The sequence below is a fragment of the Acanthochromis polyacanthus genome, chromosome 4 (assembly GCF_021347895.1).
Source record: "Acanthochromis polyacanthus isolate Apoly-LR-REF ecotype Palm Island chromosome 4, KAUST_Apoly_ChrSc, whole genome shotgun sequence".
In the NCBI taxonomy this organism is placed as follows: Eukaryota; Metazoa; Chordata; class Actinopteri; family Pomacentridae; genus Acanthochromis; species Acanthochromis polyacanthus.
The window spans coordinates 32,842,564-32,976,953 of NC_067116.1; the positions used below are offsets into that span (position 1 = coordinate 32,842,564).

The following is a 134,390-nucleotide window of genomic DNA, read 5'->3' on the forward strand; positions in this document are numbered from 1 at the left end:
TGCTGTTGGCTTTCCCTCTTTAGTAACTGTGATCTAAACAATGTCCCACCCACAGCATGATTTTATTGGTTTCATGTCGTGAGTATTCCTGGTTCGTGTCTTTCTATGTGGAGTTTGCATGTTCTCCTTGTGCATGTGTGGGCTTTCACACAGTTTTCACACACACTTCCTCCCACAGTTCAAAAACATCCATCCATTATCTATACACTGCTTTATCCTCATTAGGGTCGCGGAGGGGCTGGAGTCTATTCCAGCCAACTTGAGGCAAAGGCAGAGGACACCCTGGACAGTCTGTCGCAGGGCTACACATAGAGACAAACAATCACACTCACATTCACACCTACGGACAATTTGGAATAATCAATGAACCTGAGTGTGTTTTTGGACTGAGGGAGGAAACTGGAGTACCCAGAGAGAACCCACGCATGCACAGGGAGAACATGCAAACTCCAAGCAGAAAGATTCCAAGAAAGCCGGGATGCGACCCGGGGATCTTCTAGCTGCAAGGTCACAGTGCTAACCACTGTGCAGCAGCCCAAAACATGCTGAGGTTAATTAGTAATTCTAAATTGTAGGTGTGAATGTGGGTGTGCTTAGTTGCCTCTGTGTGTAGCCCTGTGATAGACTGGTGACCTGTCCAGAGTGTCACCTGCCTTCACCTTAAGTCAGCTGGGATAGACTCCAGCCCCCTGCAACCCTAATGAGGATAAGTAATAATAATAATAAACTTTAAAAGTAGTGTATAGATAATGTATGGATGTCACGATTAACAACCAATCCACACTGAAAGCTATTGTTTACACATAGGACTAGATGAGCACATGTACAAAACGTAGAAGTGCTTCAAAGGTGAGATTGCAGATGTTGCCAGAGTTGTAAGAATCACCACAATCTTCCACAAGAATTCCCAGCTTCGTCATCACACTGTGTCAGTGTAATTCACTTGCTGGTGTCACTGCAGGTGGAACTTATTGTGCTGACGGTGCCAGGCTAAGGCTATCAGTAAGAGGCTTGTTGTGCCCCTTAACCTATGGCTAATGCTGCCTGGAGTACTGTAACATCTTCTTTAGCAACGATTAACAATCTGCTCAAACTGACAGACACGCTTCTCTTGCAGAGCAACAACTCCTTAATACTGAACAGGAAGCACATCCATCTTCACAAATCAGGACACTACCTACTTTCTCAGAGACTAAATCTAAGCTAATGACTTGAAGCTAAGTCAGGAAGCAGTCAGAAATTACCCCGAAACAATGTCTGGACAACAATAGCAAATAGTACTTTACAATATGGGCCTTAGTGGGCAATAAAAGTGACAGAACAGTGAAAGACTAACAAAACAGAGAAGAACAGCAGGTATGGGGTCTCGGCTTGCTTTCAAATGAACTCTGGTGTACAAAAAAGGACTTCTTTTGTGTCATAAGAGCCCTCTTCTTGCAGCATAACGTAGTTTGTGTGCAGCAGTGAACAAGCTTCTTTTGCCATTTTGACTCCCTTATGCATTTTGTAAGCTCTTCTTGCATTCTCAGTAGGAAAGAATACAACCATGTAAAAATGTACACTAATCCAACGAGCGCATTTAGCCTAGCACAATGTTGTTTTTGACATTTGGTAAGTGCTGTTGCAAAATAGACATCATAAAATCTGCAGAATCAAGCTGTAATCTTACCCAGTGCGTTTTGTTTTGTTTTCTAAGTTTGATGTGAAAATTGTACCACAAACACAAAGCAAACCAGAGCTAAAATGTATAATTTCTGCTTTTGTCTAGATGAAGAGAACTAAAGTACATTTTCACACCAGGTTTGTCCATTAACAACCCTTCCTTAGCGAGCTAACTGTAATTGGAGTGGCCCTCGAAATAAAGAGAAGCACCCCAGAGAAAATATTGCTAAATAGCATTCAGCATAACATGATTTAAATTTTTTTTACAGCAAGACAACTGTAAAAAATTTTTAAAAGATGAAATAACAAAAATGAAATGTTTACTTCAGTAAAATACACAGTTGTGTTAGTTTTTCACCCTTTCAGTCCTGTAGTAGCTAACATTAGCTAACAATATCGACAAGTTAGTTTCCTATTTATAAGGCAAACACTTTGACTTTTCATAATAGGGAAAGCAGGTGAAACAAATTCTGCTAACAATAGCTTAGTTTAATTATTTATTGGACATGGTATGGAGCCAAGGAGAACAATGTAGTTGTTTTCAATGTTATAAATACACTTGTGCTTTTCCTACCATTACAAGCCAAAATGTCAATGCTATGCTATGAAAAGAGGTCAGTTATTCTTGTTTACTTCACAACAACATGTTAATGTTACACTATGCACATGTAATTACTTATATACCATAGGTGTCATGTTTAACCACAGTGCAAGCTGTAAAATGTAATGCAGTATAATGAATTTGATGTTTTCTCTGGTCCAGGCATAGAAATTTTTAATGTTGTAGGTTTAGGAAATAGGATGAAAATGTGTTGGTGGGTGTACATCTTTAAACTGTAGATTTATGTGTATAAAAATATAGTAGCTGTTCCTGTGAAGATTTCATGAGATTTGCTCTCTGAGCTCTTTTTTCTGTTTGCTACAGTGTTTGTAGGAGAGGAGAAGTTCAATACTGCTGCAGGGAATCAGAGTGAGCTGAAGCTGGACTCTTCCCAGCAAATTCCTCCTCCTTAATTTAAGACATCTACACCAGTTTTCTTCCACATTTCAAAATGAACACGCTGCAGCTTTTCATATAAAGTCACCCTTTATTCCGGCGCTGTGTTTATGCAGTGACTCTTACCTTGTATCATAGATGGCATACAGCTTTTTGTTCCCATCGACAGCATTCCTGTAAACACAGAAAAGCGAAGCGTTACTTTGTGTGTCAGTGCAGTGCTGACTCTGACTTGCTGCAGGAGATTTGTTTCTGAGTCCAGTTTTATTGCACACTGTCAGAATACAGCGGCACCAGAAGGATTTCACCTCCAGTCTGAATTCATAAAGGTGCTGCAGTTTCACGAAACAACTTCTTCTACTTGTACTTATGAAATTTGAAAGTGAGCTGGAATATCTTGACCCTAATTGCTGTAGGTAAATGCAGAGTGATGAAGTACAGAGTTGTGCTTGTGCTGCAGGAGGACACGTTTGACATATTGTCTCCTGCTGCAATCTGGACCAGTAACCACAAAATCAGGTTTTCAGGTTTGTGTCCCACTTTAGTCAGGGACACAATAGGAGGGAAATGGAAGACGCGGATATAAAGCAGAGTTTAAAAAACAACACATCCAACACAAGCTAGTAAGGATACACCCATCCTGTGGTTTTAGTCTATATTACTCTGCTGTAGCTCAGTGTATGGAACTAAAAAAAGGCCTTCATCGGTATGAAAAGCTCTAGATTTTATTTCTAAAAGTCTTAAACATGTTTTGTAACCTTCTGGAAGCAGTCGTAAAATGTTACCATGTGTGATTTTTATCAAGATCATGCTGGAAAATCCTCAAGGCAACCTCTGACCTCATATAAAATTCATCTATATACTTTAAATTAATTAGCTATGAGTGATCCATCCATCCATTCTGCAGCCAGGCCACATCCAGGTCATGTTTAAAATGCAAATGTCATTAATAGGAACTGGTGTCATTAAGGCTGCAGTTTATGATTACATTCATTATGGACTGATCATCAAATACTGCAGAACAGTGGAAAAAACTATACCCATTAGAACGTCACACCAAAAGATGATGACACCAATGTCTTGCTTTTGGTCTGATCAAGGCCAGTGTTTTGAATTTTTCTGCATCTGTAAGTATGCAAGGGTCCGCTAATGTACTTTCTTCTTGTTTTATACAATGAGGAAACACAGACAAAAATGTAAAGTACTATATGTACATCAGATGTCAATACATTTGTGCATAATTCATAACAAACAGGCCTTATTGTCACAGGTTTTCATGGATACACTGTAAAAAAAAATTTTTTAAATCTGTAAAAAAAAAATAATAAAAATGCTGAAACCCTGCAGTAAGGGTGCCAGAAGAAATACGTGGAAAGTAGAGGAAAACTTGTGAAAATAACAGCAGAAACTAGTACAGTTTTGGGCAGGTTTTTTTAATTTGATGTTTTTTGTTTTTTACAGTCAACACATAATTTTCTTTTGTTCTGGTATTTGCAGTCAGCATACTAATAATATTACTCATTTTTTACAGTCATTTGTCTTACTTATTATATTAGTAATTTTAAAAAAAATCTGTCCTAATTATAGTAAATTTCCTTTCAAGCAATGGCAAACATTTGTGATTTAACTTTTAAATGTTGTAAAAAAATACCATTTTTTGATTTTACATCATGTAGTTTTTGCCTTTTTTGGAAAGTCTTTGTAAAGTAACATGCAAATTAATAATTTTTTTAATTTTAAGAGTTTGTATCTGTAATTTAACAAAAACAGGGAAACTTTGTAAAGTTAAAAAAAATAGATTTGATTTTTCAGTCCTAAACATACGTTTTTTTTCATTTAAATAATAAAACAACAATAAAATAAACAGTAAATATATTTATTATTATAATAATTTTTTGCTGATTTAAATACAGTAAAATATGTGCAATTACATGGTCAAACATAAGAAAAAAATTCCCTTTATTTGCACAAAAATACACTTTTTAGATATGGTTAGTTTAGAGTTAACATGCTAATCAAAACTGTTTTCTGAGATTTCACTGGTTGTTATCTGTAATTTAACAAAGCAGGACAAAATCTGTCAAATAGCAATAAATTAAAATAAAAATAAAAATGAATTTAGAACTTTAAAACACTAACTTTTAACAGTGTACACTATTGGTCACATCTTACTTTGGACAATTTGAACACAAACATATCCTGGTAAATTTTGCGTACAGTTTAATTATTGCAATACATGTAATCTAGTAATATTATATCTGCACATTATCATTACATTATATTGACTTTATACAGAGACTCTTCGGGTCATTTAAACCATTAAAACAGTTGAACTGGAGTGGACCCTGACTGTAGTGAGGTTTTGTGTGTTCCTAGTTTTTGATCCAGAACCATCAGAGGCTTATGGAGAGGTTTGTGCGGTGGTGGAGACCTCTCATGGCTCCATCCTGTGATCGTCTCCCTCTCTGAGCCGTCCCCCTTCCTCCCCTCCTCCTCACTCCCCCTCCAGCATCTCTCTCCTCACATCCTCTTGCACGCCTCGTCTGCTCAATTCGCACCAAACTCCACATTTTTTCTTTTCTTTTTTCCTTTTTTTCTTTTTTTTGCATCGCGCTCCGCCTTTTGGACACAGGATTGGATTTAGTGCAGAGCTGGCGGCTCCTCGGAGACCAAACTAAAGGATGGTCAGTCAGCAGAAGTGCTGGGAAGCCTTTCTTTTCTCTCGCTGCCAACCTTTTAATCGCTCTGGGGAGAAATAAACCTCGCTGACGGTGAAATTATCTCTCTTTTCCTCTCCTAATATGCAATTATCGCGCTCGGAAGGTGAAGGCGGCGTTGAGAGGAATTGATGCCAAATACTGAACGGAGCGATCTGCGTGGCGGAGAAGAAGTTTGACTGCGCATCGTCTTGTGTGGTAAGATTTGGCAACTGCGGCTCGGAGCCTGTGCAGCACATCGTTTGCTTTAGGCCGGTTGTAGGAGGGTGGTGGGACCGGGGAGAGCTTCGGAGGGGAATGGTGAGGAAAAGCCGAGGTCTGCTGCTGCTGCTGTAGATGCTGCTGCAGGAGAGGAAGGTGCCCACACTTTCCCCGCTCTGCTCGAGTGAGTCGTGAACGGAGGAGATGCGGTGCAGGGCGCAGCAACACAAAGGCTTCCACAGAGTCCAGCTGTGGTGCAGATAAGCGCTGCGGGATAGTTGTGTTGGTGTGGATTGTAGATACACAAGCAGAGCAGGTAGAGCTTCAGTCTGGATCCACACACGGCAGCCTCAACTTCAATAGAGAAATAACGACATGCTGTTGGGTGCAGAGAGATGCAGGAAGGGATCCAACAAAGAGGGGAAGCACTGTCTGATGGGAGAAAGAGGAACTTGGCACTTTGCGTTATCAGCTTTTTTTCACCCAACATCTGCAGATCTTCCAGATGTTGCAGGATGCAGAATGGATTTGTTGTAGCAATGCACCTGATAGAAATCAATGAAACCCTCTCCTCTGTGCATGCAGCCAGTTTCTACATGGAGTCTTTGTCTGGTTTAGTGTTTGTTTTGTAGTTTGCACAGTGAAACAGGCAGAAGAGGGGCAGTTGTGCGTTCAAATAGTAATGAAATCCTTCAGCTGTGCAGGTAAAAAGACTTCTTTTAAACAGGTGAGTGTGTGTGTGTGTTTTCAGGAATGGGCGATGGGATGTGCAGCTTTGCGATGACACGTCTGTGGTTCTGTGTCTTGCTTGTGAGCATCACCTGCCGTCTGAGGTAAGGAACTGACCCAGGCACATTTTCAGTAATTCTCCACTTAATAAATCTCACTGCCTTCTGTAATATTTGCTTGAATGATTGAAATGTATTTTAGTTTGCATCCTGTTGTGGTTTTCTTTGCTCTAAAAATGCCCCTTTCATGCAGCCTCTCCCAGGATGTGACTGGAACTCCCAAAGAGGCAGAATTAAACGACAACATCACCATCTTCACACGCATCCTGGACGGACTGCTGGATGGATACGACAACAGACTCCGCCCCGGACTGGGAGGTATGAACCTCCACACCTCTGTCATGTTGGTAATTAATACAGTCAGTCATACTGATTAAGCCACATCAGGGGTCTCTTGTCTAATCAACAACTGATACAGAAAACTCCAGATGAAAGAAAAATGTGTCCAAACAGAGAGGAAGTGCAACATCAGAAGAAGAAAAAGGGAAATGTGCATTCATGAGACAAAGACACAGGATCAGATGTTTAGACGTCCTCTAAGTATGATTTAATGGCACCGTAAAGATAGGGTGAGGCGTGTCGGTGTGACCTTGACAGAGTCATTATGTCGCTGGTTTAAATGGCAGCTTCATTGTTCTGCAGCGACGGAGAAGTTCCCGTCATAAAGGAGGCTTTAATTAAAGGATGGACACTATGCTGATTTCTTGGAATTGGAGTGCAGCCTCACCTCGGGCCACAAATTTACAGCTCCAAGTGTCCTTTTTTTATGAAAAGCTTCACCAGAAGAGATTGTTTCTTTTGTAGTAAAGGATATTTTTGTTCTCCAGCTGGAAGAAATCTATACATTGATGTGGGAATTTAGAATTTCTGACTTTTCAGCATCGATTTATGGTCCTTATTTGTGTAAAGGAAGAAACAAAATTCAGGAATCAACTAAAAATATAATTGAATATCCTGCAGTGAGTCTCTTGGGTTTTCTGTAGTGATTTCAAATATTTATTCTCCTGTCGATCAACTTTTCTAATTAAATATCATCCCTGCTGAATCAGCACACGATTTACTCTTCTGCCTTCTTTGACGTCTGTTGGAAACATGCATGCGGCTCCATCAGTGATAAATTCATTCATTTTAATTCATTTATAACACCTGGGCTTCAACAATTAACAATCAGAACTTCCTGCACCTTCAGGACATATCACACAAAGACAGACACTCTGCCCCCGTCAGACGCATCGTTTCATCTATGAATAAACGTTAGAACAAAATTAAAATCCTTTGCTTCTCTCATGTTCATGTTTCATGGTGTATCCCATGAGTCCACCCTGAAATCTACGCCTCCGTATCCGTGCGTCTCTATCAAAGGTGGGAGCTGCCTCTTGTGCATTTCGCTGTCTTTCAGCATCCAAACTGGCAGAGAGCTCCTTCCCTTCTTGGCTCAGCTTCAGCTGTGTGTCATACAATCGCTGTGAAGCCATACTAAAAGCACTGAAACCTGGAAACCCCAATCGCCTTGTAGTTAGAGCGAATATGGGCACATTCTCCCCTAGCAGCAGATCCCAGATTAAATTCCCAGCTCATTTGGACAGTTTGCTGCATGTCATTCCCAGAGTCTCTCTCAGCGTTGTGTTACACAGAGCAGAGTTCAGTCTTAAAGCAGGGATATTCAGGATTCTTTTGGCTTCATTAGAACTAAAAAAACATTTTAACTTTTCAGAATGTTGTAATTCAAGCGGTCTGAGAGGAAACGAGCACCTACTCCTGCCGTTGTTTTCAGGATTGACAATAAATCCATCCGGTGAAGGGATATTTTATCCAATCACAAGACTTTCTACCGATCAGATGGGGTAGCATGACTATAGGAACAGTCAGAGTAGGATTGGTGACACTGGGAGAGACGGATGACGAGATTTAAAGAACAATCGTGTATATTAAGGATCGAAAAGTGGTTAAAAAATATAACTGTCAAAAAATCTGTAAACAAAGCCCACATAAAAAATACATTTTTGAATTATTCATTCTTTTCCTGAATATAAATCTGCCTTGAAAAATAATAATCTAGCTTTTACAGACATTTGCCTTTATTTTTACATTTTTTGTTACAATTTTAATGTTAAGGAATTCTGCAGTTTTTTATAATATACTGTCACTATCTGAAGAAATTTCTGCTTATAACTCAGCTGTTTTTTAAAGGAAGGGGTGTCATCATTTTATACAATAATCCAAAGTTTGACAACTTTTGCATCAACTTGACTTTAGCAAGTCACAGACCCAGATCTCAGGACAGAATGTAAGGAAATATGCTTGTTTGGTGCAGAATGCAGCAAAAGTCACACAAAAAAGTATATTTAAAAGAAGTATTTTCACATTGTCTGTCAAAATAATCACATTACGATGTTTTGTATCAGTAATGTAGATGTCCTGTCATGACTCACAGCGGTCTATCTACTCTTACAGAGAAGGTGACTGAGATCAAAACCAACATCTTTGTCACAAGCTTTGGTCCCGTCTCTGACACTGAAATGGTAAGAAACTCTTCAGATATACTCAAACTAGTTTGATTTTGGTTTTATTTTCACATAATCTAACATGCTTTACATATATTCATATCTGAACGTTCTAAAAATCACATTCTAATATAGTCAACAGATCAAAATTGTCTTTTATAGGCCAGAAAATTAGAATTTGTAACAAACAGCAATGCAAAATTTGTTAAATAACTGATAGAAACTGGCTGTATGATCAAAAGTCACAACCACATAAAATGCTCCTAATTAACACCTTGACCTTGAAAGAAATCTGTTTGGCTGGATAAACGGCACAATGTGTTCATATACTTCTGTTCTCGTCTCCCTGTGTACAAACAGCTGAATTTTTAACCTCCACCACATTATTTCCCTCACATTTACGTATTTCTACAGGAATACACTATCGACGTATTCTTTCGTCAGAGCTGGAAAGACGAGCGACTTTGCTTCAAAGGCCCCATGGAGATGCTTCCCCTGAACAACCTCCTGGCCAGTAACATCTGGACCCCCGACACCTTCTTCCTCAACGGGAAAAAGTCCATCGCACACAACATGACGACACCGAACAAGCTGCTGCGGCTGAAAGACGACGGGACTCTTCTCTACACCATGAGGTTAGCAGCTCCCCCGACCCTTCACCCAGCTTTAAACGGCTGCAGGATAAACATCTTATTTCCAATCAGCCCCACATTTAAAACACCGACTCATCAGAGCGGACTAGCGCCGGTTAGAGATATTGTGTAATCCAATTAGAGTTGAAGAGATGACTAAAACCTCCATCAGCCCTGATACTTCTTTGGTAATGGTTTTTAAGACCCCTGCTGCACTAGCACAGCCCACACGCTCGTACTACACGTCTCAGTGGTGCATCGATGCGTCATCGTGTTTTCTAGTACCGTACACTGGAGGTCAGGGAACTTCAAATGTTTGCTTTGACCCGGTGCTCCGTGTCCTCTTCACGCTGTGATCCTCTACTATTAACTCTGCATCACAGAAACCTTCACTTTGACAGGCAACAGCATGATCTCCACTGCTTATTACTGCTTTTAACACTCAGTCTCGGTCCAGATTTCACATTGCGTAGCCTTTTCAAAGGACGTATAAATATATCAGCTGCCACAGACAGGGATAGAACACATTCTCTGTGCAGTTTCTGTTAAAAATGACTTTGTTTTTCCTAGTTAATGCATACTGATCCACTCATTATCAGTGTCCAGAATGACTTGTAGATGCATAAAACATTAGAGTCTGCTCTGCAGAAAGAGAAATATCCTAGATAGAACCATCTCATTTACATTCACTTTCATTTCAGTGCTGTGTCATCATCTTATCAGGACAATAAATCCTCCAAATCAAATATTAACAAAGGAAGTTTGAGGAAATGGACATGGCTGCATGTCAAAAATCATTATTGATCCACTCACTTTAAAATTGCTACAAATCTACAGCACATTTGCCAATTCTGCAGACCATTAGAAACAGGATCACAATGGGCCATTAATGCCTTTTTGTGTACTGGGAACAAGGTTATTAGAGAAACGTTTTATGAATGCATTACTCTCCTCTGCTGCACTACAGAGCAAGTACTGTTGTGTGAAGGAAAAGATCTCTGAGAAGAAACAGATCCAGTGCAAGCAGGATGATGCATTTCATGATCATCACAGTAGTATCCTGTTCATCTAAAACATACCATGTACCTGCAGGAAATAACACAGAAAAGCAGAGATTGGGCTTTTTTTTAACCAGGTGATAATTTACCAGCTAGTCTCCACTGTCCATTTTGGTCATTATGATTTATTAGGAGCCACCACTGTATATTACATATAATTGATTAATTAAAGCCAGTCGGTGCTGCCATTTGCTCCAGAGTCCCACAGTGGATATTAGTCATCCTCATAAAAACGTCAGAGCTAGGCAAAGCGAGACGTACACCCTGACGACCTGGATATCAGTTTATTGTTTTGCATATTTTTAATAAGACGCCTTTTTATGACTAATTCATCTCAAATGAAGACACAATTAAAAACAGCTTTTGTACAAATACTGCAGCTACTGATGCAGCAATGAGCAGGAACAGTGAGGAAGTAATGACGGTGGTGTTGTCATTATCAGTGGCGGTCTGTGAGAGCAGCTATGAATTAACTTTCATCGTTTTATCGATTAAGAATCAATTCACCTTTTTGTCAATAAAATGTGGCCAAAGGTAACATTTTTGAATTGCTTGTTTTATTGAACCAAACTCCAATTACATTTAGTTTATGGTCATTTAGTTTTGAAAGCTGGATTCTAAGGATCTTTTGCGTTTTGCTTGAAACAATGAATCCAAATGCCAATTAATTAACAGTCAAATGAGATATTCGCAGATGCTTTCTGATTGAGGCATGCTGTTAAAAATATGTAATCACACATACAATCACAGAGACACTCGGTTCTTCGTCCACTAGGTGGTGATGTGCAGCATAACAGAACTCTGGCCCCCAGAATAAGGTTATTACTGATTATTATTCAGGATAATATTGCGCCACACCCAGTGGATTTCAGGCTCATCAGTATTTATATTCTCATTCTCACATACCGAGGCAACACGATGATGTGGAGCGTAAAACAGCTGAGACAGCAGATGTTTGTAATATAACAAAATCCCTCCTCTGAGGTTATTTTAAATCTTATTTTGCATCGTGTTAGTACAGCACAGCGTCAGGTATTAGTGGCAGAGGACAGATACTTTACTTAAATACAGGTAGCAGCTTCGCTAAAAATATCTCATTACAGGCAAAAGCCTCGTACTTAAAATGTCATTAAAAGTAACGCTCGCAAAATACAGCAGACAAATGATCAAAAGTGAAAGCAAAAGGGCCACACTCATTGTTCTGTTAGAATATTAGAACTGATATTACAAGTTTGATCTAACCCACTGAACCCCTAACAGTCTGAGAATCTCTACAATCTCAGAAAGAAAGAAAAAAACACCAAATCCCTCCATTTATCATAACAACAAACTTTAAAAACACACTACTCATCAGTGAGGCTGTTGTATTGGGAAAAGCAACTAAATTTAATCATCAGTCACTTTATTTACATTTCTACTCTTTTACTATACATGTTGTTCTACAAAATAAACTGTTTGCACCAGATTCTATGACAAACTAAATAACAAACTCCTTCATAAGCTCACCAGCAGTCATGTGACAAAAATTCAGTGATTGAGGGATGGAAATAAATTAGTAAAGAAGTGAAATATCTATAGTATGTAGCTCCACTATTTCTCCCCGTACTGGTAACACTTGTAAAATGTGGTACGTGTTGATTCCAGGTTCAGAGAGCAATGCACTGTATTTTTCAAGTAGATCATATGGTTTGTATGTTGAAGTAGACATGTAACTGTTAGATAAATGTAGTGGATTTAAAAGTGCAATATTTCCTTCTGAGCTCAAGATCCAGTTGCATCGTCATTATATAACCTGGATGTGTGGGAATGAAATTATTGGTTTAAAATTACTTTATACAAATTTTCAAAAAATATATCTTTATTATTATATAGAAAAAAAGCTATTTTTGTTGTGAACGTTTGTGGTGGAATTGAAGTAAAGTAGCAACAAATTTAAAAACTTCAGTAAAATATTAAGTTATCCTTGTGTAAAATATGATTATGGTGCAATATCATAGAGAAGTCAAATAACAGAATAGAATAGACTGATTTGAACAAACTGGAATTAACAGAATAGATACACTACCGTTTAAAAGTTGGGGTCAGTTAGAAATATCCTTATTTTGAAAGAAAAGCAGTTATTTTCAATGAAGATAACATTAAATGCAACAGAAATACAGTCTAGACATTGTTAATGTGGGTAAATGACTATTCTAGCTGGAAACAGCTGATTTTTTAATGGAATATCTCCATAGGAGTACAGAGGAACATTTCCAGCAACCATCTCCCCTGTGTTCTAATGCTACATTGTGTTACTAATGGTGTTGAAAGACTAATTGATGATTAGAAACCCTTGGCAGTTATGTTAGCACATGAATAAAGTGTGAGTTTTCATGGAAACATGAAATTTCCTGAGTGACCCCAAACTTTGAACAGTCTATATAAATATTAAATGGCTGACACTGAGTAGGTAGAAGTATACTCTGACACTGACTTATGGCTTTTAATAATAGACAACAATTACCTAGGGTTACAACCACAGAATATTTCACTATTGACTAATTGATTATTTTCTGACTTTTCCACAATCCAAAGATATTCAGTTTACTAGCACATAGGAGTAAACGTAGGAAGTTTGGTATTAGACAAGACTTCCTTTTTCTTTAAAAAATTACTCAAACTAATTCAGTTATCAAAATAATCACCGATCTGTTGACACAAAATTCAGTTAATTGCTGCATTGCTATAATTGGTTTACAGCTTATTACAGTTACACATATATTACCAACATGCAGGTCTTAATCCAACAACAACAACAAGGCCCAATGTTCATCACCGACACCAATCTCTGTGTAAATCTTTCTGAACTGATTCTATTAGTGTTTGCTTGAGTTTACCATCCGAAGCACTCCACAAATCTGACTGCTGTCTGTTCCCAGTGTGGCCAGCAGGGGGCAGCGCCACATCAGGGCTGCTCTGACTGAAATAGTTGCAGTCACAGTCAGAGCCACTGCATGAACTCAGCTTTTCCTCCTTTGTTTCCACTTACAAGCTTTTTTTGTGTGTTTTATTGCCGTTCCACAGACAGGGTGGCATCCTTCCTCCATGAAATAACACACTGAAAGCTCATCGGCACACACAAGCTGCATCATTTTTCTCTGATAAATAACATCACGAGTCCCTCTGGTGGTTCAGCAGCTTATTGCCCTGTGCTGAGAAAACTGCTTCCTTACTCTGCTGTTAATTACCTGAGACGTACTAATGAAGACAAACTAGGATTTTTTTGTTTGTTAGATGGCCGTTTACGAAACTAAATGCAACCAAAGCGAAAACCAAATAATAAAGGGGATGTGTTTGTGAAAGAGGCGATGATGTCGTGTATTGTAGTGACTTTGGTATGTTTGACTTGTTCTTTCAGGCTCACTATCTCAGCAGAATGTCCCATGCAGCTGGAGGATTTTCCGATGGACGCTCACGCTTGTCCCCTTAAATTTGGAAGCTGTGAGTAAACACACCTCTCAGCGTAAATGTTTCATGTCAGCAGCAGCACAAGCACATTTTTAAGCGTGCAAGTGAGAGAATCCGCCTGTAGTTTTGATACGACACCAATTTTCAGTGACTTTCCCCACCGCAGAGGACGCAGGACGGATGTAGCTGGGTGTGTTGACAGGCCGTGTGCCTCAGGTGTAAAGCTATTGTTGTTGTGGCGTACAGGAGATGGTCATGTAGACACCGACACACTACTCCTGATTAAGCCATTAATCAACATGTCAGGGCTGCTCTCCTGCATCCTCAGCGCCTCGGCTACGTTTAATGGGAAATGACTTGAATCAGATGCAGACACAGTGGAAGCAGACGCTCGACTGATGCACAGTATACCGTTTCAGCATCGACATGTGCATTCACTAACCATGCTGCAACTTTTTTGCTGCTTGATAGAAGAAACTCAAACTTCTGAATTTCTGTGACTAATCTGCCAACAGATGTTTTTCTTCCACGCTGCACATGTGCACAGCAAAATGAGTGAGAAAGAGTAGGGAAAAAAAGATGTGGCTGCATAAAAGTCAACTTCTACTGTAAAGGATGATGTTGTCCAATAAGAGGCACTCTGTCGGCTGTGTCTTGCTCGTGTCGTCCTGTGGGTTAAATACGAACCGTTTTAAAATTTGAAAAAGTGTAGAAAAAATATTTTCACAGCGAAACTTCTGATGTCCAACATTTTGAACATTTTTTTGGTGGAAAAGAAGAAGTGTTAAAAAATATTTCTTAAGAACATTCACAAAAAAAATCAACCAAAATCCAGCGAAACTCGCTGGATTTTGGTTGATTTTTTTGTGAATGTTCTTAAAGAAAATATTAGAAGTTTTACTTATACACATGTAATCACTTTAGATATTGTAAAAAAAAAATTTGAAGGATTTTTACTCATTTTTTTGAAAATATTTACACTTTTTTTTGCCAAATGTGGGGTTTTTTATTTTTATAATATAAACTTTTAAGGAAAACTTTAAGAAATTATTGGAATTTTCTTCATGAAGGTTTTACAAATTTTCTGAAATTTGGGGAAATTTTTTGATGAATTTTTGGACATTTTTTCAGACAAGCAAACAATATTTTTTGGTACCCGTAAATGAAGACAACAGGAGGGTTAAATCCAAACAATAAAGCTCTGTATGATGAGATCTGAATGTGCTCTAAAGCCGAAAACTATTTCCCAGTGTAACACCATCAAGATCCACATGATCTTTTTGAGCATTTTCTCTGCAGATGCACTCCTCGACATAATCAAACAAATCATGATTAATTATTTCCAAACAGCATTCTTCATTTTTTCATATCGAAGAAACACAAAATATTGAAATATTCTCAGCATGTTGCAGACATAACACACACCAAACCTACGTTTAGCACCAAGGTAACCTTTTAAAAGCCGGTCACACCTCGTACATGAGCAGCTGAACACTTGCGGCTCAGCCTTCTTTATGACTTCTAAGCTAGTCAGGTTGCCTTACTCAGCTACAAAAATATCTGGGGAGCTCCTGTCATGTAAGCTTAAGATTAGCATTTCTGGTCTTCCCTGCTGCTGACGTTCGGAGGGTTATCTCGGGCTGCAGCGCACTCTGGGCTCAGAGGCAGAGCTACGCTTACCGTGCTGACACTTATCCACTCCCACGCTTGCTGTGGTCACCTCAAACCCCAGCTGAGACCGGGGACGGGATAATCACAGACGCTAGCCGAGGCCACGTTGGCTTGGGTTCCTGTCGCCGAGCTATCTGTGGTCCATTAACTTATCAGGGAGGCGAGAAAGTCAACATCCCCCTGAATTAATTCTGTTAAGTTTAAATACAGAAGCTTGTACCTGGTGTCCTGCAGATACACTGTAACTAAAATGACACGCCTTAAATTTAATTTACTTTAATTCAATTTTACTTTATATATCCCAGCAAGGGCAACTGAATGCAGCAGCTCAGCACCAGCTCAACAAAACACGCTTATGATTAATAGGAGAGGGAAAGGACACACCAACTGTGTTTGCATTTTAGTAGAAACGGTGAAATTTAAAAAAAAAAAAAAAAAAGGTGTATATAGTGCAAAAAAGTGTTTAGGTTGGCTTCAGAATTATGCACCTAATCAGTCATAAATACACTAATAGATCAATGCTGATATCCAAAAAACACACACATAAATAAGCTGACCAAAAGCACTGATGTGGTATAATAATACTGTCCTGTCTGTGGGGTCTTCATGCTGCCATAATGTATTTCTGTTTGATTTAAGCAGCTTTGATAAACTGCGTACGATTACAATGGAGGTGAAGCAGCCACAAAAGGTTGACAAATTCGGAATACAAAGCACTCCGTTGACCATAAAATGATTTTAAGACCCTAATGTGACGGTAAATATGCAGCCCATGTGAGGGTGTAAGCTGTAAAAGTTGCTGTGCAGTATATCCTGTTTTCTCCGGCTCCATTAGCCCCGGTTAATCCTTTGACCTAATGGACAGCACTCACTCGTGAGCTCCAGGCTTTTAGAGCTACAGTAGACCTGTGTTAATCACCTCTCATGGACTCAACTGTACTACCATCAGCCTCTGCCTACTGTAGATCCCGTCTGTGACGCTGCACAGTGGAATCCGTGGCACAATTTAAAGTGTGTCAACAGTAGAAAGTATGTGAATGATTTAAATGCACTACAGAGATACGAAAAACGTTCTTTGGTGCTGTTTGTCGTGTTGGTGTCGAATTAGCCACATTTAATCAATACAATTTTGAAGTACTTGTACTTTAGTATTTCCATTTTTGCCCCCTTGTACTTCCACTCCACTACATTCCAAAGATAAATATTGTAAATACAACACATTGTACCGGTGGTTTTCAATCTTTTTTGGCTTCTTACAGTAAGAAGTGTGTAGTTAGGCTCACACTTGATGTCTATGAGTTGTTAATAGCTCCACCAAATAGTGATTTTTTTTTAGATAAAACCTCTCACATTCCAATAAATGTTGAAATGATCCAAAACCTCACCAAAAATCTAAGATTAGAGAAAAACTCAGAGCAGTTTTGTGTATCAGAACTTTATGTTTTCGTCTTTCATCTCAAATTATTCGTGTGATGAACTCTCAGATTAATCTGTTGTTCCTGCGCAGAAAACTGGATATAAAGTAGTTCAAACTGCAGCAGCTACTTTTGCTTTAACACTTCGCTGCTTATACTTGTGTACATTGAATGAGGTAGCATTTTCATGCAGCACTATTACTTGTCATGTAGTTTTATCACTGCAAAAAGGAGACATCAGCTTAACCGAGAAAACATAAAATAAGGGGGAAACAGTTTATCTCGGTTTGTCTGAAGATAATTTACAAAATCTGGCTACCAGCACTTCAAAAGCTCACAAATTAACATGCTATATATAATTATTTTAATCAAATACAAAAAAGTAAATGTAAAAACGACTTGTGGTTTTATATCTTACATTTCTCGGGTAATCGGCTAATTCCTCTTGCTTTCAAAGCATCATGCAAACAGACAGTCATGGTAGTAGCTTCTGATTTGGCATTCAGGCAAGGCAGTAGTATTTATCTTTTTATCCGACTCAACAAGAAAGCAAATAAACAAGATTTACACAATGACTAACTAACTGTTTAAAGCAGCTGGCAATGTTAGTGAAGTTATCAGCTACTGTAAACAAACCACAGTGCTGAATTATTTATCTTAATTGCTCTCTTCTTGAATTTTTGTACTGGTTTTGTAGCTCATGAAGAGACATATTTAGATGTTTAGGTTGACTTATGTGGAAGTTATTGGTTAAAAAACACACTAAACCTTAGATATGATTTGCTCTGTTGTAAACTCGCATTAATTCATTTGTACTTCCCTTAAAAACATCTTAATGCAACACAAGGCCCAACGTGACCCATCGGCACACGTGCATGACTTTTCAGGTTGTCTGCGACTGTTCTGGTCTTATTGTATGTGGGTGATATTATGGAAATAAACTCTGCTGATGATTCTGCTCTGTAGTGTGAAGGGGGTTTAAAGGGTCTCAGAGACTCCACCTTCTGGATTTACTTCCTGATTTCACAGCGAGACACTTGAACCTTCACGGATTACTGCTGCAATTACGCTTTTGTTTTGCAGCGGGGTGTTTTGGGTTACTGTATCCATTGTGCTCCGGCAGCTCTGTCATTCATAGCTGAAATAATAGCTTCCATCTCACAAATGAAAAGATGAATCCGGCTCACCCACCTGCAAGTAACCCGAAATGACCTGCAATGCAAATAGAAATGAGACAGAATTGTCTTGTTTCCAGAGTCTGGTGACTCAATCAGCTGAATAGCTCGTCTTATTCTTTTTACTGCACACCCTGCTGCATATTAAAGCGTGTCCTGAGCTCAACATTATGCAGATGAACCCATGTTTAGGAGGTGTTTTCTCACTTCTACATCAGACCTTGCGTCTCTTAGCACCGAATGATGGACAGATTGTTAGACGGGATGAAGGGGAGCAGAGACACTAATAAAATATAGAAACAGGACATGGACCTCCACAATTACTTTGGCTTGTAAACTGATTTGTTCGTCCACCTTTCTCAGTGTAGATCCAAGATTGGAGATCTATCCTCCATTACTGTGGCGACATCTCACTACAATGTAAGCACAAGGATTTCAACAGCCACGTCTCCATGCAATTGTCAAATAAATGCAACGTGAACTTTTCAAATGTCATCAAAATAATAAGAAAATGGAAATTAGGCTTATTTCCATTAGCTGCTTTAGAGGGAATAAACTAGGCGATGCAGTGTCCTTGTCATTGGAAGGTGGTGGTTTGTGTAATGTCAAGCTTTTCTGTCATTAACAGAGCAGGAGAAACCACAAAGAGATGAGAGAAAAATGGAAAGAAACCTTCAGGAGCTGTTTTTAATCAAGAAAGTTGTAGTTATTCTTTCATGTCAGCTTTTATGCTGTCCAGAGGTGAAGACAAATAAGGGAGCAGAAACAGCAGGTTAGTCGAGATTAGTTGAGTTAAATGTTCACTAACTCAAGACTTGTTCGGAGAAGTTGTCTCCATTATGCACATTAACTAATTTTCCTAAAAGTCACAATAAACCTTAAGCAAGCATCATTTTTGGTCTCCGTTAAATTTTCAAATGCAATCATAAGATATGTTCGTATGTTACAGAAACATGTCTTTTGTTTTGGACAGGAAGTCTTCAGCTGTGTGTTCAAAATAGTCACAATTTGCCTTTCAGAGCTTTTTCCTGATGTTTTTTGTGCAGTACTACTATCAGCTGCTCCAGAAGGAAAACTTAAGCTGCACAGACACCAAGGTAGTTTAATATATTGTAATTTTAGGTGCATAAGGATTTTCTTCAGAAACACTGTTGAAATATTTGAGGAAACTGATGATATTCCCAAAAGCCTCATCTTTTTATCACACCTGTATACTGTATTTCCTGTTACATTACCAGCTTGTTAGCTTGCTAAATGGTTAGCCTCAGCGCCTTCACAACACCTACAGTCATGTTGTCATGATTTACAGCTGATTTTACTATTTGTGTGTCAAGCATTTTGTGCGCTTGACTTCCCATGTCATGACCACAAGCTGAGGAGTATATGCATGTACTGGCCAAAAATTCCACTTCTACACCATCATCATCATACATTTCCAATTGTTTTTAAATTGTATTTAATGACAACTAACTCATTAGTAATTCCTCCTGGGTTCAGCAAACACTAATTCTAAAGTTTGTGCAGTTACATACTTATACTTTCACCAAATAATGTCACAACAAATATGAGACAATTGTACGTGGTTGAGTAGGTGAACTAAACTGGGGCTGGAAGTCTCCATTGCAGTGACCATGCATCGACTGCACCCCATTGCATGATTTGCTGCATGTCGTTCATCCTCCCTGTCGCCACCCTTCCACATTCATACAGACGAGTTTCACCTGCTACCATTAGCCTGAGTGTTTCTGCTTTAATCGTCACTGTGAATCTCTTCAGCTCTACTCTGATTCATACAGAAAAATCCAACATAACACACAAGACACATTCTGATGTAACCTTAGCATCGACACCTCTTCATAGAAATTATGTAGTCGTCACTTCCTTTTAGGATGATTGATAGTAATCAATATGCTAACTGCTAATGCTAGGTTTGCCTACTAAAGAGCCCATGTAATGGTAGACTAGTAGATTCAACTACTGAGAACTACTGAGAACTACTGAGAACGAGTTGTTTTTTTGCAGGAACCTGTGGACACTTGTATAGCCCATGTGTTTTTTGACAACTAGAACTGCTCTCGTAGAGCCTCTTTCAGGACTGTTTACGAGGGAGGAAAAAAAAGTATTTATTTCAGAGTAGTTGCTTCTGAGTGGTCTTGAGAAAAGCTGTTGTGCAGAACTCGACCCTGGACAGTTAAAGAAGACAATAAGCATCTGTTTTTACCCTCTTGATGACGAGCAGTCTTCACTTTTCTAACATCACCATAACAACTTAGAATTTGCCAAATAGCAAACCTCCAATGTCCTGTTCAAAAACACGCTCATAGAACTAGAGCTGTGTGCTGTAACTGCTAATTTCTTTTGTTGCACTCAGAGTTATGCTGCATTGTCAGCTGTAGGATTCTACCCTGCAGTGGAAACACAAAGGTTGAAACAGGCTGATCAGGGGATCATTTCATTGAAACTCTTGCCTGCTCCAAGTTCCTGCAGCAGAAAGCAACCTAGTATAAGAAACGCAAAATTGCTCCACTCGTCTCTCTTCACCTGAGGCAAACAGCTGTTTTCCCCACTGGTGTCTTGGCGCGAGCTATCGCGCAATTTTGGAACGAGATTTGCTTTCTAGCGTCCCGAGATTTGGATACAGACCACAACAAATAGCGATCGCCAAGTAATGTGGAGGTTTTCGTTCACTTCTCATCTCTAGTATGTTGTGGGACACTCGTTGAGACTATCCGAGCCGGTCAGTGTGGGAAAAAAAATCACGTTAGGGCGGACTTTGATGCGGGGGGGCCAGTTGCCCCATACTTTTCGCTAGCTGAGCTGCGAAGCTGCCTGCCTGGCTAAATACTGGAGCTATGTCGAAAATTCATTTCTCCATAACTCACATGTATGAAATGACATGTGAAAACAGACCCCAGGTTGAAAAAAAAACGAAGTTCCCCTTTAAGAGTGCTACTGATTGGTGCATTAAGACACAAAAACAAAGCAATCTAAAAAAAACACAAAAATGATTAATAAATACAATATGAACATTCAAACTCAAACTGTCCTTACTCCTCCTGTGATCCTTTTCTGTCCTAATAATACGCTTTCAGTGTAAGTGATAGGTAACAACCCCAGCTCTTTGTATTTCTAACAATATTCATATTATTCTTTCATACATGCTTGCTTGGTCTGAGGCCTGTGGGTTTGGTCCATCACTTCATTTGGCAGCGTATCAGGAGGAGGTCTTTTAATGGAAACTGGAGTGATTACAGCAAACAAGAACAGTTTCAGTGTGATATGGGCATGAGGACTGTGTTTTTTCATGTGAAACTAGGAAGACAACTATTAAGGCCTGATTTCATTGTTTACCCCTCTGAACAACATGAAACATGGTTGAAAACAGCTGAGCAATAGAATAATAATTACAACTTTTCAGACTAAAAAGAGTTCTCAAAGACTTTTTTCTCTAGTAGATGGACAAAGTTTTGTCTGGTTCTTCCTCTGGTTTCTCTCTTTTTCTACTCTTTCTACTGCAAACATTCAGAGCCTATAGCACCACCTTTAGATGACTAAGCAGCCTACCATAGTTTATCTGGTTCACGGAAACCAAAATTCACATTTTCTTTTTTAAAATTGACTGCAACCTTTCAACCTTGCAACCTATATAAAAACATGATGACCAACAATTTAAGTTTTTTATTTTGATGGACAGAATTTCAGGAAACTCTCTTTTGAATCATCTTTAAATTTAGGTCATTGCAGTTCTGTTAATGAATGCTTTAATGTTTTAAAGAATAAAGTGTTTGATTGATTGATCAATAATCACAAAACTCTGTCAGCTCGATTAGACTGCAGTAGCAACACATTTTTTAACTGCACTGGCTTAAACTTCATTTTTTATATGTTACTTTTAAAGCAATGAATGGCTTAGCTATTACATAATGGGTCTTTTATCAAAGTGTCGCCTTGTTCCACACACTAAGCTCTCAGGACTGTTGAGTTGTGGAAAAATCCTACAGAGCATAAAGAAATGACCCGTCAGTGATATATGTTCATCATATTTTGAACACAAAGCTGGCAGTAATGTTCTGTAGCTTTGTTCTACAAAGACGTGTTTGAGACAATGCAGAACATCTTTGAGACATTAATCCACAGACCGGCTGACTGAGGTCAATCTAAATTGCAGTGAAGTCTTCTAACACCACAGTTGCTGGATTAGTGCAATACCGTTAGATTGGACGCTGCACTGCAGTGCGATTGAGAGAGAGAGAGACACAGATTTGGTGCATCTACAGCAGAGTGTGTGTGCGGTGTTTGTTCAACAGTGCGAGCGAGGGAAAGTGATTTTGCATTTTGCAGAGTTTGCTTGTTTCCAGAATGAACCTGTGAATGAAAGGCCGAGTCTGAAACGCATCAGCATAAAGAGCCAGCAGCAAATCGAGACTTACTATCAACTGTGCTGCTTTCATGGCAGTCTGTCACAGCATGCCAACTTTCACACATAACATCAGACCATTAGTAACATCTGCATATTGTGATACACTCAAACTGATGACAGCAGATCCAAACACCAGCTCTTAACGGGGACATCCACCAAGTTAATCTCTGCGTAATGAAGCGAAGTGGGTGAAATGTCAAGTGTTGTATCACAGCCAATACCTGGGACTCCCCAGCAGGCTGTTACGACTGAGCTGAGATGCCTTCAAGAACCAATAGAATCCTTTGACTTAAGCACTGAGGATTACCATGACATGGATGACTCAGAATGTGCACTGACACAGCCACGCCACAGTTCTGAGCTGCTAATGCCTCAGAAGCTAACAAATAGAATGACAGCTACAAGATCCAAAGAAAAATACTGCTACTACTGGACAGTATTTAAACAATATTCTGCACAATATACCAAGAAGAGGGCACACATTTCTGTGGCTCTCATTTTGCCTTAACTCCCTCTCTGGTGGTTAATTTAACTTTTGCAATTCATATTTGTGCATGAAATGGCACAGATGGAACTCTACATTGTAGCTTCCTGTAGAATAAACAGATCTATGTAGTCCAAAACTTCTTTCTTCACTCACCTCACCCTCAAGCACACCAGCTCACCAGTGACTGCTCAAACACTGTAAAAGTACTCCACATGACATACAGGCAAGTTGCAATATGGGAGCAATTAAGCCACACATCTTTGAGCCAGAAACTGATTCTGAAGAGGAAAAATGGTACAAAATGTCCCACTCTAAAGTCAGAGGTGTGGATTTCAGGAGCTGTTTCCCCTCAGTCATGGCAGTAACTGCTTATTTTAGTCAAAATGTGCTGCTACTACATAAAAAACACGATACTAATATGTTAAGAATGTAAAAAAGCTTAACTCGATCCTTCTTGCCTGTGTCCCCAGCAAGCAGGGAACGTTTCCACATCACTGGCTAGTATTACATGGAGGTTCTAATAATGTTACAACACTAACATTTTAGTATTTGCCATTTTAAATAATGTTCCTATAATGTTAAAAGTGAACTGAGACACAACGTTTTAGCAAACAAAGGATGTTTGGAAGATGCTGTTGCACTATGTTCAATGACAACAAACAGAAAACATTAAACCAACATTCAAAATATCTTCTAAAGGCCTCAGAAGACAAAATGTGTGCATATAAAAGTTTCCTGTAATTGGACATATTAACAAACAGTTTCATGTAAGCCGTTCCAATGATGTTACATGACAACAAAGGAAGGACATTCTCATTGCAACATTTGGAAAATGTTTTTAAAACATTTTCAGAATGTCTTTAGGAAACTTGGTTCCTGCCTTTAACAAAAACGTTCTGGCAACTAAAAGAAAACTTTCCACTAAAAACATTGCTAGAACTTTGCAGAACTTTAAACACAATTTAAAAACGAAAAAACGAATGATTTAGGTAAAACCTGATACGATCTCAGAGGAATAAAGTGTCTTTGTAGTGTTTTTCCAACAATAAATTGTGGCAGAACAGTGGAACTATGCGAGTCTGTCTGTTGAACGCTGAGGCTTTTTCTGACAGAGCACCTGCACCTGAAAACTACTTCAAACACAACTCTTACATAATTGCATTCACAGAACATGTCATTTATCAAACTCATTTCTGTACGGCAGGAAGCAACAATAAAAGCTCACAGGAAACATGAAAATAATATAAAATAACATGCACTGTGGGTGGAGGGCTGATGAGGACATTAGGTTTTTGGTTTGCTTTTTTGGTTGAAGCTGTGTGTGTGCATTCAGTTTGATCCATGACATCACATTCATTTAGCAGACAGGTTTGTGTAAAATGAATTAGATTTTTTTTTCTCTCTCTTAGCGTCAGGAGCAGTTGAGGTTCAGTGTTTTTCTCAAGGACACTTTGACCGGCAGGAAAGGAGGCAGATAACCTCTGCAGTTAATAATCAATGTACTCCGACACCACGTTTATTTTCTGAGTTTTTTCTCAACTAGTACTAGTCAAGGATTTTCTGCATGAGTCTACATGATTATAAAAGGAACTTGCATTTAAACTGCTTATCACAGAGCTACAGTACCTTCCATTCAAACATATTAGAACTATGTTCTTAATCTGCACAAAGCTAGAGAAGATTGATGTAAGAAAATCCGCATATAGAAGTCATTTGTAACCTCATGATACCCGAGCTCCAGGACAATAAGTTCAGTGACGTGTATACATTCGAAACAGAGACACTGAAAGCACACGCTCTAATGATTGTTTTCTCCTTTATATAAAACTAATATTATAAGAGAGATGAAATAGGTTTTTCACAATTATTTCCCAACTGATCTTGAAATATGAAATCTCATAAATATGAGACAGATTCTCCTGCTCTTAATTACCTCCGCCAAGGAGGTTATACGATCGGGTCCGTTTATTTATTTGTCTGTCTGTGTGCGTGTCTGTGGACAGGATTTCTCGGAAACTACTTGTCGGATCTTCATGAAATTTTCACCAGAGGTGGATCTTGGCTCAGGGAAGACTCCATTCAAATTTTGTGTTGATCCGGATAAGGATCTGGATTCTGGATCCGGATTTAGATTTTCCCACTTCGTATCATTTCTTCCCTTGGCGGAGGTCAGAAATCTCGGATTGCTCTTGTTATGAGAATGTTTCTCATAAATCTGAGGCACAATTTTTGTAACAGAGAGATAATTTCATGCATTGATTTTTTTTAAAAAAAAGGAATCTCAGATTGTGAGACATTTTAGGCGTCCTGATCTTGTATTCTTGTAGAAGAAAAAACTAATTATACGACTCCATAAATCTGAGCTCCAGATCTCATAACTTCGAGGTTATCTACTGTACTGATCTTGCAAAACAACTGATCTTGAATAATGAAATCTAGATCATAATAGTTAGATATGTTCTAATAATGATTACAAAAGATCTGGAGCTCATCCAGATTTTGCAATAATAAGTTTTGTTTCCTTTATTGATCATTTTAAAAAACTTTTTAAGAGATGTGAGATGTTTTCATATGAATATCATTCAGATCTCATAATTACGAGTGTTTTTTCTGCTTGTCACACAAAAAATTATATTATTATTAAAAGTTCTGTCATGGTTATGACATTGTTTCTCAGGAAAACAAGGTCTGAATTGCATAAATGTGAGATTATACTCTACATTGATGTCATAAAAAACAATAATTATAAGATGTTTTCTTGTAATTGTGAAATTTCTGCTAGAGTTAAGTTAAAATTGAATCAAAGCTGCATTTTTGTAGTTTTACACTAAAGTAAAAAATCTGTAAATTTCTTTCTTAGATGCGTATCCGGTCTCGGAGGTTGTCTACACGTGGACTCAGGGAGCTTCCAAGTCGGTGGTGGTGGCAGAAGAAGGCTCCCGGCTCAACCAGTATCACCTGATTGGTCAGACAGCAGGAACAGAGGACATCTACACCAGTCGAGGTACAGTGAAGCGACAGTAAACGGGCTCCCACATCGTCTTCTATCACTCGGTTATTTCCTCTCTGACAGCAGCAGTCGTACAGCAGCTTCAGGGACGTTAAGCCGCTGCCTCCACCCTATTATTCAGCTCTGTGTTATTACTGTGTGCCATCCAAAGATGTTGTGAGAAGAAAATGTTTTCAAATCAAGCTGGATAGAGACAATGAATGAATCACAAGGATTTGCCTCCCACACATGGCCAGCTGTCTCTGGGGCAGCCGAGGGAAGAGAGAAGGTGGGGCAGAGAGAGGGGGGCAAAAAAAAAATCACTTATCCTTGGTCTGAGCCATTGGGTCTGTAGGGTTAATCCGTATGCCGGCCCATCAGTTGTACTTTTACTGAGTGACGTCACAGCTCAGCGATTGGCTGCTGCGGGGGAGACACTAGCGGGGGGCTAACGGCATCTGCTTAATTCTGTTATGTAAAGAAGTACGATAATACAGTTCTACTGGCTGCAGAGGAAGCGCTCCTATAGCTGTAATGTATATAGAGATAGTTAGACAGCTTGATCCTGTATCTGCTGGGGGAAGGTGGTGTTTACACTGGATAATGTATGAGATCTTAACATTTACCGCCAGAGTGCTTTTTACGCGGCAGGAGGAAATCCGCCCATGCTGGTGAAGAAGACCCAGACTGAGAACAGGTTAGGATCAACCCACAGGCTGCTAAACTGTCACAGTGTCAGTCTTCGTCTCCGCTGCTAAGCTCAAACTAGCTAAAGAGGGAAGATGCATGGCAGCATGGCCTTAATTAGCACAGCTAATCTGAGGTGCAAACCCTCTTTAACCAACCAAGAATAGGGTATGGTGGGTGGATGGGACCTTTGACCCCACAGATTAAGCCAAAGAGGATGAAAATATGGACGCACACATTGAACTGCCAATCGGCAAACCTTGTAATTTCTTCACATTACACACATTGGTGCCTCCAGATCATAACAGAAAGGGGCAAAGCTCAACAGATGGTTCTGCTCTGTACTTACCAGTTGACCAACATAGCCGCGTTGTTCTCCGCTATGAATGGCAGTTCCCCGCAGACACTCCAAAAACCAAACAGTAAAATCCACCACAACCGCATTTTTTCACACCTCGCAGATTTCCATCCACTTCCAAGCCCAGCAGGCGGTCAGATCAGAGCGGGGTGAGCCCGGCGGTGCCACCACAGAGCAGGGCTGCTGGCTGCTGGTCTCCGGAGCGAAGGCGGCACAGGTGCCCTTTTCATTAAGGACATGATGCTCATCGTTGCATCGCTCAGAACCATCCAAACTTTCCCCCGGTCCCTCTCAGCCCCCCTCCGTCTCAGTCATCTGTGCACCTGCTTGTAATCACCGCTGATCCAGGTCTGTTTCAGTGTTCTCGCTCAGGCAGGGCAAGGATGTATGTTCCCAATGAAGGGTGGCCTGGCCTGACAGAATGGGATGGACCGACTGTTACACACACAACCACACGCACACACACACACACACACACACACACACACACACACACACACACACACACTCAGACACTCATGCACATAGAAAGAGAGAGAGAGAGAGACACCGCGAGGCGAGGCAGAGCAAGGGAGATATACAGGATGCAGATTGTGACAAGGGATTAGTGAGACAGAAAAATCCGATTTTGCCAGGAGAAAGCAGCAGTCATCTGTGGATTTTCTATAGTTTATCAGAGTCCATGGCTCGACAGGATTTTTGAAAGAAAAAAAAATCCTTCCAATGCAATCTTCAGTTGGTTAACAGGATATGATGAGTTCCCCACCAACCTGATTTTTCAATAATTTAGCTCACGCATTCGAGGCAGCGCTCTGGCCGGGATGTAGTCGAGTAAAGTTCATTTGGAGAGAAGTTAATCACAGATGCAGCACGGGGAGACGACAGAACACCTGTTCACTGAAGGAAATTAAAACAGCACAATGACAAGCAGGCCTTTAATGACAGTATGGACAATCTATGTGATTAAAAAAAGATTCTGCAAAGTGTGTCAGGGTTGGTTGACTGAAATCCCCGACTTACTCGACTGCAGGAAAGAAGTATGTTGTCTTTAGATTAACTGAGTCAGTCACAGTGAACTCCACCTGCTAGCCTTATTAGCCTACATGAAATATGAATAAACACAAACAGCTGGTATTTGCAGCTTATTAAATCATTTTTGCCCAGTTATTTTAGACTGAAATAAGAGTCGGAGTGGACCTGTGTGCACATACTTATTGATATGATTCTTGAAAACAGATCCCAGCACAAGAACTACTGTAGCAAATAATGCAGACCAGTTAGCCTGCAGTTTTTACATGATTTTGATAGTCTAATTGTTGTAATTACATTACTGCAGATTTAATGCACTGTGGCTGCATTGTAGGATTTCTTCTAGACAAAATTGCATTTCAAATATAAATATTGTTGCGTTTCCCTGTTTATTTATATACCAAGTAAGATTAAAAAAACAAAACTGTAAAATCTTACCTTAAAATTTAAACTTGTCAGGTCAATCTGTAGCACCAATCAGCTGCTGGTTTATATACACTAAATAAATAACAGTGACTTGACTATTAAGGTTTTATTGCTTTAAACATTTTATTTGTATTTATGGATAATTATATCTTGAATTTTTGCACCTGCAGTCTTGAACTTTATCTTCATTGTTGTTCAGCTGTCTTGTGAGGATCCTGCTTTTGCACTGTCAGTCAAAGAACTTTTTAAACTGTTGTTTTCAAAGCATTTTATAAATATTTGGGATCAAATCATTAAGAATACTCCACTTTTTTCTGCTTCACAAGCTATTTTCTGTCGATTTATGGCATGTAATTTTCTTTAAAATGCACAGTGAGCTTTAGAATGAAAAAAACTGAAATGTCAACTCGCTATTCTGATGTTTTGTGCAGGTCAATACACTGTGATGATGGCTCACTTCTACCTGAAGAGGAAGATCGGCTACTTTGTCATCCAGACCTACATGCCTTGCTTCATGACTGTGATCCTGTCGCAGGTTTCCTTCTGGTTGAACAGGGAGTCTGTGCCAGCTCGGACCGTGTTTGGTGAGTTTGGAACACGCAGATGTGTTAGGGAGGGAGACAACTTCAATATCTTACACTATATTAAAATGGCAACATCACTGAGTGAATTTACCTGGAGCATGAATGAAGTGCTTTCAGGCTGAGGTGTTAGTTTTGCGCTTAATACACAAATATTTCCAAATGATATTTCTGTGATGCTCTGCATGATCTGCTGATAATGCTCTGATATGTGCCCTGTTTTTTCTATGACTTAATCTGCTGGAATAAAAACTGAATAGCAAGTGTATTGAGTAAAGCTGACCCAGTTTCCTCCACCACCAGGTGTGACCACCGTGCTAACCATGACCACTCTCAGCATCAGTGCTCGAAATTCGCTGCCCAAAGTGGCCTACGCTACGGCCATGGACTGGTTCATCGCAGTATGCTACGCTTTTGTCTTCTCCGCCCTCATTGAATTCGCCACGGTTAATTATTTCACCAAAAGGAGTTGGGCCTGGGATGGAAAAAAGGCGATGGAGGCCCAACAGCCCAAGGTTTGTACCGACAGTTTACTCATACTGAGGTTGTAATATTCTACACACTGAGAAGGTGCTATCCGTTTTATTTTGTTGCTTTGTTTTCTGTTCAACTTTAGTACCGGAGGTTAGAAAATGGAGAATATTATTTTCACAATTATTCAGTAGTGGCCTTCCAGAGTATCAGCGTGTAGCAGATGTAGATTGTTGTGTTTTTAGTCTTAGTAATTCATGGCTTGGTAGTAGTGAGTCTGTAGATGTTTGAATGTCTCAGAAAAAGGATGAACTTGAAAATATTCCACATATCATCCAAGATGTTTCCTCAGTTTTAACTGACAGGTGAGGGTTTCCGGGTATTTATTTTCACCCCAGAATCACATGGACAACGCAACCAAACACTGATGTGACTCGTGTTGTCAGTGGTGCTGAAACTGTCTGGGAATGGATCTCGGGATAAGTGCTGTCGTAGAGGCTCTCCTCTGCTTAGAGATGAATGTTTCAGTTTTGGTTTTTGAAAAAATTTCATATCTCATCAACAATTTACTCCATCCATTGCTAGAAAAAAAATAGAATAGAATAGAAACACTTTACTGATTCCCAAGGGGACATTTTGAAAAACAGCAGCAATAATCTGTTTTATTTTGTTTTTGGGGCTGCACAGTGGACTAGTGGTTAGCATTTTCACCTTGCAGCAAGAAGATCCCTGGTTTGAATCCCGGGGTGGGCCTGGGATCTTTCTGCATAGAGTTTGCATGTTCTCCCCGTGCATGCATGGGTTTCCTCCGGGCACTCTGGCTTCCTCCCACTGTCCAAAAATATGCTGAGGTTAATTAGTTACTCTAAATTGCCCGTAGGTGTGAATGCGAGTGTGATTGTCTGTCTGTATATGTAGCCCTGCGACAGACTGGCGACCTGTCCAGGGTGTCCCCTGCCTTCACCCGAGTCAGCTGGGATAGGCTCCAGCACCCCCCGCGACCCTAGTGAGGATAAAGCGGTGTATAGAGAATGGATGGGTGGATTTTGTTTTTGTCTTGTTTTGAGGGTTTTTTTTTTTTTTGCTACTTTGGTGAGAACTCAACATTAACCTTACACACACAATTGACATATTGTGGCTAAAAATAGCTTAAATGTTAGCAAATGTGTTTTCTACGCATCCAGCAGATGTGGAGCAACATTAGCTTTCACTTTCAGTTGCATCTCTTGTTTCACAAAAAAAATTCAATTTATCTTAGCTGATTTTTGGTCTTCACAAAGCCTAGAAAAAAAAATCTGTCTTCAGGTGCTGAATGCTTCACCGTGCTCACCAGCTAGTAATATGATAAAGTCTGCTACGATAGTCTGTTGGGCCTGGAAGCAGTTTGATTAGAGCGAACTCAGTCTACAGTTACAGCTACACACTGTGAAACTGAAACAGTGATCTGAGAAGGATTAAATTCTCTTTGGGGTTTTTCATAACTAAAAATGCCACCTTTCACATCACATAAAGCCAATGAAGTAGCTGCTTAAATTTTAAATATTACTCAGTGCAGCTTATACCAGTCGTCCAAACTGACTCCAGTTTCCTTCGCTGTTCGTTTTTCTCTCCTCTAGGTTTCAGTGGGGAAAGAGAATAACAGTAAAAACAAGTCCTACACGATAATAAAGTAAGAGATAAATAGGGAAGATGCAGAAGTTGAAAAAAGGTGAATCAATAAATTCCCCGTTCACTCTGCCAGTGTTGTGGCACAGTGCCAGTTCATTACTGCTCAAGGACATTGATCCCCACCGTCAGCTTTCACTGGACATCTTCTGTTGCTCTGCTTGTGTGTGCGAGTGCCTCCTTTATTAACTACCTGTTTGATTATGTCGAATGATGAATGTGCAGCAGCCTTTTTGTTGAATCAGTGCTTGTTTTTTTTTTCCTCCACAGAAAAAAGACCCATTAGCCCTGTCTAAGAAGCCAAACAACACCTGCTCAGCCGGTGTGAATTACACAACCAACCTTACGAAGGACGCGTCCATCTCGACCATTTCAAACAGCACGGCTGTTCAGCTCAAACCATCTGAAACCAAGGCCCCAGATCCCAAAAAGACTTACAACAGCGTGAGCAAGATTGACAAGATGTCCAGAATAGTGTTCCCAGTGCTGTTTGGGACCTTCAACCTGGTGTACTGGGCCACGTATCTCAATAGGGAACCAGTGATTAAAGGAGCTGATTAGGCTCTGCGATGAGGGTTGTTCATGCTCCTGACAACCGCTTCAGGATTTGATAACTGGAACGCAATCAAAAACAATGCCAAGCACTTAGTCCTTGTATCATAGATGTGTTTTTTTAGGTAACCAGATAACATTGCATGTGTGTCGCTTCAGGAAACTTTTGCCATGTTTGCCTTGAGTTTGTACATGTATGATCAACAACCCAAAAAGTTTCATTTATTAGTTTATCTGATTAGTTTCTGCCAAATTTTGATCTTTTAAAATGTTAGCATTTGGGATTCATATTTTCTCCTTGAGTCTACAGTGGATGATGGTACAGCACAACTCTGTCTCCCCAAATTTATGCTCCTATACGACTAGAGTGCATTTTCATTTGTGTTTTTAAAAAAAGAGATGTAGATTTGAAGCAAACGAAAAGTAAGACAGACATAAAAAGAAATTCTTCCAGCTCAAAAAGAGCCACAACATCCTTCTAAGGAGGTCAGTCACAGGACTTTCACCCAGGAAAGCAGAATTTGCATCCCATAAATGACCATTATTCTTATAGTTACATTGAACATGAAACATATGCGGACTGTTTTAGGTGGATATACCACAGAATGTATCTTGTTGGTGGCCACAACTGCGGTGCATGCACTTCAAAGGGCTGTGCAAAACAAAACAGTAAGCTTTAGTTTTGGGTTGGTCTGGGTATATCAGTTATGATATTTAGATTTTTAGTGAGTCTGTGTAAAATGAGTAAGTTAATGTCTACAGATCACTGTAGTATTTGTAGGGAAGAAAGTTATAAAGCAATCATTAGCTGGCACTGGAAAAATAAGTGTTGATAGGGTGATGGAGACCCCAAAGTAGAAGCTTTGTTTGATACAAAGCAGGTATTTCCTGTGTACCAGTAGTTTATTTTTCAAAAAATATATACATTTTATGACTTTTTATTTTGGCAAAAGGGCTGCGCACACCTTGTATAAAAATGTAAATAGAAGACTAGTCTATTTTTACGTTTGCAGCACAGATCTTCACAGTGCATTGCTCGCTGCTCAGACATCTGGTGGAGCCACTTTCATTGATTAGAATGGAGGTTTAGTGTTGCATCCAGTCTGCATACGTTATACATTCAATGTAACCAAAGTGTCAAGTTTTGTTTTCATTTACTGTTTACTTTTTATTTTCACTCCATGTTTGATTAGGTTTAGGCATCAAAACTACATGCTAGGTGAAGGAAAATGGTTTCTTCCAGTTACTGGGTTACCAAGGTTTCAAATCCTGCCTTATCGAGTAGGTGGTTGATCAATAAATGGTGAAAGCATGTTTATAATGTGTGAAGTATCATAACCACCTGGGGGATATTCAAAAGATAACTGAGAATACCGTTTTGCTGTATAGGAACTACATTTGTGGGCGACAGGGCTGTGCAACCAGGCCAAATGCTATGCAAAACAACTTTTTTTTTTTACTGTGTTATTACTCCAAACTGGCTTTTACCTTTCTAACTCTTACTTTGTCCAAATGGGCTGGAGGTCCAGGACGCTGGGCCCTGGCACATGGAACTTTGCTTCCTTGTTAAAAGCAGATGAATAGCCATGCTTAAATGTGTTGCCTTCAGAGTGTGAGAACTCATCATGAATGCACTGAAATCTCCTGCAGTTACTTTCTCCAGAAGCCAGGTTTACAACTTTGATTTAATATTTGACTCTTTTTGTTCTTTTTTTTTTTTTTTTTGTTACTTTTCATGAGGTATTGAGTTTCTGTTTGTGTAGAGATCAAACAGGGACAGATTTCAAGCTAAAGTGATAGTGGCAGCTTCTGTTTCCAAGCCACCATGTTGAGAATCCTGTCTGTATGTATGTAAGTATGGTAGTAGTTTAAGGAACTTGTAAATACGCCCTGCTTTTAGAACAGCACGACTAAGCCAGTAAGGTTAGCTTCTATGTAACGCATATGCAGTAACAGTGTTACTCTAGTCTAGCGCTTCATTGACTGGATATTGAGAAATGAACCGAGTAGCTTGAGCTTTAGCAGATTTTACAGAATATACAGTGCTTTTTAAAAACATCTTGTTTTGCTGTTTTTTTTAGATAGGTTTGCTGTTTCTATAAGCTTTGATGATAACTTGCAGATATTCTTGATATATATTTGGATGCTTTGAGCAAATATAGCACATTTTTTGTCATGTAGATTAGAGACTGATTTGAGCTTCGGTTATCGAAGACAGAAAGTCACAAGGTTACAGCATCATTTTCATTTTTAAATCATGTATTTATTATTTTTAGAGATCCATGCATACATCTGAATTTACATTGCAAAGCATAGTGATAATTTAAAGAAATAGCTAAATTATGGGTACTTTTTGGGAAATATGGTTAAAAAAGATTGATGCCGTTCTGCCTTTACAGTAAATGTAAAGCCAGATGACTTAGCTTAGCATAAAAACTACACACAGAGGAGGGCAGTTTATCTAGATGTGTTACCTCTGAGTTACTGCAGCTTAATTGGATGAAGGTAAAGTAGAATTTAGCATGGATGGGAATTGCAGTCAGCATTACGTACTTGCCTGAAGAGACTGTCATATGCTTTCTAGGTTAACCCTTTCCTTCCGTGTGTTGTACATTTTTTTTTGTGTATGTGAAAGGTCTAACTCACAAAGTCCAGAAGGAGTATTTCTCTCTCAGAGAAAGCCCTTAAACAACGTCAGACAACATTTCCACACTACAGCAGCGTTTGCTCACTGATCTGGTTGTACACAACTGGTGTTACTGCACTTTTATCAGATCAGATGAACAGTCAGAGCAGGCTGTCGTTTTTATAAGGGGGTCTTAAAGAGACAGGAGCCAAAATGGAGAAGAAATGCTGCAGAAATGTACAGCATGAGACAAATAATGTGCTGTAAAGACATGAAAACATATTCTAAGAACATGTCTAGTGCCAAACAATTCTAGATTTTGAACTCCATGAGACAAGCTACGTTCAAGGTTAGGTGTTTATTTGTCAGCTTTGACCCTCCTGTTGTCCTCATTTATGGTCACCAAAAAATGTTGTTTCCTTGTCTGACAAAAGTCCAAAAATTCAGCAATAAATTTCCCAAATTTCTGAAAATTTGCAAAAACTACAGGAAGAAAATTCCAATAATTCCTTCAAAGTTTCCCTCAAAAGTTTTTTTTTTTTAAAAATCCCCCAAAATTCTTGTAAATATTTTCAAAAAATGAGTAAAAATCTTCCAAAAAATCCTAAAAATATCTAAAGTGATATATATATATAACTTCTAATATTTTCTTAATATTTTCTTTAAAAATATTCACAACAAAAATCAATCAAAATCCAGTGAATTTTTTGGGATTTTGGTTTATTTTTTTTGTAAATGTTCTTAAGAAACATTTTTAGCATTTCTTTTTTCCACCAAAAAATGATTTCCCAAAAATGTTGAAAATGTGGACATCAGAAGCTTCACTGTGAAAATATTTTTTTCCCCCCACATCTTCAAACTTCAAAACGGGTCAATTTTGACCCGCAGGATGACACGAGGGTTAAAGGTATGGGCAGTCAGGTTAGCTTTCCCTTGCTATAAGTCGCTATGCTAAGCTAATTGGTTGCTAGCTCTATCTGAGAATGGTATCAATCTTCTCTTTACATTTAGGCAAGACAGCAAAGTACTATTCTTTTAATGAAATACCTTCCAACCAGAGCACGTTTAAGGTCATTGCATAACTTCAGTCTCCCTCCATGACGCCCACGACTACAGCTGCATGCACTACACTCACTTCAGCAGAGTTATGTTTGCAGTCTGAATGTGATCATGTGACTTTATGCCTGCGTGGCCTGCCACTATTTAATGAGTTGTCTTGTGTTACTACATTTAAGATTTGAATTTTAGATCAAGGCTGTTCTTTAAATGCAAATATCTGAAGCAATAAATAATGCTCATATAAATAATGACTTCTGTTTATGATAAAATGTCACCATTTGACCCACATTTTGTTGATTAAGCTAAACCCCTTCCCTCTTTGGAAGCACAGTACTCCCTCTTTACTGTATTTACTTTTCTGTAAAAGGCCCTTGCAGGTCACCAATGTAAAGGCCTGTACCACTATTAAAACTTTTTCTTAACTGTTATGTACCTGACTCCAATAAAGCTTCACTGACTTCATGTGACTACAGTTACTGGAGGAAAAGCTCAGCGATAATGAAACCGTAAAAGTCTTTATCATGTCAGCTGTAGCATGGCATGGGACAGAATTTATGGAACAGTGTCATGTTATAAATGTAAGACCATAGCTGACACAGATTGCCATGGTTCATCAGTTTTCTGTACAGATGAAAACACACAGAGATAAAGTATGATTCAGTAGATACTGTACACTCCTCCTGTACATATTTAGATGCATTTATGCGGTCGACGTGATAAAACGCCGACTTAATCTTGCTTGATGGAACAACGGGCTGTTTCTCCTTTGATTATATACATACAGTTGGTGGACGCCTAAATCCATCTTGGGGGTCTCTGCAGCAGTAACATCTGGCTCGCATCTGTTTGTCAAGGATTTAGGTCCGTTTAAGTTGCTTTTTCCATTCAGCGGGCCTATACTCCACGGCAAATTAAGCCGTCACTGATGGCACCGAATGACATCAATCATAGTATATGGCTTGAGAAGCAGAGATGGGTTACAGTATGCGGCGATGGAGAGGACCGTCCTCTCTTATCCACGTCCTCGATGCTATGAAACCATAATCCACACTATCAGGATATTCTACAGCCAGCTGACCTTTATACACACATTTTACATGACATAGTTACAGAAAATGTGTCAGCTGAGAGTGATAAAGATTGATGCAGATGATGCTGTAGAATGCTAAATCTATATATATATATATATATGTGGGGTTTTTTTTGTTTTGTTTTTGTCTTTTACTGCTGTGCAATTTTTGGGAGGGCATTTTTAAAAATTTTATTTCAAATCAGTTTTTTTGAATCGGAAGATTTATTGCTGAATTCTACTCTTTCAAAACAGGCTCATATTGCTTTTAACAGGATGCCTCAGTATCTTTTCATAACTAAAAAGTATCCCATTTTAGCAACAAAAAGAGTAATGGTTTTACAAGAAGAGCATCCTAGTTTATTGAGAATCAAAGTATCTTGTTCAGTATCTGTTCTGAACAAACAGGTTTGTCATTCAATGACAAAAGTCACACATATTGATGGGAAAAGTATTTTGCTTAACATCTTTGTTTATAATGAAAGTATCTCATTCAAACACAAAAGTATGTTGTTAAAATGTCAATGTCTCATTTGAATGAGAAAACATTTTGCTCAACAGGGAAAGGATCTAATTTTAGAGAGAAAGTAATGGTGATAGGATTTTAGAAAAGCATCTTGCTCGGAATTTTTTAAACAGCGTCACTGTAACAAGAAATGTCTCGGATATAATAAAAAAAATGTGTTTTTAGCAATAAATACACAAGTATATTGTTCAGCATCCCTTTTCATGAAGAAAGTATTTCATTCTAACAATGCTGATAAAACAAAAAAAGATCAAATTTTATGGGAAAATGTCTTGTTTCGTAGGAAAAGTGAAGTATCTTTCAGTATTTTGTTTTAACAAGAAGGTGTGTCATCATAAAAGACTGTTTCTCATTTTAACTAAATAGTATTTCTTGTTTTGACAAACACAAAAACAACAGAAAAGTACGTTTTGATTAGAAACAACAGAAACATCCTACTTAGTGTCTTGCTAAAACAAACGGGTATGTCACTCTGATAAGGTAGATGTCCCATATCAACACAAAAAGTTGAGAGAAACAACAAAAGTATCTTGCTTGGTGTTCAATTAATCATGAAAATATGTGAAAACAAGAAACCTCCACTGGCTTCCAGTCCAGTCGAGAATTCTTTTAAAACTTTTGTTTCTTTTTAAAGCTCTTAATGGTCTTGCTCCACTTTATTTACCAGAGCTTTTAACTTTACGGGACCAAAAAGAGCTCTGAGGTCATCCAGATCAGCGGCTGCTTGAAGTACTGATGTCTAAATACAAACATTGGGGTGACCGGTGTTCTCTGTAGCTGCATCCAGGCTCTGGACCAAGCTCCCTCCTGACATGTGCACCATCACCGATTTAGGTCTTTTTGAAACAAAACCTTTCTGTTTAAAATGGCTTTCAATACTTAGCGGCATCGTGACATTTTATGACTTGTATTTCTTTTAGATGCATATTGCTGTTTATTTTATTGTGTTATTGTATATTTTACAGGCTGCACAGAGGCGTGGTGGTTAGCATTTCTTGCCTTGCAGCTAGAAGATCCCTGGTTCGCGTCCCGGCTTTACTGAGGTCTTTCTGCATGGAGTTTGCATGTTCTCCCTGTGTGTGTGTGGGCTTCCTCCCACAGTCCAAAAAATATGCTGAGGTTAACTGATTATTCTAAATTTGCTCATAGGTGGGAGTGTGAGTATGCTTTAAAGTTTGAAAATGTGGGGGAAAAAATGTTTTCACAGTGAACTTCTGATGTCCACATTTTCAACATTTTTGGGAAATCTTTGAACATTTTTTGGTGGAAAAAAAGAAATGTTAAAATGTTTCTTAAGAATTTTAAATTTTGCTGGATTTTGGTTGATTTTTATGTGAATGTTCTTAAAGAAAATAGAAGTTTTATTGATATATATGTAATCACTTTAGATATTTTTAGGATATTTTGGAAGATTTTTACTTATTTTTTGAAAACATTTACAAGAGTTGTCTTGCCAAATTTGGGGAATTTCTATCTTAAATAAAACTTTTAAGGAAGTATTGGAATTTTCTTCCTGAAGGTTTTGCAAATTTTCAGAAATTTTGGGAATTTTTTGGCAGAATTTTTGGATTTTTTTTCAGACAAGGAAACATTATTTTTTGGTGCCCAAAAATGAGGCCAGGAGGGTTAAGTTACTGTATTGGTTTTAAGTTATTTTGTAGCTGTTTTGTTTTTTGAGAAACAACAAAAGCGTCTTGCTCAGTAAGTAGTTTTCAGCCACTGGTGGGAGCTTCGTAATAACATCAGAGGTATTGAAGCTGTGGCACAGGACCAATGGATGAACTGGGGAAGTGTGAACACCTTACTGGGTTGAGTTTTTTTTTTTTTTTAATGAAGCTCTAATATGAGGCTTTTCATTATGGCTGCTATCTGAGAAACGTCTTTAAAACTGCTTAGTCAGTAGGATGTAAGGACTCTGGCTGCACCTTATGCTCAGACACACTGCAGATACTTTATCAGCGTACAGAGCATCTACAGCCCATGCATGCGGCTCTCTGATGTAATTTAACGTGTAGACTGCTGAACAAGCACCTGGAGCAGCAGACTCCACAGTCAATCTATATCTGTATGTTTTCCTCTGCAAGGACAGAGCAGACTTTAACATCACACCAGGTAAAGTTATCCCATTTTTGTGCTCAAAAGACCTCAAACAAAAACGTTACATCCTGATATTGATCCCCTGTGGAGCAGTTAGTTTTTGAAGGAACATGAAATCACAGAGAGTCTAGAAAATATTGTGCCCTTACAGAAGTGAATTATACACTTTTGAAAATCATTAGCTGACCTTGGTTCCCAGCTTCCAGACTGCTTGTGTGTAGTAAAAGCATCAATAAAACACCTTTATATCAGAGTTGTAAAGTGACAGATAAAGGATGAGAACACAGATTTCACAGCGAACTAATGAAACAGAAAAGAAATATTGAAACGCACAATCAAAGCTTGTGTTGTTAGCGAGAGGTCGGGAAAAAGAACATCGCACAAAAACCAAGACTAGAAAAAGAGCGTAAAGATGTCATTTGAAAGCTGAAGCACATTATCAGCCTCGTGTTCTCCAGGATTTTGTTTGAATGTCACAACAACTGGAAGATGATCAAAAGCTGTGGCTCTGTTGATCGTTCGGTCGATCAAAGGTACGACTGAAAAGTGACGTGGAAGCAACCGTGTTTTAGCTCCTGAGCAACTTTGCAAATTCTGACATCATCTGAGTGATCTTTAATCAAATCAACTCAATAAGCAGCAGTGTTTAGATGAAGATACTGTTGTAACAACTTTTTAAAAATGTCACTGTAAATTACAGATCACATGCAGTGTATATAGAGTCAGCCAAAATAATGTATACACACATCAGGAAAAGAAAAACATGCATAAATATTTAATTCATATAAGTATTTCTATACATATAGATACTTCTTTTGAAGTTTGATCAAACTGTGATAGCACTGTGTACTGCTTTTCTCAACAGACTACATCACTCTCATGAATGCAGCACCAACAAGTGACGTCTACAACACAACAGAAATGTCTGGAAGCCAATGGCCATCACTTTGAGCACCTCTTGTAATTGTAGAAGCCAAAGGTGACTTGTATTAATCTCATGATGTCTGAATAAATTTGGTATTGAAATATTTATGCAAGTTTTTTCTTTTCCTGATGTGCGTGTACATTATTTTGGCCGACTGTATATGTCAATGTGCATGCTGTAGTTCATAAATGACCCTTTGAAAGGTCAGTGAAATTAGCTGCAACTTTCTATAAACTTTATAATGAGAATGATCCATGTTCCATTCATGTTTGTATAGTCAGCACAGATAGTGGTGGATTTCTCTTTTCAGCCACCAGAGGAGGACAGCAGTCAGCTACAACAGCAGCACTGCAGAAGCTCCATGTCAAAGCACCACACTGTCTGTTAAACCACATATCCAACAGAATGTAGCGGCCATCAGAGTCCCATGAGGCTGCTGTGGCTGAGCCTCGTCCTCCAGAAGGACAGGAAACTGTTTGTGCTGCTGCAGATACACAGCTGCTGCCATGAAAACTGAATGAATCGAGATTTGTGAAGCACAGTGGCAAGGAGGTGACAGTTGTCGCCCTTTGTGTTACTCATGCAGAAGTGCTTCAGTGCTGCTCAGCCAGATTAATCTGAAATCAAAGCTGCAGAGGGACCAAGGTTAGCCACATTATTCTCTGGAGAAAACTTCAGACATTCACAGTACATCCTCTAATTCAAGCAGCTGAAAGGAACCACATAACAATCCTTTGTGCTAATTCTTGCCATCGTCCCTATCCTTGTTGGTAGTTTTTATTTAAAGGGGCGCTCCATCAAGTTCAGTCTACTTGGGTTGAGGTGCACTTCTGAGCCCATTAAAACAGTTGTATTTGGTTTTCTAATGAAACAATATTAAAGTTATCATCACTAATTCACATACACATGGTTTAGTAGCGACCTCCTCCACCTTCTACAACATTCAGTAGGCCATTATCATCCATTCTGATAGCCAATAAACAGAAAGTAACCACAAAAACATCAGCAACCTCTAGTGGTCGTGTGAATATTTGCATGTAAATTCTAAACCCAAAACATGATTCTTCTTTAAACCCAGCCAACTTGTTTCAGTGCCTAAATTTAACCAACTCCAACTGAAAAATGCACGTAAACAGAGTGAATAACAGCAAGTAGAAGCCACCACAAGACTTAAATTTTAAAAAAGAAACTTTAAATACGATCCACAACAGGAATAAAATTCAAAGCCCCTGTGAGTCTGGTGACGAATGCCTTCAAAGGCAGACTTTTGTTTCTCTTTCTAAGTGCATAATTGCGGCTCCATCGTCATTAAACGAGGTGATAACAGCCTACTGAGCCTGCTAGAAGGTAGAGGAGGAACATATGTAAGGGAAGGATCCGAGATAATGAGGGACATTTAATGGCCTAAAAACATCCAAAACGCTGCTGATGTCATTTGGGTGATCTGGACAGAGACAGTAAGCCTGGGTGTGCTGCAAACTGGAGATGTAGGGTTGGAAAGAAGTGGACGTGAGAAGATACTTCTAAAAGATCTCAGCCTTACCAGAAACCATCAAAGAAGAATGGTTGTTTTCGCATTATTTTTCCCCACTGTCCCTTTGCAGAGGAAAGTCACATCTGGAGCCTCCAGATTCTCTTAAACAGGTGGAACTCTACCTCAATATTGGAGTCACATGCTTTGATTCTGGGTAAGGACAAGAACTTTTTGAAGTACCCTCATATAAAAGGCAAGGATGGTGTAAAAACATGTTAGGTTGAATTGTGGGAAATGTAGGATGAAATCTTTTTTAAGCTCAACCAACACTAGAGATTAAAAACGAGGATGTCTGAGCCTCTACTGCTTTGTTTTTTTTTGGCTACAGTCAGTGGAGTACCCTCTTAAATAAATCACATCATCACAGAATGAAGACAATAAAACGCAACATGACAAGGGCCCTCAATTACAATTACAAACACGGCCACAAAGGCGGCTTCATTCTGAATGAGGCTGCATGTCAATTAACAGCATTTGGTAGCTTTAAAGGGGCTCTGGCAGCACTTTGATATACGAGCTTTCAAATGAATATGTGGCGACTAACAAGAGCAGCAAAGAGGCTGTGCTCAAACTGCAGGTGCATCACACAAAAAAAGACAAAAAAGAGTTGCAACAATCAGTCAAAGGAAATATTAATTATTGATAACTATTTAGGTAATCAATCATTAATAACATTTTTATAATAAAAATCTCAAATATTCCTGAGTTCCTGTTCAGTATTTGTAAGGATTTTCTAGAATAAAGTGAGCATAAATTCAGCATACTGTACTGCATATTTAGAAATGTTTGGCAGCAAAACAAGCATTTTTCCCTCACAGTTTTATAGCATTTAATATGAATTAATTAATCACGAATAATTGATTTTAAACTGATAACTGCCCTTATAGGAAGCATATTTTTCATATATTTGCAACTGACTTGTAAATAATGTATGTATCATTTTTTTTCCGGAGTGTTCTAGATGTTTTTTTTTCCGTTTGGATTACAGGTAACAGGTGTCTTTATTTGGCACATTCCGCATATAATTGAGAGAGAGAGGGGGAAAAAAACAAGGCTCGACAAAAAGTATTTTTATTCAGGTGTATCAGCTCTTATGAGACCTGCAAGTGTTCCTTAAGAAAGTGGAGTGACGCAGACTTCGCCACGGAGGAGTTTCTGATGAATAAGGAGGCTTTCAGAGGAGGCTCTCTCAGTGCGCGCACCTGCGTAAAACACCGGCACCGTCCGAAACCGAGGAACCGCAAAGCTTTTACAGGAAGGCGACCAGCGGCTCAATGGTCTGAAATGAACCGGATCTATATGAAAAGCTGAGATTTTTTTTTTAAATCTTTTAAACAATGAGCTACAATTCTGTTGGATTACAAACTATGAAGCTCCACTCCGCCGCTTTCTCCTCTGAGCAGCTGTGACCGTCCAGACGCAGATACGCACCGACCTCTCTCAGCTCTACTTGTCCTCCTGCGAGAAACGATGACATCCAAATTACTGGCTTATGTCTTACTTCTGTCGCTCCTTCACACCTGGTGAGTGGCGCATTAAAGTTTAAACCTTCATAAAGATTTAATAAAATGCTAGATGCGTTTTGGCGACACTTGAAATGCGCACTAATGTTTTTTCCCTGTAGAAAACTTTATGCACGAAGTTTCTGCGACTTTCCCACACTACCATGGTGTTTTACATACATGCAAACTGTGTGCACAGCAGCCTTGTCTTAAGCCAGTCAGTGCCTCTGCTGTTTCCAATCACCTTCTTTCATTTTCACCTTTGCAGCTCTCTAACAATCGAGTACGAAGAGGACTACGAGGACGTCACTGTGAACCAGATGCTGGCTCCTAAATCCCAGCAAACCGACGCCACGGAAATACTCAATAATTTACTGAAAGAATATGATAAGAATCTGCGGCCGGACATCGGAGGTGAGGGTCACTGCTGCACAGTTTTTCACCAAACTAGTCGCAGACTGTAAATCTAAATCAAGTATCTCATTATCCTAATGAACCACCACAACTAATCATTTTCACTGTGGAATCTGCACATTGTGTTGGTTTTATAATCTGATAAATGTGCAGACAAGTGAAGTCTTTCAATCTTTCAGTTGAAGCAGCAGTAATAGATAATAATCAAATGGGTCACACTGGCCGAAAAAACTGATTCTAAAATGCAATGTCAGACACAACCTGCCTAATAATGCACTCAGAGAGTTCATTCAAGTCCTCATAAAGCACAGAGATGTTTTAATAATCAAAGGAAAAGAGACATCCCCAAAGAAATGCATTCAGAAATACAACCGATTAAGTTGAGGTTTTAAAAAAGAAAGAAAATAAAATTAGACACAGAGAATGAAAGTGTAACACAGATGGATAAGCATATAATTTGACCAGTAACACAGTTGTAGTCCCAGAATAAATGATGAGTTGCTTCAACTGCAAAAAAAAAAAAGAAAGAAAGAAAAATGAGAGATAAGAGAGCTGCAAAGACACTAACAGTAGAGTTTTTAGTTGAAAGTGGAGGCAATTTTTGAGAAGAATAGCAGGGTGGTTCCATCTGTGTGCAGCATATGAGGAAACAGTGCAGTAAAGCTAATGGCAGAAGAAAGCAACAAAATAAAGAGAACGTTTGAGACTTTTCTTTAAACCTACAGAAGGATCCAAAAGTAGCACAGCACCAATGAGCACAAAAAACAATTTAATCTCAAATGTTTCATTACAAACCTTAAAAATTTGAAAAATGCCTCAAAGTCAGTCTGCATTGTTTGCATGTCAAGTTTCATTGCACACCATGTAGTTGTGATTAAAGACCCTTTCCCCCGACCGTAACCTTAAACTTAACCCGCCTTGTTTCTTTAATGCTGCAAATGACACACAAAAAGCTTGAAATGCATAAATGTGACACAGGAAATAAAGTGGGGTGCTATTAATATGCATGTACATGATAGGGTAACACTTGAGTTGTATGAGCCTCACCATGTTGTTCGAACAAATCTTGAAATGTTGCAAAAATTTTACAAAGAAAATGAGGCATGTTTCCATTAAGTGCTGTGGAGCGAAAAACCTGGGCTGCATAGTGTCATCAGAAGGAGGCAGTGTAGACTACGTTATGCATGGCCGTAATAAAGAGAGTCGAAGAAGAACAAAAGACTTTGTAAACTAAAGATCATTTGCGAATCATTTAGAAACCTTGTAGAGGAAAAAAAATATATCATTGGCCTTGGACGAGACAAAAATGCAGAGAAGCATTCAGGAATCGTTTATAATCAGGCAAGTTGTTATGATTCTTTCATGTCAGCTGGTACTGAACATGTTTCATGCGGTCTGATGACAAAGACGATTAAAGAAGCAGCTCATGTTAGTTAAATGCTTGCTGTGTCAGACTTATTCAGAGTGTGTCCATCTCCTGGGAGGTGCAGCTCACTTTCGAAAGTCAGAAAACACGTAGGCGTAAAAACTGTTTTTCCATTAACTTTTTCTAATGTGATACTTAAAAATGTGCATAAAAATATGGCTAACGTTCCAAAGAGCTTCTTGTCTTTTGAGGAATGTTTAGTATTGTCAGTCTTCAAGTAGACCATACATGTCTGGTGGGGTTAAGGTCAGAGGGCTGTACTACGAAGTGAGATAAGTGTGTTGAGCCTAAAGTCAGTTTTCAGCATCATGAAGGCGGCTCTCTTTTTACCTGACTAGGTCTCCATGGTAACTGGGGAGCTAACCTGGTCCAGAGTTTCAGATTTAAGTTGGTTGGAAGAAGCATCTCCCTTTAACCAAACTGTTCCCTGATGTCTATTTATGAATGATCCTGATTCTCAGCTCAGGGAATATGTTGTATCTGCAAACATGTTGAGCTGTACGTTACTAAAACCACTGAGTGAAGCCGTTTAGTTACAGTATTTCACACTGTATGCATCACGTTGTCATGGGAACCCAACATGTATTTTGTTGGTGATGCAGAAATCACATTAATATGTTTTTATGTCGTCCTGATTTGCTGTCAAGTCCGTTTACACTGTTGGTTCTACAGCTGATAGAACACAGAATAGAACATTGATTAGTTTATTAGTACAGAGAGTTCTTGGTTTACGACGTTCTCGACCTACGATGTTTAGTCATTATATCAGAACTGGTTACATGGAACTAGTTGACAAGTGGAGTGGATGAATACGTCATCACACAACACTATAAGACGACTTATAAGACACCTGGGTGTAAGCCACCTTGGATTGTGCTACATTTGAAAACTTTTTGCCCTTCATTATGGCTCCCAAGCGTAAGTCAGACTCTTCTGATGGCAATGCTTCGAAGAAAATGGAAGTGAAGTCAGATATATTAAAAAAAAACAAAAGTCGTCTCAGAAGAGGACGAAACACCGTCGAACATCGGTCGAGTTGCAAAAATGGTGCAACATAATGTAGTGATGCTCTGTGATGAATGAGTGAGACTTCATCTCATTCTCTGGTCATTTATTGAACCTTCACACAGACTACCGTGGCCTGTAGCCAACGCAAAAATAACTACAAAAAATCTATAACTTAGCTCCAGCATTAGCAGACGTTCCCACCTCTCTCTCACTCGACACACACACTACTGCTGACTCTGAGCCAATCAGAGGTGAGCTAACTAAACATGGCACGTTCACTGACATTAGGTCAATCTCGAACCAAACAAACACTGAAAGCTCAACATCGACAGCAATATCGGTCCATTACAATATTCTGTTATCTTCTTGTAAAGCAGAAGAGAAGCAGCTGCGTTAATCAACAAAATAAATACATGACGCACGTCTAACAGTTTTCTACCAGCATTCCTGTCTTGCACCATTTGCAGTAGCAGTGCTTTTTACTGTCATACATTTTTATATTCCTCTTTGTTCTTCTTTAAAACAACTTGTTGAGTGAAGCAGCTGCACATGATCGGTTGATTTTGTGCAGAAGAAGAGATACATGACACGTTAAACGCCTCTTTCATGGGAACGTGCTCAGAGTTTGGAGCAGAAAGTCTGATTTAACAAAGCAAATTGATAATCACCTTTGTGATAACCGTTAACTCTGGCTGGAGCTTTACTTTTTGTTGAGTCGACTCACACAAAGAAAGCCTAGATATGTCAAACTTGCTTCGTAGTTGAGCCCTTGGGTGCTTTTGGAAAGTCCATGACACTCGGCTCTTCTCGATCATTTTTGGTTTTTGAGTTCTAAGCTTTGAGTTGTCTTTAGGCTCATTATTCTGCTGCAGTATGAATCCTTCTTCACAAAGATGCAAACCAGAGGGTGGCTCATGTCTCTGAAGAGCTGCTTCTCCTTGGTCACGGTGGAGTCGATTCTCTGCAGGTGTCCAACTTCACAGTAGCAAACTTCACCATACTTTAATATTCCCGACAGCATGTTTCACTGTGGGTTTTGATTCACTAGGATGTCATTTTCTGTCCAATTGTTCTCCTTCCATACACATTTCTGTTTCTACCACTAATCTCTAACGAGGATTCATCAGTAAACACCACGTTTTTTCCATCATCCACAATAAAATGCTTTTCTTTCTTAGCCCAACTCAAGCATTTGTCTCTTTGTTCCCCTGCTGAGAAATGGTTCGGAGACTCTCCTCATCCTTTGAGAAACTTCTAGACAGCTTTCTTTTGACAGAACTTTTGCTGATTAGAGTCTTGTGCTTTTTATTCATCAAATCTTGTATCTGAAATGAGGTTGCTTTTTGTCTCTCACTGAACTAACAAATGAGTTCCAACTGTGCATTCAGCCTGTTGAAGTAGCTCTGCTTGTTTTTTTAATGTAATATTTCCAACTTCTCTCAACTTTCTTTTTGCCACTCTTGGCTGGATTATTAATGGGGACTTTTTTGAGCTGTGCCATCGCTGGACGTGATGGTTGGAAGACTTCTGCTATGTTTTTTTTCATTATCTTGCAACCATTTTTATTCAGTGGTGCTCCTGTTGCATGGCGACCAGAACAACCACAATGGGCATCCATGTATAAATCAGAGGACATGCAGAGGAAGAAAAAAAGAATCCCGACACTGATGGATAAGAGCAGATATAAGATACATCTTCTGTCATCACCACTGATAGTGTGTGATTGTTGTACATTAAGATGGACCAGCCAGTGGTCCCAGTGAGGAAATGAGTGGACTTTAGTAAGAGTAGCGTTATGTGTCTCACAGAGACATATCTACAGGAGCCATATCCATGGCCGGCTTTCAGACAGTTTGGGCAAAAAGGAATGAGTCTAAGAGTGGCGGTGAAAGAGATGGTGGGCTTTTATTAACAACAAAGGGTGCCATGAAGGAGCGTTTTATCACACTACACAACCAGGGAGCTTTCACATGCCATCTTGTTGTTGTACATCTGCTAACCTGGCCACTATAGCGTTCACTTTGTAACTGTGAGACTCAAACTCTATATCTCAGTGCTTTCATGTGTTCCTTAGTAACAAAGTAACCTTTGTATTCTTGTAAACTGAACAACTGCCAAACATTTGTGCAGCTGTTTACAATGCAATTAATTCATTCTGATTGATGGTGATTTTACTGTAGGTCTCCCATTTGACGAAGAGAAAGACCATTTTTACTCAGAATAACAGTGTGAGACTTTTATTGAGTTCAGATGTCATGTCTTCCAACTTATTGAGCAATGTTCTGCTGGAAACATGAAGGACATACATACATACATACATACATATATATATATATATATATATATATACATATATCAGGTGAACAATGGCTTAAGGTTGATTTAGAAAAACAAACCTCTGATGAGTAAATCAAATTCAGCTGAGCATCATCTAAATGCTGTTTCAAGGAAAGCTAATACAATTAATAATAGTGCAGAATCTGAACTTCTTGTGTCTTTAAATCCTCAAACTGAAAGAATTTTTGGTGTGCTCTAAGACTTTTGGACTCCACAGCATAAACACACACTATTGTAAAACTAAGACCACTATGTAATCTACCAACCAATAAGTAGGGTTATTAAAAGTACGTCCATCTTCAGTGTTTCAAGTGGGCTAATATTACTGCAAGACTTTATTGAGGTATTTCTCAACTTCTGAGCCAAGTAACAAGTTATGTAGTTACAGGGATATTAGGTAGCTAATTAAGGGGGCTAATCAATCGATGATCGATATGGAATCAGAGTGTAAATGCTACGTTTATAAAGGAAATCAAAGAAATCTGCTTTTTTTAACCTGAAAAAATAAAGTGCAAACAAGAATTTTCTGTGTAAAATTGTTGTGGGGAAGTGTATAGCAATTTAGGCATATGAATTTGAAGGCAGGGTCTGCAGTTCTAATCCAGTCTAGTTTTTGTTAGTTTCAGTTAATAGCTCCTCCTGGTGTGCCAGCTGTCTGTTCTGTCATCTGACCCTTTGAATGGCTGTCATCATCGCTCATCATTCCTGTACACATGGAGGAGTAGGAACCTCCTCTATAGACTCAGTGAGCTGCTTTCACTATATAGAATTATTTAATGATGGTGGAGCTGTAATTTTGCACTAACAGGGCTATTATTATAGTAGCACTTTTTGATGTAAGCCTCATTTTCACTGACTGGTTTTCACTATATGTTCAAAAGCGTTTTCTGTTTCTGTCTGCGTCTGGTTAAATTTGGCAACTGGTTAACCTAACTACTAGTGGGGTTTAGGAAAAGATTATGATTTGGATTAAAATACAGTCTCTTGCTGTGCTTGCTATATGATAGAAAGCTTCATTGGTGTTTTCAGGGTGACAACTTTACCAGAGATTTTTACATTACTTAATACTTCTTCAGATGACTTCAAGAGGTCGCCTACGTTACACACCAGTCAAATTCCATGTGTGTGTCCACATACTTGGCCATTAAACCTGATTCAGTTTCTGATTCTAACATCATCGGGGCTATTTTCTGCTTTTTCAGTAATCAGAGTAAATGATAACAGTCTACAGAGCTACTAGAAAGTGCAAGTCCCTACTGGTCAATGTGTAATATGATGGCATCTGAATCAGGTATGCCTGTTCTGTGTGGGCTGAAAAAGGAAGAGAAGGGCAGATGTGGGGGAAATGGGGCAGTGGTAGTATGAGGAATGGCAAACCTCATATGCTCACTATGTAAAAATGCTAATAAGCTAAATATCAGTTGAATTACAGATTCCAGCTTAAGCAGGCAGACACTGTACAATATTTTTTGGGTTTTAAGGTTGTCATTGGTTGTTTTTTGTGTAAGTGAAGTATAAAATCATCACATTTTTGAATGGAGTGTCTCTTACTTGTGGACCTACAATAACAAAGGGTCAAGATGTAGCTGATTAGCATGTCCTCATGAATATAAATTACATTTGAAGGTTGAAACTTTAAGAGGAGGACAGAGACATGAGGAGTTGTGTAACTCACTGACTTGTTCGCTCATGTACACACTGAATGTGTTGTCTGTCTGTTCTGATGACCCCAAATTCTCAATCAGTTCCTCCACGGACGCTGTGCTTCTGTTACGCTGTTTCAGGGTTTGGAAACTGGCCTCTGGTGGCACGATGCTGCCACATGGTGATGTAGTTACAACTGATGCATAACAAAGAAATGCTTCTGTGAGTTGCTGCTTGTGAGATTTTAGTTTTAAGACAAATGCAGCTTTTATCTGAGTAAAACCATGAACTGGTTGCAGACCTCTGCTACCACAACTTAGAGTAGAGCTGGAGATCAGTTTTGATCCGTCTGAGAAACTCAAGTGTAACAGAACGTGAATCAGCAGGAGGCACCCAGCTGACGCTCAGGATGTCAACAGCTTGTCGTGTTTCATAAAGCAAACATTGGTATTTTTTGCACCATGTACAGCATTCTCTGCTTTTTGCACCGCATCATGCAAGTATCATTTGCACTATTGTATTTATATATTCCCTTCTAGCTGTAAATTTCTGTATATATTGAGTTATGTTTAATTTTATTACTACTATTTTTTTCCTCCCCGTTCCTCTTTCTATAATTTCTTTGTTGTTTAATATTCTGTTCCATATTCCTAGCGTGACACCAACAGCTGAAACCAAATTCCTTGTATGTTGTATACGTATTTGACCATTAAAGCTGATTCTGCCTCTGACATGGCTGTTACCTCAGGTTAAACGTGTGGTCACGACTTATTTATCACTGATGGAGCTTCTTTGTATTTGTAGTCATGACTTTCATTAGATCTGGCTAACAAACAGCTCTCTGACTGGTGCTGGTGCATTTGTTTTTAAGGGGTCAGATTGTAATCTAAAGCTGCTGTAGTTAATATTTACATATTAACAATGGATGAAATTACTATGTGTAGTCTGAAATGTGTTCATTTTAGTGTTGAACCAGGGATTTTTACCACTGGACTATTCCATCTCCTGTAGTTTAATGCACAGATCCAGACTAACTTTTTCACTGGTAGCACTGGTGTGACCAACCTTATCAGCTGGCTGCACCTTCGTACCTGCACCAGGGCAGTGTGGTATTGACCAATAGCATGCTAATAAATAGTGATCTTTGCATAGCCTGGTTTTACATTGATGTAAAGATTGGTAGTGATGTCAGACTTGATATTTAGGAAGTATTTTAAATAGACAGTATATTCATTTTGGCGCCAGTCTTTTCCTAGAGGTTGTTTGAGATCAGTCCTCTAAACTGGGCACAGGCCAAACATTTGCTTATTGACAGACACTACAATTTACCGTTGTTACCTAAATGCCTCTCATGTATGCTTGGTGAGATAGATACTGCTTGATGGCTGCAGTTTACTCAGACAGGTATGTGACCAAGAAGTACTTTGAAAAGAGTGAAATAAGGCATTGAAAGGAAGTGATTTTATTCACATGGACTGTGTTTTATGGGTGGAGTTTTCTATGAGCGGAAGCCAAAATCATGATTGCGATTACTTTTCATTAATTTTTACAGCCCCTTTGCTGTGTTCGCCATTGTGATTGAACATGGTACTTTTTTTTCCTTCACTGGATCAGTCGGTATCTCCCTGCCTGACTGCCAGCAACACTCGTTATCAGACGATGGATCTGAGTATGACCTGTCCCTCTTCACCAGCCTCCTCCTCTCTTTTCTTAGTTTGTTTTTTCACATAGTCAGCTACAGAGTGCTTCATCATTGGAACGTGCAACGACAAAATAGTTTGTTTCAAGTGTCAGGTAGGGAGAGACTGACAGTGCCAATGATGAAGAAAAAGCACAATTTCCACATCTATGACTAATGCAGCTGCTACCTGCATCGGTTAGAGGGACACCCAACTCAGCCTAGTGATCATCGTGTACTTACTTTAACTCGCACGCTCTCAAAAAATAGTTGCATTTCGGTTGCAGTCTGCAGCCCTGTCTGATGGATTGCTTTAGTTTTTTTGCCTTTAGATTGCTCTCATTGTCCCTGTCTTCAGTCTATATGCTAGGCTAAGCTAACCAGCTGCTGCTACCACCTTCATACTTTGTGTACAGACATTACAGTGGAGTTCAACTTCTCATTTAACTCTTGGCTGAAGAAAAGTTGACATTTACTTTTAGCGGTGTGCACTAAATCACCAAACAAGTGATGTGCAATGACATTGTTCAATACTGCGATGATGATATGACTTGTGAGGAATAAAAAAATACTTAAGTGTAATAGCTGTATAGTTCCTCTTACTTTCTGCCTTAATAGGTAAATGGCAAACATAGACTCCAAAAAATGAAAACCGTATCTCTATTAATTTGAAATAAATTATTTTAACCATGTTTTTAACAAACTACAGGTGAATATCTAGCCAGTTAACCAGAACATCCATTAAAATAACACATTTTAACAATGAGAAATTAAAGGTTTTTCTTTTTCTTTTCATTCTGAAGTGAACAAAAACATCTTTTTTCCTCACTCTTCTGCCCTTCATCAGTTGTCGTGCTCGGAGTCACCAAGAAACTGACACAAATTAATGTGAGGGTCAAACGTTTGAAAATGTAAACAAAATGATTTTTCTTATTCATCACATTTCAGTTAGTCTTTTGCATCGTACACATTTATATTCAGTGACCTTATCGGTCAGCACTACCACACAAGGACAGTAAATACAGCATGCACGCTGTAAAAGTTTTGAAAAAAAAAACCCTCAAGTTGGCAAGCTGTAACTGTCATGCAAATATCTGTTTGAACTGATCGTCAAAGTCACGCATACAGTGTCAGTAAACAGAGTCGCGTCACTTTGTGCTGTAGGGATTCATAGCGTTCAAGCAAACTTTATCTGTATAACTTGAATTCTGTATACTCCGTCTGTTACCACGGATACCGAGCCACATAAGCGTTGCTATTTTTGCCTGGCAGAGAGGGGACAGTAAAAAGCAAATAGGACTGGTACCCAGGATGCCACAGAGGGACAGGCAGACATGACCTCACACATCGGGCTCTGGAAAACACCTTTTGATGTGGTCTTAAGAGAACTGAACCCACTTTCACATCCCAGCTGCCACTTTCTCAGTGTCACTTTCTCTGTGTGTCACTTTGACTCCAATAAATAAGCCTAACCTCTCACTCGCCTCACTTATCTGCTGTTCTTCATATGTCCAGTCAGCCTGCGACCAATTTCAGGTGCTTTTATCAGCCTCACTCAGCGCTCTAAATCCTCTCCTGTCTCTGTGGCACAAACAAACATAAGTCACTATGATCAGTTATCTGGCACATTGGTGGCCTCAATATGACCACATCAGTAAGATTCATGTTGTAGAAATGTGCTTTTTCTCTTATGGACTTGATTCTTCATTATGCTACTCTATGTGTTTGAGACTGCCCATTAGGTGCTGCACTGACTAATCTGTCCTACAGCACAAAAAGAAATAACAGAGAGTAAAGCCTTTGAAATTTCTCTACAGCTTTGTAATGTCCACAATGCATCTTTGTCAAAACATAACTACATGTAACTGCAATGCAACTGTTAAAAGTCTTACGTCAAGGTCCATTTAGTACATAGGATTATAGAAGATCATCATGAGATTTTAGGTGTTTAAATTTTACTGATATATTAGCATTCTTTAGGTTCATATGGCAAACTGGATAGCAAACAGCAGCTCATTACAGCTGGAGCAGCTACGAAGCAACATTACCATTTATTTCCCCCTTTTTGGTCTCCACCAACAACTTCTGAATAAAATGTCTGGTTAATAGTTTCTCCTCGCTTCTCTATTGTTTGGTGCAGGGAAGGTTTTCAGAACATTTTCACCAAAAACAGCTGCCTGCATCTGCAAAAGTGCCACTATATACAGTAATCAAAACTGTAAACTCAAATCCACAACGGCTTTGCTAAAAGTTGCTACTAAACTTAGTAACAGAGAGTCTTGAGAGATTTGATTAAATATCACGATTTGAAGATTAGATTTGGTTGTTTTTACCAATGGAACTGCACGACACAGTGTTCAAGGGAAGTTAAACGGTTGAAAATCAAATGATTCTCTGTTTGTACAGTTTCTGGAGCTGATAAATGGCAGAATTTTGGCTTGTTAATAAAAATAAAAATAAAGATAACAGGCCTTTCAAACCAGCTGGCAGGTTCTAGGGTTGAGAGGTTGTCAAGAATGGAGTAATTAGCTACAGAGACCAAACCATTTTTGCACCTTTTGAATCAGGGTAGAAACCTCTCAAACTACTAAGAACTACAGCTGTCATACAGGTCAATAAGACAATCTCAAAAGTGCTAGCTGTCAAAGAAGATGAGTCTTAACATTTCAGGAGTCTGAAGATTAAGAAATGTGGGTCTGAAGTATTTGACATTATCTATACAATGGAAAAAGATATCAATGGTGTTCTTAGATTCATGATAGCTTAATACCTGGAAAACTATTATATACGTGTATGATCTAAGTTTCCCGTTCTGAAGAAAAGTGGTAGAATTAGTGTTGATCCTATTTGTGATGCCATGTTTGAAATGTCAGAGATGTGACACTGATCACTGACTAATCATTTTTAGATTGCATAAACTGGAACGTCTCAATTTTGCAGCTGCCTAATGTATTTAAAGTTGCACTCTAATTTTCTTAAATCTCTTGTTCCAGAATGTTCTTCTTTGGCAGAAATAAGTAGGAGTGATGGATGTAGTAATTCAGTCAACAATTCATGGATAGGACAGGACTTTCACATATTAAGGATGATGTGTGTGCGACGCTGTTCAGCTGTCATCCACTGGATGCAGCAACTACGTGTCTGAATAATAAACACAGTGACCTTTTCACTGAGCTACTTTAGGGACCCAACGAACAGATCCTCCTTTTCTGGTCTTTTTCTTGGCTTTTCCTCGTCCGCCTACACACAATGTCATTTTCACGGGAAATTATCATTCTGTAGTGTATCACAGATCTGTATTCCTCCCTGGCCGCTCAGCCAAAGCGGACTAAATTAACTTGTATGGACAATTTCAAAGAAGCTATGATAAATAGGATGTGGGCAATTAGCATTTCTCTTTTTTAATTCCCCTGACCACAGACCACAGATAAGTAAATTAGAAAGCCATTTGTTGTGATGCGGGTCCTTTGATGGCAGATGGCGCGTTAAAGTCAATTGACCTTGTCTTCTTGGCATTAGTGAATGTGACTTTTTCAACCCACGGTTAAAACAACACGGGGCATTTCTACTACATGACTCGAATGTAAAGCAGTAGTTGTGCAGGTGATGTTTGGAGATAGTCCACACTAAACTTTAAAGTCTAAATTGTGTCTTAGTTTTCTTATGTTTTTGCCTAGCCGTGGGCTGTTTATTGTTTAAGGCTTCAAAAGAGGACTATCAGTCAACTAAACTTACAGCAACTTCTTTATTAATCTAGTGTTGTACCTAAAAGCTTGACTATGTATGTTTCTCAATGTATGGCAAAAAGCTAACAACCTGCATTTTGTGCTACAGAATGGTCTGGTTATGCGAATTAAGAATTAACTGACTCCCAGCTGATGGTTTGTTTATAGTTTAAAGCTTACGGCCATTTATAAAGATCTTCACATCGCATTTCATCAAAATACTAACAATAGATTTAATTATTTGAGTCTGTGACAGATTATTATACGTTTCCACATAATAACAGATTTCTCTCATACTTGCAACAATAAACAGCAAAACAAAAGTGACAAATACTTTAGGGTGAAAGTGCAACGCCTTGGTGTGACTCAGCCGTACTGCAGTTATTTTCCCACATGAACATTAAAGGGTCCTCCTTAAACTAGCCGTGGTGTCTGCTTACTGGGTGACAGATGAACGGCCGGGGTACAGCTAGCCTGAGGGGGGTGATCTGTTCTGCTTTCTGAATATTTCAGAGCCGTTGGCATTTAATCTAGTAATGAGCCTGGAAAGCGAGAGGAGAAGTCAAAGTCTTTATGCCATCAGTCATCATGCTGCGGCTCAGAGTATGCCGACGCCAAACAAGAATAGGCTGCGGCTCTCCCATATGCAGTTATGTCATCGGGAGTTCCTGCAAGCTCATGTGATTAATGAGGAGACACGTGAAACAGTGGTGATACAAGCCGTGAGGCAGGATGAGAAGCAAGCAAACAATACTAAAACTTTTAAAGGTTTGAGTAGCTAATGGAGACAAAGCAGCATTTTATTATCTTAACTCTTACTATGGAAGCCTTTACTGCGAGAAAAATCCAACAAATAGAAAAAAGGCAGTAATGAATGGTTATTTACACTGTCGATCAATCTGTTGATTGTTTTCTTAATAAATCAGTTTGTTGTTTGTTCTGTAAAATGCCAGAAAAAGGTGAAAAATGCCAGTCAGGGTTTCCCAAAGGCCAAGATGACATCCTTAAATGTCTTTTGTTGTCCACACCCCAAAGATATTCTGTTTACTGTCCTAAAAAGGATAAAATATGAAATTTTAAGAAGCTGGAATCATAGGAATTAAATTTCCTCCTTTATTTATTTTACAAAAATATTGCTGAAATAATCGATGAACAAAATAATCGCAGGATAATTTAGGAATCTAAGTGTAATTGACTAATTGTTGCAGTTCTAATATAAAATTGATAAAAATACATGTAAAGTATGAAAAATTAGGCTGAAGATTATATGTTACAATTATGAGTCAAGTTAGCAAGCTATGAGTTTGTGTGAGTTTGTAAAAATGGACTTTACTACTTTCATAACTATTTCATAACTGTTTAATCTCACTCTACATAACACAGTAATGGTGAGAACTCTGGGAACCATGGTGCAAATTATAATAGCACAAAACAAAGAAAATAGAAGAAAAATCGGCCACAAGGATATTGGAAGTATGGAACAAACTGATGGCAGTGTTAACGTGGAGTCCAGTAGTCTCTGTGACAATATATGAGTTAAAGCCTTTTCTGTGATAACTTGTCAAGGAAGAGGCACACTATGCTTTACTGCAGAAACTTGGGTATCATGAGCTGCCGCTTACATTTACAGATATGGACTATTTAAATCAGCACCACTAAGCTCTGTATGATGACTGGAAAGCCTGGTCTGAAAGTCACCCCAAGCAAAAAATAATATTTTGGATGTCTTTATCAGCCTTACCATATAAGAATGTTGTTTTTGGTTTTCACCATAATCTTTCTAGAGTTATTCATTTATTCCAAATGGCTTAATTAAAGCCATCTGGCAAACATGACTGTATTTTCTCATATCGTAGAAAAACAAAACATCATCATTCAACCATAATATTTAGCAGACTTTCACTGATACTCTGTTGTCACAGTGATTTTGTGGAAAGTTTTAGCCCAGGTTGCAAATTGGTTGCAATAAAAGAGAACAATTTCTTGCATAACACATTATCAGTTGTGTTTTCATTCACAACAATATATGTATTACTATTTAATCAGAAATGTGGAACCACAATTCCAAATTATACCTACAAAACAAATAACACTTTTTTTGGATCAGCAGTGCTAGTAAGATCTTCTGAGTTTGACTTAATTACAACAATAACAAAGGTTCAAACCGTTAATGTCTATGGCCTCCACTTGCTTGCAAGATGGCTGCCAATCTAAGATGCATACTTTCCACTAATGTGTGTCACACTGCATTGGGGAGATTGGCCCATTCCTCCTGTAAATACTGGCCAAGTTCATTAAGATTAGAAGGCTGTGGGTTTCCAGCAGCAACTGCATGCCCAAGAGCATCTCACAGCTGCTCGATGTGATTGGTGTCAGACAAGGACACCGGTTGGTGCAAAACACCAATTCCCTCCTAGTCAATAAAATCCTGTTTGTGCTCTGTGCGCTGAGGCCCATGGCAACAGGTGATGTCTCAGTGCATCACGATATACAACTCCAGTGGCATTAGATCCAAAGATCAGCACATCTGATTTGTCATTGGAGTGAAAGCCCTGTACATTTGCAGAACCGCCTCCAATGGTGAGTAAGATGCTCTGACACGGCCATCAGTTCCGTACAGCAGAAAACGGGACTCATCTGCAAACAGGATGTGTTGCCGGTGATCTACAATAAGAGCTTAGTGCTGCTTGGACCACTGAAGGAGCTCCCACTTGTGTCTAGCTGTCAAATATAGCTTCCTGATTGGCCCTCTGGCATTCAGACCTCTCTCAACCCATCTCCTGTTGTTGGTGTTGGATATTTGCATCCTGTTGCCATTCTTGCCTCAGAGAGGCAGCAGCCCATTTGTATACCTCTAGTGCCCCATAACCATTCAACTGGAAACAAAAAACACCTATGATAAGCTTTATTTATACCTCAGATAATTACTCAATAATCTTATACTGCAGACTTCTGTGTGACACTCACAAAATGGCACTTTACAACAAATCTCTTATGTTTACAAGCTGTAACCAACATTTTGTCCAACAGTGTATATTTCACATAAATGTGCAATGACTAGACATCCACTAGTGAATCAGAGAAAACCATAACTAAAAATGACATGAAGAAATCTAGGTATTGTTACATTCTGTGACAGAACGTTTATTTTGCAATGCCGTTTGTTGATTTATATTTAAACCTATAGAGAATGTACGTACCGGTAATCTTTACGTAATATGGTGACATTGATTCAACCTGTTTGTTATTCAAAGAGCAAAGTTAATCCTCTTTATTCCAGCACTGGCCAGCCATCACTAATGTGCAGTGTAGGCAACACCCACTCGCTGCCCTGTACCTTTTTGTGATTGGTGATGAAGAATTACTGAAAATCAAAGATGGATTATCTTCTTTACTGAGGAGCCATTCAGGAGACGATGTGGTGGGAAGAGCCAGATTCTCTCACAATAACATGAAGGGCTGCAGAGGGCAGACGAATTGATCAGTTTGACTCTTCACATCAGTGGAAGTTTCACCAGCTCATTAAATATTTCAGTCCTTTGTAAACTGGGGAAAGTTACCCTTGGTGAGGGCACAGATAATGAAGCTGCATCTGCAATGATATGTTGTCAGTTGTTAGATTGGTCACACAGACAAAAGCAAGAGGAGATAAAGAAAAGAAGTGGCAAATAACACTGACTCAAATTCCACTGCATGTCAGCACAAATGTTGAGTACTTTCATTGCATCTTTTCATGCTTTCTTGTTCAAACTCAGTCTCTAGAATACGGATGACAGGACAACATGGCCTGACAAGGACATTTCTAATGTTATTAAACCACAAAAATGCAAATATCCATCTGCGGTCACCTGATCTTGTTTGCCATAAATATCAGCACCAGTGTGCCAGACATAGAGACAAGGCTGCAGTTTGTCTTCGCCAGCAGTTAATGTATACCCATTCATTAGACAGGGTCAGGCTCCAGCGCGAACCTGGAGAGAATTAGCTAATGTCTCTGTGGACCTGTTCGTCATCCTCTGCCCACCTTAATGACAAATAAATCTCACCAGAGGTTACGGCTTCCCTCTGCCTCTCACCAGATGATTTTATAAATGTATCCGAGAGCTCCTTCCCCATTGTGGAGCAGATTATATCCTCCCCAGGGACAGTTCAGGCTCTGGTATTCCCGTGTTGCTATTTAAGCTGCCATCATCAGACTTTTATTGTACTGGTATTTGAGAAGATAGCCCCCTAACCAGTGCAGTATATCTAGTATGACCATTCAGAATGTTTCACCGATGGCTGCACAGATAAATAACCCCCACACAACCGCTAATTCATTTCTAGTTCATGTTATCTATTTCCCTAAAGTTAATGAGCTGCTTCCATTTACTGAATGACTGGTCACAGCCTAACTGCTGCTAAGTGGCATTGTAGGCAGGTGCAGAATTATAGCCTGCAACACAATTAGCACTGTATAATGAAGAAATAATGTAATGCAGCTTCATTACCAAAGGTGTAAATCTTCAAAGAGACATAATTAACAACTGTAATACCTATTGTTGTTAGTCTTTTTACAGCCCACACCTTTGGCTGTGCATTTGTTGTAGCGCAGCATAATCAGAACTTCCAATTCTAGCATGACTTACAGCATTTACAGTGACTGGTGGCATGAATTTCACTGTCATTTTCAAAAAAATATTTCCCATTCAGACAGAAACAGCCAAAGTTTTGACTTTCTATCTCTGGTTCTTGGTAGCGCAATCACATCCAGATTTTATCAGCTCTCACTAAGACCTCCATAAGACAGTTAATTAGCCATTTCTGGGCAACTCGTGTATGAAATGTGGCCTTTAAACATGCACTTATGGTAACTAGGGATGCAAATTTCAACAATTTCCTTCACCGATAGTCGCTCACTGAAATATAGCAGACGTTTTTACATTGGCTAGCTTTTTTATGAACCACTGATACTGGCATTTGCCATAAAATCAGTGAACAACATGTATTTTAAAAAAAAAACATCAGTGTTTCCTGAAGCATAGAGATGACCTCCTCAATTGTCTTGTTTTGTGCACAAATCAAAAGTATTTAGTTTACTGATATAGAGAGGGGAAGAAGAAGAAAACCAAAAAAATCCAATAACCAAACTAAACAGCTCTATTGAACTACATTGATTAGATCACATCAAATCTTTTCATAACATCTCCCAAGTAAATTTACCAATTAGATAACACTGATCATAGTTATTTCCTTTTCTTACAGTGTACCTTTCTAAATAGTGCCTCCGTGCTGAAGGCGGTCATGCATTGCATTGTGCTGCAGTGGTTTGCCATCGAAACTGCAGTTTTTTGCTCTGACAATTTGGAATTCTCCCATATTCTTTGAAGCCTTGGGTCTTTGGTAACTTTTAGCCTGAAGTGAAACTTTATTGCACCCGACAAATGAATGGAGCCTAAAGCAACATGATGCTGCAGTTCCACGGTGATGGAAGGAAAACATTTATTACAATGATAAAATACTAATGTTGACGCATGTTTTGGTATGTCATCTGTTAAACGATCAGTTAAAATGTGTTTGATTCATTCAATTATTAGCAGCAATTATTCAATTAAGAGTTAATTATTAACATCTCTAGTGGCTACATGTATAATAACACTAACAAGAGTGAGGCTAAGGTTCATGACGGAGAGGACGCTGTGTGCTTTCCTCTGGCTAAAGCAGTAGATTAATCACCAAGGTCATAATAATCAAATTTGCATTTTTGTCAGCTTTGCAAGCCACTTTCCAAAGATTTGTTGGTTCTAGTTTCTCAAATGTAAGGATTTAACAGTTTTCTCTCTGTTATGCATCTTTTATTTGGGGGTTTTGACTGTTGGTCACCCAGGACTGTGTTGAATTGTCATTAGTTTGAGGTCATCTGGTGAATTTACTCCCGTTTTTCTTCTTTTTCAAGCATCGATTTGGGTCTCTTTGAACTCCTGATGGAAACATTTGACACTTTACCTGCTTAATATTCCATTACATTTACCTAAAACAGGCAATTTTTCATTGTCATCAGACAAAATGTTCAACTAAATAACTGAGAAAGTAATCATTGCATTAAGCAGTCCGGGAAAAAAGTTATGCTAATTGCAGCCACAACATGAAATATAAATATATATTACAATACTTCCCAAATGTAAATCCTACCCCACTAAGCTTCCTCTACATCATTATTTACATTATTTTCTACCTGGAGACGCTTTTTGTGAGTCATTTTTGTCATGTTGACGGGCAGAGTCATTTATCTGAGAAGATATCACATCCTTCAGTCTTCTGTGCATGACACACTGTGTATATGGATGAAAACAGCAGGGTGCTTTGCACAGGCTGTACAACCTGATGTGAATATCCCGCTGATCTTTGCTGGGTCGATTTTATATACATCTTGTGGATGTAAATATTCCTGCTGGTCACCACATTGTTAACTGTACAGCTGGACTAGACATCACAGTTCACCACAAAGAGGACATGTTTATGATTTTGAAGTTGGTACACAAGGTGTACCAATTCAAATACAATTCATTATAAATATCCCTGTGTGTCCACCCAAAACACTGATCTCCACCTGATTCACTTAATTCTACTGTATAAGCATCACATTGCCTGTTGACCAACAAAAGTTACAAATGTAGATAAGTTCTATAAGCAGAAGTTCCCAGCAGTGATCCTTTATATAATAAAGCATTTACTGTTCATTTTGTAACCTAATTTTGATTTCGCTTAAGTCTTTTGGTGAAAAAGTGTAATCCAATTTTAGTGAGTGGATTCTTAGTCTAGCTTTCGCATGTAACATTTTACTCTCATTTTCGTGTTTTAAATGTTTATATCATCCGAAGACTTTGAGGCCAGAGCTGTCTTTGCTTAAGGTTACACGTTATTCTGTGGCAGTGTCCTTGTCCCTCTGCTCTTATATACAACAGAAGGACTCTCTTTAGCAAATCTAGTTACTATTTACAAACTCTGAACTGCATTAGCATTAGTGCAACTATATGCTCACTGACAAGCAGCAGCTCATTTCATGCAGGATTTACATTCTAGTCCCCCTCACTGTCAGTGTTTGTCTTGAGAAAAGATGCTAAATGGCAGGAAAACGTAACACTTCTCCAACATTTTTTCTTTACTAAAAAATCTGGATCGCCACAATTAATCCTCTGACTGACCGAATTCTTCTCACAGCAACATGAATGATATCCAACTGAAAAAAATAATGTGAATGTTACATCTACATCACCTGTGGTACATCAGCGGCGCTAGATTATCGTTTGCTTACACTTTTAGAGCTGTCAGCTGCTACCTAGATGTTCGTAGTTGAGTTTACTTCTGAAGCCTACACTTTCAAAAACCACTAAATGACGTTACTTCTACTTATATACTTTACTTAATGTAAGAAGCTTCTCCAAAAAACAGCAATGCAACTGGTCAAACAGATCAATCTACAGAACAAGAAGAAATTTGGCTGTTTGGTTCCACAGATGCTGCAGCTCACTCATTGATTTGTTCATTTGTTCACCTTGAACCTTTGACTTGATGAAATCAGGGAAACATTCTGTCATTGTTCCCTTTTCAAAATCTTACTTTTTATTTCGTATTACTTTGTTTTCATTGCGACAAATAGTCCACAAATATATTTGTCATGCGGCTTATAGTCTGGATCCATGGATTTGTTAAAGATTTCCCATTGCGAGACATCGCTGCTGGCACGCCGTCTCTGTAACCGTGACGTGAACTGTGTCAGTTACCTGCTGATGATCACATGATTGCGATCCTACTATAAATTGACTGATTTATCAGTTGGAAATCATACAAGGAACAAATGATTAAACTGTGGGGTGTTTCTGAGTCCCATCAATTCCTGCTGCCCGCTACATATTTAGGTCACGCAACGATTTCCTGCAGCTGCTGACACAAAGAGAAGCTGGAGGAAGGGATGCTTCCCAGAGGCAGTTTCACAGCCACATCTGTGCTCACAGCCAGGCAATGGTGAAGCTCCTGATGTTTCACAAAGCCTTTATTTACGTTCAGCCGTCAGCCTTATTTTGAACATAAATTCACCTTTCTGTCCTTCACTCCTTTCTTCACTGTAAGAGCTTGTCCCCATTCCAGCTAGCTGGCTACATTTTCTTTCATCTTCATGTAAATTTTTGACAGTGTCTTCATCATGTCAAGAAGCCACTTGTTAGATATACATTTCCTGTGTCGCTGGAATGATGACAAAATAAAAGCCCGTAACATTAAAAATAAAAGCATGGAGGGGACGGTTATTTTAACATTAACAAAACACAGGTTTGCCAAAAGTGATGAACTGATCAACACACTTTTTTAAGATTAATTTACATGCAATTTGATGTCCATACATAACATGCACATGCATAACACATGCCTGTGGTCAGCACAAGGTCATTTTTTATTTAAGATTTTATCCGTCGGAAACTGAGCAGCCTTGGCAGAGTACTGAGCTCTCTGAGTGCTTTTCTTGTTATAATTTTTATTATACTGTGAACACAATGAGCTCACCTGTAGGAGTGTGTCTGAAGTACTTACATCCTCATCTATGGAGTGGTTATGTGCCATGAAATAAGAGCTGATAAATCCATGATGAGAAAAACACTGTCGGAATCATTTTATCAAATATTACATTTGGCTCTCTAAAGCTGTGTTTCTGACTTAACAATAGATCTATTCAGGTTGCACACCAGGTGTTGTGCGGTTATGAATATAGGCCTTTTGAAAAGCTGCCTCAGCAGGGACTCTGCAGAAGTGTTCTCCAGCGAGCCATCTGGTAGCACGTGAACCGAACGTTGGAACAGAGACTGGCAGGTGGAAAAATTCTCGCTGTGGATTTAATTGGCTGAGACATGAAGACTCTGCAGACAGGTAATGTACAATGATGGAGGAGCTCTTTGCTATGCAAATGTGAACGCTCATGGCAACAGCGTGTCACAGCTGTCACTTAGACCTTTTGAAGGTTTGAGCATTAAATGGCATTTCTACACCTGAGCATGAAATCCTCACGAGCAGCAGATTTGGGGAAAGCCAGGGGTGTTCCACTGCGATTGAAAGTGGCTGAACTGGCAGGAAGAGTTAGAGTGTAAATATAAAAAGGATGTTTTTTGGAGTATGTCGATGGGGCGCTGCAGGGAATGAAGCCTGTGAGGCAGACCTTCCTCTTTGGCTTGCCAGGACCTTTCTGATGAGGTAATTGTTGGCTGAATGTGACATACATGTAATTACACGACTTAATCAGTGGTCAGAGGGACACAGTATTGACACTGAAATTAGTGGAATTATTCATTTGAAATGAAACATCTGTGGTCAGCTCTAGTTTTTATCATTTTTCTTGACTTGTATTTACTGTTTTTAAGACGATTATTGTTCTAAATTGCCTAACCTTTTAAAGTAGTCCTACTACTTTGTGTTTTGTCACAAAAATGCAGTATGTTCATGTTTTTTCTCTAACTTGCAATAATCTATTTTTTCCATCAACACTGGAAAACGTGAAAACATTTAATGTGAAAACAGTAAAACAGTCCCTCATAGTCACAGTTATCGCCCCAATTAAGTCTTCCTTAGTTCTACAGATCTTCAGCATCTATTGGGACATTGTGTTAGTTTTAAGAAACACAACTTTAGTGTTTCGGATCTCTTTCATAGCCTGTTTTCAGACGTGAGCAGTTGATTTCATTACAACTCACTGATGAAGCCCATTATACATAGTTAGACACTAGCAAGTGAGCACAGTGACATTTTGTAGCTAAATAGTCAGATGTTCCCTTCAGGAGTTGGTGGAGACCAAAACAGAGGTATTAGGAGTGATCAAGAAACAGTACCCAATTTGAATTCAGAAACTTTATGCAACTTTGGTCTCATTCTGTGAAAAACGGACAAAATTACAAGGAGACAAGTAGAAGAAGAGCGAGTGAAGAGCAACAAGTGAGGTGAAGAAGGTGCAAGCCAAGAGGCGATAGTGTGCTTCGTTACTTCTTCAGTCCTTTGACATTTTAAACTCATCTTTAGTGCCTGTACCTGGATTTTTGTACCATTCTTGGTTATATTTCTTTCTCTTTTTTTTTCTAAAAAGATATGTCGTTGTGTTCACAGCTTGTGAAGTTGCCACCAAGTCCTCAAAAAGTCAGTTAAGGCCAATTTAACTGTTCATTTCAATTGTTCAAAACGGCCACAATCACAAGTAGTAGGTGAATATAATGGAGTATTAAGCAGCTAAAGTGTCAAATGTTTACATCAGGAGTTCAAAGAGACCCAAATCAGTGCTTGAAAGATGAACAAAAACTGGAGTTAATTCACCAGATGGCCTTAAGCTAATGATAATTGTGCTTCATAACTTCTAAATGTGTCTGCCCTTAGTTCACAAAAGCAAAACAAATAAATGTTGCTGCACGTTTTAATGCTTGAAAGTACAAACTAATAAGAAAAATAAACTCATTCCATCAAAATGACGAAAACTGTGAGGACTACTTCCAGGTAAAGCCTGTGTTAATGAAGACTGAAGGATCTCAACAAGGCTGTGGTGAAAAAATTATATTAGGCTGCGATTAAATCAGTAGCTTATAAAGTGAAAGAATCCACCACAGGTGACATTTCTATTCTGTAAGCTCCTCACCAGTTGCTCTCATTACTGCCACTGTGAATCAGATCTCTGCTGCTGATGAGCATTAGTCATCAGGTTCTGGCCTTTTTTAATTTGTAGCGTTATCTACTACCTGCAGGTGATGTGCTGCTTCATTCTGGTTCAGTTCCATGGTGGGAGCTCTGCTGATTTATCAGTAGTTAATTGTATTCATCTGTCATAACAGGTGTAATTCAGTTCATGATTAGTTGGTTTGGATAAAAAAAAAAACAGCAGGGATAAGTGGGACAAAGACCCAGTGGACAATCCCGAGCCCCCTCCGACATTCTACATTGAGTAATCACTACTCTGATTGGATGTCACATGTCATGAGTAACAGCAAATCAACAATGACTGCTGCTGTTTACAATCAGGGACAGATGAGCGCATTTGCAGAGCAGAACAGCTTCAGTGAATTAGCAGAGCTGCGTTTGGAGACACCACAATTTTACATAGTCATGCCCGGTTTCCCTTGAAAATGGCAGAATAATTCACTTGTTGGTGCCAGCGTAATTGGAACTTATTTTGCTGAAGGTACTAGGCTAAAGCTACTGATGAGGGGTTTGCTGTGCCTCTTGGCTTGTAACTAACAGTACCTGAAGTACTGACACATCTTCCTAAACTAAGAATAATCTTTAGCAATCTACTTTAACTGACGGACATTTCTTTTTTTAAGTCATTTTTTGACCTTTTGTTGGCTTTATAAGATAGGCTAGTAGAGAGGTACAGGAAGGTAGGGAGAAGAACGGGGGGAAGACCTGCAGCAAAGGGCCATGAGCTGGAATCGAACCCAGGCCGCTGCATTGGGGGACTATAGCCCCTGTTTATGGACATGTACAGACATGCTTCCTTTGCAGAGACACACCTAATAAAAACTGAACAGGATGCACAACAACCATCACTATAAATCACAAAATGGGCTTCTTTTACAGTAGCTGAAACAGCTTGACCCTAAAACAGAATCTGGAAAACAACAGCGAAAAATGCTTTAAGATTTGGGCTTTAATGTCCAATAGGAGTCATGGAACAGTAAAAAAATGAACAAAACTGAGAAGAATAGACAACATATCTGCAGAAGACAAATTGTTATTGAGCTCAATCAATCAACCTCACAGTAAACAGAGACACTTTAACATATAAGTAGTAGTAATCTCACTGTGTAAGCTTCGTCAAAATCTCTGGTGGCCCGTACAGGAAAATACGGGCCACCAACTCCTGCCAAATCTAAATTTCTGGTAGCCCATACAAAAAACTAGTGGCCCATACTTCGCGTTGTTTCCATAAAATAAAAAAAATAAATTTAACTTCTCAGGAAGTCAATTTCTTTTAATGAGCTCTTCTCTTACAACCTGTTTACCATTAGAATCGAAATAATCAGTCTCTCATTACAAAAAAAAAAAAAAATCAGTCTCTATTCATCTTTACAATCACAACTTAGTTGAACTAGATGTCCATCTACATCAACTCATCAACATCTTCAAATTGTGCCAGTCTCTTGAGCTCAGCAACGACATCTTCCTCAGTCATTTCTGGGTCGAAATCATCCAGAAACCCCTCATCAACATCATCCTCTATGCCTTCCTCTTACCATTGAACTTCCTCCTCCTCCTCCTTATCAATATCTTCCTGAGCAGCTGCCTGCTGCTGGTCTTCTGCTTCCAGCTGCTGGTCTGGTGCTTCCTGAGTCACAGTTGCACTGGGCTGACTATGGACCACCAACCTACGCTTTTTTCTCAGTCTCTCCATCAGAGCTGGTCCCCTGGGTGCTTTGGCACCACTCAGCCAGCTGTCTATAGCTTGACCTGGGTCAAACTCTCTGAGAATGTACACATCTGGATTGTCATAATGTTGTCCAGGGTGTCGTGAGCCATTCTGGTTCTCCTGTTAGTTTTTACCAGTTTCATCGTGCTGAAACCTCGTTCATTCTCAGAGCTAGTTTAGTTTGCATGTAATTGTAATCAACGTTGTAGGAGAGAGGAATAACGTTGTGGAAGAGACCAAAAAGTGAGTATAAAAAACCCAAAATATGTTTTTGTACTAGAGGCTAAATGCTGTGGCTTATTTTAGTATGACAGAGAAGAAACATTTTCGTTTATATCCCGCTCCGTAAGTCTGGATGTGATCTGTAGTGACTTTGCGCATGTGCGATTCATCTGCCGTCTGGCCACGGAGTGATGTGTCCTCTAATGATTAGAGGTGGTCCCCAACCCCCGGGCCGCGGACCGGTACCGGTCCGTGGGTCAATTGGTACCTCCACAATTGGTCTCCTCCACATCTGTCTGTGACTCATAGATGTACTTTTTTCGCATTTCATCAGTGAAATGACATTTGCATTTCGGCATTTTCTTTCTGGTCGAGTGTTCTCTCGCAGTGTGCCTACCTGCCTGTCAGCCTGCCAGTGAGTGAGTGTGGAGCGTGGAGTACCTCTGTACTGATTTGTGAATGAATGAATACATGTTCCGGGGTTCGGCTCAAACTCCACCTCTCAGAGCGTGTTTCCAAAGGAACCATTCAACGTGAATGATAAATACACTGGTCTGTGACACGCTCAAGCTAGGCAAGATCAAAAACCCGGACATTTGAAGGACTTTATAAACGCCGACCGGACAGCGTCTCAAAAGAGGACATGTCCGGGCAAAAGAGGACGTATGGTCACCCTAGCCGGTGGTATCATTTTATATTGTTGTATTTATCCACCACACTTTAAAAGCCGGACGGTCCGTGAATATATTGTCTGACATTAAACCCGTCCGTGGCGCAAGAAAGATTGGGGACCACTCTGATTAGAGTCTAATCAGACACTGGGACTGCTGCGGGGTTACTGGACTGACAGCCTGTGCTTTGGAAGGGGGAGGAGCTCACAGCAGCACCTGCTGCTTGTTGAGGACAGTAACTGCAGAATGATCCAAGTTTTCCTGTCAGTCTCCAAAATGGCAAAAAAAAGTCGCTAGATTTGTCGCTAGTCACTTTTAACCAAAAAAAAAAGTCGCTAGGACGCTTTGGAAAGTCGCTAAGTTGGCAACACTGCCTGCGCAGAACAAAGCGAAAGGTTAGAAATCTTTCAATTTATTTATTTATTTATTTATAAAATGCTTGTCGCCCGGCCGGGCGATGAGAAATGTATAAATTGTATCTGTTTATCGCCCGGGCATCGTTCTGGTTGCTTCGGGCGACTTGGCGACCGCGAACCTTACACACTGTAATCTTTACTAATGAAGAAGACTAATTATAAAAGACAGGTTTCCAATAATTGGTATTCGTATTGGACCTGGAAAAAAGCAGACATACGTGTTATGGTATAGTGAATAAATGGATGCATAATTCCTGCATCCAGGAAAACACTTACATAGGCGTGTCATCACATCGGTTTGTGATGAAGACTAATGTGTGATTATCACGCATAACTCCCTCAGGACCACTTCACTCAGCAGCAGCTCACTCTTCAAAGGACTCGGAACTCTAAAGTTTCATTAATAAAGCTTCACTTTGATTTACAAAAGAGCCAGGTTTGTGTCTAAAGTAAGTCTTTTTCTCTTTTCCCCACACAGTTAAACCAACGGTCATTGATGTCGACATATTTGTGAACAGCATTGGACCAGTGTCTTCAATAAATATGGTAAGTCAAATCTTTGTTTATATGAAGCCACTTATTCATATGGGTTTCTGAGCTTGAATTACATGAACAACATCTCGACTAGATGACTTGATGACTGCTGGAATTTGCTGCAGATAGAGTGAAAATCGGTGTGGTAAATAGATGCTGGATGTCCCAAAGCCAAGTCTGTATTCAGAACACTCAAGTAATGATGAAATGATCAAATAAAAGCAAAATGCATGATGGAAATCCACATAATGTACAGTGCTGAAAGAAACCCTTTACAGGCTAGTAGACACCGAGTTCAAGGTTAAAAAAGCAAGTTTCATGAAACTGAAAGACTCTGGTTGTTCTTTTCTCAAAAGTGTGACTTTAGGAGCCTACAGCATGAGAGGCCTTAACTTACTGGCTGAAAAGGAGATCAGAGAGGGATGAAAGCGTATAAGATGGATATAGAGGTGGAATGTAAGAAAGAGGTGAGAGATGGGGGCTTTAAAGACACTTAGAGTGAGGGTATTTGAAAAATGGTCAAGTGTGGGGAGTTATAGGTTTTTGAAAAGGATACAGAGAGTATTGATGGTCTGATGGACAGAGAGGAGATGTTTAGTTCAGATTTAAAGTCAGAATCAAAGAACTGCTGAGCCAAACAGAGAACATTTTCTTGGCCGGATTATCTGATTAGGATCACTTTTGCCAACATTTTGGCTTGAGGTCTGTGCTTTAGGAGGTAAATATAACAAGAATAAGGAAAATAAACCAGGACAGGGTTAATAAATGTGATTAAGGAAGTGGTGAAAACCTACAACAGTCAGTACAACAGAATGCCCATGATTTAAGTTAGAAAGGTAAATACTGTGATTTGTATTTATGTCAGTGTCATGACTTCATTGTAAATTCTTATTATGTTTAGATTGAACACTGACAACAAAAGATTCTCCCTGTGCATCATTGAGGCAGGGTTTGACCTAAAGTCCAAGTCTGTTTGCCAGGTTCAGACTACATCATATTGGCATAAAATACAGCTTGACCCAAAAGATGTAGAAAAAAATGAGTATTGGCAATCAACAGTTTTGTCCCACGTAGTATATTATAGTTGATGCTGCATCTTGAATGTCTCATCGTATTTCTCCTTCCATCAAGATAAGTTCCACAGTGTGTTTGTGAGGTTAACCAATTAGGAGCCCAATAAGTTCTTTGACAGTTACCTAATATCCCCTTCCTCACGACGTCAAAGAGTTTGTGAAAGACAGTAAACAATGATTGATCAGTGACGAGCGTATGCTATCGGTCATGTGTCGTGGACAAGTCCTGACAAGAATCTCTCATCACCAAATCTAACAGAGGGCGACACAGGTTCATGGGTTCTTCATTGACCACAGCCTACACCAGGGAGAGTCCTCTGTCCTCCCTCCTGTGACCTAAAAAAATCGATCTCATTATGAAGGATGTCTCGCTTTGAAAAATGCATCTCGAGGAGAGAAGAGGCTCTGAGAAGGAGCTATGCTAGTGCGTAATCACAGGTGTAAATTTGCTGTATTTCTTATGGAAGATTTTTCTCTCCTCATCTCTTTAGTTCTATCTCAGGTGGGATGGACTAGGATGCCAGGAGAGGAGGTGAGGAAAGGAATTGATGGAAAAACTGAGAAATGTAACTCAGAAAGAAAGCAGAAAAACACATTTCCCAAAATGCTAAACTACTTCTTGATTTTGTTTGACATTCAAGATATCTCATAGTTAATTACAAAGCTTAGCGACCTACATCTTCATTAGATTAGACTCAACTTCATTTTCATTACATATGTAGAAGTACAGGTAGCGAAATGCAGTTTGGTATCTAACCAGAAGCAGCAAGTGCAAGATATACAAAATGCGGAGAGATATACAGGTGAATGAGACTTGATATTTTACAACCATAAAATACGAATGGTTTGCTATAGACATAATACACCAAATATTGAGATGCTGTGCACATATTTACAGATTGTAATATACAGTTGGAGGTGCAGTGAACATACTATGCTGATAGACAAAGTATAGGGATATATATAAATGGATATAGACATAATTTACAGATTATTGGACAATAAATATACTGTACAGGTGCAATGAACATGCAATACTAATAGACATAACATATGGATAGAAATGAATGATACAGACATAATAGATAGTATATAAGGATATATATGTATTGTATAGACATAATAAGCAGATTATGGACAAATTATACAAGAAGATAACAGCTTAAGGTTGATATGAACATACTATCCACATTTAAGTACTATGCACATATTATACGGATGGGTGAGAGGCATGGATGAGATGGACAAATGTGTAGTGATGTATAGGGGCATAGGGTGTCAGCGGGGGGGCAGAGTTTAGTAAGAAGACAGCTGTGACATGAGACATGAGAAGGTTTAATCTACACCAGGCTCAACTGCACTTTGAGCTAAATGCTGATGTTAATATGCTCCAATTGACATCAACCTAAAACCGCATTTATTCACTGTGATTGAACAGCCTCGTTGCAGTTTGTTCCACCCAAACATTTCCAACATCACCGCTTAATGCAAGTCAACCAGCCTTCACACAGCCGCACTCTGTGTTCTTGCCGAGGTCCAATCAGTAAATTAAGAGATAACACCTGCGTGGCTGCACCGCGGGTGTGCGGGGCTCTAACCTCGTCATCACCGTTACCACCTGAGTAACTGTCTGCACCTGACAAATGTTCAGACCCTTTCACCGATTCCATTCCACAGGATAAAAATTTGCTGCACACATCAGCTTTTTCACTTGAACCTGATCCAGCTCTTCAGCTCACAGATACCTGCTGGCTGTGCAAGCTTGCACAGAGCTGTGTGGCCCAGCTGTTTGTTTTATTGTCATAGAAAGATGATATTTTGGGCCAAATATCTAATAAGGGAATAATTCTAGCATGCTTGTTTACTTGCGTCATAAATGAAATACTGCAGTCCCTGTATCTGTAAATCCTGTTTTATATTGTGTTCACAAATGTTTCAATATTATTGGTTTTAACAGTGTAGGAATTTTAAAAAAGCAATATTCTGGAAAATTCAGCATCAATACATGACACCTACAATTTATTTCAGTTTGAATCTGCATATTTAGTGATACTACAACAACAGCAAATTCTTTTTTAGGTGTGACTAGATCTTATTTTAGGCCCCACTGTACCGAAGAACTCCTATCAGTTGTCATACTTGTATTGTTTCTAATTACAATGCAGAGTATAATTCAGGGTGTCATGACTTCTCCAAGAGACAGATGGTGATTAATTCTCCTCTGGGTAAACTCAGCAGAAACCACAGGAGCCGACCATTTTCACATACAAGGAACAGTCAGAGAAATAAACTACTCTGCACACCTGTGGAGAAAGTTCAACATGAAAATTTAGAAGACTTTAGCACAGAAAAACACAGTGTCAGAACTTTAGACACACAGTACAAGTGGCTCTACCTACGTACATGGTCTGAATGGTTTGAGTAGAAGGGCTGCAGGAGACGACTCCAATATCCAGGATTTTTTATTTACACCGAGTTACTGACATTTGCACTGTTCTTGAACAAAAGTGGATGTCACTCATGTCTGCCTGGCTGACGCCCATCCACCCATCAATGCTGCTACAATATCTGAATACAGACATGTTTAAGGCATTTTAGTGGTCTGAACTACCTAAACTGAATCCATTGAGCTCAAATGAACAGCAGATATCTCCTCACCCATAAATCGTGTGAACAAAAGCAAAGAAGGTAACCCACAAAATGATCGTGTTTGCGAGTGTATTTGAATCAGATTAATTTACTTTAGCCTTTACTTTCTCCCTTAGCAGAGATTTGTCTTGGGCATTTGAGGGAACCCAGCTGACTTGGCACCACAGATGTACAATCACACTGCAGTTAAAATGCACTATCACACAGATCTGTAAACATAAAAACAACACACCAAAATATTACACACTGTTGTACGCAAACGCATCGCAGAGATGCCACAGATCAAAAAGTTGCATATGCCTTACACCAAAAGCTAACCTTGTTTTCAACCAACTCACTCATTTATTGTAAAGTAATTTTCAAAATCACTCAATATTTACCACTGTGTATGTTCCATTTACTAGCCATGATTCCATAGTGGTATGTTGTCCATATTATTCCACATTTTTAAGTATCGCATTAAAAAAAAGTAATAGAAATGACAAAATTTGAATAAACACTTCCCTAGTTGCACAGAGATGTTTTTATGCTCACTTGAGGTAGTTTTTGACTTTAAAAAAACAATAAAAAATCATGTGCCTAATTGGCGATAGAAATGCATACAGAAGATTTAACTCACATGACTGATCAGTTCTTTGTTTTTTCCTTTTTCCTTCATTGTCGTCACCTCTGGACAACATGAGATAGCAAAAATCAGCTGACATGAAAGATTTATATGTATATATGTGTGTTAATTTCAATTAATTCCACAAAAAATAACACGTTAAAAAAATAACACATTTAACCACACCTTTCTCATTTCCCTCATTTCTGTCACACTGGTAACACCGACGAACACTCCAGCCAAGCGGGTGGCGGAAATGCATCTAACTCCTGTGTGTATCATGTGACTAAATCAGACATTAATGAAAACATGGAATGCCTAAAAGCATTGTTTTTGGCAGCACAGTGCCATAGCTACTGATTTTGGTTTTGTTATCATTATATCCGTCCAAACAAATGTACCTTGTGCATTGTATGTACCCTTTTTTTGCGTCACCCTCCTGACAAACGAACAACATTAACCCCCTGACGCCCAAATTTATTTACAATTAAATAAAACACTTTGTGTGTTTTTGCTTTCCAGCTGATGCTAAGTGGAGACTGTTAATTTATCTATTACATGTATAATATAGAAATATAATAATAACAGATATAATAATTATGTCCCACTCCGACCGGTCCTATGAGAAACCAGTGCTTGCAAAAGGTTCAGAGGTACGTATTGAATATGCACAAACCAGCATAGAGGGAATGGATACGCTATCTCAGCTGCAGTCTGAATGAAAGTGGTATGTTACAAATTTGCGACAATGGGCATCAAGGGGTAAAAGCATTATCTTTAAACAGTATTTTGACTAGTTTCCAGCTGCCTAATTGCTATATACTTATATGTAAATATCAAAAACAGTGACACTGAAACACACAGTCTATGAGCTATTCAGAAGAAACAACCCGCTGAGATACGCTTTAGGAAGCAGCAAACAATATGTTAAATTGGAGAGGAGAGCATCTGTGTAATTATAAAGAAGTTATTTTTATACTTGTGGGTCACTTGGTGTCCAAGGCAGCATCCTGTAATCGAGGAATTCCTGCCAAAACAAAAGCCGGTGCCAGTGGGGTTGATGATGCTTTTCTCACTCTGTGGATAGAGCTGCCCACTCACACACCATCAAACACTGGATGCCCAGAGAAATACAGTATTCATGCCAGTTCATTTCCCACCGCATAAGTGAGCTGCTGGCAGGATGGCTGCAGCATCCTTGCATCTGTGGTTTTCTTTAACTCCCACTGCAGGCTACTAGGCTCAGACCCTCTGAATTACAAATTGACCTTGATCATTTTTCATTCGCAAAATACAAATCTTTAAACAATAGGCAGGCCACTGGGCTCAGTGCAGGTAATGGATGACTCGGATACAGTCAGGAAAAAATGTGTTTTTCTCTTAAGACAGAATGCTGCATCTCATTTTTTTTATGTTTCCGGCTGGAAGATTTGGGTAATGAAGTCATCAGCATGAGGATAATATAATGAGGCTCTTGGTAACACCACAAACAGAGCAGGTCTCAGTGGAATATTAATATGCTGCTCGTGTGCCTCAATCAGCATGTAATAAACACGAAGACATCTTGCCTGTTTTACCTCTATTTATAACTTTCATGACCACAATACGAATCATTCTTTGTCTCGTGTTACAGCACTTCAGTATCTACAGAACCAGTTTATAGACATGAGTAGATAAACGGGAATACCGCTTCTAAACCAACCATCAGAAAACCTGCTACAGATATTCAGGAGTAAAACAAAACTAAGCAAAGCAGAGAAGCGGATCGTCTACATGGTAACTCAATGACAGAAATGATTCAGGATATTTGAGATTTGGTTTGATTCACCGGATTATATATCCTGAATGTTCTTAAAAGCACAATTTACATCGTGAAGACACGCAAAGATGCCTTCATTTCAAATGTTTGCAACAAGCCTTTCTTCACATATTATATTCGTTCATTATTTCATGAGTTTAAATAGAAGTCAGTGGGCATGTATTTTCAATTTACAGAATTTGGGTATTTCACATCTCACTCTTCTGATCGGGACAATGAGACTTATTGTATTTTAAAATTTCAAAAAGCATCTCATTTATCAAGCCCAAAGTTGTTTATCCTGGCATTCAGTTAGTAAAAACTGACTAAGGGGATGTTTTTCAAATGGAATGATAAAAAAAAGTTTTTCTCTTTTATGAATGCAATGTATTTTTCGGGCATAAAAAAAATGTTTGTTGAAAAGTTTTGAATTTTAAAAATGACCTTTCCATGCCACGATGCGCTCGGTTGTAAAAAAAAACAAAACAAAAAAACAAATAATACTTAATTAAAAAAAACAAAAAACAGAAGACACTAGAAGACAATTGTGCATATGTGCAATTTATAGGTTAAGATCTAGTCAGAACTCTAGTGATGTTCAAGTCAGGAGACTGTGAGGGCCTTTACAGAAGCTTAAGCTTGTCTTTCTTAAAGTAGTTCAAGAAACAAAGATGCCTTTCACCAAACGCTGCTTCTTTTCAAGAACAAATGTAAACTTCATTTGTCTACAGCATTTGTTCCCAAAATGAGTCATCTAGCTCATCCAGATGCTGCCTGGCAGACTTCAGGCACTGACTTTTGTGATGAGATGCAGGTAAGGTTAACTGCCACTTAGTAAGGACATTTCACACAGTGGAAATTGAAAGCTGGAAGCACTTTCACATCTTTTTATAGCCTTTCTCTGCTTTGTAGGCACCAATTAGCCAACATTTTCACATCCTGTCAGTCGCTAAGAGGAGACTACAGTTGTTGAGTGCCATCACCAGGTTTGAAGAGTCAGAGAAATTATCAACTTTGAGAATGTCAGCAGATAACACAAGGCAATTCGTGACCCGTCTAACGATTTAATGAAGCTCTGAGGCCACAATTTCTTGCTCCTATTTTTCAGTTCATGAAAGAAAAAGCAACAACTTGTAATTTGAAGAAAATACCTGTTCACAGCAAGAGTTGCATGTGCTTCCAAAATCAAAACAACATAAAATGTAACATGCCCAGAATTGCTCAATCGTCTGCATACATCTGTACCCACTGTGAAATTTGGATTTGTGTTCATTTGTTTGGGCCACTTTGGCAGTTATTGCAGCGACAAATATTAAAAGTCAAGCCTGGTAGAGTGTTAAGTTACAATTGTGGTTGTGATAGAATATAAAGAGTAAAGTTAAAGAGGAAAAAATTATGTTGGCTAGTTGTCCATATAATATACAGACGATGTTTAATGCAAGGGAATGCACTTCATTACAGATGGATGTAAACTTCAGTGCAGTCATGAGAGAGAAGTTAATCAGAGGCTGTCAGCTTTTACCTTATAGTTTTATAGAATATGTGCAAGGAGCACTACTATCACAAAAACAGGACCAATAATCCTTTATTAGATGGAAGGATGGAGGAAGTTATTCTGCCACCTGTAGCCAGTTTTGAGCACGTTTTCATTACAGAATGTATGAACCACAACAGCATGCTCTCTATATGTTGCACAGCTAGCATGTGTTAAACTAGCCAGACAAGTTTATGTTGAAATTATGTATTTATATGATTTGAGTGTCATATTAAAGCAACTGAACAGCTTGTTCGCAAATTCATTCTTCCAACTTTGTGGTGTGCAACTTCTCAAAGATAAAATTTTTCAACATATGTGAGACAAATTCATAACTGGAAAGACAATGGAGATCAAATGAAAGGAGTTCCAGTTGATTTCTATATAAACACATATGTGGACAAAAGGCATGACATCTATTTATTCTGTGCTTGTTCATGACAGGCTGGAACATTTCCCAGCATGCACTAGGTGCCAGGTGGAGTACACCCTATGGGTAGTATAGAGTTTCCAGTTCATCTGACCTGCATATCTTTAAACTATAATCAAGAAACTCCTGCAGTGTCTGTCATGCTTGCCCTCTAATTTGCTTTCAAAGTGAAGGTTGGGACAAAATGTATGAGCCATATATCATGTCACGTTTTAACACAAAGGACCTGCACCCTGGCCTTTGTTACATCACAGTGCCCTAAATCAAAACTGAATCCAACTGTGACTTGTGGGAATTCCATCTCCATCATACTGCACATGTGCAACCCGAGCAGTAGATCCCACCAGGTGGAAGATAAAGTTTGTCTCCTCCTTCCCTGTGACCTTTTGTTGCCTCTAATGAGGACAAGGAGAGACTTCAAGCCAGCAAAGGAGCGTGACAAGATGTCTCAAAGCACAGGACAGATACAGTATGTACTGTGTGCCTTTTTCTGCATAATCATTAAGTGCCAGCTTCACACTGCAGAGCTGGAGCTGTGTGCATTGCCCTAGTTTTCAGTATGTGCTGACGTAACCGGTGCTGGACTTCGACGGGAAATGAACGATGCAACTTGAACGTACTACAGAATTTAGAGAAAAACTGTTAATTTAGCTGGGATGTGGATGCCCACGTGTCATTTTGTTTCCTGAATGGGATGTAATGGCCTTGAACTGCAGTGAAAGGCAGAATTGAAAAGAGAGGAAGGGATGACGATTTTGTGTTCAAAAAGAAGCACTTACTCTAAAAGTAGTTCTGTTCAATTTGTGGGAGAACTGAAAAATAGATCACAGTCCATAACGTTTTGAAGTTCACTGGAGTGTCAGGAAAAAATGGTACAACTACAAAATTGTCTAAAGAAATAGAGCAACAGAAGGGTTAAAAAATGTTGTTTTCCTGTTGACATTGTGTTGCTTTTGCTCCATATTCAGTTTTGCTGCTTAATGTATGTTTTCCATTGATTACTCCAGCTGAAAGCTAAGTCTGGATTCTCACTGATTTACACAGATTGCTTTAAGGTTATCAAAACTAGCATAAGTTCAGATTAAAAAGACGTTTTCGGCATGCAGTTATGCTCAGTGTTAACTAGAACTTCACAACGATCTTGAACCCATTTATCGTGTGATGTCAGTGCATTACGGTGATGTTTACATGGTGAAACGTTTAAAGGACTTGGATACTTATAATACAGTTTAAAGGTGGATGTCAGGAATGCAAATTTAAAACAATTTCCTTAATCGAAAGCTGGCCATGTTAACAATATATTATCAATTCATTATTGAATCAATGCAACACAGTGGTTTCTTTCTAATGCCAATAAAAAATAGCTTTAACAACTAACAAAATCAACACCGTTATGTGGGGAATGTGAAGAACTGGGCTGCAACAGACTATTGTTACCGATGATGAATCTGTCAATCATTTTCTCAATTAATCGATTAGTTGTTTGGTTTTTGAAATGTCAGAAGGTGGTGAAAAAATACTGTCAAGAAGGTTTAAAGAAACTGGAAAATATCCAAATTTAAGAAGATGGAATCAAAAAATATTGACTCAATTATCAAGATAGTAGCTTATTAATTGAATAGTTGACAACCAAGCTGTCAATCATTGCAGTTCTATTAAAGAATAGAAAAAGTAAGCGCCGGATTACTTTAACTAGAAATTAAATCACAAGAAAAAGACTGAACTTAAAATTGCTATTGAATGTTCCAACAAAATTTTAAGTATTAAATAGGCCTGGACCTGAATATCCGAATATTCGGTCGTGACGGTGGTATCCGGATATTAATTTTGAGATCCGAACGCCCCAACGCCAACTTTACATCCAACTATGCATTTTAAACAACACATACACAATCAACAGTGTGTTTTCACCAGTAAAAATGAATGAAAACTACACAAAATTAGATGTAAGAGTGTTATTTTATTAGTATACCTGCATTAGTTGTATCCTGCTCAGCTCAGGCAACGCAGTATGGGACAGGGTTCATACATACACTTTTTTTTTTGATCAAAAAAATCATTAATGAAGCCTTATTTGCATTAGAGGACAGGAAGGTCACTGGGATATGCTTCTGCTCGCTCCTCACAGAAATGAAAAGCTGCACCACTGCATGCGGCACAGAGCAGCAGTGTCCTCCTGGCATGTGGCTTCTGCCGGGCTGCTTCACATTTCAGCTGTATATCCCGTCTTGAGCTATTAGTCAGCCCAGCGGCTGTCTGATTTGTATTCTGGTCATTTCAAACGAACAAACTGTGGCAGGATAATTCCATACACATCAAAGTCAACATTAAGCAATGTGCATATTTTCAATAATGAGTAATATTCCCATTTGTCCACATGGTTTGAAAACTGATGGGAAAATATCCCATTATAAGAGTACATCTGTTCAGCTTGACCCAACTTAGCATGATGAATGACGGAATTAAGCATTTCGCTTTCCACACAATATCTTTAAAAAGTAAATCCATGATGACTGACATTGGGAAGAAAAGCAGGTGTTTTAGAATGATAATTAAAGAGAAACACCTTTAATTACATCCCTGATTGGAGTGGAGCCACAAGTTGGAAAAGTTTCAGTCTTTAGTGAGCCAAGAAGCAGTAACAAGCGCTGGTCACTCTAGGAAACAGCACAGTAAATTTTATTTAAACAAAGAAGTGTTCAGATCTTTTACCCAAGTAAAATAACCGATGCAGCAATATGCAAATAAAAGGGCTGCATGAAAAATTATACTTGAGCAACAGTTTGTAAATATCAGTGGGAAAATATAGTAAAGTACTAAAGTAAAAGTACTGCGTTGGTCCCTTTGATATAATATATGGCATAATTGACTACTAGTAATGAGGCATCCGTGTGTCAGCAGCATGTTACTGTTATAGCTGCTGCACGTTTAAACTGTTTTATGTCCAGTTTTATTTACAGAGACAGCAAATCAATCTGAGGAGTCATCAGATGATTAATGGGTGATAGAAAAAGGAAAAACAAACTTCTGATTCACAAATCTGTCTTTAGTGTTTCTCTAATCACTGGTTTCTGGTGAAATCATAGACTGTATATAAAGATAGACGTAGCATTTGGCTCCAAAAATGAAGCCCAACCGGAAGTGTCAAAAACTTGCCATTTTTGCTGGAATTTGCATTTCCCAGCTCTCCTCCACCTGGTCCAGCCTGCCGGCCACTTTAAAAACATGCAGTTTTTGGCAATTATACCCAACCGGCCGGAATAACGCAACGCTTCGACATGTTTAGGCAGATGCACATGTCTGAGGAATCGCAGTCTAGAATTATATCATTATTATCAAATATTTTTCTTGAAAACTGCAGAAAGAATTTTTAATGCCACTGAGAATCAAATTTAATGATTTTTAATGCCATTTAAGGCTTTCATTTTCACAAAATCAATTTAAGGACTATTAATGCCGTGCAGAAACCCTGTTAGTAACTCTTCCACAGGAGGTATGTGGACATAGAGGAAATAGGTGAACTTGCTTTCCAGCAGAGAACGTCAGTCTCCAGGCTAGTTAGTTCAGAGCGTTGCTGCTTTAGTTAGTTAACAAATTTGTTTGCTGATGTACAGCGAGCTCAGCAGCTACTTTGTCAACCATGAAGAACTGAAACTAAATCAGAAACATTACAATTCAATCTATACCCTAATTGTGTGCTGGTGTCATCAGGTTTTTTCCTGTAAATGTAACATAATGTTGCGTTGCACCAAGTTTCCTTCTGATTTAAACACATAAAAAATGTGGGTCTTACCAGGCACATTTTTCCATACACTCTACGGATTCACCTTTTTTACAGGGAGGACAGTGTTTTCTCCCAAGATTTGCTCCCATTCGGTCACAAGAGCATTAGTGAGGTCCAGCTGATGCTGATAACACCTGACTCGCATCTGACATTCCAGTTCATCATGAAGGTGTTGGATGTGATAAAGGTCACACTACAATAGGAAAAAAACATTTCTTTATGCACCTCGCTGTGTGCAGTCTGGTTTTTCACATTGAAATGACAAAGGGCACTTCTCAAACTGTTAACACAATGTTACAATATTTGTAACATAAAGATTCTTTCTATATGGAACTAAAGGATGCAGAAAATAAGTTTCAGGGCCTGTTTAAGCCTGCCAGGTGGAATATGATCGATACATATATGTCATTGCTCAGGGGATAATTCATTCAGTTTGAATGAAATTGTCATGTGGAGTACATTTGTAGTTTACAGCAGAACAACTACATTGAATCTAAGTAATTACAGTACCTCCACGTCAGCAGCCTTAATGTAGTCGCTCCTCCATGGCAGGTGAAGTGATTTTCTTCCCAACAATGCCTGCTGTAGTGACTGGAAGCTGCAGGGAGAGGAAGAGAGATCAATACTCTTTCAGCATAGTTAATATTACCTCAGAACGGGAAATTACATGAGAAACTCCAAAGCAGGACGTTTTGATTTGTTTTGTGATTTACTCCTCCTCCATTCCCATCTGCAACTCACTGTGCCCAGAAGTGAAAGCTTCAGCTCGTATTCGTTCTGTGTATTTGATCAGCAGCCCTTTTCTCTCACTGGTCATTAAATCCTGGCTAATGTTCTGGCTTTTTTTTTTTAAATTTTTTGGTTTTTTTTTCAAATCCCTTGAGCTCTACACAATTAAAGGTCATGAGCACCCAGTGGTTCTCTTGATTATAGACTTCAGTGTAATTGGTGAGCTATTCAAACTGGAGCAGAGACTGGGTAAAAGGTCAAATGCATTTCATATGGTGGCAGCAGTATGAAAATGTGTAGGCTGCTTGAGAAGGGCAGGCTATCATTAATTGCAATATAGTGCACATCTTCATCTGTATTGTTGCCAAAAAGAACCAAAAGAGCAACTGTTGCTGAGGAGATTTGGGGTTTTGTCTGGCAGCGTCAGAGCATCTTTAATAGCTCCCCTGTTTTTCCACTTTCTTACAACCAACATTTGATTCTGTAAAGTCTATGAACCTCAAACAATTTCTGGGCTGGTTCTTGCTGTGGGTTCATTTCAAACTGTAATATGGAAACAGCACATCCATGGCTACAATAATAATAAGTATATAGTGCTTTTCAGGACACTTAAAGGCACTCTACAAAGTAGATAATACCAGACTAGAAGCAGACAGAGCTCAAAATGTTTTTTGTGCAGTATGACACCGTGATAATACCATGAATAATTACAAAAAAATAAAAATAAAAATCAACAAACTACATATTTTTCACATTTCTCTGTACCACAAGCCTAGAAAGATATTTTGCCATGCTGAATTCACCATTTTTGGAGCCATGCTGTATTAATTTCATTGATCAAGAATGCTTTACTTTCCTCTCAATCTCTGTAAGTAGTTTCCATACTTCTGTTTGTTCTGCATCAACACAGCCTGCAGTTCAGCCAAACAATCCTTGAAATCTCATCATGTGACTGTTGGTCATAGCTGAGTCAGTCAGGACTTCCCAAATGCACCACAGAGCAGAGAATTTTCTTTTTTCTAGTGGACACTGTTTATTTATTGTGAATTTCTAATGAGAAAGGCAGAATCAAGTTATTTTGATCAAAAACCACAATTTTAATCTTAATGTGGGACACTTTTCCCCATTGCAGCCACATGCCACACCAGTAGGCCAAGGGTAAGTCAAAAAAAATCCAATGATTCTGTATTTTTACAGTTTCTAGTAGATAAATTCTGTACTTTCAGTGTATTTTGCTTTTTTTTTTTTGAACAGATATAATGCATTTCAAATCTTGTTTTGGGGATTAATGTAGAACTATCATATTTAGTGTTTTGGTACCGCATAAAAATACAGACTGCCACAGATTTTTGTTGCAATAGCTTTGCATCAGAAACCCCACTTTTGGGACACTTGTACTATATGTTTTCTCAAGAATTATATTAACTTCCTTAATTTTTTTTCATGGGAAAATGTTAGATTTTGATAAAGTCTGAAAGCTCTTTTTGAATCGCTGGAAATTCTTCTACATTGGAATGATGTTATATTCCACCATCAGTAGCATTTTCTTTTTTGTGCTTTTCACTAGCAGTAATATTACATTCATATTTCATGGGAAGGTATTTGTATTATATTGACATGAATGTTTTCTATCTCTGTGGTACCTATTGAGCCTGTTTTCATCGGGTTCAGGAAATTTGCGAGTTACAGCTTTTAATGGCTTGCTCTGTTGCATTGGAGATGATAACATCTTGTTCTTTGTGTGTGGGCAAAAGATTTATCTTTGTTCATTTCCTCCATACACATATTATTTCCCAATTTCAGCCTTTTCTGAACCAGTCTTCCAGACTACAGTCATGTACCTCCATACGAGAATGTTCATGCAGTCTTGGGAAATGTGTGACCAACAAGAATCGGCTTTTCACTGTTAATACTTCACACCCACAGGTGTTAAAATCACCAGAAACTTTCACGTCTGTATGCTATACCCCAGTTATATGTTGTGCCTATTTTTAATGTAAACAATACAACATGATAAAAAAAACATTTTATTTTAGATTTTGAGAAAAGACTACACACCACAACCATTATGAGCTCTATAACGTCAGTCTATTGAATAGTTTCATTTTCATGGGACTGAACGAGACGCTGTAACTTTCCCTGATACAGGAGAGATAGAAGTGAAGGCTTTAAACTATTTGTTGGCATCTTGGCTGAGTTACTACTTTTACAAAAAGAAAAAAAAAGTCAGGAGAGAATTTAATAAACCCACACAAGATCATTTAGATTCAGATCATTCATTTTCTGGCTGGGAGTAAAGATGCGGAGGATGATATCAAACTCACTCAAGTTTGCATGAAAAATAGACTGTAAGAGTAGCTAAACCCACAACTAGCAGCTCTAATGCTAACAAATTAATACAAATAATCTAATGACATACATATTCCATTTGTTTAATTTGTGCAGAAACTTGACAAGAATACTGGGATACTGATCAGAAGATCACTGGCTGCCGAGCTGCCACTGTTAGAGCATTAAGAAACATCCTCAACTCTGTCTGCCCCAGGCGACTTATCATGATCCTGCACTTTGACCTAAACTGAAATGTACAAAAACAGAATTTCACCGAGATGTATTGCATTTCTGACAAATACAAGCTTCTTCTCCTAAAAAGTCTGGAACATATCTCCTAGTAATGCCACAACATGATAATAGATCATATTGAGTAGTCAGCTTCAGAGCCATTGGGAGGCAAATTTTGTGCAGAGCCTGGACCTGCTGTTTCACGAGTTCTTGACAATAAAACAATAGCGAAATCTACAGGCGATAGGCAATTGGATGACACTGAGATGCCAACCATGACAAACACATATAATGAAAACATAAAGCCTGGTTGCATAAACAAACATCAAGCATGCATCATCTCCTGTCTGTCTGTCCTGGTAGTGAACATAGGGGAACATGTAGCAGCCAAACCGCCACAGATTTCCCTCCAGATATGTCAGTGTTGTGTTTTAAATTTGGTCTCACTGCCCCCAAGTGGCAAAGAAACATCACATACTTTTTACTGGAGTTAAAGTCAAGACACTACGGGGAAATTCATCTCTGTATCTGTATACTGAAGCTATATTTTGGTTCAGTCATTTTTCGAGACTAGTAGTCATGCAACAGTTCTACGAGAAGGTTTAAACTCAATAAGCTAGCACAGGGACATTTCCACTTAAACGCCTTTCTCCCCTCAGAGTGTATAAATACTAGGAGTCGACCAATATTTGTGTTTTCAAGGACCAATATCAATTATTGGTAATCAAGGAAATGAATAATAGATGTTTCAAATAGATAAACATTTGCAGTCAAAATGAAAATAATTGTGTCAATATTTAAAACAATTTAAACAAAGATGAAGCATTGCGAAAATAATCTTAAAATTTCTGTCCATTTATGTTTTACATATATTTTAAAAAGTGCTGCACAGTGACTCGGTGGTTAGCACCATCACCTCACTGCTAGAAGATCCTCGATTCACCTCTAAAAATACTGAGGCGTGGACATTTACTGATGAGCGAAGTCATTGTCACCTCTCATGGATAAAGTGAATAACACCGATTTTCTGTGAGGAGCTGCAGCCTTGGAGAGGTTGCACTCAGCACAATGGTGAGTTGAGCTGATCGCTGAGAGGTGTCGGGTGAGGTCTGTGCTCGACGTTCGGGCCGGCCAACAAGTGAAATGATAAATGCTCCTGCTGGTAAAAGAGATGATGGATAGACGGCACACAGAGATATGTTTCTGAAACACGTAACCATCCTATTCAGTGTCCTTTACAAGGAAAATCAATACTCTTGAGTAGCAGGTGAAGTCGCGCCCTTTTTCTCTCTACAGCCACAGAACGGCATTTATGTTTGTTTTTCTCGATGAAATGGCATCAAATGATACTGTGCAGAATTTCCACTCACATACATTTCATGTCTTGTATTTCTTGTGTTCTATTTTTAGGAATATCAAATTGACATCATCTTTGCCCAGACGTGGACAGACAGCCGCCTCAGATACAACAGCACAATGAAAATACTGACACTGAACAGCAATATGGTTGGACTTATTTGGCTACCAGACACCATCTTCAGAAACTCCAAGAATGCAGACTCCCACTGGATTACAATGCCTAACCAGCTGCTCAGGATATGGAATGATGGGAAGATACTTTACACCTTAAGGTAAACACCGAAATCAGCACATAAGTCTCTTACTTTAAAATGTTTTGGTAAAATACAATGGAGTTAAACGTTTCTTTTCTGCAAACCCATGCAAAAATACAGTATTTTGTGGCAGTATTCAGACTCCCCAATTCCCTTTTATTGTTTTGTAGGCTTAGCTTTAAATCCACAAAATTACTATCCTCTCCAAAAAAATAAATAATTAATTTCTAATACGTTTCTGCAAGCCAAAAAGAGAAATCTCTCATTCTATGTACAAGTATCTGGATCTTTAGCGTAGTACTTTGTAGAATCTCAATTGGCAACAGTTAAAAATTTGAGTCTTTTTGGTTTGTGTCCCGACAAGCTTTGCACACCTATAATTAGGGAGTTTAATCCATTCTTTCAGTCAGAACCTCTGAAGCTCCATCAGATTGGATGGAAAGGATCTGAACTGCCACCTTCAGATCTCTCAACAGATTTTGTATGTGGTCTAACTCTGGACTCAAAGACAGACAGAGACTTGTTGTGACGGCACTCCAGCGTTATTTTGGATGAAGGGTGAACTGTTGGGATGAGTCAGACTGTGTCTTTGCATTGAATGTCCAAGTCTCTGGAGCTCTACTGGAGGGATGAACACTGTTCCCCATTTGGTAGGAGATGGAAAGCACCACCTACCAAATCAGTCCATAAAGTCCCAAAAGGGTCATTGCACCTCATGTCATCAGATTTAGTAACAGTCTTCAGTAATATATTTATTCAGAACCATTTGTAATGCAAACATTTCTCAAACAGAGCATTGCAAAAGCAATTAGCCCGTGCCGTCAGCAATTGTAAGTGCAAATTGGCCACTCGAGCTTTAAGACCAATTTACTAAATCAGCCACCCTTGTGCCTGACAGCATTTTTCGTAATTAGAGCCCTCCACATTGATAAAACTGCTCCTTCAGTAATAAGCATCTCTTGACTGTTCTCAGTCTTTTCGGGGCTCTCCTTCTAATTGGACTTAGATCTCCAGATGTTGTGATTGATGCTGGTTGTTTTAGGAGTTTTCCAGTTCAGTAAAATGTACTCCACATGTTGAGGACAGATTTAGTGAAAGACTGTCACACTTTTTCATTTTGTGTCAGTGATTAAAAGAGTACTGTGTTGAGGGAAACAACTCACAAAGAACTATAAAGTTTCCTAATGAACAAAGAAGTAGCAGCATTTTGATGCACAAGTCAAGTCACAAACAAAGCCCTTCTAGATTCTCTGACATGCAGCTCTATTGTCTATTCAGAAGCAGATAAACTTTGAGGAGTAATATCCGCAGATGGCATGAGAGGAAGACAATGAAATGTCATTGGCTATTAATTGTGCATTGGCTTGGCTGGAGTAAACAGAGATGACATTTCGTGATATCATGCCTCTCCCACATGCATGGTTTTGTCCCATTTCCATGTCTTAATGAGGTTGAAAGATCATACCAGAATTACAGTCTATTTGAGTTATGTCTTGTGTCCACTCCTGGACACTGTCATTTACAGCTTTCCTTTCAATATTTCTTTTTTGCTTTTATCTTGCACTTCAGGTAGAGGAAGTCATTTTGGAAAAATGCAGCTCATCTGTTACGAACATACTTTCTTTCATGTTATCTCGGTTGGTTTCTCAGCCACATGGTTCGATGTGTGAACAGACACAGTCAATTTCATGATGTACAACGAGGTCAGGGCATGCTCTGCGTTTCCTGCAGCCTCCTTTCTCAATGAGATAAGAAATGCAACTAGTTTTCTTTAACTGGTTCATAATTGAAGGTCAACAACATACTGGCTTCATAATAACATCACACCACAGACGCTTTCCCTCAATATCCACATGTGATAATTGCAGTAGACTGTTTTCTAAAAAGAGTGTGTGAAGGTTTTGGTCATCACCATCATGCTTGGCATGGAGGGAGAGACGTGGGTTTTGTGAAGCATAAGCTACGTTACTGCTACATATAGAAAATATATATAAGTTATTGTTCACACAAGTGCTGCCTGTCATGTAATGCAGTGTTGGAATAAAAACACAATGTGTTAATGATGTTCATGTAATAATCTGACAAACAAATATTTGAGCCACAACACATTCTATTCTTGGTCAGGATAACTTGAACTGCCACAAAAAAAAGTCTACTTTAGGATTTAAATATATTCACCGGGCTTCACGTAAGATCAGGCTTGTTAACAATTATTTCTATCTATTAATCATTGAAATTAATGAAACACAGTGGAAGTTTTTTGTTATTATTACTGATATACACATTCTTAACAACTGACAGTATTTGCTACAAAAATGTTAAATCAGGAATTTGAAGAACAGGTAAAGTAAACATCTGATTACTTGATTTATAAATTAAAAAGCAAAAATGACGGCTTAGTTTAAAACTGCATTTCACCCACTGGCCTCCCAAAAAAAAACTTAAATACGAAATACAGCAAACAAGTAGCAGTCTGCAGTAGGGAAGCATTTTTTTTTTAACAATATTCTGAACAACAATCTATAACCAATACAAGAACAGATAAGCAAACATTGGTTACTTAGAACTCCATATTATACAACAATTAATATTTACTTTAACAGTAGTCCAAGCGACCGCATCCCCGGGTTACTACAGTATTAAACAGCAGTCTTTCACCTCATTGAACAATAAGTGCTAAGAACAACTAAAGTTCAGTACTTTCCTTTGTCTTCTGCTTTACTGGTTAATCAATTCAAACATTAAAATTCCCAGTCAGGAGTCACTCAGTCACAGTAGTTAATGTTATTCCAGCTGCGGCAAACAGCTGCTCAAGTACTATTGCAGAAATTTTATCAGTCCAGGAAATCTGTAAGTATTTACTGTTCCCTCTAAAATGTATATATATTTACAGCAGAGTAGCGCTGAGACTCGTCATCTCTTGGTTTTGAATATTGTTGGAAGCATGTAATCAGAGTTCTGCTGCTCCTGAATGTCAGCTGTAGTTACTGTCTGCTAAGAGACGCAGCTCCTATTAGTTTGGCGTTAGCATGAGCCTCGAGTAACTTAACTGGGCACCTTTTTATGACTTAATGCTACATGCTACAGAGTTGATCAGCAAGCCTGCCACAGTTAGCAGATACACAGAAAATTAGCACACAGCAGTCAGTTATTACCACAAAATAATCAGTGGTGAAAATATTCTTCAAAGATCCCAGAGTCTAATGCAGCGCTCGATTTAGACGGTCGCCGGGTCACCATTTGCGACTAAAATGGCGACCTGGCGACCACAGATTTGGACGGTGGCCAGGTTGCCATTTGCGACGTTTTTAGTCGCAAATGGCGACCCGGCAACCGTCCAAATCGAGCGCTCGATCGAGCTGAACCGCGTATCATGTTTTCTTCATGGAGGCAGCCACATTGTATGATGTCATCAACCTCCTATCATTCTCGGCGCTCGCAGCGACCTGGCGACCGTCTAAATCGAGCGCTGTAATGTGGTGTCTTCAGATCTATGCAACCCAACAACAGTCTAAAACCCAAAGATATTTAGCTGAAGAACCTGTGCATTAAACTATTGGACACGGCTTGAAAAATTACTTTGTAAAGAAATGATAATCAAAATAGCTGCAAAATAAATGTACCAAAAGGTGTTTTCTACTAGCATTTCTAGCAAACTTCTACCTGGGCCTAAAAACATCATCTTAAAAAGTTGTGCACTAAAAACATGCACAGACATTTTCTTTTAACTGCTTAACGCCGCTTTGTAACATGTTTGACTAGAAATGGTCTTGAGCAGATTTCATGCTTTTTATACATAAAAGAAAACACGCTAAAGGAGCAGATACTGTGTCTCTGCATAACATGTGCAGTAGCTTTGTGATTTAAAGATGTATTATCCTGTCTACACTTACATCTCCTCCAAAATGTATTGATTTATTACACTGTCGCACAAATACACTTTTATGCCTAAATGAAAGTCCCTTCTGCAAATTGCTGTTTAAAATATCGTACTATGAAAGTCTGAACAACATGAATTGTTTGCTACAGTACCAAAACAGAAGAAAACAAAATGATTCTTGTGTTTTCTTTACAGGTTGACTATAAATGCAGAGTGCCAGCTGCAGCTGCACAACTTTCCAATGGATGAACACTCGTGTCCGCTCATCTTCTCCAGCTGTGAGTACACCGTGCCTGTACAGGGCATTTCTATTTATGCTATATCCTTCTCTGCCTAACATTATTTCAAATGGCCAGTACAGAACATAGTATACTTTTGGGAATGGCTACAAAATTAGTCAGTATGATAAGCTATATTTATCTTGTACAGCAAAGTAGTTGCTGAATTTGTAGATGAATTATCTTCGTTTTTTTCTCCACAAGCAAGCACAAGCTGGTGTTTGGGTCCATCAGTACTGTCTGTTCTGTGCACAGCTGCGTGCAGGCTTAAAAAAACAAGCAGATGAATAAATAGGGCCATGTTTGCCATGTGATATAAATACATCACAGGAAAATTTAAGCACATGCTGTGTACTTATATCTGTACAGAACATGGACATGGTATGGATTGTCTAAACACTAGTGGGGACACAGGGATGACCCCTGGTTGGACAGACTCTACATTAAATCTGCTTCCTCGACCAGAATATATTAACATAACTATTCAATTAAATTACACAAAACAACTATAAAGAATCAAAAGTGTAAACAAAGAGACAAACAATGTAGCGAGAAATTAAAAATAACAAACAAAAAATGACCAAAAAGATGAAACAGCAACCAAAGTTGGAAAACAACCATGAAGAAATGAAAGATGACCACAGTTACAAAATGACCATGAAGAGACAAAAGTGACTATAAAAATGAACACGAAGAGATGCAAACAACCACAGAGAGACAAAAACATGTCCACAAAGCGAAAGAAGACCGCTACCAGCAGACAAAAACTACAAAAAAGGGGAAAAAACGGGACCATGAAAAGAGAGTAAACCACAAGCACAACAGTTATAAATACACAATGACCACTTTTGAAACAGGACCATAAAGAGATAAAATATGACTGCAAAGTGACAAAAAATGGCAAAGACAAAAAATACCAGAAAGTATAGAAAATTCAAAAACAGAGAAAATAAATATACATTTGCAAAACAAGGATGCTGAAAAGATAAAAGCATCCACAAAATACCACCACAAGAAACAGAACAACCATTACAGCTGCGAAATGACCACAGACTGACAAAACAAGCACACAGAGATAACAGTAACCATTCTAGCAAAAGCACCATGAAGAGGTGAAAAATAACACAGAAGTACTAAAGGTGACCACATGATTTTGATCAGTGACGGCAAAGAATCAAAACCTAAGAAAGACTAAAAGATAACCACAATAGTTATATATGCAAGGATGTTGAAGAGCTGAAAATAACAACAAAGACGCAACCATCAGGAGAAAATAATTACCACATTTGAAATCCTTAAAAGACAGACAACAACCACAATGAAGCAAAACGTACTACAAAGAGACAAACAAGAATAAGAGTTGCAAAACCACCACAAAAATGAAAAAGACTGCCATTTCAAAACTACCACAAAGAAACACAAATCAGCTTCCTTTCACGTTAAGTGTTTTGCTTTTTTTATGTGTCTACATCCATTGCTGACAATCTGCCTTCTCCGAAAAGGTGTTCAAAATAGCAGTTATTCATCAATGTTGCCAACACTGTAGCTCTAAATCTGGGGGCATGTTTGTGTCAACACTGCCGGTCTTTATGGAGATCAACATGACATCTACCATGATTACTGCTCATTTGTCAAAACCTGCACCAAAATGCCCTAATTTACTGGAAAGCAGCCTGTTTTATTGTTAGCTTCTTCTGCAGGTGGTAGTCAAAATACAGTAAATAATAGTTTAAAAATGCTAAACCAGCATGAACAAATGGCACCAATTTATGTAATTTATACACAAAATGTCACCAAGGTGAAACAGAACAAACTGCGGTGACTCAATTTTACGGGCCAGCCACAAACTATAGAAATACCTGTGAGTCAAAGCACAGGGAAAAAATGATACTACACACCATGACAGACCTGCTAAACGTAAGGTGCACCAGTGTAACCGATGAAAATATCTCTTGATAAATTTTGTACTTTATTTCGCTGGTGTTTGTTCATATTGCAGGACATGGTTTTGCCCAGTGAATAGAGCAGTGTGATGGCAGCTAAGCTTTAAAAATGTGTGTTGTGTTCCCTGTTGTGGATCCATAGTGGTATCTCAGATTACAGACTGGTTCAGGGTGATGATACCTGGCTTCTTGTACGGCATATTAGGGCTTAAAACCTACTCATCAGACTGCCTCGTGTGTGGACCCATCCTACTGTGATCCATTAAACCCATTTCCTTACCAAAAGACCTTGCGCTGGTTTCCATGACAACAGCTGCGTTTTCTGATTAAGTTAGATTTGCTTATCTTTAAAGTCATCATGCCTCTGGGGGACTAAAATAATCAACATGGCATACGATTCAGTGCAATGCAAATAGGCAGCACAGTGGAGTAGACACACATAAAGGAGCAGAGTATGGATAGATAACTGGCATACTGCAGCTGGTGAAAACAAAATGTATTCAGTCTTATATCAGTACATGTGAGAAAATATCTTTGATCACAATTCTTTATCAGTGCACTGTCAGGTGTTGAGGAGGACTGACACATTTTTTAAACCCTTATTAACAAACTGTTGTTTATTGAATATTCTTTATAATATTAGAGCTGCACTTATTAACGGTGACTACGTCTAATGTGAAACACAGAATCATTACTGAGCTCTACAGAATGTCTAATTGTCTGTGAGCTTGGGGTCACAGTCTAAAACTTACTTGTTACGGCCTGCACTCTACTCAGTAACCCGCCACATAAGGCAGCAGAGTGTATGCTGTATGTGCAGCACCAAATGAAAGACAGGCACAGTTAGCATCTACCTAGTAAACACAGTGAAGCATGTGGAGGCTTAAGGGCACCCCGATAGCTCAACAGGTTGAGCAGGCAACCAATGAACAAGGACATTATTTCGAATCCAGGACATGGTTCTTTGCTGCAGGTCCTTCCCCCATTCTTCTCCCCACTTTTCATCTCTCTCCCCCCACTGTCCGATACAATAAGGCCAAAAAACAACTTTAAAAAAATGTTAAAGTTCAGATGGAATAAAGGAATAAACCACTTTAAGATGGCAATAGTTCCTTATTTTTTTAATAGGACAGTGTGCACAGAATAATGGTCTTTTTGTTGTTGTTGTTCATATCTGTGTTTGTTTCCAAGCTTCTTTTTTAAAGTTAAAAAGGATGAATGTCGATGGTTCAAACCTGCAATAACCGACTGTTTGGCCACTTGGTGTCTTGTTTTGTTATCAATAAATCCAATATTCAATCTCATTTTAGTTGGTTTTAGTCTCTACCACATAGTTGTTATTCCCTGCTTAGCACCAAATGATGGACAGCTTTGCTATGAGAGGAGTGAGAGTATACAAACCCAAAATGGTTCTGCTGAAAGATACTATTAAGTTTTCTAACAATGAGCGACACCTTTCACAGGCAAGTAGTCGTCTGATCTGCTGTTAATAGAAAAATGTCTGAAGGTATATTATATATTTTTGGCCCCATCAACAGAGAATACTAACCTGAATACTCACTCTTCTGATAGATTTTGTGTCAAATGTGCTTTTTGGAGTGGAAAGCTGTAACTCTGTGTCACACAAAGCTGCTGACTGAGAATATTACATATTTTGGGAAGATCAGAGCCTTTAATTTGCAGGTTGTTACTGAGAGCTATCCAATTTCCTGCAGTTGTAAATTAGTAGTTTAGGTGTAACATCCAAATAATCCTCTTTTCACTGGATTTCCTGCTGAAAATGTCTATTTTTGTTTTTCAGTAGATAACTGGATAAATGCCCAGATTATTCAGGTGCAGCTACTGTATCTACACCACAATAGAACTGAACAGAAAAACACTACAGATGACAAATTTAATTTGTCAGCGTCACTTAATAAGCTATACATAACAACAGAGTTCCAATTTTACACCAGAGTTCAGGGGAAATCAGCTGGAGAAGAGATGACAATTCTGCTGCTACCTATAGCATCAGCTGAATATCAGAAAATAAAAAGAAATCTTGCATTCTGAGTAAGGGGAAATTTAGCCAATGGGAAAATTAATTTCCAAGACAAGTCAGTTGAACTTTGTGTAGGGAATTCAGATACTTCTCCAGAGCAACTCAGATCATTGGCCTCTCATATTAAAGGACAAATCTGGAGGTTTTCTATATTTGTGTCAACAAAAACCAATGCAAAGGCCAAAAACAAACAGCCAGTAAATTTAACAAACATAAACTGCAGTCCTGAAGTCTGAGAGTACATTAAAGTGTTGTCATATTTTCATATAAACATGGAAAAAATCTGAAAGTTTAAGAATTGATACAGAAGTAAAATAGAAAAGGTCCGTAATCCATCTGTTGTAAACTTTCCCCTGAAGCTCCATGTTGATTTGTCAAAGCACAATGAAGAAATAATAGCTAAAATAAAATGTTACGAGTACTCGAGCCCCCAAACAGGGACTTTTTAAGAGGCAAAATAAATTTGCTAGAAATTAATTTAGATCCTGGTTCTGCGGTGAAAAGCATTGAGCAAAAGCAAAAGGTTTCTTATCCCCAGGCAAACATCCTGTTGTGATAAAGCAGCTCATGGAGCACTGACATTGGGAAACATGACATCAGAACTAAGTGAAAGCGTCAGAAGTCAGATGGTTTTTCAAAGTAAAGAGGGTTTTTTTCGGCATCAAATCCTATCTGGACTGAAGGTTTCTAGAAAGGTTGTGCATGGAGCTCTAAAACACTTTTGGAAACTGGATCAGTTGTATTCAGCACTAGATAAGGCAGACCAAAAGTGAGCACACCATGAAGAAGATCAATACATCAAGCTCTGTTCACTGACAGATAGAAAAGCAGCCTCACCAAAGATGCAGAATTTACTGAATAACGAATGCAAGACTCCAATCAACAAAGGTCCTGTTAAAAGAAGGCAGTCTAGTAGTGTCTCAAAGGAAAAATACATCTCTAAACCACTTCTCAAGGGGGGAAACAAGGGCAAACGCTTAGAGTGGGCTAAGGCATACAAGATTACACAGCGGATGATGGATAAAAGTCGTATTTACTGATGAATCCCAGTTAGAGATTAGCCGCAGTAACAGACGTGTGCATGTAAGGAGACCAACAGGAGGGAGAGAGACACCACGGTGAATCAAAACCCACAGTGAAACATGCTGTCGGGAATATTAAAGTCTGGGGAAGTTTGCTACTGTGAAGTTGGACACCTGCTGAGAGTCGACTCCACCATGACCAAAGAGAAGCAGCTCTCCATTCTTCAGAGACATGCTCCACCTTCTGGTTTACATCTTTGTGAAGGACTCATACTGCAGCAGAATAATGAGCCTAAAGACAACTCAACAAAGACAGAGGAGTGCCGAATGTCATAGACTTTCCTCCAAAGTTGCCTCACCTCAACCCTACTGAACATTTACAAGAAAAAAGCACTGCCTATGGAAAGTATTTACTCCCTGGGAAGTTCTCCCCTTTTATTGATTTTCAACATTGAATCATGATCAATACACCTTTGCTTTTTTGACAAAAATGTCTGGAAAAAAATATTTTGTGTCAAAGTAAAAACAGATTTCTACAAGGTACTGCAGAGAAATTAAAAATCTACAATGTGAAATAAGTGATTGCAAGTATTCACCCCACGAGTCACCTAATTCAGCGAAATGGAGACCACCTGAGTGCAGTAAACGTGTAAAAACACACTTGTATCTATCTGGAAGGTCCGGTCACTGGTGAATCAGTACTCCTGGTTATAACTACACCTACAGGCTACTACAGGTTAATACTTGTGCAGCAATGTATTTTATGCATTATGTTTTCAATCGACATCTGTTTTAACTTTGACATGTTAAAATGACTGTGATTCAATGTTGAAAAGCAACAAAGGAGCAAAACATCTGAACGGGTGAATACTTTTTATAAGAACTGCAATTAGCATATTTAATCATTAACAGTAGCAGTCCTTTACAAAAGGGGTCAAAATACAAACGGCTACAACGGTAAAATGTGTGAAAATGTAATTGCCCATTGTAGTGGACATCATGCATGAATGGTTCTATTCTGGTCATCAGGGAAACATTACTTGAAAAATGTTAGCTATGACTAGCAATTGCCAGTATTGGTTAAATACAAATTTGAGAATACATTTTATGTTAGAAAATCAAAATGTGTTGCAATATGTGAAATTTGTCAAACTAAAGTTGAGGAAACATTTATAGGAAAAGTTAATCAGAGGTCAGTTGCTTGCTCATGGAGAATTAAATGCCTGATGCAAAAATAACAGCAGTGCTGCACACAATGGCTAAATATGACCAGAGATATTGAATACATGGTGTTATCCATGAGCAAAACTTATATTGGCTAATTATCTTTGTCATCTGTGGTAACATACTCTTATATTGCTCAAAACGTGATGTGGCCTTTCCTGTAAATTATAAACTGCATCGCATGTAGCCTTAGCTGGTGTGTAATAAATCTAATAAATATTGTTCACTTAGAAATGCATCATGAATCCTGCCTTGAGCCCATGACTTATATTTTATGCAAATGTCTTGCAGAATATTGCTAACCCAGTGTTGCAATTCATAAGAGTTTACTCAGTGAAAGAGCAGCTCTCAACAGTAAGCTGTTGCTCAATATTCTAAATTCAAGCAGGGATTGCTAAATATTTAATGACATCATTAATAGCAAATGAAAGAGCTATGGTGGTAAATGTTAATGGAATTCATTCATCAAGCATGTTTGAAAACAATTAGTAGTTTAGATCTTCCCTCACGGTTAATGCTTTTGTTAATTGAAAGTCTATTACATCAATTTGCCATCAGGCAAGATCATAATTCTGTTGGCTTTTCTACTTAAAATGATTATGTGTCTGCTTAGGACTGGACAAGATTCAGGCCAACACAACAGCAAAACAGAAATGGAATCATTAACCCATCATTAACCTCACATGATCGATTGGAAAAGCACTTCTAGGCTCTGTGCACATCATGTGAAGGTCAGGTCCAACATCAAGATGGATTCTGTACATTATTGAACCAAAAGCTTTCATTTAATCTACTTTCCTTCTGCCTCTGTCCTCATTCCAGACTGTCTTTTCATTAACCAGCCTCCAGCACAAGACAAATGTTGCTCTGGGTGGCCCTAGGTCTGTCTGCTCAGGGTATCCATCATTAGGATGTGCCATGCAGCACCAAGGGTCACACACACACATGCTCTGTGTAATTGCAGATGGATACCCGCAAGATGAGATGATATACAAGTGGAGGAAGAACTCCGTGGAGGCGGCTGACCAAAAGTCCTGGCGTCTGTACCAGTTTGATTTTATGGGCCTGAGAAACACTACAGACATAATAAAGACTACAGCAGGTAAAGAAGCACAAATTGTCCATTTAACATTTGCAAAATTGCTACTCACAAGCTGGAAATATGTGTTGATATTCAGTGTTGGCAGGCATAACAACACCTGTTATTATATGTGTGTTACTACATCTTCAAGCATTGATTGTGTGGCGTTTCAGAGTCGCATCAGCGGCACATTGCTACTCATGTTTAGATGAAAGGTGAAGCCCAGCAAAACTGTTTGGACAAGTTTAAAATGCTGGATAAAAACACACAAGACAAAATACTGGCAAAACTAAAAAAAATAATAATAATTTAAAGTGCGATCCACGTGGCAATAAACAGCAGAGCTGAACAGATAAAGTATCCATACGGCCTTCACTGCCTATAACTCTCAATACAAGATTCAATTTGTCAATGAAAAATAACACCTCCTTTTTGTAGAACTCCTAGGGAGACCGCCAAGTCAGTGCCACATTTTTACTGGAAAGCCCCTGCTAGGATAAAGGGCCAAATCATTAGTCGGACCACCTACTGTCTCTTTATCACTTGCATCATCTCCTGGTTTACACTGATCTCCCAAAGAACAGAAAATAGAAGCCCACAAAACACAACTCTATTTCCCCTCTTCTCCATCTGTCCTTGTTATCCACAGCATTGTAGTTCTTTTTAAACAATCTAAATTAGTTTAACAACTGTTTTGCAGGTGCTTTACTGAGGAAACCGCCCTCATTAAGACATCATTATTCACAATTCTAGAAAGTTACAAAGAAATTTCAAGATTTACGGAGTTCTTGTATTTAGGATTTCTCACATTATTTAAAGTTCTGGCCTGTTAGCTTAGCAAGATGTCCGAGGAAAAATTAAACAGTTTCATACTACATTTATTTACTGCCTTGAAAAAAATATTATTTTTTTTTAGAATTATTTTTCGGCCACTTTTTGACGGGCAAGTTGAGAGCCAGACAGCAAAGTAGGGAGAAGAATGGGGGGGAAGACCTGCAGCAAAGGCCTGAGCTGGAATCCAAACCAGGCTTCTGCATTGGGGACTATGGCCCCTGCTGGGTCACCTGCTCAACCAGTGAGCTATCTGGGCGCCCTTGAATGTATGCTTCAGTAAGCTTTGTACAGTGCTTACTGCATGTATGGGAAGTAAGCAGAAAAAAAAACGAAATCACCACTATTTGTTGTAAACAGACTTTAAAACAGCTACAGTTTTCAAGGAACATGGCAGGTAGGTTGTTCGAGCATCTCGGAGAACATCCGATAGATTTTCCGTGGATTCAGTCTGTCATAGTTTCCTCTGTCTCATCATGTAATCCCAGACGGAGTCCGTGATGTTCAGATCAGGGCTCTGCTGGGGCCAGACCATCTGTTGCACGACTCCTTGTTTTTATCACGGCTCAAAATAGTTTCTTTGCGGCTCTGTCTGGATGTTCAGACCTGATGCCATGCTGCAGAATGAATTAGAGATGCCTTCCTGATAACTATCTCAGCCTCAAAAGCACCTGAAATCGTCGCATAGTCATGTGTATCATCTCCATATAGGTTTTCTCATGAGCTACAAGCAAAGCTTATGTGACCAACTACACAGATTGGTTTATAACTTTTTTATTTAATAACTGATGAGCTTGAAAGTTTAATTCTTGAAATGGTAAATCGTACTTTGACAAAAGAAGTCAGTATTCACGAAGTTTATCATGGTAAAATAGCGTTCCCACCAGTTGGCAGTAACCAGTCAGAGTGTAATAGCTAACTCTACAACACTTGTTGCATCTCTCACAAGTTATGAGGTGGCTTTACTCAATTTCATCCCAGAATGTCAAGTACAGTGACAACAGGCATGTCTTTCCGTAAACTTCCACATTCTTGTGTTTTTTCCCACACAGGTGACTACGTGGTGATGACGGTGTACTTTGACCTGAGTAGGAGAATGGGCTACTTCACCATCCAGACTTACATCCCCTGCATCCTCACAGTGGTTCTCTCCTGGGTGTCCTTCTGGATCAAAAAGGACGCCACTCCGGCCAGAACGGCTTTAGGTACTGTGTACTCGCTGCTGTTCAGCAGGTCTGTCCTTTGTGGGACATCACTATACTGTCGGGTTATGACGGGACAATGTCTGCAGCCAAAGGGAAAAAACAAAACATTGTAACTGGAAAAAATACTGCAGGCATCTTCTCATGATCTTACTTTTTTTTTTATTACGTTTTAATCATGTTTTCCTTAAAATACGCTTCATGTTTTTGTGCTGTTATCAACACTGCATGGATATTTGTTTGTCACTCCATCTCCCTCTTCTGTTTTGTTATGCTTTTTCCCTCTTTTGTGCATGCTCTCTGTTGTTCTGCAGTCCTGTGGAGCATTTCTGTGAAGGTAACATTCTGTTTCTTTTTCTCCGTTTATATTTTATTCATTATTTGCATATTTCAGTGACTTTCTGTTTCCTTAGGCCTTCAATTAAGGAACGGACAAAAATCCAATGTTAAACCAAAGCAATATTACCCCTTTCGACATCAAAAAATATTAGCCTGTGAGCCATCATTAACAATGTTGCATGAAGTTTGTCATTTTATCTATGTTTGTGAATGCATGGATTTCACTCATTATGTACAGGAGTTTTTTTTAAAAAAAGAAAGAAAAATGCTACATCAGCCACTCTCCACAACAGTGTCATGCTGCCTTGTTGGCGTTTCGTCCGACACTAGGTTTTCTACTGTGCACTTCCACAGGTGTAGAAAATGTAAGGTCCTTACACATTGTCCAGGTATCAGTAGCTTTTTCCACCTATATTTGGCATCTAAGTAAATAATAATTATTGTGTAAATAAATTGCTTTAAAATCAAATTTTGAATATGTATGTTACATTCTGACTGTGTATGTTATTTCACTGCCTAATAATTGTCACAGCATTGCACCTTAGGGTACTGTAGTTTGTACAAATTACAGTTACTGCAAAAAACAGACAAGTTCAGTGCACAGGATCATATTCAAGCTGCACTGATAAAACTGAATGAAACAGTTGATGAATATTACTATAAATGCACCCATACTTTCATACAAAAGAACCAAAATTAGATGACAAAAGTTAAACAATTTAAATTTCACATTTAATTTAATTTTTTTGAAAACCACATCAATGCACCAAAATAAAAATGTTTAGATGAATTTAATATTTGATTATTTGTAATACTATGTTTACATGCCACAGATATTGCTACATTTGTTTTATTCTGTACTAATTTGGGCGTGAATGTCCAAATTTCATAGTTAGCTCACTCTGGCCTCCACTCTTTTACATGCTGTGCTGGCTGCCTGCTACAAATTCTGTAAAAACGATAATTTATTTTCAGAATTCTGAACTTTATTGTTCAGAAAACAGAATAAGGGCAATAGTCTAGAAGCACAAAATTTTTCCATAATCTCTTTTCTTTGTTCCATACTTATTCAGGAAATTAAATAAAATTCTATACCTTTTCATACTGAGCAGGTACACTGAAACTAGTGCCTTTAATCTGTCATCTTTGCTCTAAAGCATGTGGATCAATGGTACACAAATCAAGAGGAAGAAAGAAAAGATAATGAATGGATCTCAGATGTAAGCAGATTGTAAAGGTATCCGGCAAGCCAAGCCAGTGTAGCAGTAAAGATAAAGCCCTTTAAAGATGTAGAAAATGATCAGGGTGACTCAGCTTATGGCAGCAAACCCTTGAGCTCAGGTATAAGCCTCAGTATCAGATAGTTAGACTACTAATTTAACTTAGTAACAAGTTATTACTCTCTTTACATGCATAAGTTTTCACCTTCACTGCACTTCGGTTCTGTTATACACATTCAATGCAGCACCTCACAGCTTCCATAATAAGCCGTCCATAACAATAAATGCTTTTTCTTTAAATTTCTTTCTCATTCATTCTATTGTTAAAAGCTTAAAACTCTTGAATCTGTGGCAGAGCATCAGCGGAAGGCAGGTAAGGGTAATCATTGTGGCAAGCAGAGGCTAAAGAAAAAGTGTGAGATGTCCACCTGAAATAGATGGGGGCAGCTTGTTACCATGGAAACTCCAAGAAACAGTAACAGATGTGGAGGTTTTTTCTTTTAGGCATCTCTTTAAAGCTCATGGAAAAAGAGAGAGAGAGAGAGAGAGAGAGAGAGAGAGAGAGAGAGAGAGAGAGAGAGAGAATGAAACCACACAGAGATGCTGGGAGGAATACAGGTCTTTCTTATGCCTGTCAGCCTAAGTAACACCGTTTGTCACATCAATGACATGCTGCCGGTCAAAATGCAAATGTTAGCTTCTAACTTAGCAGCTAAGTGACGCTGTGTCAGGATACAGATATGGTTACATTTACTACAAATAAAATAATAATGGAAAGGTATATAATACAATTTCCACAGATGCTATTTGTTGTAGTAGTCTAGTGGGTGTACAGGGAGAGGTTTATCCACATTTTACCTATTAAATAAAACTTTACATAAGGTGCTCCACTGCAAATAATTTATCGCTTTTCATAGCTGGCAAATAATAATAATAATGTTAATAAACAAGTCGGTGTGGTATTGGTTCAGTGGACCCTTGTTGTGGGACTGTGTGTGTGAGAAGTAATGATTCATTACATGAAGTTAATATAACTAGAACATAGCTGCAGCTACTGTGAAGTGCATGTCAACAAAGATGAATAAGTTACTGCAGTCAGCCATAAAGTGTCTGCATAGGCCCAGATTTCCTGTGGATACACAGCTACTGATAATAAAGTATCCAAAGTCTATTGTTTAGAAATGTTCAGAGGTATTAGACTGAGTAGCAGCATTTGTTAGGTTTATTTCAACATTTTTGAATTTCAGATCATTATCAAACAGTGCTGGGGTGATTTCAGACCGTGGTGAGCCAGCAGGTATTTCATGAGAAACACTAATGCAGTGACAGGAAATCTTATGGCTTCACCAAACAATATCATAATACTTGTGTGCGGAAAACAGTTAAGGCTGGAGTCACTGTTGTTTCAGGACTGTCCGTACATAGATCCCATTCTTGCAAACAAATATTTTGTTGAGGGAATTTCTTCAAATTTGGTGCAAAAGTTCATTTGAAATCAAGGATAAACTGATATGGAGATGAGATTGTGGTGGCCCTTTGGCTTTAAGTCAAGAATCGAACACTATTTGTGACAATTTGACTATTTGTGAGGTAAAATGCTGTAGTGATGACATTTTATGTCCAAAAGATTAAAAAGTCAGGTCAAGACAGGCAACTTCACTGGTTTGAGGAGGTATACAATAACAAAGCAATAATTCTAGTTATGCCAACAACTGATCAAATCGGCATTGTGTAATATTCATTCACAGCATTAAGCAGCTGGAGGGTAATGAATTCTGTGCTCTTAGGAGCAGTTTTAGTCTTTTATGGTCATAAAACTAGAGATGATCTTTTGTGTTTAGACAGAGTATTAGTGATCTCTTCCCTTTAACTTCAACTACAGCTTCCTTCATAATCTACAGGGCTTGAAGTAGTCCTCTTTCTCCGTTTAGAAATGGAGAGCTCCATCTGTTTAAAGTGCCCAAGAATGACCTTGAGGGAAATACTACACAGAAATGTCACTGACTACGTTTATATGCAGTCAATAACCCTTTCATAACCGGAATATTAGCAATAACCCGGTTGCGTACGGCCATGTAAACACCCGCAAAAACCCGAATATGCTCATATTCCGGTTTTTAAAAACCCAAATAAGACCCCTGGGTTACTCCTTTTCTAACCCGAATATCTCGTAATATAAACGCGCATCGGAATATCCCTATAGAAAGAAACATTAATTTGCGTTCTGCGCATGTTTCATCCGAAAGTAATCTTGGTCTTTTGAGTACGGCAACTACTTGTTTGCCGCGTCTGGCGCGCGACCCACCGGAAATACACAAGGAGAGGTAAACAGACATGGCGAAACAAACACGCGGTAACACAGCGCCAAACTTTTGGAGCGAGGAGGAAACGGATTACTTTATTAGCATTGTGAAAGACAGTTCATTATCCATCACATTGCCGATGCTGCTGCTGCTGTTGTTTTTGCCTTTGGGTACAGGAAGAAGAAACGGAAATGACGCAATTTGCGTCATGACGTCTGTGCGTCCTGGTTTGGATGGGAATATCCCAATTGATTACGCTGATCATGTAAACAGGAGTAACCCTGTCTGTTTAGGCATGTAAACGGGTTATTCCAAATGTTTCAGAAACCAGAATATTGACCTTAACCCAAATATTAATGGCGTAGTCACTGTTATCGTCAACCAGGATCCACTCAGTTTGTTTAATCCTTGTGCTGCTGGCAGTCTGTTGAACTGGCTAAAATAACAACCAGATTAAATTTTTTGTGTTGTTTGTCCAGTATTTGTCATAATCCGGCCCTGTTGGCACAGGTCTCTCTTGAGAGTTTAATGTCAGTGAGACAAATGGTACAATAGACAGACATTAAAATCAGTTTAAAGTGCTACTGTTTAAGCTGTTGATAGCCTGAAGAGGAAACGATGTAACCACAACCATCACTGTAGTTCAATACCACATTCAAACTGAAAATAGATCCTCAACTTTTCAATCAATACTCATGAGTGATTGGCTGAGACGAGTTTGTCCTCTGTTCTGTCCTTCAGGTATAACCACAGTTCTAACTATGACAACTCTCAGTACTGTGGCCAGGACATCACTGCCCAGAGTGTCTTATGTCACCGCAATGGACCTTTTTGTCACTGTCTGCTTCCTGTTTGTCTTTGCTGCTTTGATGGAATACGCAACGTTAAATTACTACTCGTACAGCACTCGAAGACCCAGCTGCATGGAACATAAAAGATCGGTAAGGTGGCCCTGCATGGGGCATTAATAATCTTGTACAGCTCTATTCCATATTCTGGCTACTGCATTCCTTAGTCAACTGTATGAACTCACAGGAAAGTAATAAAATGTAGATTGAGGTGATGCCCTCATGTACAGGATTACTGTCACATGTTACAAAAGTAGCTTTCCTCTGAAAGTGCTTTGGTTTTTGATATCACAGGATTGAAGGAGGAAAAGCATTCAGAGTTGAGATGATGTGATCCTGCCCTTTATAAGCTCTTTTGATAAGACTGTTACTATTTTAAGGGACACTTCATCAGTCTGAACAAGACAGACAGGCCTTTTCTAGCCCGTCAACAACTGAGTGGAACAGAGTGCTGACCTCATGTCCTTTGCAGAGAAAACACAGCTCTCATCTTACAGTTTTATTCCACATAAAAATTTTCAGAAACTTACGTGTATCAGAGTTGTTCTCCTGTTCACTTTTAGTAGATCCATTACATTAAGGCCGAACAATTATTAATTTCAAATCAAAGTTGGGAATCGTTGAGGCTGCAATTTAGTGTGTAAAAGGTTTGAGATAATTTCTTCGATTTTATTCGACTCAATTCAACCAGATTGAAACTTTCAGAGGTTGTTTATGTTTTCCTGATCATCAATGTATAGACCCTTTAATGACTCACGTCACGAATGACGTCACAGCTTTAGCTGGAGGCAAAAGAGGAAGCCCGCGGCCGTGACCGAAAGGCGAAAGACTGAGGGACTTGGCTCTATCAACTTTTCTAAAATGTCGTCCTGCTGTGTTTTTGGATGCCAGAATAGGAGGAATGACATTGGCGAACGCAAATTAAAGTTTTATAGGATTCCACCGAACACTCGTGCTCAGAGGGAACGAAGACAGTTGTGGTTAAATGCACTGAGGCGAAAAGACTGGACAGAGACAATCAGCTGCAGTCAATTCCAGCCATTTTCAGTACAAAAAAAAAAAATCGCTAATATTCTATTTGTAAATAAAAAATATGACGAGAAATACAGGGAATATTGGACGCGCATCGCGAGGTGCATTTCCTTGAAAACGACCTATTCGTGGAGTATATACCGACTTCAAGACATGTTTTGGACAAAATAGTTTACTGGCTTGTGTCGTCTGGATGTCCAAGGTTGGATTATGGCCGTTTTTTGTGGAATATGTTCATCTGTGTGTAATAATGAACCCGGAAATGCGAGTCGCGCTGTGTACGTTAAAGCCGTGTACAGAGAAAGGATGGATGGATATTCGTTGTTTGTCGGACAAATGTGTTTTTCTCACCCGCTGTGGTAATCACATCTGAAAGTGGTTTATAGCGGCGGATTCATGAGAATCTAAGCTTTCCATCGGCGTATAGTGTTTATATAATAGCGTTTGCAGCCTTCGGACATTCTTGAAATTCCTGTGCAAATTAGTAAGTGTACCGCCGGCGGTACACTGAAGTTTAACGGGTTAAAAATGCTCGAGTTTGCAGCGCAAACTCCCAGCGCAAACTATATACTCCCAGTCCCGCTTGACTTCTTGCTCCGCTTTTGCCTCCAGCATAAGCCCCACCCACAAAAAAACGTCACAATGTTTGTAAACAAATAAAAGGTCTATACTACATACTTTAGGCAATCACGCTGTGACTCAACTAAAAGTTGGTCAAAGAAAATTCTAATCTGATAAGTGGAAAGTAGATGGTACTCAAAAGCGTTTATATGTCGGCATGTGACTGTCTTCCTTTATTTTCAGAACTACTCTGTCCTGGATGTGAGACCTCCTCCACACACCGTCATCGCTTTAAACAACTCCATGTACTGGCAGGACTTTGAGGACACTTGTGTCTACGAGTGTCTGGACGGAAAAGACTGTCAGAGCTTCTTCTGCTGCTTCGAGGAGTGTAAAGGTGGCGCATGGAAAAAAGGACGCGTCCACATAGATCTACTTGAACTGGATGCATACTCGCGTGTCTTTTTCCCAACATCCTTCTTGTTGTTCAACGTCGTCTACTGGGTAGGCTATCTCTACCTTTAGCACACTGCAGGTGCCTGCTTGGTTTCAAAAGGAAGACAGCACAGTTCAATAGTGGAAATTCAATATTAATAAAACACCAAATAAACTCGTTCCTGTGGAACCTGAAGCAGTTACCCAGAGATGAAAACACAGTCGAGAGGACAGTGGATGTCTGCAGGCTTGTACCAGCCTCGAGATTTCTGCCTCGCTGACTTCAGGTATGAGAAATCAACACCACACTGATTCCCTTCATATGCTGTACACAGAGGGAAGTCGGGATGGACTAAAGACAACTTGAAGACAAAGAAGGAAATGTGCTTTGGACTGCTACCCCAGACTCCTCAGTCAGGACAGCTTGTGTAGTAGGGAATATTATTATCCAGCCATCAGTCAAATCCAGTTGATGAAAATCCAAGGACAGTCAAACCATTCATAGTGCCTTCCTCTGGAGGGGTAGATACTATCTGCTACAATAATCAGGGAATAATGATTTATTTAAAAAAAGAAGAAGAAGAAGAAGAAGAAGAAGAGCCTGGCTTTGACTGATTGTGGCTTTTCTCATTCAGAGCTTTGAGTTCCATTTATAAAACAGCCATTTGTTGGAACAACCACATGAACCACATTAGATTCACATCTCTTCATTATGACTTTCCACCATTAGGCATGACTCATCTGTCCTTCTTGCAGCTCCGTTAGTACTCTATAGGGAGTAATAAATAAATTGGTGCCCACGCAAGAGGATGATTCAAATTAACCTTACTGCTGAGATAATAGTTTGTGCTTTATTACTGCATTTTTCTACATTGCTGGGTGCAGAATGAGTTATTTGAATTGTTCTTTGTATTTTATTTACATGTGTTCAAACACTGACAAGCCTCTCATTGGGTTATCCTTAGAACATCAAGAAAACCAGAATTATGGGTAACTCTCTGTACTTCAATATACCGTAATTTCCGGACTATAAGCCGCTACTTTTTTCTCACGCTTTGGACCCTGCGGCTTATACAACGATGCGACTAATGTATAGAATTTTACGCGCGAGCTTCATGCCATCATTAAGTTTAGCCTCGTCACATCAGACCAATAAAATTACCAAACAGGTCACAGTGGACCATTTACACTGTTCGAATTAAATCAAACACACTCTAAATTCTTCAGATCAATCATTTTGCGCTTCATGCATACACCCTCATCATGGAAAACAGTAAGAAATGCGTATGATGCAGCTGTTGCAGGCCAAGTCTGCTCTCCTTTAACCTAGGCAGGTTAGGGTGTGTGTGTGTGTGTGTGTGACGTGAGGAGGAGCGCTGCAGCTGTGTGTGTGTGTGTGTGTGTGTGTGTGTGTGTGTGTGTGTGTGTGTGTGTGTTGCAGACACGAGTGTGGAAATGGAGGCAGAGCGAAATGCACCACGATCATATACAATACGATACAATAAAAACTTAAAGATAAGTTTTAGCGCTAGCAGGCTAAGCTAAGCACGCTAGCTTAGCACGTTGGAGTTGGCAGCATGCGTGGAGTGACTCCATGTGTTTCACTGCTGTCTTACAGGGACTGTTCAGGAAAAAAGTATGTATTTAATTACAAGTTGAATAAAATCTTTCAGTGTAAATATCTCATGTTACAACGTGGACACCTGCGGCTTATAGTGAAGTGTGGCTTATATATGTCCAAAAACTTTTTCTTCTTAAATTTGGTGTGTGTGGCTTTTATTCAGGTACGCTCAATAGTCTGGAAATTACGGTAAATGTTTATCCAACTCATAACAACTATTTCATGTCCATGATTAATGAAAATATACTTTTAAACAAAACATTTTTGGATATTTTTGGAAAGTCATTTATTTACTTTCTTGCCACAGAGGTAAATACTAATTTTAGAATCACTCATGTCTGTAAACCAAATGTGAAGTTTAAGCCAGCAGTCAGTTAGCTTTGCTTAGAACAAAGACTAGAAGCAGAGGCCAATAACTAGCATGGCTCTGCCCAAAGATGAGGAATTTTGTCTACCTGCACTTTTGCAGTAACTACTTGAACTTATTAATGAATATATAGATATTACCTGGCTGCTTGTTTCTGCTTCCAGTCTCTGTGCTAATCTAAAGCCACTTGCAGACATGCACTTCTTTCCATTAATCTAATGACATCATTTCTATTTTACTTTCAACATCAAGTCTGAACTGTATGTCGTCAGACAGGCACACACAAGTATCAAGTTGTATAAATTGACTCAGTAAAATCATATTCCACATTTCAGCATCGCTATTGGTCCAAAAACATCACAGAGCAAAAAAGACAGTGTGCATGACAAACCACACAGCACCATTCTCTTTCAGCTTGCCCAACAATTTCTCATTCATTTAACAATAAAACTTTACTGCAATGAAGATCGAACTGGTCAGACTAATGAAGTAAAATAATTAACACAATTCAGGTTTTGACAAAATGTTAACGGAAGTTTTTCCTCTAAGTTTTTAAAAACCGGTAGCATTGAACAGCAGCTAGACCAATATGAGCATCTCCAAAGCGAGAGAAATGTCCATATTTATATACCTGGCACAAAAGAACCAGTAGCAGTAGTAGTTTCATTATCTACAATTTCATGACAAAGATCGCATTATTGTAAAAGTGGCCTATGCCTGAATGACAGAATGCCATCACTGTAACAGACAAATAAAGCATGAATGGTAAATATTACACATCTGAAAAGGGCTGAAGAGAACGAGCAGCTGGCGCCAGCTTCATATGTAGCATACAGACATGAGAGAGGTATCAATCTTCTCATTTAAAGCTCAAGAGATAAACTATTAAGTGTATTTCCCAAAATGTCCAACTATTCATTGAAAATTCCAGCAGTGGTGGGCTGTCAATCCATACTACATGAGTCACATATATGAACTTGTTTTGTTATTCAATTAGCATTAAGCTGTGGTGGGTCGTAAATCATGACTTGAATACAGTTACAGACAGGAGACAAAAAAGCTGTTTATGTCCACCAGCTGCATTATCACAGATTGGGGCTGTTTGAGATGAAACATCAAGGGAGCAAAGGCAGCCATGCTTGTAATTCAAGTGTTATTTTCTAGATGTTGCACATATCACATCATGTACTGCCGTTGCACAACAGCCACTTCTGGCCAGAGCTCTGAACACACACTCGATAAAATGAACAGGCAAAGACAGTTTTTTTTTTAGCTGTTACACTAGATCTGCTGTAATGAGTGTCATTTGTGCATTACTGTAGGCATAAATATAATAATCCCACTTATTAGGATCACTACACTCTGTTTGGCCGTTGATACTTCTTCGCATGTCACAGAAAACTGACCTTTTCCCTGACGAGGATGTGATACATTTAGAGGTAGAATTCTAGTTTTAATGTGGACAATTGTATTATATTTTTTGTGTGTGTGTCTAGACTTGGCATTAGCAACCGTTGAATTGCCTTAGTGTAGCCCACCCAGAGCTGAGATGAACACCAGAAATACATATTTACCTCTGACAATAACCTCAGCGTGGTAAAGACCTCACTGCAGCGAAGGATACTCCTTCACCTTGGGCAGTAAACTTAATTAAACTTTTTATATCCCTTTTTTCAGCTTTTTTTCCTTCTTATATTTGCTATGTATGTGCCAAATATTTCACATATGTGCCCTGTCACTTATGTTTTCAAGCAAGTCTGAAAAAGCCTATATATACATATATATGTACAGATATAGAAACTGTGGAGTGTTTATAGAGTACCAGGGTCAATGCTGTGTTCACATTGTGGCATGACGCAGCTGAAACTAAAGTATTTCCAGTAAGAAAAGAACAGTAAATTCTGTCTGCACTGGTGTAAAGTGCCGCTTACTGTGCCTGCAGACAAACAGGATGTGGACTGAAAATGAAAATGGATGCAGGCACGTGTCACTGCGCCTGCTAATCGAATTTCCCAGACAAATACAAAGTACTGACAGCAGTTCTCCTCCTGACTGTTTTGGTCTTTTCTTTGGCATTAAACCTATACTTTAAAACCACAAATGGGGCACATGGGGCATTTTCTTGGCTACAATGTGAATACAAGACTATACTTTTATAGCATTTTTATGACCAGTGTTTATTTTGCAGTGCTTATTGATTCATTAGTCTGTGTTGCCCTGATGTTACAGTGTTCTGACTCCCTTCAGCTGACAGACGAAGGGCGAAGCAATAAGGTTTACTGAGTGGTGCTATACTTTAGAGTAACTCTGACATTGCCACATAAAAATAAAAAGTGATTACAAAGAACATACACAGTATATGTGTATATCTCATTGATATCCGTTTTGGGCCGGTATTGCTTGTATCATTATCTGAGTACCAGGATGCACCTATTGTTAAGCCTGTATTCTGTCAAATGGGACTTGACTGTTTATGCGTCACAGTGATTGTCAACTAAACTTGTCTCACTCTGTGTCATCACACAACAGTGTCTAAAGCAGCAACAGATACTTAACTAAACACTCAGAAGGAAAAGTCAAGTGTTACTGTGAGCATAGCTCTGGATGGTCTTTGGAAATTTGCAAAGGTAACTGTTCAGAAACTCCATCTATAATATTGCATTTATTTAACTAAAAACAGACTTGTGATACAAAGCATAAGGACAAAGATTATCTCTGAGTTGCATATGTAAAAAACAGCAACACATAATTTCATCCCACAGGACAAAAGTGAAGCCAAAATATCCACTACTATCTAGTCACCTTGTGCTGGTTATGTCATCTGCATCAAGAGTCTGCACAGTAGCATCTAGGAGGAGTGGATTTGTTCTAGAGGTCCTGACTCCTGCCCAACCCAATTCTGAAAAATATTATCGACAACATGGCATGTTAGACCGACACGCAATTCATTTTTGTACTTTAATTTCTAGATTATACAATGATACTGCTAGTTGTCTAGTTAGCTGCAAATCAACTTTTTTTTTTTACCGTGATTTGGAACAGACAGTAAAATTCTCGAAGTTAAGAGATAATTCTAGTATATTTCAACTAGACCTCGACAATAAAATGACAGCAATATGTGCTGATGATATTTCATCCATAGCAATAAGTAAAATATTTGATAGAATGGTTAGCAGTTCCACCTCAGTGCAGTAAATGCAAATTGCACATAAGAAAAACAAAGTTCTGGTTGCCGGGCCAAACCCCAAAACGTGCTTCCTCCCTGGTTGATGGACAGCAAATCACATCATAAATAACGAAGCACCTTTGTCCTCCGTAACTCTCTCAGTGGCATACAAGCAGGTCTCCAAGGCATTCTAGTCTGCAACTGCCTTGGTATCCTGTCTTCAGCTGTATCCTTCAGCCCTAATTTCAATCTAGCACATTTATTCATAATGTGCAGGGTTCTCGCCAGCGCATTTCAGCGTAACGGGCCGTTACGCAGTCTTAACGGCCCGTTACGCTCAGTTTAAAAGATTACGCTGTGATTAGAGCCGCTACGCCAGCGCATTTCAAAGATTACGCTGTTATGAGAGTGTGTGGCTCCGTCATGAGAGTAGGAGGGAGAGCAGCGTGTGTGTGTGGGAGGGAGGGGAGGGAGGGGGAGAGCGAGTGAGACAGACGGGCAGTCGGTAGAGGTGTCTAGTTGCTGGGTTGGAGGTACTGTGCGGTTCAGCCACTGTTTCTAGACAATAAAGGATGCAGTGTTCTTCGATACGGCTGGGCTCCTGTGTCTTTGCCTCTACGGCTGCTGAGGAAGTGAAGGGGGTTAACCCCGGGCTTCCTGACCACGGTCGGGGGCCGAACAGGAAGGGTTAATACTGTGATTAGGGCCGCTGCGCTGTTATTTTGACAGATAACGCCATGTGCGTTTGTTTTTATCAACTGGGTGCCTATCTAGGTTATGTCTCCCCACCTCAGCCGTACTTTCCTGTCGATTGACCCGTTCCCGTCAATTGCGCGTGCGCGTTCTCGTCTATTGCGCGCGCGCGCGCGTGCAGGAGGACCTGCCGTTATGCTGAAAAAAAATCCTGGCGAGAACCGTGATGTGGCTATTGTAGTTCTAAGTATGTGCGCATTTTGCACTCTGCTACCTTTGAAGGGATTTGGGAAACAGTTTAGTGGGGGATCAATTATCATGAGCTCCCTGCAGCTTTCCAAACAAAGCTTTTACACACTAATTTTAGGCTTTTGTTTCTGTGCCTGGCTGAAAGTAAAGACCAAAATTAGCCTCCTGCAGTGTACATTTTGCTAATTATTGGCTTCTACTTAGCGTATGGGCAGTTGAGCACTAAGCCTGGCCAGTCTTGGTCTTTTACTCCAGCTGATTTTGGATAGGTGAAACAGTATCTCTGGGATGTCCATCAAAGCTGCAGATTGACTAGCTGTAGTTCCACAGCTTTGATTATTCTGATCTATGGATGCAGGAAGATTCCTTTCATCAACAGGTCCCACTCTGTGCAGCAACAGTTTTTCTCCCCAAGGTATGCTGTCTTTCAGGACATCCTGTTATTGATGTTTCTGTTTCCTCCTCCATTCCCACAGTGTAACGCAGCCTCACACATGTGAATAAACTGGCTGGATATCACTAATGCAGTTAATACAATGTCTTCTCCAGGTAGCTCATTTTTGTGTTTAGGTTCAGCCCGACTGAAAACAAATACTTTGATCAATGTAAAAAACAGCCTTCTTCAGTGTGCTGTTACCCACAGTAATGGTGATTATGCCAGGTTCAAATATATCAGAATTTCCTTTACAGAAAAGAACAGTCTTTGGATGTGTGCTTCTGCAACCTTTTAATGAGAGCTGCTGTCAACGATGATAAAATACACTCTTATAAGGGTCAAATACATTAAACCGCTAAAAAATGCACATTTGAACAGACATCAATGTGATCTTTTTTTTTAAAGTTAATATACAGAAACTATATCATGGGAAAAATGTTTTTGAAGTTACTTTTATTTTTTAATCTGGTTTATGTTCGATTCAGATATTTTGGCTTCACTTCTGGGTAAGTCTCACATCTTTCACACACAGGGTTTACATAGAACATAACAGATTACCATAAGGTACATAAGTTAGGATGTAATAAAGCACAACAAAAAGATATAATTAATTTAATGTGCCTTTTAATTGACGCCCTACATGCGATTTGTAGCATAAAAAAAATAATTTCCACCCTTTCCCATCTTTGCTGCTGCGTCAATCATGTTTCTCCAACTGGACAGCCCACATTTGTTGGTATTATTTTTTCCACACACTGGGAAAGCAAAGAGCGTAAATACAGGGAGGGATTGAGGCTTGGGATTTGATCCAGGCCAATGTTTGCGTGTGTGTGGCTCCAGAATGAACCAGAAGAACAAGCTCCGGGCACCGTGTCATCTGTGCCGAGGATGAGCAGGGACTGAAGCAGATGGAGGGCGTCTAAGGCACTTGAGGCTGGTGACAGACCTTCAGAGATGAAACTTGTCTTCACTAATGTGCTGTGCAACCTCTCACAAAGAAGGTTGTGTGTTCTTTGATTTTGAAAGTTTTGTCACTTAAAACTGACACAGTCTCGGTACAGTTTTGGTGACTTGAAGTACAACAAGCTCAATGCAAACTGACTCTAAGCCACATTCAGTACGTGCTGTTGTGATGACAAAGCCAAAGACATTTCAGTTCTAATTTATTCACTAATAGATGACATCATGTTTGAGGAAGTTTTTGTGTTGTGGGAGTTTTTAAAAAAGATGTATTTAGTGCAGTACTGTGAAGTGTTGAATGGAAACTAAGAGTGCAACAGAAACAAGTAGCCTAGAAGTGCTCTCTGGTGGTTTGTGTCATTTGCAAGTTCATCCACTGTTGTATTATTTGTCACAGAAATCGCACAAGCAGTTCCTGTATGCGCCGAAGAGGCTTTTGACAAGTATCTCAGCTGGTGTTCACAGTGTGTTTCTACCACAAGCTTTCATTCTGTAGCCAAATTTTTTGCTATCTGCAGTTGATTTCAACAGTGGTGAGTCACATTTTTGTTGACAAGTATTCTCTCATTTCTAACTTACTGTATTCCCAATACTCAACTGTGCACTTTCTCCTGCTTTGCGTTTTCATATCTGTGGCTCCAGTGACAGTAGATATCTCATTACTCAGTGGTACAGTGCAAGTGTTGAGATCGTGCTGCTCAACAGCGTGGCGTCCTGTGAGTGGGGTTGTTTTGACAATATTGCTCTTTTGGCTGGCATCAGTTCATTCCCAAATCATGCTATTTTCATACCTATGGTTCATTTTGTATCAGAAATGTGCATTACTATTGAGGACCAGAAGAAATAAAAAAAAGTTTTTTTTTCAGAAATGTACATCTGTGCATTTTTTTGTTCAACTGACTGAACCTCAAGGTGCTTCTCAGGGAGCTTTTTTTAAATGTATTTATTTTTGCTTCAGATAAATTTTTACTTACTGTAGGCCGATTTTCACTTTAATATAAAGTGCAGCACCTCTATTAAACAGCACAGGTTGTTAAGTTTAACCCTTTAAGCTTCAGTCAATTCCAGCCGTTTTCAGTACAAAAAAAAAAAAAAAAATCGCTAATATTCTATTTTTAAATTAAAAAAATTACGAAAAATACAGGGAATATTGGACGGGCATCGGGAGGTGCATTTCCTTGAAAATGACCGATTCGTGGATTTTATACCGACTTCAGGACATGTTTTGGATAAAATAGTTTACTGGCTTGTGTCATCTGGATGTTAAAGGTTGGATTATGGCCGTTTTTTGTGGAATCTTTTTTTTGTGTGTAATAATAAACCCGGAAATGTGAGTCGCGCTGTGTGCGTTGAAGCCGTGTATAGAGAACGGATGGATGAATATTTGTTTTTGTCGGACAAATGTGTTTTTCTCACCCGCTGTGGTAATCGCATCTGAAAGTGGTTTATACCGGCGGATTCATGAGAATCTAAGCTTTCCATCGGCGTATAGGCGTTTGTATAATCGGGTTTGCAGCCGTCGGACATTCTTGAAATTCCTATGCAAATTAGTAGGTGTACCGCCGGCGGTACTCTGAAGCTTAAGGGGTTGGTTAAGTTTAATGGCATAGATCCTAAAAAAAAAAAAAAAATTAGAATTTCTTCAATTATCTTAGAAAAACAAAGTCTGGAATCAACATGTATCGCATGTTTCCAAGTGCCCACAGGAGTGACCAATACTGGTAATAAACGGTGGCTCTGCATACTTCAAATATTTTACTGCTTACATTTGTACAACCTCTACAAATCACAAGTTTTTCACATACTCTTGCCCATCAACTAAATAAGATATTTTAACACGATGAATGAATCAACAAATTGCTCCTTCTGTTGCAGTCTCTGGATCTGATACGGTGTAATTTTGTTGATTTTTCTTTTCAAAATAACATGCCTTTTCAAACTCCCAGCAGGTTTTGGGTTTCATGCACTTAATTTGAAGTCGTTTACAATTTGGAATGGAAATAAAATGGCTGCCAGTGTCCACAGTTACACCTCAGCAATCTATTAATTGACATTACAGTCCTGTTTGAGAAAAAAATATTTCTCAAAAGGGACAAAACAGTTTTTTCCGATCTTGTATCAAAACTAATTGCCCTTGAGTCAGTCTTCAGATTCAATTGCACATGTCTGAAATTCAATGAGAGTTTTCAAAATAAAAGAGCAGAGAAGTAACATGATTGGTTGACAATTGGAAAGCATCTACGAATAAATAATGGAATGGTGGTTGCCTTTTCACCACAGATGTAAAACATGAGCCTCTGCACTGTATTGGGTGGTCACACAAAACATCACTATTCCAAAATGATTATGAGCTGTATTATAGGCAAGTTGACGAAATCCTAACATATTTTAGTTCTATTGACAATCTGTCGGTTATCCGGAAGCGGACTGCAGTTCAGGTGGATACATGTAAGTTGTCTTAAAGACTCAAAAATACATATATATATAAGTTGTTTTTTTTTTTCAAGGCTAGAAGTCTAAAAAAGGTGGTGAAATAATAAAATGAACACCAATAATACTACTGCTGATGTTTAAATCTCTGATGCTCGTCAGCGTATCCTAGTTAGTGTGTGTGTATATATATATATATATATACACACACACACACACACCATTTTGTACACTCCACAAATAAAACTGCTTTCAACTCAAACCACACAGGTTTGAAAGCAGAAATTCAGAGTTGAAAACTATCTGTATGGCTATAAAATTAAAAACTAGTATGGATTAAATCTACATTGACTGATGCACTATTTTTGTTTGTGTTTTAATTTCATCTCGAATTTTCTCCAAAATCCGCCACTATGTTCTAAGCTTCTGAATGGTTCCCCACAGAATGAATTTAAATAACTAGTGCCATTTTGGCTTGTTTATTAAATGGTCAGAAATAACTAAAAGTGCGTACATTTCTGTCAACTAAGCCAACACAGACTCATTTACTTTTTTGCCATTTACTGTATGGAGATCTGCTTACAGTAGAGTACAGAGTCACACCTAAAAGGTTCAATCTGAGCCATTACTTTGTTTGGTCTTTATCAACATTTCAGGTGGCTGTGAAGCTAATTATTTGGGGTCAAAGTGCACAGTGCAAAATCTGATTTGAATCTGAATGAAAAAGTTAGCCAGTGCAACCACTCCATAAAGTAACTGAAGCAAAAATGTGAAACAAGGAGAGCAGCTGCCACACCAAGAACAAGTCCCTGCAAGGCATCATCATCGACATCAGACCTGATAATTAGAGATGGTGTAAGAGCAGAGGTCTCTAATGTCAGGTGTCGAGGAGCAAGCTTTGTAAAAATGCCTCTGAGACCCGCAATTGGGCAGCAGCCAGGTGTAAAACACCAGCAGGAACAGAACACAGTAATCACAACAGCCGAGATGCAACGACCATGTCTCAGTCGTGTCTGTTAACGCGTTGGCCTCCAGGTCCACACATTGATTGATTCAGGAAGCACATTGGCAGAGGACTCATTAAAAGTTTCTCTCTATGGAGGAGTGCTGCAGCTCTGTGATGCTGGTGCAGGATAAAGCAAAACAAAAGTAGCCCATCTCATTCATAGATCAGCACTGTTGCTTCGCCTTCCCCCTCACCCGCCAACAAATTGCTGGTTGCTATGGTAACAGTGCTCTTTCGGACATGTTAAAGTATAACTGAAGATGTGATCGCAGGCGGCGCTGGGAGTCTGACTCAGTTTTCTAAACTGGCCTTGACAACATTTTTCCTTTAGTACTTTTATAGCAGTTTTTACAGTTTCCTTTCATTGGTAAACTAATAATCCACACACTCTGCTGAAAGTCCTGCTTCAACACACTCAAGTATTCCTCCTAGAAAATTGAATCATTCTTGGCCTACAAAAAATGAGTTTCATGTACATTTCCCCAGGACTAAGAAAAGAACATTTGCACTTGCAGTGCTCTGGTACACTTTCAGAAATTTCAAAAGTGTGACCATTTTTCTAATCATAAGAGATGTTGGCCAAAAATGTATCTGGAATCCATCAAAGCATCATATGTGCAGCTTGCTATAGTTCAGGTAACTGGGTGCAAGTTTTAGCATATCAGCCTGATAAACAAAATATGTAGACCATTGGGAAATTAATTGTGCAATATATTCCATGTAGAAAATCACAGTGAAGCAAACTGCCACATCCTCAGTCTACATACAACAGTCTGATGTTTTTTAACAAAAGACAAGTCCCACACTGGCTTGTAATACTGACCTGTAGACAGAAAGATACTACCTGTGTACCTTATTAAATAACCTTACACTTTACAGCTATCAAACAGCGCAATTAACAGAATGAAACTAGTCATTTAAAAAGCTCAAATGGTTGTTCAAGGCAAATTTCACAGACACAGGTAAGCAGACCTGTTTCACTCCTTTCTATAGCTCTGTGAATACATTACACTCAATTTATCTTACTGCCCACATTATGTGTCTTTTACCATCACGGAAAAGACTTCTCTTGTTTGCAGTTACTTATTTTACATTGTTGGAATAAAATATTAAAAGGGCCTAAAATTATTCATCTTCAAAAACAAGAAACATTACGAGAGAGAAATTTTATACTATCAATGTAAACAGTGATAAAAAAAAAAAAACTGTCCAGTTCATCCAACTGGAGGGAATGTGTTTAAACATAATATATACAATTGAAAATGTATTTCCATTTGCTAATGTTCATTTATTTACACTTGAGTAGTAATTGTTGCAAACGAAACCTCCATTAGAGCAAAGCAAACATGACAGTCTCTGCATTAACAGTAAAAACAATGCATGCACAAAGTCAATCAATTATCAAAGCAATCTCATGGACATGCATGAATGTTCATATTGAGTTTTAAATTCTTTCATTAGCTTGGAGGGCACTACACAGCCTCGCAGTGGACACCTCTCACAAATGTTATCAGTCTGTGAAGCAGGAAGACCCCTCAGATCCTCCGGCACTTCTCTTTCAGTTGTTCCACAAAGCAGAACAAAAACATTTGGTGATGCTGGTTTCAGCCATTATGCTGCAGGCCACTGGAACAGCCATCCTGACAATGTGACAGTAGTGGAAAATATTGATATTTTTAAATGTGGACCAAAAGCCCATCTATTCAGTATGGCTTGCATGGAGCGTTTTGCACTTTATGGTTTTATAATGCTTACACAGGTAATCAATGCATTCATTTAATTATTGTATTTGTATTACTTATATTGGTTGTATGATAAGATAAGATAATCTTTATTACTCCCCGTGTCCGGGAAATTTCCCATGTTATAGCAGCATACATCATACAGTAGAGCAACAATAGCAACAATAAACAACAATATAATGATAATCATAATAACAATCACAATATGTTCAGGATGTAGGATGGGAAAGGTGGCTTATGGAGTGATGTGAAGTACGAGAGAACTGTGCAGATTATGTGGTAAAAGGATGATGTGACAGAGGCCAACTTTTGTGTTAACATCAGCCAGTGATGCTGATGTTATAAAGTCTTATAGCAGATGGAATGAATGACTTGCGATAGCGTTCCATCTTGTAGGTTAGGTGTCTCAGTCTACTGCTGAAATAGCTACTTTGAGACTCCACAGTGTCATGCAGTGGATGAGAGGGGTTGTCCCTGATGGATGTGAGCTATCCTCCTTTCTTAAGCTTTGATTCCCGTAACATCCAATCTCCTATTTTCTCCTATTTTCTCCTTTTTTCTTATTCAGATTTTCTTGCTTCATTGAATTTGAGTCTAATATTACCATTCAATATTTTGTCAGCCTGTAAAACACTTCAAACTGCATTTGGTTTGTTAAAAAATACTTGATAAATGAAGCTTGAGTAAGTGGTGACTGGCAAAGACAATACAAGTATGTATTAAGTGCAATTTAAACACAGTCACCTAACTTCTTCAAAGGGAATTTACAACACACCTACACACATGAAATGTTGGTGGGCACACACTCAAAGCCAAACAACACACTGCGGGTGCACTGCCAAAATGTGCCAAAAACAGATTGCAGTCTGCAAAACCAATTATCTTCATGTCTCTTATTTTACCTCCTCTGTGTTCTATATGAATCAATTCAGTCCTTTTATACTAGTTGAAATAGCTCTGAAGGACCAGTTCAGCTCATATAATGTGATTTTCTCCTAGCCGAAAAGTGACTCAATCACCTACATTGTGACTGAGATGTTATCAGTGCATCAAAATGCCTCGAGTTCATGAGACTATTGCCTATAGGGCAATCGCAAAACAGATATTTTCCTGAGTTTCTAAATAAAAATATCCATAAATCATGTTATTTACAGTCTAAACATGGATATTAGACATACCAAACATCAAAATTAAAAACAACACTATAATATTGCCTATAATCTAGTGATGCAACTAATTATTGTCATTCTCTATTGATCTGCTGATTATTTTCTGGATAAAATAATGAGTTTTTGTTGTGTAAAATCTCAGACAACTGTTAAAAAAACTGTCCATAACCCAAAGGTCCACAGATATTCAGTTTATGATCACACATAATTAGAGAAACCATTCAAATTTAATTACCTCTATTTAGACAATTTTGACATCTTACTTTTAAAAAATAAAACTTAGACCAGTACACCTGATCCCTTAAATGTTGCAGTTCTAGTATAATCATAAATGTCAGGCCTGATTGTGCTGATGACTGCTACAATTTGTTTGGTCACAATTCTTCAGTTATATGACAAATCTTTGCTCTCACCACAGACATAAACTTACGTGTATTGGCAGGTTAGGATCCAGATAAAAGCAGCTGCAGGCGCATATAAACTGAGTGGTAATCAGTTTTAGAAAGATGATCACTACACAAGGCAAATTTCTTAATATAACTTCCCAATTTAAACACGATGGAGGCAGGTGTGCGTTAAAATGGTGGTTGCTAACAGGGTTACTCACCTGGTAGGTGTCCGGTGTGCCAGGGCGGCTACGTTACAAGCAGTCCTTTCCAAGTTAGTCAGGAAAGTCTCTCTTCCCTCCTTGCCGTAGCTCGGCCGGTCGCACGATGCGTCCTTTGGCAGCCATCCTGTCGTCCGGTTCCTAGCAGCAGAGACTCAACAGTGAGCTAGCTGAGAGTGAGCACCAAGGCTAATGAATGCTAACTCGTCGCTCGGCGGTATCACGGCTGTTAGCTTAGCCTAGACACTCACAATAAAAATCAAAAATGTGAAAAGAGGACATTTAAATTAACTTGTAGCCAAACAACGTCAACGATACACTTTAAAAGGCGAACTAAAGGCAAGAAAGTCTCTCTGTGTACCACGTAAACCTTTCAAACCTACTGAACTACTAGCACTCCTATTGCCATTGCTCTTCCGCTCAATAGCCAATCAGCTGCTAAGGACAATTAATCAGGTTGGATTTGAACACACCATCATGTGTAAATAAAAATATCTTTAAAGTAAACCTATAATACTGCGTTCACTGCCTTCAGTAAATTATAATACTGGAGGCTACACAGAGCAGAGGAGGCCAGTAGTAAAATGTCAACAGCTTGCAGAGGTCCTTGATATGACCAGGAGACATCCCATAAAATGTTCTACACTTTGATATCCATCCATCCATTCTCTACACACCGCTTTATCCTCACTAGGGTCGCGGGGGTGCTGGAGCCTATCCCAGCTGACTCAGGCGAAGGCAGGGGACACCCTGGACGGGTCGCCAGTCTGTCCCAGGGCTACATATACAGACAAACCACTTTGATATCAAGCTTTTAACATTTTTGTAAAATAAATAAAATCAAACATAATATTGATACTGTATATGCAGATCAATTGGCAGGGGGGCTGGGTCGGACCCCCTGGCGGTCCGGTACCGGTCCGCGGACCGTACATGTGACCCCTCCGCACACAGTATACATTACAAGTAATCTTCTCAACCTGTGTGCGGAGGGGTCACTGACCATTTTAAAGCTGCTCTGTTTGTCAAAGGCCACTCTCTATGTGTGTTCTCCTGCATGTGGTGTGCACTGAGCTGCAAACAACAGAACAGCTGTGACTGGGCAGATGAAAAAGGCTAATGAGATCTATTGAGCAGCAGTGAATATAACACTGATTATAAGATAAATAGTGAGGAGACCTGATTAATAACAACTGTTCTTTTGAAATAAGATGGAAAATTGACATTTGTGCAGCTTGTCGATCAGTCACAGAATCAGTCTGAATCATTTTCTCGAACTGTTGACAGTTTTTTTTTTTAATATATATTTAAGTTCAGGCAGAGAAGGAAGTAGGGGAGAAGAATGGGACCTCTTTAGCAAAGGGCCACGAGCTGAAATCAAATTAGACTGCTTCATTGGGAATCTAGCCCCTGTTTATGGGTGACCTGCTCAACCAGTTGAGATATCTGGGCGCACAGACCAGTTGTAGCACATTTACAGCATTATTTACAGCTTTTTTCTATTATATTGAAATACATGAACATTTCAATAAAATGAAAACACATTTACATATTTAATGCATATTTATAGTGTCACAATGACATGCAAACCACTTTGTGCATAACATTTTTATTTAGATGTATATTCAAAGCATATTTCAGGATTTATGCAATTAATACTAGTAATTTAACAAGAACTGATCTCTCTTAACCCTGTATGTCTCCTCAAGTGATTAGGCAAAATAAAACAGGAAAAAGATGCAACATGGCTGCATTTGTGTCTATAATTGGCAGGCAGCAAGCACACAATTGGAAAATTATGACTTTGTTCAGGTGCGAACAGGATGGGGTGGTTTATTGGTGCTATCACATGTCAAAAAACATTTTACTGTGTCTGCAACTTCTCATTTAAGCAGTAAAGCTGGCGAGCTGAAAGCAGGTGTAGGAACAAAACTTGAAATGAGCAAAACGTTTGGAAAAATTTAACCTGATAACTGTAAATGGTTGGAACAATACATTTTGCATTTCGACATTTATGATATCTTTGCAATCTTCTAAATTAGAAAACGTTTTTTAATTAACAACTTGTCATTTATCAATGTTTTTTAAGCTTTCATATCAATTTAGATATTTTTTTCAGTTACTCTTGTTTAGATATTGATTTACACTTAATTAATCACTCAAAGTTGACCGCTTGCTTGCTCTGCACTGATTACATAAACTACATAATCCTGCAAGTTAAAATCTTTGATGTTCTTTTCTGCGGTCAAAGGTTTGTTTTCAAGTTTTCAGGCTACACACAGTTGTTTTGATTTTGATTTTCAAAATCAGCTTCAGTAGTAGAAAAATAAAGAGTGTTTTAAATAAATTTCCTGACCATCACAGTTTAAACAACCCTTCAGTCTGATCATTCCTGAAGGAGGAGGCTGTGTTGTTAACTGGAGTGACTGCACATTGTATCTTTGGATGCAGTCAGCTGGGAGCAGGTGTAGAGGAGGAGGAAAGGCTGCAGGATGGAGACAGTTAACGGCTGGAATAATCCCTTTCTCGCCCGTTTCTCACAGACAGTGTAATCACGCCACATTAGACTGAGAGCTGGACTCTGTACAAAAGTTCCCATCAGAAAAGCTACAGCTCAGAAATCACAGAACAAGATGATATTTCTCGAGAACTGAACTTCATATGTAATACTAAACAGTTTCATTTCTGCTTATGGTTTCAGAATTTTGGAACATCCCGTACCTTTTCAATGTCCTGTGCTTGATGATTTATCCATGTGAATCAGTGAACTCTTATTGAGTCAGTGAACTCTTCCTCCCACAGTCTAACAGCTGTGGAAGCCGGAGCACCTGGAGGAAACAAAGGCATGTAGAAAGATCCCAGTCCCAGCCCAGGACGCAAAACTGGGATCTTCAAGCTGTAAGGTGCTAACCACCATCCACTGTGCAGCACGTCCAAAAACATGCTGAGGTTAATTGGTGATTCTAAATTGTCCGTATGTGTGAATTTGAGCTTGGTTGTCTGTTTCAATGTGGTCCTGTGATAGACTGGTGACCTGTCCAGAGTGTTCCCTGCCCTCATCCTAAGTCAGATGGGAAAGACTCCAACCCCACTGTGACCCTAATGAGGATTAAGTGTACAGATAATAGATGCATGGATGGATGGATTTGTTCTCCAGATTCTTCCAGGTCATGGTAATGATGATTTCAGTCATGGTAATCCTGAATGCCTTCAGCAGAAGGCAACTGAAAGGCATATGTAGCCAAATGCAGTGTGGAATGCACAGACCTACAGTGTCTATAGTAAGTATTCACCCCTTTGGAAGTTTTTTCCTTTTATTGCTTTTCAGCATGTTTTTTTTACATTTTTATACAAATTTGCCCCAGAAAATACATATGAAAGTGAACATCCTAAAGAGATTGTATCAGAGTTTAAAGTAAGCTAACCTCACAGTTTTCTGTCAGTGTCACAGCTGCAGATACAGTATAGCTCCATGAAACTGCTCAGTGACCAGTGACAACAAAGTTTGGCCTCAACAGTTGTAGAAAGTTGATCCCTGCTCGGCTTGTGACTTCAACACTCACACCCATATTCTATTTCATCATGCACACAATACCCAGATAAGAAATCCAATTAAGTCGATGCTGCATTGTTATTTACCATTTCTGCAATCATCTCCTACATGCCTATAAACAATACGCCATCGAGGGCGTAATCCATTTTTGTCATAGATATGCAAATGTTCTATTATTAAGGGATGGAACGGTAAGAAGACGAGTGAGTTCTGATCAGCCGTGATCGCAACTGGGCTTCAACCAGGAAGACACATTGCAGCTTTTACTCTGAGAAACCTCTTGTCTGCTGGTTTGAAAAGAAAATAATAGGCCTTTGATGACTCCTGTTTGAATGGTGTGTGCTGTGACAGATAATTATCACTGGTAATTTCAGTGTAGTGCAGCGCTTATCAGTCGGAATCAAGGGTGTGAAGCCTCTCGCCTCACTAGAGGCCGGAGAGTGTCAAGGTTTGGGCTTCAACAGAACAATTCACCAGGTGATGTGTGTGATTACTACTTCCTGTCTGGTTAAACTTGCTAATCAGTGACAGCAGCTGCTTTAACATTTGGATGGAGAGAAGACCTGCAGTGTCTTGACCCTCTGTAGCAGTCGGCTTCACGCTGTGCTCAATCACTGCACCCAGCGGTCAACCAGAGATCGTCAACGACTTCTGCAAGCAAAGATTTAACATTTGGGTGTCCGACTGTATTACATATACAGTGTGTTTGGAGAGGTCTTAAAGCAGTGATTGCACAGGCTTTATTCTAGGACCTAAAACTCACAGTCTGTTAAGTCCAGCCTCGGGGTCACTGAACGTAACATGAAGTTATCATCCTGTTGAAGCCTCAAGCAGCACGCACCACAGCTTTTTCCAACGAAAGTGATAATTTATTTTCCAATAACGAATATAACAAAGGTTGTATTAAACAAAACAAAAAGTATGGATGAGCCTGAGCCAAAATCACTAAACAAAATCATGCTAAACTTCCCGAACACAAGGGGGAACGAATGAAACAAAAAGTAGCGGCTCGATCTCTTTCTCTCACAACGATGCTGGGTGCTAAATAAATAACTGAAAGGATGGACTGTGCTGTGTGCCGGTTGGGACTCTGCGCAGGATGACTCGCCCATCTGGTCCTCTCTCTCTGACCCCCGGAAACGACTTCATCTTCCGCTTTTTATGTCCGCCCTCCAGGCAGACCGAGCCAATCCATGAACGGGCTGTCCAATGCTGTCAGCGGTATGGCACAGTCCTATTTACATATGGGATCGTTGAAATACATAGGACACACAGCGCAGAAAAAACACAAACATAAACGACCGCAGTCGTAACACAGTCATTCTCATTGTATTTCACCATCCTTAAATAAAATCCAGTCATGAATCACATGCAGTCAAAGTTAACTTGCTGTGCCGCCTAAAATAACCAAGCTGTTAGTCACCTGCTGCTGCCTTAATTAAGTATAATTATTAAGTACAAATAAACAAATTAAACATGTTTTAAAGTTAGGCTGTTTTCTGCTTTCATAGCATTTTTGAGTCCCATTCAAAACCATCAGTTCTGTCACTGTCTGTCTCTATCACAGTCGACAACACGAGGGAACAGAACAGCAACAGGTCAGTCGTTTGTTTCTAAATCTATCTGAAGAATTAGAAGCTTTACATTGTTCATTCAGCAATAGCTTCACCGAAATGAAGCGTTCTTCACATACAGTGAACAACGGAATAGATTACATCCCTGTGCAAACCACTTAAAAGTCAAATGATTCAAATTAGTATCCCCTTTTGGTAACTGCATCACCTTTAAGTTGAGCAGTATGGTATTTGCTCTGATGAAATGTTTGAAATGGACAGTTTAGATGTATAATATTAAAAATTCAGAACCCCACAGTTGCTCAAGTTTTCTATTTAAAAGGGGTTCAGTTGGATCTTTCCTCTTCAGAAACTCTTGTGTGATTCTGGTGGTGTGTTTTGGACCATTTTCATGTCAGAATATTCTTCTTTTGAAAGTCTTCCGTAGACTGGGAGTCATCTTATCAGCTATTGTTTTAGGATATCCACAGACATTCATGGTGTCATCTATAAATGTCATCTCCACAACACTTTTTGCACCCAGATCAATACGCTCTCACCTTCATGCTTCACTGTCAGGACTGAACAGGATTCAGTGTTCAACTCTATCCGAGGCAAAGAAATGTATTAAGATCAACATTCATAAGGCTTTGTGGTTCATTCTCTTAGGGGAAGTTTAATCTTGTAGATTTGTGCTAAAAAAACAAGCAAAAGTTTTTGTGTTGGAAGCTCTCCATAGAGGTTGACATTATGCAATGTCCTCCTCACTGTCTGAAGTGTCACAGAAATTGATTTCCACTGATAACCCTTTAGCCAAGTCTGAAGAGCTTTCCTGTTTTCTAAGCTTGATCATGCAATTAATGCACAGTAATGACATCATCCTAAAATGACGTATCTGAGGCACTAAATTCTGTTCCTCCCGATTACTGCTGGAACTGGGTTTTTGTTGATCTTTGGTTGGTCACCATGTGGAGCCATGATGCAGACACGCAGTAAAAGCTCAAAGGTGCACAACTGAGAGTTTTGGTGTTTACAGAATGTTTTAGATTTAGGCTAATTGGAAAATACAGGTGTACTCAACTTTGTTACAATGGTAACAGATTTTCTAAGTTACGTGTATTCATTTTTGTTGCATTGAGTTTCTACTTTGAGGTCTGTGCTTTCAACACTGCCTTGTTCACAGGATGAATTGTGTTACTTTTCAACTCAGAAGTAATGCAGCTAATGATGCTATTTTTGAACAGTTTGACATTTAAGTGATATTGCACAGAAGAATATTTACCTCTGTGTAATAAATTGAAGACCTGCATGTTGTACTAACTGGGTACTACAACTATAATTCTCACAGCCACATTGTGAATTATTGTTCAGCCCAACAAGGTGCATCTTTGAAAGGTCTGCCCTTTAAGAACGGCTAAAAGTGCACTATTATCAATGTGCTGCAGAGTACGGCCATCTATTATCTTTCTCATTTTTTTTGTCATGTTCTTTACAGCTGTGATAATAACAACCTCCTAATCATCAGTAAGTGCTAATCTAACAACAACATTACACATGAAAGGCTTCTTCCATATGGCATTTCATAGCACACCATGCAGTTTTATCCTCTCTTCTAATTAAAATGAAAGCCCCTATATGAGGCCAGTCCTGGATGGTCGGGGGATCAAAGAAGAAATGTTTTTTTTGTCTATATCGTATTACTTTCCCTTGTAACAGGAGGATCAGGCTTTTTTTTTTAAATAGCCTTTAAAGTGAATCCTCTTAAGCTCCCTCACTCCACTTCTTAATTACAGAGGGCAGAACACGTTTAATCCCTTCTTGATGAATAGGAGCATTAGCTGTGGATAGAGGAGACTGCTCAGAGAAAATCAAATGAATTTTCCCATTGAACCAGTGTAATTAATTAGTTCACATGGTCAGAGGAACAATAGTGTCACAAGTAACCAAAAACACATGTTCAGTGATAAACAGACCCTTCAGTTTCATTATCTCATTAAATATTTTGTCTGATAAAAAAAGTAATTTAATTGTATTTAATGTTTAATTTTCTTTTTATAAGTTTTATTGTATTAAACATTTTTCCTTTGATTTAGTTGCTTTTTTAATGTCATTTATTTCTTTAATCTTTTTTTCTGTCAAGACTTTAACCAACCTTAAAAATGAAACAAACCCTTAAATAACAGTGAAAATACTTCTGTTGTCACAATCATGAGTTAGTTAATTATTGAGTTTATCAATTCAACTTTGTTTAGCACCTTTCACACAGATGACAAAACTAAACAAGCAAAGAGGGGAAAAAAACAATGCTAAAACGCAAAACATTTAAAAAAAAAGATTTAACATGGTAATAAAATATGTTGTGTCCAGGGGATGGAGGGAGTTTATTGAAGTCTTCTTGGGCTCACACAGTAAATCATTTAAATAGAAATTTGATATTCAGCCTAAGGAAACTGCAGAGCGACAGAAGAACCAACAATATCTCCTGTTCTCTCCTTTAATGAGTCGACTGTTCTTGTGTTATCAGACCAAAGAACTACAGACTCTTCACAACCTGCTCAAACTCTTGGTACAGGACCTCATCACACGGGTCAAGAAGGTTTCCTTCTCATTTCTACTCTGAAGCTCACCTTATCAAACTGCTGACAAATGTTTCTGCTGCTCTAAAGTCTGGTCTCCAGAACTCCCTAAAAACTCTCAAAGTCTCTTCAGCAGCAGGTTACTTTGTAGAAATGTTAAAGAAAACCTCACTAAACCACATGGAGGGGCCTCAAGATAGTCATCCAAATGAAACCGTACAAAAACCAAACTAGCACAACCAAAATGCTAAAGCCTCCTGCAGCCTACCAGAGAACCTCTTTAAACAGAGAATCAGGACAGGAACTCTTACCTTCTGGACAACCAATGTTGGTTCACAAACAAGAATACAGAATGTGTCTGACCAAAAACCTCTAAAGACTCACTACAGCCAAGATAAAGACACAACTCAGCTGCACCAAATCCACTAATCACTGCACACATTAGCACCATGTGCTAACTGTGGCTAAAGAACCACATTTACCAAGACAACTATCCAGTACAAAAGCCCTAAAACACACCAAGAAACGCATTAAAGAGGATTTTAGTGCTGGAAGCTGCAAGCCAACGCCTAAAGAACAAACCAAGGCAACAGAGCCAAACCCGGTTCAGTGAAGAGAAGCAGAGGAAATGTTTGACTCCAGACATAAAGCAGGAAGACACTGAGCTGCTCAGGTGTTCCTGATAACACCAAGCAGCCACCTGGACAACCAATAGGAACACAGTTTACTGGAAGTCCAGAGAGGTGGGTTAGTGAAGTAAATTTAGTTTAAAGTTGAAGCAGAAAGTTAACAGAGAAAGTTGAAAACCACCTTCTGATACCTGAAACCTCTGAGTTTTCACACAAAGAACGCCTGAACATGTCAAACTGGTTTCATAGTAGAACCTTCACTGTAAAAACATCATAGTATGGTGTGTTGCTCAAAAATCATTACAACCGGCTGTCTCGGATCACCGAGGAGCGACACAAAAACAGGACAAACAGTGGTTTTCAGGGGGTTGAAAGAGTAAGTTTACAACAACACAACATGTGAGCAGAAAAATCACAAAGTTTGTCTTTAGTTCAGCTAAAAATATTAGTTTTTGTCTTTTTTATTGACCAAGCTTTTCAGGAAGTAGATGAAGAATGACTAAAGCTCTCATGGAGAAGTCCACCTTATTTTGGATCCTTGTGGAGAGTTTAATCTTAGAGTTTGTAAAACTGTTGAGTTTTTAGAGTCACATGGATTGTTCTGACATTTAATAACCGAGTCCTGAAATAAAATTGCAGTCGTGGATTTCTGTCATTTAGTCTGGACTAAACGAATAGCAGCAGCAGAAATCTCAAACGTCTTTATGAGGAGTCTGGATTGAGGTTTCTCACTTGATAATGATCGAAACATGAAATTTAGGTTGGTTTAAAGGAATATTCCACCCTAAATCTTTGAATGTTGACCAAAAAGGTTGGTTTCAGGAAGTATTCCACCTACAAGGTCCTCACACATCCACCTTAAAGGAACATTCCACCAAAAATCCCTGGACATGCACCTAAAATGTTGTTTTAACCGAGTATTCCATCCAAAATCCTCAAAGAGACCTGAGGGGCTGGTTAAAAGGAATATTCCCCCTAAAACCTCAACTGGGCAGTATGTGTAGCCGCGACAGCAGAAAGGTCCTCTCTGGGTGGAAGAACCTCGTCTGCTCTTACCTTGCTCACTGAACTCAAGTACCATGGAGGACTCGAATAGTTGACGTTTCCTGCTGCAACCTTCTCTTTTTCAGCTTTCTTCCATGTCCGATCACTCCCGACCTGGTTGTTGTTGATATTTTTGACCCTTTTTCTGAGCTTTGACCAATCCGAGAACATGAAGTACATCATCGGCATCGACGGCGTAACCGATGGAGGAAAAACCACCCTCACTTGACTTCAGAGGATGCCAAAGTTGCTCCGTGTCTCCTGGAGGTGTCGAACAGTTAGCAGCTAGGTCCTGCTAACAATTTAGCTAAAAGGTGCTGATGTTTTACTGCTGGTTTAAGAGTAATGTTTACTGAAGGTGATCTATGTCTGACAGCTTTAGAACTTTTAAATCATTGTGTCCCAAATCTAAATGTTGGTTAATGTGCACTGATTATTATTTCTTCTTTTACTCTACACTGTATTTGCTTTATTTACTGGACAATAAGCATCACTGCTTTAATGTCTTAGTTTCTTTTTTATTGTCCAACTTCATGTCCCTTCTACATTATCATAGAAATTATGAAAAAGTTCTGCATTTTAATTTGTTGTAGTGAGGTTTGTATTTTAAATATAGGAACTCCAATTGTACTTCTTGAACAATAAACACATTAACTAACATCATTAATCACATCTCCTTTGAAACATTGATTTCCATAGGACTGTTTTCATGCACATTTTCAATGTTGAAATATTGTAAAATGAGGTTTTTACTTTTAGCTGAGGTGGAAAAATTGGTGTTCAAGTAAAACAAAATGCTACAAATGACTTTAATCTCAATATACTAACAAACAAAATCAATATATTTGTAGTTTGTTTTTCATGTAGTTCTCTATTGTTTAACCTGCACTCTTTCATCACATCATCTTCTCTGGCAGTGACTTTACAGTACCTAAATAGATCAAAGATGCCACCAGCTCCCTGCTCCTCATATTCACAAAACGTAGTAGTTTTCCTTTATCAATGATACGCACATTATTCTAAAATTCACACTGGGATTGAAAATGGTTTCCCAGGAAGACATCCCAGTAAACACAGTTGGTCTGTGCAGCTGGAACATCTGCTGCACATGTGGTTATTTAACTTGTTCCTCATCTTGTTTTTGACAAGCTAAAATGTCTGTGCAGAACAATTTGTCAGGACTTCAATGAGCCCTTCTCTCTGGCAGGTTAAAGCTCACATGGACTGAAGGGACTGAATGAAGTGAGATCAGTTTGTTACAGGAAGCAAATCCATCTCCGCCTTTGATGTGATCAGAGAGCAGCAGGCATCAGTGTGTGTTTGAGAGAAAGACACATCGTATCACATATGTAGGGAAACACATTTAAAGTGAACATTGCAGAGCATCATCCATCATTCAGGCCAGAGATGACAATCCTCCTTGAATGATTTGCAAATGTTGGCAGAGTCCAAAGGGTATCATTTCTATTTGGACCATGTCACTGATTCTGTGTGTGTACCAGCCTCTGCTGTTTGCTGTTACAGCCTGCTTTGTTTTCTTGATCCACAAACTGTTTGTTCAGGCCAGCATGGCACAAATGGCTCACGGCGGTGAGGAAACTGCCCGAACATTTCTATTTTGTGGAACAGCTGTCATCTGACAGAGGAGGTGCAGTAAAAGTGAATGGTGCATGGCTAAAGCTACGATATCTTCCTGTATTTAGGCCTCTCTGGCTGTCTGTCTCTGGCCAACAGGACTGGTGCTGAGTTTAGTGCAGTAGTCAAACTGCATCATCACATGATGTGAACAAGTCCAAAAAGCACTTTAGTTTAAGACATTAGTTGGAAAAGGAGCGGGTCTAAAACGGTTAATACCTTTTTCTTCTAAATGATTTGGTTTACTAAATAATTTATTCCATTCAGTTCAAAAACATTTGGAAAGTACAGAAGAGCTGTTTAAATACTGTGTTTTATATGGTACATGTGTGCCAGCCAGTAAGAAGTCAGTTGTATGTCTCAGATGTTCTCAGCCTGCATGACTGGAGAGCAGTTCTTTATGGGCCCAACAATGGAGAACTGTGAGGAAGCCAACTGACACATATCAGATGTTTTTTAGCACATGTGCCAATGGGCAATATTAGGGTGAATCAACTGGACACCATTTTGCACACATATCCAGCTGGTGTGTTAAAAAGACACGTTATCTTTTTAAAGGTCACGACAACCACACCATGTAACTGAGCCAGAATTAAACGTTTGGTCTTTAAAATCATCGTGTCTGATGCAACAGTTCTGCTGGAAAAATGAACCAAATCCAAGTTTAAAATCACAATATTTCATCAAAACCACTTTAACCTCAACATCATATTTGAAAATGTGGAACAAATATACAACTTGCATTAGGTTCTGCAAATAAATAAATACAAATTTAAAAAACACCTAAAAATTCTGCGTTCCTCAACACAGCTGAGAACCATTAGTGACTCAGCTGTGACCAAAAGTCAGGTGAAAAAAATCCAGGGACTCTTCAGGTGAACTGCAGGCAGTGTTTACAGAGCAGATAGGAGACAAGTGTGGAAACAAATACGTAGAAAGAACAAAAGTAGGTTGAGGCTCCTGTTATAGCGACACAGTATGCACTAATGTGATGTATTAAAGTATAATGATGTAGAGTTCTCCGTGGGTGGAAGTGTCTTCAATAATTAGTTGTGATCTCGAGCACAGTTCTGGAAGGGCAACGAAGTGGACAACGCAAATAGATCCAGACTGACTCTAACAAACACACTTTGAGTCTTACGTTCCCCTGGGAGTAGCTAATGTGGAAGAACAGTCCTACAGGTGTTGCGTACTGTCCATCGATCTCTGTGGCTGGGTGCTAGTTGGCCTGCAGCCTGACTCATTAAAAGAACCACCAGAGTCACTTTTAGTCTCAGTCGCTTTAAATACACAGAAGAGTAAAGCCGTGAAGGTGGCAGGAGAGCAACAGTGCAGCTTCCGAGCAAACACTGTCAAATGGCAGAAAACCTTTCACAGACACGAGGAAATCCACTGTCTCCTATTGTAGATATGGAATAACTTCTTGTAAATGAATGTTGATACTTATTTTGATTGAATATCCCATGTGTGCTCTCATTCAGATGTTATAGCTTCTTAAGATGTTGAAACCTCCCAAAGTCTTATGTTTTCACAGGCACATTTGGTAGAAACCAAAATTACTCCCTAAAGTTTTTTTTTTTTAATTAAAAATGTAAAAAATATACAATTTTTACTGAGGGACAATTTATAAATGTGCTCTACAGTGGCTTTTTTAATGGCTAAATAACTTGTGTTGCATAGTTGTGAAAAAGAAAATGATGCAGGTTTACATTCTTTCGCTCATGGAGAAAACTCTGATAAAAACCATTTGACCTCACATTTATTTTAATTATATTGGACTGCTTCTCTACAAATGAAGCTTGAGCAAGCAGCTGCTGATGATAAGGGACTACTTTTTGTGCCATTCATGAATCTGATCATTTAAAAGCAGCACCGGAGCATGAAATTGACATATTTAGAAGTCTTTTGGGGTGCCTATCTTCTCTAAATGCTCTACATTGCACAACTGTCAAAGTACATCATTAGCAGTCCCAAGAGGGGTTATTACTGATGGGAGAATCTCATATAGTTCACACAGCTACTCCGGCCCCTATAAGAGTAGATTTAAATTGAAATTTGCTGAGGAAAAGTACCATGACTTCTAAAGCTGGGAGACGCTGTGAAAGTCTTTAGTTTGTCAAAAATCAAGCTACTTCAGGAGAAGAATTCCCACAAATATGCTGCAAAAAGGGCACAACAACACTC

General features: G+C 38.9%; 2 protein-coding genes across 3 annotated transcripts; both read left to right on the forward strand.

Moving 5' to 3' along the window:
- The first annotated feature begins 5,147 nt into the window (after nt 1–5,147).
- Nucleotides 5,148–36,079, forward strand: gabra5 (gamma-aminobutyric acid type A receptor subunit alpha5). 2 transcript variants are annotated; one of them, XM_022201958.2, is made up of 11 exons: nt 5,148–5,343; nt 5,483–5,574; nt 6,329–6,410; nt 6,559–6,683; nt 8,820–8,887; nt 9,284–9,504; nt 13,957–14,039; nt 26,035–26,178; nt 29,095–29,247; nt 29,548–29,759; nt 31,651–36,079. In XM_022201958.2, the coding sequence occupies exons 3-11, from the start codon at nt 6,331–6,333 to the stop codon at nt 31,939–31,941; spliced, it is 1,377 nt and encodes a 458-aa protein (XP_022057650.1). In that variant the 5' UTR covers nt 5,148–5,343; nt 5,483–5,574; nt 6,329–6,330; the 3' UTR covers nt 31,942–36,079. The 2 variants fall into 2 exon arrangements, with proteins under 2 accessions (XP_022057650.1, XP_051802888.1); XM_051946928.1 differs by lacking the exons at nt 5,148–5,343; nt 5,483–5,574 and adding an exon at nt 5,698–5,761.
- A 6,755-nt stretch (nt 36,080–42,834) lies between these two features.
- LOC110956458 (gamma-aminobutyric acid type A receptor subunit gamma3) lies at nt 42,835–111,109 on the forward strand. Its single transcript, XM_022201954.2, has 9 exons — nt 42,835–43,291; nt 43,539–43,684; nt 69,699–69,766; nt 86,328–86,548; nt 90,606–90,688; nt 97,883–98,020; nt 99,883–100,035; nt 104,636–104,835; nt 106,579–111,109. The coding sequence occupies exons 1-9, from the start codon at nt 43,239–43,241 to the stop codon at nt 106,858–106,860; spliced, it is 1,344 nt and encodes a 447-aa protein (XP_022057646.1). The 5' UTR covers nt 42,835–43,238; the 3' UTR covers nt 106,861–111,109.
- Nucleotides 111,110–134,390: the final 23,281 nt, after the last annotated feature.

What these genes read in the sequence shown, in the direction of transcription:
- gabra5 (XM_051946928.1), top strand. Translation starts at nt 5,713, where the DNA reads ATGCTGCTGCAGGAGAGGAAGGTGCCCACACTTTCCCCGCTCTGCTCG. An exon ending in ACTCCGCCCCGGACTGGGAG is followed by an intron (nt 6,684 to 8,819) that starts GTATGAACCTCC and finishes CTACTCTTACAG; the next exon opens with AGAAGGTGACTGAGATCAAA. An exon ending in GCCAGCTCGGACCGTGTTTG is followed by an intron (nt 29,248 to 29,547) that starts GTGAGTTTGGAA and finishes CTCCACCACCAG; the next exon opens with GTGTGACCACCGTGCTAACC.
- LOC110956458 (XM_022201954.2), top strand. Translation starts at nt 43,239, where the DNA reads ATGACATCCAAATTACTGGCTTATGTCTTACTTCTGTCGCTCCTTCAC. An exon ending in CTGTCGCTCCTTCACACCTG is followed by an intron (nt 43,292 to 43,538) that starts GTGAGTGGCGCA and finishes TCACCTTTGCAG; the next exon opens with CTCTCTAACAATCGAGTACG. An exon ending in TCCGCTCATCTTCTCCAGCT is followed by an intron (nt 90,689 to 97,882) that starts GTGAGTACACCG and finishes GTGTAATTGCAG; the next exon opens with ATGGATACCCGCAAGATGAG.